The sequence below is a fragment of the Brienomyrus brachyistius genome, chromosome 5 (assembly GCF_023856365.1).
Source record: "Brienomyrus brachyistius isolate T26 chromosome 5, BBRACH_0.4, whole genome shotgun sequence".
In the NCBI taxonomy this organism is placed as follows: domain Eukaryota; kingdom Metazoa; phylum Chordata; class Actinopteri; order Osteoglossiformes; family Mormyridae; genus Brienomyrus; species Brienomyrus brachyistius.
In genome coordinates this window covers 17653443-17797621 of record NC_064537.1, presented here as the reverse complement: position 1 = coordinate 17797621, position 144179 = coordinate 17653443, and the positions used below count along the sequence as shown (strand labels likewise).

The following is a 144179-nucleotide window of genomic DNA, read 5'->3' as shown; positions in this document are numbered from 1 at the left end:
CCTCTTTGGTCAGTGGTGTCCCCATCAGTGGGGTGGAGTATCAAATGGAGACCACAAACCTAGCATTGCACCCTCTGAAAATAAAACATAAAACCTGCAAAAATCAGCATGGTTCAAATAAGTAAGTAACTCCACAGTATTACACTTTGTTGTATATATACTGGGGGCGGCATGGTGGTGCAGTGGTTAGCACTGTAAGGGGCGGCATGGTGGTGCAGTGGTTAGCACTGTAAGGGGCGGCATGGTGGTGCAGTGGTTAGCACTGTTGCCTCACACCTCTGAGACCCAGGTTCAAGTCTCTGCCTGGGTTACATGTGTGTGGAGTTTGCATGTTCTCCCCATGTCGTCGTGGGGTTTCCTCTGGGTACTCTGGTTTCCCCCCACAGGCCAAAAACATGCTGAGGCTAATTGGAGTTAAATTGCCCATAGGTGTGTACTGTATGTGTGAGTGAATGGTGTGTGAGTGTGCCCTGCGATGGGCATGGATGCGATGGATGTATATATACTTCCATCCAAACATATTTTTGAAGAAGTCCTTGTATGTTCTACAAATTAAGAGGAGCATGAATGACACATTTAGATAAGAGTGTGTCAGTAAAAAAAAAATAGATCATCATGTAGCAAAATTTCCATAAATAATATATATAAAAATGAAGGGAGTCTTAAGACTGTTAGTTATACAAGTACTTTGATTTCAGAAATATTCTGAAACCGAAATAATCGGAGTAGTTTGACACAAAATCATAGTAATTATATTTCTTTGTGCCATGACAGGAAACTCGGGAGAGATCCAGGAGCCGTGCAAGCAGGTAGTTTTATTAGAACCAGGGCAAACAGAAGCAGAATTGAGAGGCAGAGATGTAGCGGGGGTCACGCAGTGAAAGGTTGGGTAACCAGGGAAGTCAGTCCTACACAGGAGATGCTGGATGGGAGTTGAGAGAGCAGGGGGATCCCGGTAAATAGGAGCAGACGGGAACACAGCAGGCTCGTCGGGTCGGGCTGGGGCAGGGCGGGCGTCACGAAACACAAGCAAGAAGCGCTCAGGATATCATCATATGGATGAACAATAGCTTGCACCAAGAGAGAGGTGGTCCGGGCTTTTAAAGGGGCCAGTGCCAGCTGCAGTTAATTCACTGAGTGAGCTGGCATCCTCACAAGGGGGGCACAACACGTTGGTGATACAAATGACATTCTAATAATGCCAATGCATTTTTAATCAAGTTTATATTTTTGATATAGCCTGTAATCATATAACTGAAATCGCACTTCAAAACATGTCACTTAACACCAAGAAATTTCTCAAAGATCACGAAAAAATTCGGAAATATTGAACCCAATTTATCCCGATGTCTCAACAATACATCAGTTTGTAGCTGTGATGCAAGTGTTTTCAAAATCTGGAAAGAGACTCCCGTGGGATTTATGAAAGACGTTACCAAACGAAACTGGAAGTGTTATGTAGAGTTTTGGGTTAGTGGTAGGATGGATTCATGGGTTCAGAAATGTATCTGAAACAGTCTGGTTTGTGTTTTTTGGTTTTTTCATTTTTAGTATAGTCTAAATTTCACAGGTACCTTTGTCTCCATGTGAAGCTCCATTCTCCTGTTAGTTCAGTTTTAGAAAATATTAAGTGTCTAAAGATCATATGACGCCATAATAATTTAAAAAATGAAGAAATTATTAACAAAAGATTTGTTGAGGTGTGAGTATTCCGTCAAGCAAATTAGCTCTGCAGTCCCTTTTTTCAAATTTTGTACAGATTGATATTAATTAATCGATTCTACAGGACAGAGACTCCAGAGCTGATTGAATCCTGCCTGAAATTCCTACTCTGTTTGTGTGGAATTTCCCCCTATATGTGATGCAGGTTTTTACCTGCAGTCTAAAGTCATACATTTCTAATTTGAATCTCCAAATTTCCCACAGTGTGTGCGCCCTGTGATGGACTGGCGTCCTGCCCAGGGTATATATACCCCAGCCCTGTGCCTAATGTTGTTGGGGTCAAGCTCCAGGTCACCTGTGTGACCCCGATCAGCATAAGTGCTAGAAGATGGATGATTGACTATGTGGAGGTTTCCAGAAACATCCTACTGATTGAACATTACTTAAATCTTTGTATTGGGAGACTGTCAACTATCATTTTACAGCCTATTTCAATACATGAATTGCAAGTATGAATCACATGGTATATGGGGAAGGTAAATTATGAAGTCTGTTGGAATGAAGGAGAACAATCTTTATATATAGGCACTATTGGGAGGAAGATCCCAGTCATACAGTCTACTTAGAAAAAGAGAAAGGAGGGTCATGTGTAGCTCAGCAGGTTTGGGATCTATGCCTGTATCCACAAGGTCATGCATTTAAATCCCATCCTGCAGAGTAATCATATCACCCTTGGGGCCTTGACTTGCGGCTGGCTGACCCTTTGCTCTGACCCAAATTTTGCTCTCACTTGTGTTTGCATCATGGAGAGCATTATGGGATGTTATGTATGTTGAAATGTTATGCATGATAAAAGAAGCATATGTGAATTAAAGCAGGCAATAAAACCTTGTCTGTATCATACAGAGATGAACGAGGCATCCAAAACCAATGCTTATCCTGTCTCCTGGACCGAGATTGTTGGATATTCAGGTTTGGCTCAGTTTTTTTCCGGCCACTGGATTCAACCAAGGGCTACTGGCAGATTAGCCGGCCCTAAATCCCAAGGAAAACGTGACCTTCTGCACTACGTTCACTTTTTGCCGATGCTGCACTCTCCCATTTGGTTTGCATGGGGTGCTGGCCACCTTTCAGCAGCTGACGAGATCCATCCAGGAAGGACAGGGCAAGAGGAACGCCATGACTGGGCTGCTAAGCCATCACAGGGAACACACATGCTACAACACTACGGCAATTTAAAGATAGCAGTTCACCATCTTTTGAACCTGGAAGACAAACACAGGGAGAACATGCTAATTCCATACACAAAGCCATGATATTATTTCAATCATATATTAAGCCTGCCCCGCCTCCAATCGACTTTATATGCTGATCTCTGCATTCAGCATTCGTATCTCCGTAAGTGTCACGCCCTGCTCGTGCCAATCCTCCCGTGTGCCACACCCCCTCACTACCTCGTGTGGAATCCCCATGTCATCAGCTGTTTCAAGATCTGTTAATTAGTCTGGAGTATTTAAGTCCATGTCAGTGTGTTTCGCATGAGACAGGTCATTAACGTTGTGAAGTCGTTGTTTATTCCTGTCTGTCTTTATCTTGAATAAACCCCGAGTTCACCTGATTCTTTAAATCCAGCTCCTGTTTCCCCAGTCTGTGCCCCGTGTGTCATGACAGTAAGGGTCCATCCATCCATTTTCTGAAACCGCTTAATCCCAACTGGGGTCTTGGAGGGGACCAGAGTCTATGCTAGGAACAATGGGCACGGGCAGGAACCAACCCTAGGCAGCCGCCAACACATCACAGGACACACACACTTAACTACAGCGCCAATGTAGACTCACCAATCAACCTATCCTGCATGCTTCTGGACCGTGGGAGGAAACCAGAGGCCCCGGCGAAAACCCACACGAACACGGGGAGAGCGTGCGAGCTCCACACAGAGAGGACCCGAGACCAAACCCAGGACCTTCTTGCTGTGAGGCAGCAAGGGTCAAAACGTTGATATCTGTCATAAGCCTTTAGCCTAAGAACAAGCTGGAATGCTCAAAAATAGAACGAAAACAACCCCTGTAAATATGAAATCTGTGATATCACCAGTTTTCACCCGTGGAATACAGCACATACACATTCATGATTCTCAGCATTCAATAGCTGTGTCCGAATTCAGGGGCTGCATCCTGCGAAGGACATGGTCTACAAAGGAATAGGCTTTGTAGGCTGCATTCTTCAAAGATCGAACAGAGCACAAATTGGACGGTCTGGCCTGCGGATAATTTCCTAATTGTCTCATCGGCTGTTCCCACCCTTACCCCTGAGTCACGGAGCGCCGCTCCTATCGCCTAGCTGGGACACACCCACTTAACATCTGCAAGATGAATCTTGGGATACATTGGGCTGCAAAGGATCCGTCGGCTGGATCCTTTGTAACTTGGCAAGAGAAGGACCCTTTTCTAGTCCGCATTTGAAGGAGCCTTCAAAATGGACCAGCCTTGTTTCACCGCTGTGACACATTCTGCCTTCGAATGTAGCCTTAGAGGAATGCAGCCGTTGAATTTAGACAAAGCCAATATGTAGCTCTTAGCCTACTTAACAAAATAAGCCCACATACTGGCCTAAGCCATTCCAGCTAACCACCTCGTAACATGGGGACTAATGGCCCCCCCTTTTGACAGGCCTCTTGGCCACCCAGTGACCTGCTGCTGCTAGAAACAGGGAGAAACGAATAGCCTGGACAAAGGTGACTTCAACAACATATTTCAAGCCCCACTTTGGTTTTAAGCTATGCCACACAACAGCTTCATGTTTTAATATCTGGGGATTATGCAACATAACAAAAAGAAAAGCTTAATTTCTCTTTTGGAGATAATAGACGAGATACCATATGTTTTTTAAAGGAAACACGTTCATCCAAGATGGACAAAAAGCTCTTGCATAATCAGAGGGGAGAACCATTTTCTTTAGTCTTGGTTCCAATTCTGCTTGTGGGGTTGTGATTTTATTTACATGTAGTAGTTTTTCTGGAAACAAATATCAGAGACCTTTTCCTCTATGAGCGGTAGGTGGATAGCATCTGTTGTATTTCAACATATATATTTTTTTTAATCATGATTATACGGTTTCAACAAATCATTTGAAATATCTCATTACAAGCTGAAACATCATTAATAACTAGTTTTAAGATTAAATATCCCTCAGCTTTTGTTATTGTGGGTGGTAACTTTAATGAGGCACCCAATCTTAGTGCTGATAGGGTTCCACCCAGGAGGGACACAAACTATATTAATCCAATCCTAAGTAACTTATGTCAATCTCTCAGTCTCATTTATGCTTAAAGGTTTTTGAATCCTACAACTTTATTTACATGGTTTAAATCTGACCATTCACAGAATTCTGGTATTGACCTTTGGCTTCTATCAGACTCATTAATTATTTCTGTGATCTCTGTTGATTCTTCACCTTCTCCGTTGACAGTTCATGCTTTTATTGATATTGTTCTATCTACTACTGGATCAAGCTAAAGAGAAACTCCTGACTACTGGAAACTAAATTGTTCCCTTCCACTTCTGAGCCCTATCATCGGGAAATTAAAAATATTGTTGAATACTGTCATGCCCGGCTCGTCCGCTCCTCCTGTGTGCCACGCCCCCGGATTACCCACGTGTTCTTTCCCGATTGTACCCAGCTGTGTCTGCTTCTTTTCAATCAGTCCAGTGTATTTCAGTCCGTGTCTTACCTTAGTCCTTCGTCCGTCATTGATGATGTTGTCGATGCCCATGTCCTGTCCTGCCTTGCCTTCATTAAATCCCCGTATACCCCGTACTCTGTTTGCCTTGCCTACTTCCTGCCCGCACGATCGCCGCTCTGCCCGCGATCGCTGCCGTCTCCCGTGACAAATACACTACAATGTAAGTTTTTTTCAGTTAAATATTTATTTGTTTATTTGGCTTTTACTGTATGTCTTTTAAATGTGATGAAACTAAATAATTACATTTTAAGAGGATGTAGTAGCGAATCACTTTACAACAATCCTCTGGCTTAAACATGTCCGGATCTACATTTGAAATGGTGGCACATAAGACCTTTTAATAAGCAGCCAGGCACCGATCACCTGTTCCGACTCGAAAGCGCATCGCAATTGCTCTGTACAAATTGGCAACCTGCCCCAAGAAACATTCATTGTCAGCAGGAGTCTTTACGTTGTGCGCATGTTTGTGTTTACTGTAGGAAAGACACATGACAAAAGTTCTGTCGCCTGTCAGATCTTCTGCGTAAATGTAGCTCTTTCTCGAGTTTCCACGATGGCTTTCCGCTAAATGTTGACAAACACTTTATCCGCTAAAACTAAACAGAAAACATTTGTGTCAACATTTGGAAAATTTTAGCATTAAACAATGTTTGCATGGTCCACTTTATAGTGTTGAAGTGTTTTTGCACATAAAATCCCTTGGATGGAAACCTGCCTAATAGGGTTAAATTTTTGAGCAGATGTAATGATAAACGCTATATCACGATAAAAAATACCTCAAAACCATTGTCGGACTGTTCCGATATCAACCAAGATATCACATGGTTATTTCGCTCGTAAAAGCTCCTTCTCAAAAAATACACACATTAACAAATCTTTGTGCTCTATTGGCCGTGTGTAACCCACATTAAATCCATTACAAAATAACTATTACAACAATAATTTATAAATTGGTCAAACAAAAACACATTTACAGTATATTAACAAATCAATAATTTATCTCTAAGAAAAAAGATGATTGTATGCAGATTGTGAGGTGATTTCACGACGTAACGTGGAGAGTGCGGGCTGTTTTTTTTTTTTTTTGCAGAAGTGGTTGAGGCTGCTGGTTGCAGCGAGTGCTGCCGTAGGATTTAAAATACGGTAAAAAGAAAGCTTGCTAAACTTGATTTTACAGCTTATGTGGTGTAAGAATATTTTTTTAATTAAAAGGAAAAGGAAGGTGGAAGAAATCTTTAAACCAAGATATATTGTTTTTTTCTGCGCTACATTGACACTTCCGAAGATTGGGTACGGATATTCCTGCATATGCTTCGCCACACAGGGACCCACCGAACGGAGTTCATAGCAGGATGGCGAGCTGGACCCATGGAGCAACGGTGAAGGATGAGTAGAGGGAACTTTGAATTTCTTACAACGTGTGCAGTTAGGACATGATGGACTGAATTGAACTGTATATTAACCTTTGGACATTGTTATGCCTGAATTAAAAGGTATATTACACGTGAGGTTTTCACGCATTATTTAGCGTGTAAATATATATGGGCGTGACCTATATTTCATGCGGTGAAAACAGACCCGCAGAAAAGATGGCAGGAAGCACTACTTCGGAACTGTAGATTGTGTTTTGTTAAGGCCATAGCTGGATAGTTCACTAATGAAGAAAAGTAGAAGGACTTTATGTTAAAAGGAAGCACTAATTTGATATAAATGAACTTGTTGATTATTAATTAATACGTTTTTTCTTTTTTTATATCGCGATAATTATCGCGATATTACCGTGCCTTGAGTTTTTTGTTTCGTTACATCCCTAGTCAGCTGTATAGATAAAATAATGTAATAATTAATTATAAGAATGCCCTGAATGTTATATTGTGACACCTCCAGAGCTAAAGCTACATGGAGAAGTTTATACCAAGTTTTGAATTTGAGTGACATGTGGATTACTGCACATAAATATTTTTTCCCTACTATTAAAGTTAAGGAAAATCCTTTTAAAATTCTCTACCACTAATATCCATGTAATAGCTGGCTTTGTTGATCTTTATATAACCTCTCCCCTTTATGTTTAGTTTGCAGAACAGATGAGGAAACCATTCCTCATCTATTTTATAACTGTTGTCACTGTAAATATTTCTGACTTAGGATACAAAGCCAAGAATGAAATTAAACAGAAAAAGGCACGTTTTTTTCATGAAAGTGAATATGAAAGTTCAAACAAGAATATCTAATGGATGCAAGCATACCCAATGACATCGGTCCAGGTTTTATATAAGGAATAAGTGTAACCCGCTTCTTTGCCGTTACAGCTATTCGGTTCACCTGCCTCCACCACCTTCAGCTCCTGTCCTGGTTCGGGGTTGGCTCCTTCGCCTCCTACCTGGTCGCCCAGCCAGACCTGTCAGCTGGAACTGACGACCAAGAGACGGGTTTCACCAAATCACTGTTCAAATACTCATTTAAATGGTTTTTTACATAAGTGTTTATTTCTTGGAACAATCTATTGAGGTCTCCTTGGTTGAAAAACGTTTTTTTTTGCTGCTTTCAAGACCGGGTAAACTGGAGGTGGTGTGGGAAAAGCTGGTGACGTTACCATCGCTGAACTGATTAGACAAGATTTATATTGATTCTTCCCAAGAGTTTGAACTTTCAGTATAATCTGTTTTACTGTTGACAGAAGTCTCCAAAATGCTTAAAGAAACCCACGTTAGTATTTATGTAAGTGAGAATTTGATTATCCATGTAAGTAAAACTTTTACAAATCAGTTTGCGTTTGGTTAGCATCTCATAACTGTCAGGATTTAAACTAGAACATGCTCGGGCATGTTTGTGCAAGTTGATTTGGTGTTCCAAGCATTTTATTTTGAGAAGGTGCAATCGCTAGTGCTATTTTCACATAGGAGGCACAGGCTAAAGAGCTGTGTGTCGTTTGTTTTGCATTTAAAATGTTTCAAGTTTTATTGCCGCATGTATTCTGAAGAACACGGTGAAATTCTTGGCTTCAGTTGCGGGTAAGGCATTGACGGATAGGAAAACATCAAAACCAGGCAGGACAGACAGTAGTACAATACAAGTCAAGGCAGTGCAGGACAAAATAGCACAATATAGAAATGAATAGAAAAAAGTAATAGATATGTACAATATTACAAATGGACCACAGTATAGAAGAATAAATGACAGCTGCATGTGATGTACAGTAGCAAGGCAAATGATTGTGCTTTTCATGTAGCCCAGCTCCAATTATTGATGAGCTTTGCTTATACTGTCCATAAAATCCTATTCATGCATTTGCAGGGACTGGGAAAAAATCCTGCAAATCCTTGAGACTTTATTATAAATGATAGTTACTTTGAGTGGGTGGAAAATCTAATCAAAAGTTGCATTTTCTGGCACAAAGTAGTCGCCAGTCTTTGCATGACTCGGCACACAAAGAGGGTTTTGTGTGAAGCTCCTGTATCCCTGACAGGCTACACTGTAGGTACTTTATTACTGAAGTCAGTCCATGTGTCTTATCACACTTATTTATGGACTTCTGTGTCTTGTAATTAAAATGGATACATTCAGTCATTGTGTTTGCAAGGCTGAAACGTATATTGTTTCTTAAGATCCTTTTCACAATAATTCAATAGGACTGAGAGCAAGCAAAACAGAGGTAGTTTTTTTTCAATCTAAGTAAAAACCTAAACTAGGTGTTCTATGCCGAAAATCTGATTTTATATAATAAATCAATGAATAAATGGATATATAGATGTTTGTGCTGCTGATAGATAGATAGTCAGAGAGATAGACAGATGGTCTATTCCAGGTTGCTGGTTTAAGAAGTACATTCATGTGTTCTGTTTTTGTCTGGGCTCCAGACCGCAACCTACATACCTGTCCTGACAGCTGTTTGGTTTATTTAATCTGCACCTCAATATCTTTTGTTCATGTCTAATGAGCTCCATTTCCTGTTTCGGTTACGCTCCCTCAGTCGTGTTGACCCCCCTCATCATCCTGTTTCCTGGTACCATATCTTTCCCTGTGCAACCCCCATGTCACATGATTCTGTACACAGGTGCCTCTGGGGAAGACCTCACATGTCACTACCGAGGTGCAAGTAGAGTAGAATGTAAGATTTTAATTGCTGCATGAACAATTACATAAACTGCACACTATGATTTTCTAGCAAACAATAAATGAGGCATGTGTTTATGAAATGGAAGCGTTGTTGCCAAACAGATTCCCCCGAAGTGCTGGAATGAGCATAAGGTTCTTAGCCTATTGCAAAAGCGAATAAGAACAAAAAGATGGATTTATACAGACATTTTCTGGATCTTACTGTACAAGTTAATTATAAATTGTCAGCACTTATCTGTACTTTTTCTCAACTGCGAAAATCACATACAATGTCACTGGAACGCAGAAATGACCAAGTTGTATTAGGAAGGTATTTTGGCTTTAGTGTCCATCCATCCCCTTCTACCAATCTCCCATCCAGCACAGGATTACGTTCAGCCTAGAGCAAAGGTACAACCTGGTAAGGATGCCAGTCTATTGGAGGGCCCACACAAAGGGGCCAGTGTGTGGCCCAGCAAGCGAGGCCTCTGTGCCTGTACTGTAGTTAGGCGGTCACTGGTTCCAGTACTGCTTTGGCAGAATAGCCACAGGTCTGTGCCCCTTGAGCAAGGCCCTTAGTCTCCGACTCCGTAAGTGCCACTGCAGGTGGCTGCCCTTCGCTGCCAATCTTGCTTTCACCTGCATGTGTGTCATGTAGAGCAAGGGGTAAGCAAAAGGAGATTTTTCCTCAAAGGGATTAATAAAAGGGTGGTTGTTATTAAATTTAGAGGTTTTAGTTAGCCTACATGCATGTCTCTGAATTACAGGAGGAAACCAAAGTACCCAGAGGAAAGCAGCTCAATATGAGGAGGATGTGTAAACTTCACACAAACAGAGTGAGGTCAGCATCTTAAGACCTAATGCTAGAAGTGTTGTTGTAATATAATTACAAAAATTTGTACATAATCGTAAATCATAAGAAATTATAATGACTGAATGATGTAATGATTTAAAGTATATATACCAGTGTATTGTCATCCTGCTGAGATGATTTAGTCAGCATTGTAATGATAGTCGTCATGCAGGGCCCAGTAAGCCATATCTGGGCCCATAACACAGAAGGCCGCTGTTTACCAGCTCCCACTCCACACCATTCAGTGAGCAGCCTGGTATGCACCATGGACTGTGGGGGGAAACCGGAGGAAACCCCACAACGACATGGGGAGAACATACAAACTCCACACACATGTAACCCAGGTGGAGACTCGAACCCGTTCTAACATATTAACAAATATTTCAATCAGATGAAAAAACTATATCACAGTTCTGTTGCATTGTAATTGCCATGGACTGGAGGAATTTTCAGTCATCATTCATCTTCCACAGCTACTTATCCAGTACTGGGCTGCCGGGGACCTACATCCATACCAGAAAGCAAAGGGCACAAAGCAGACCCTCCCAGGTGGCATATCGGTCCTCAGTAGGGTACAAGCAATCACATACTGTAGGCACACTTAAATCACCAATTCACCTAACTGCATGTTAGGACTGCAAATGGAAATGAAAATTTGCATGACCTGTAAATTTCAAATTCGAACCCAGAATCCCTTAGTTGTGAGACAACAGTTAGAGTAATCCTGGTATCTTTGTTGTATATTGAATACGGTTACCATATACAGTACAAAAGAAAGAAAATTATATTTTATTATACTATTTAAATACATATATACAGACCACACCTTCATAATCAACTACATTATGAGAGACTTGGAAATGAATTTTTGTGATGTTTAACACCCTTATCTGCATTAATGTAGAAGTAAGTATAGCGACTGAAGATTTTCAAGTAGGCTCAAGAGACTACACTATGCCACCTCCTGGTGAAAAAGTAAAAATAACGTCATATAACACGGTTCTTATCTACATGAAGAGGAACAATTAACAACATATCATTGAAGGTTATGGATAAAATATTACAAAATAATCATACAAGTGCAAAGGGAAAAAGCTCAATATCATGCAGAGGAGAAAAATATCAGGAGAAAGGGTTTGCAGCTGATGACCGGGCTCACCTCAAACTGCGAGTGTTTATGCAATGTTCGTGCACTGAGAGAAAAGATGCATTGCTTGCAAACCATACTTCACAGCATGGCGACAAACTCAAATCCATGCGAATCATGCAACAACAAAAAAAAAGACTGCGCTTTCACTCTCAATGACAAGCTGACATTTCAGACCCATGTGCGCATTAAAATATCACCAGAACATCCTGGAACGACAGGAATCCCACAAAAGCAGCTAGACCCTCGCATTCCAAATACGGTCAGCCAGGGCTGACACCACATTTTTGTGGCCTGAGGTGAGATGTTTGGAGCTAGCTGACAATTTAAACGCTATTCGTTTTTTAATGTAGCCTACTACGTAATCCCTGTAACTCTTTACTGGATAAATGATTGGGAGAGGGAATTACGGGCGTTGGAGGGGCATGGAATCCCTAGAAGATTCAGGGGACAAGGGCCATGAACATTAAAAAGTAGATGTAAAATTCGGCTGTGGGGGAGGTGACACTTTGTCAGAAGGTATAAGATTTCTAGGTATGCCCCTAGATGGATGGATGGAATATCCGGTTCCTATTGCATGTTTCAGATATTTTGCATTTAGGGTTATCGATCTAGTAAAAGAACCACCACAATCTATTTCTGAGTGTTTTCTTGATGTTTAGTATATATACACACACATACCGTATGATATACGTATTCCTGACATGCTATCTACTGCAAAAGTGTCTCTGCTGCTAAGCAACGTGTCGCATGACACATTCTATTCATAACAGTGTATTTATCTGTCATCATTCACCATTCCTCAGTGTAATCTCAATGCCCCCACCCCCTAAGTAAATAAATAAATGAAATAAGGTACTTTATGGCACGAATGTTATTTTAAGATGTGTAAACTATTGTCCATTACGAATGTTTGTGCAACTGAGATTTTTTTAAAGGAGGGTGGGGCTCAGTGGGTAGCACTGTATCCCAACAAAATCAGTTCAATCCCTTCCCCAGGGCTCAGTGCATGTGTATTTTGCAGGTTCCTAATAAGTACTTCGATTTCAAATCCTGTCCAAATGCAACCACTTCCAATCCTGTTCTGTTGTTGCGAAATACCTTAATTTCTCCCAAACGCAATGTGTTAGCTTCCCTGACTACAGGCTATTTTAATTAGCGAAAGGCGGAATCGCATACATTTTTGAGATATCGATCATTTTTTTGACCAAGATAGCCCAACACGCACAAAAACGATGAATGCTTTATATAACGATATCAGTGATAAACCGACTGCTCCAGCTATTTACAAAACTATTTATTAGGCACAGCTATGGATTATTTTAATGAAATGTACGTGGCAAGGAAACGGACAAGCACAACTTTTCAACTTCTACCCATCTGCACCCGCCCTCGAAGACGCTTAAGGTGAGATTAATGTCAAATACGAATGGAGACGACGTGAAACTAATGCAGAAGCTGTGGCTATGTCCCACAATTTAGTTTTGTTGATTACTTGTCTGTCTCTTCGCGTGACACTCATGCACAATCCCTTTTAATAAACGTTTAATATTTACACTAACAGAGCAATTATTTAAAGATTCATTTATTCCACGTGTTGGTCCTTCAGGGGCGCTGACAGCATATTCATCAAACTGAACGTGTGATCAATCTATTTCCCTACACGCCAGGAGATAGATTGTGGGGCAGTTTTAATCGAATTGCGAAGTTTGCACAACTTTTCCACCTTGACTTCAATTTAGGGGTTTTCATCTTCGAGGACTGTTCAAACATCTTAGACGGATAATCCTGAATACGCCCACGTTTGCGTCGTGCATCTCCTTAAACAATCAGATAAACAGATTTTTGAAGGAAATGGGCAGGTGTGAGAATAGCTCCGCAAATTACTTTGAGAAAAGTAGATAATGAAGTGATTTTCATTGCGTCGGATAGAAGAGATTGGGTTAATTAAGTACGTTTATGAAGTTAATTTCGCTTTGGGATATCTTGAAGCACTGAAACTTGCCGCAAAGGAATTCTAGACAATTCAGTTTCTTGTAGACACTGGAAAAAAGGTTCAGTTTTTACGAATAGGCCTTAATAACTGTATTCTACTTTTTAAACTCTCATGTTTAAGTTTCGAATTACACCTGCTGATCAGTTGCGAAAGTTGCTGTTGGGAATGATGCCATAAAACACCTCAGTTTTGCGACTGCTAATTAGACTGTTATCCTGGCAGCGTGGTTGCATATCCTGCAGTACCAATCCTAGCCGCACGGGGAGCATCACTGATGGCGCCCCCCTATCCGCTGCAAAGTGCAATTTTCTGGCAAGTCGGCACTCCCTCAGAAGTTGGCACCCTAGGTGGCTGCCTATAGGACTGACAGGCCCTGATATGCTGTATAATATGTAATAGGAATGTCCTACACAATAGCCAGTAGTGGTCCATGTGGTACCCATGTCAAGCTTTACTTTTGCCCATATTGCCCTAGAATCCACCACTCAGTGTGCCAGATAACATAGTGTCTAAGTCATTGATTGTGATATCTGGAATATTTCATATTTTGAAGCAGGACATCCCTCTGATGTCAGGTTCACCTCTGTGAGTCCCTTATCTGCATGCATTATTACATCTTCTTCCAGTGTCCTCCATCACATACAGTACCTCCTTTGGTGGCCATATCAAGGTGCATTCTTACCAACTTAATCTTCACCCCTTTCTTGCATTGAAATGTTACAATTAAATTAATGAAATAAACCAAAAGAGTGCATCTGATTCATCTTTCAGACATTCCTTTGAGCTGTCAGTACCTTGAAGAAGTGTAAAGACGGAGTCAGATCTCTTTAAAGCCGTTCTGTCACCTGCTTAAATTAAACACCATACTTTTCAAAGTGTGATTCCTTTCAGCAGGATTAAAAAAAGGCCATTTCAACAGCACATATCACGAACCAGTAACAACAATTTAATTTAGGAACTTTTGAAGTCTTTTAATTAAATGGTAATTATCCTATTATGTTTTAGTCTAATTATGAATAATTAGGAAGAAATACAACTCAAAAGACACACAAGAAATAAAGGTCTCTTGTTGAAAATGCAAGGTACAATGTCATTGGTTTCTACTTTGTTCTGCATATAGTTGTACAGTAGAAATGTATTTGGTGCCATCTAGTGAATCTTAATACTAGTACAGCCAGCTTTCAGGAACCATAATTACCCCACTGTTAATGTACTACAGATGGAGACAAAAAAGAGAGACAAACAAGTTATTTTGTGAAGGTTCAACGTAAACACAACTTGTTCTCTTCCACGTTTGGTTTTAAACATTCAAATCATGTACCATCCAACCAAAGAACTAACAAATAAACAGAAACACAAGAATCCCCAAATAGCTTCTTGATTTGATCCGATGAATAAACTACCAAACCACCCCAGAAAAGTGTCTACCATATGACCTACCCTGAGATGTCCAAATGTCACAGATTTTGTTTGATACCTTGTCGAACATTCTAGCCACATGACTTTGTGGCAAGAAACGAAATCAAGTGTTTGCTGTGGTCACTCACACTCTCTGGTAACTGTTTCAACTGTGACATATTGAACTGGCATATAAAGAGCAATGTCTTCTTACAGACATCTACAGCTGAGTCTAATACCAGAAGTAGTGGGCAGATAAGAGTTGCCAGGTAGGTGACTGGCTCAGTGAATTTGGCTGCTGTCTCTGGGCTTGGCAAAGTGATTTCACCATTGGTCCCATGAGCAAGGCCCTCAGTCTCCAGTTTCTCCAGAGATTGTCTGACCCTGCTCTGTCAATTGTAACTTTGAATAAACGCATCTGCTAATAATAGTATTTCAGGCAGAGTATTGTACTACTTAATGATTTGTTAATTTTGTTTAGAGTAGTGCAGATTTTTTGTTCCCTATTGTCTTTTATTTTTGTCCTTATATCTTAATTGTTTTGAATCTTGCTCTGTAATGTTTAAGGGTTGACAGCACAGTCTGATTAACTACTTATATTATCACAACACCCGCGTTCGAGTCTCCGCCTGGGTTACATGTGTGTGGAGTTTGCATGTTCTCCCCATGTCGTCGTGGGGTTTCCTCCGGGTACTCCGGTTTCCCCCCACATTCCAAAGACATGCTGAGGCTAACTGGAGTTGCTAAATTGCCCGTAGGTGTGCATGTGTGAGTGACTGGTGTGTGAGTGTGCCCTGCAATGGGCTGGCCCCCCATCCTGGGTTGTTCCCTGCCTCGTGCCCATAGCTTCCGGGATAGGCTCCGGACCCCCCGCGACCCAGTAGGATAAGCGGTTTGGAAAATGGATGGATGGATGGATTATCACAACACATAATTGCATTTATTAATTGCATTTCCTTTGATTCACATGCATGAGGTTTAATTTCTATTATTGTCTCATTAATTGCCATGAAGTCCACCTCAGTGGATGGGTATCCTAGAATCCTAGATTGGGGTGGAATTTTCATTTTTGATTTTCTGCTGTGGCTGACATAGATGTGTTGCTTCATTACAGGGTATCTGATAAGTTTAATATATATAATACATATTTAGCAATAAACAAAGTGCATCCTAAAATTATTACAATGTCCGTGTAATTGAATATTTAAGGAATGTTTTGCCAAAATATCAGCTGAAATGTGTGAATGAAAAAAAGACCACTGTTATTTTTTTGTAACTTTGTTGATCAGGGACATCTACATTCTTTTCTTTGTACTTCTTCTTTTACTGAGTTAAAGGATAAAAGGAAAGATACAGATCATGGCCATATCGCTGAGGAAATGTGTAAAGGTTCAATAACAGAATGTGAATGGAAACACAAAAGGGCTAAAAAGCAACAACAATAACATGCTGGTCAGTTTTCTAACAGCTGGACGTAAAACAACATACTGTACAAGAAAAGTACTACTGTGAAAAGAACTGCATTGCACATCTTATATGGATAAAAACAGAATAAAAATATTAGAATATGATGATTATGCATGTATTACTGTTTGTCAACAATCTTACTGTGACTATAGAGTGAATATTTGAAGTAATACTACATTTCCCTTTTCAGATCTGCTTTCTGTTATGGATCTGCAGGCCACAAGAGGGCAATCTGAGCTGCTTATGTTCCAGGCTTATGCGAAAGGAGACCACGAGGAAAACAAGCTCTTGGTTTCTTCTGCGTTCAGATCGCGGGGTTTTGCTTATCATGCCTGTCCCTGGCATTCTGGATGTTTCTCAGTATGCGTACTCGACCGTACCTGTACTCTGCTGTACCTGTACTCTGCTGTACCTGTACTCTGCTGTACCTGTACTCGACCGTACCTGTACTCTGCTGTACCTGTACTCGACCGTACCTGTACTCTGCTGTACCTGTACTCGACCGTACCTGTACTCTGCTGTACCTGTACTCTGCTGTACCTGTACTCTGCTGTACCTGTACTCGACCGTACCTGTACTCTGCTGTACCTGTATTACCTCATCTTCCATTGCCGAGGACCAGTTCCAATGCTAATAACACAAGTACAGAGGATGGTAAAAATCGCAGGATGTCGTTCTTGCCTCGCTCCAAATATCAAAGATACATCGGATGCATCCTCACCAAGTGAGACCAATCCCATGAGTCATTGCAGCCCAAGTTCATTCTCGGGTGGCAAGTTAGCAAGATCGGTCTTGCCAAGAACACAGGTACGATCTTCGCGTTCCCGGTATTGAGAAACACCCTCCGCTTTTCCAGGATTTGCTGATTCCAGCTCTCCCTGTTCTCCAGACCACTTTACTGTCTGCCAATAGTCTCATCCTGGTCCCCTGACAAAATGCTTCCTGGTTCTACTCTAGTCTCACTTCCAGCTCTCACCACCAGAGAGCTGTGCACTTCCATTAGTCACTTTGAACTAAGTCCAAGTGGTGGGCTGGCCAAATGTGATCGCTGACCTCATGTGAGTTTACCTCACTACCCTTGTTTTGTGTTCCTTAGTCTGTTATCCATGCAACATATCCAGCACATGGCCATGTTGAGTCTACAGCCTATCCCAGAAAGCATGGCACAAGGCAGGGCACACCCCAAACAGGATCTTAGTACTTGATCTGAATACATTCCTCGAGCATATGTTTGGAAGAATTGATTTGCATCTCTGAAAAGATAAAACCAAGTCTGTCTGCAAAACAAGTTATAGAAATAAAAATAGGCACATTTAAATAAGCTGTAGAACTGGATAATTAATTTTATTCCTATCCATTTACAGAAAAAAAAAAAATCAGACAGTAGGGTATTAACCGTTTACAAATGGACCAAAACTTTTGTTTGCCTTACTTGCTCTCTTATGTGTCCCACCTGTCATCCTCCACTGTGCATTACAGTCAGGTATCTTGCGTTCTCTATTTTTCCCATCAGTCTTTGCAAACAAATATTTTACATGGACTTTGGACGGACTGGATTCACACTTTATTTCATGGATTAGATTGAAGTGAAACTTTTACTATGAAGCATTGCTTATCCTTCTGATTCATTAACAGCTGACTCAGTGCTATGATGTAATCAGGCATTACATATTTATCATTAAATAACTGGTGACACTTTACATTAACTGCGCGTTCATAATGCATTCATAAAACATTCATAAACAACATTTAAGTATGCATTAACTAACATACCTTAACAGCTTTAGTATACAATACATTAATAACACTGAATATTCTATGAATGCATCATGAAGGTGCAGTTGATGTAAAGTGTTACCCAATACTACATGGATTTCTTATGCTCAGTTACCCTCCTGAGTGTGATTTTTACAGGTACACAGTTTAGGGGACTCACACGTTCATCTTTTTATTTAACGAATAAGGCTGAGGCATCATTGAGATTCAACATGGCTTCTAGTCAGTCGTGCTCGAAGTATGTTAGTCTTACCTCTTGTCCCTGCCCTCTTCTTAACCAGCGACAGCTGCCTTGTGTTTACTTCTCTGTTAGTCATGTAAATTAGCATGTCTTAGTCCTGTGCTCCCTGTTCTGCCATTGTTATCGGACTACGTGTGCAGCTCTGCCTGGTTTCCACAATAATCTTCCCCGTGAGGGTTGTACCTGCTGACAGCCTACATTGAGGTCATCCTTCTCCTGCCGTGACGTGACACTGTGGAATACTGTGTCCAGTTTCTGGGAGCTGAATCTCCTTATTATCCGCTCATATTTTGTGTCACTTTCTCAAATCCATGGAAATACAACGATCTGTCAAATGAGAATGAATTTTGTTATTGGAAATAGCTATATTATGTGTAATTAAGCTTTAAATTGCTCTGGAAAACCAAATAGGTAGCATCAAACACTCAGATTTATAATGGGGATATAAAAATAATGTCCATCTGTGTTTAACCACTTGCCAAATTCAGGTTCAGGAGCTTATGAGCACAAGGCAGGGAACAACTCAGTATGGGCTGTCAACCCATGGCAGGGCACACTCACACACCATTCATATCTATGGGCAATTTGGTAACGCCAATTACCCTTGGCATGTTTTTGGACTGTGGGGGGAAACCAGCATACCCAGAGGAAACCACACGATGACATGGGGAGAACATGCAAACTCCACACACAGAGATCCATGGCAGAGATTCAAACCATGGTCCCAGAAGTGTTAACCACTGCAACACCATGCCACCCCTACGAATATAACGTGTATAACATTTATAGTATATAATAAACTAGAGTGAGCTCAGTAAGTATTTAGGCACAGAAAACTGTTATTTTGTACTATGCCTCCTATTACCAACCTTATTGTGAGACACTGGGGGGAAAGTAAGGACACTGGGTGATGTTTTGTGTTGCAGTGGCAAATGATTAACCACCTCCGGGCCAACAGGTGACCTCATTAACAAAATAAAGATGACTGTTATTAACTTCAGCGTATTGTGGGAGTTATTTAGGGGTTCATTTAAGTGTCAGGAGGTGGAGAAGGAGGTTAGGGGAGGAATGGGTAAGGTCAGGAAGAAGCTGGCACCAGGGTTTGAGGAGTGGGGGGCTTTTAAATGCTGTTTCCTTGTATTTAATGAGTTTCTGGCCCTTAGTCATTGTGCTTCCTTTGATGTTTGTAAAGTGGCCTCTTCCTTGTTTATGTATGTTTATCTAGTAAAATCTTTAGTTTGATTTCTTCTATTGTATGCTTTTCCTGCTGCGTGACAGTCTTCTGCCCAATAATAACCACCGGTACTCTACAATACCTTCTGAAATATGCTGATAAATTTGTCCAAACCACCCTACACTGCTCTGAAAAACAGGATCCATACTCTGGAGCAAATCATGGTTAGATTGTTAAAGATAAATGTTTCCGTTGTTGAAGATAGTCCTCTTTTGGTTTATTTTGAAAGAAAACATTTGCTTTTGATAGAATTTTGTAACTTGTTGGTACTAGGTGGTCTCCAAAAGTTATTCTTCAAGGCCTCTCAGGAAGAGACTTGGAACAGATAGTGAGATAGTGAGACCAAACATTTAGTGTATTTTCTATACAGGAATCCAAAGACACACGTACATACAGATAATGAAATACACTGTCTTCATGTTTGCACACTGCTGTTATCTTACATAGCACACATACAGTATGTTGAAATGCCATTGATTCCATATCAGGCAAAAAGGTTGAAACAACGTTAATCCTCAGTCTTTCACTTTATATCAACATTGAATCAAGGTTTTGCCACCATCAATTTTTCAATATTGAAAATCTGACCAAAAATCAATTCAGTTTCAACGTTGATAATTGAACACTGGCCGTAATTTAGCGCATTTAGCTATAATTCAACGTTGAGACAATAACATGATGCTATCTGGGATGTATCATCCGGTTCTGTAGTAACAGGTTTAAAAATCTACCTCAACAAAGTCTCAGTTAAAGAGCATTTCCATTCTTATTCCAGTTTTTGTTTCTTCTGGTCGGGTAAAATATAGTATTAATGATGAATTTGTAATTCAGAAAAGACTGTGCCGCCATACAGTTCAGGAATACCTACGGAGTGATATCATCATATTTCCTCGGGATGCAGAGCACTGTATGCAGAACAAACTGAAGGCATGACCAAAGTCTTTCCTGGAGATACATGTCCAGGCCTTGCCAAGGCACAAGTTGCACATCATGGCTCCACGTCATTTTCTGTTCGCTCCTGTTTATGGGAACCTGTTTGGATCATTGTGACCAGTGGCAGCAAAGGTGGTAAAGGTGCCAAACTGCCAGGCAGGTCGCGGCAGCAGTGAGCCGACCATAGGCACTCAGGAATGCCGATGCGATGCCCCATTAGCCACTTCTCTTCTTGGTATGGAATAGCACCCAGAACAATGTGGGCTTCACCCTCACAGTCTGTGCCTAGGTGGCTAACCCACTTCTCTACTGCTGCCCAGGATCCATCATTGGCCTTCACCTTCTGTGGGAGCACATTGGTGAGGGTAAATGTCGACTTACACCTGAGGGTTTAGGTGACCATGGGTACAGCTCGTGTTGGTGTAATAACAGGTGGCACAGCCTGGCTTCCCACCACACTCTGATGGGGGCAAGGGGCATCATGTTGCCATCTGCTTTGCAATATGCCAGCTAGAAGACAAATGTCAGTGACCTCACTGATGAGTTAATTTTCATCCAATCATCTTGCAATCAATAGCTGTTAGCTCAGAAGCAGCAGAAAATAGCAAATACATTTAAAAACTAGTGTGGAAGGATTTTTTTTGGCCCCATAAATGATCAAGCCAGAATTTTAATTGTCAATCTTGGTATTGTCACGGCACGGCTCGCGATCGCCAGGTGAGCGGGCAGAGAGGCGAACGAGCGGAAGCCGGCACACAGGCAAGGTTTGGGAAAACGGGGTTTACTTGGAAAACAGGGACCAGGACACAGGAAAAGCTGACTGACATCTACAATGACGGACCCGAGAAACCGGGGAGACCAGGACTTAAATACACAGGACTAATCAAAAGTAACCAGACACAGCAGGAGACGGTCAGGAAAATACACGTGGGTAAGCAGGGGGCGTGGCACACACGAGGAGCGGACGAGCCGGGCATGACAGGTATACCTCGGAATACTGGTAGAATTGGAAAATTTTGAGAAAATTTAGAAGCCGTATAATATTCAATATGGTAATAATAAAAAGTACAACTTACACAACATTCCTGAATTCCAGCATCAGTTTATATGCTGAGCATCCAGATAACAAACTGAACAAAATAAGGAAGATAAATAACAGATTTTAGTGATAGGGGATTGTTTGTATCACAGTCTTACCAAATATACATATATAATGTATTTATTTCTCAGGCAAAACTATTATTCAACAATAATAAGGAAACAAGACCAACTATAAAGCAGAAAAATCTCAACATTGGCATTTTACAGTGATTCTGTTTTCTTGTATATTGCCACCATTCAAAATATTTTTTTGAAATGTGAAAGTTAGTGCCTGAGAAGGAGATTTTTAAGATAAATATTCCTTTTTTTCACATGTATGTGGATCATACTTATAAGGATGGGTTTTGAATGTTTTGGTAGAAATGCTTTATTGATGTGAATGGTCATCCAGATTCTGTGCAATATACTATGATTAGATAATATTAATAATAAATTAATTGTTTGCATGTTCTTCCCATGTCGTCGTGGGGTTTCCTCCGGGTACTCCTGTTTCCCCCCACAGTCCAAAAACATGCTAATTGGACTTGCTAAATTGCCCATATGAGTGCATGTGTGAGTCAATGGTGTGTGAGTGTGCCCTGCGTTGGGCTGGCCCCCTATCTTGGGTTGTTCCCTGCCTCATGCCCATTGCTTCCGGGACAGGCTCCGGACCCCCCACGACCCAGTAGGATAAGCGGTTTGGAAAATGGATGGATGGATGGATGGATGGATGGATGAATTAATTTTTAGGGAGACTGGTTTTATTAATTTTAAAATGTCAGGCACACACACCACTTTAAAATTCATCCATCCTCCCATTTTTCATATCCACTTGTCCACTGCAGGGTCTTGAGCCCGTCCTGGAAGATACATGTGCAAGGCAGGCAAAAAACCCATGATGTGGAGAACATGCAAATTCCACAGACATGGAGCCAGAGCAGAGACTCAAGTCCAGGTCCCAACGGCGTCCGCTCACCGGCGCTAACCACTGTGCTGCCGCCTCAGGCCAATTTAACTAAAGTGGGCTCAAAATATGCTTGTGTAGTCAGCAAGAATCATTTGGTTTGTTCATTTGTTACTAAATCCTGTGTCCTCTATTATAGTACAAGCAAGCAGGATTTCCACTTTCTATATCATATGCTGAAATAGAGACAGAAGATGCTGGACTGTCACATTGTCTGAGGTAAACAAGACAGACTGGTTGACGGGGCTTCAACTAACTAAGAAACCAATTGTCATGTATCTGAAAGCAGGCTCCCTCTCCCTCTCTACTCTGGTAGTACATCTTCATCTGCTTCGCATTAACTTGCCTGGCATGCGCATAATTGAATTAGTTTATTTCTTAGACAGATGAGATGCGGTTTGGGAACGTATCCACATGAATGAGAATTTTACTGCACATGAATGACTGCCTTTATTCTTTGGCAGAGACAGCGGAGTTGGGCGATGCCTAAAGTTTGGGGCTGTTTCATGGATATGCTGTATGCAGGCAGTTATGCTGAGAAGCAGCCCATCACCTACAGCACTGCTGCAGCTCAGGTCGGGGCCAAGTGTCCACTGTATGCAATACACGAAGAAGCCCGTATGAAAAAAACAATGTATGGTTCATATAAGGCTATTAAGCATTTTTATTACAGTATTTCAATAGATGACAACACATCATGTTTTATATGTTCACTACAAGTCAGTGTTTTACAATCTTCCATGTGTGATAAAGCAGTATAAAAAAAATGAAAATTTTCTGCCAGCAAGGGTTATCATCCTAAAAACATACTATTAAAAACATTTAAAAACATACTGTATAATTACTGTCAGATGAGAAAAATATGCATAAAATTAAAAACATCAGGAATTATCATTTTTGGGGAAAATTACTTTTTTGTCAGTAAAGCAAACCCAAGGTTAGCAAATAACACGGCCGCTGGCAATTAAGGGTCCTATTCAGCATCTGAAGTGGTTCCTTGCATGACACAAGTGTTTTTGCTAGCAGGAGCCTGATGCATTTTCCTGTCCTTGTGGTACTTAAGGGCTTTGCTCAAGGACCCATAGACATGCTGAGGCCAGGCATGAACCTGTGACCTTCTGGTTACAGACAGGGAGGCTTGGCCAGATGAGCTGCATGGGGCCCCCATTATGCATGACCAGAAGGTAATTATTAAATTTCCTTGTATTTTAACATGTCATCGTTAAGGGCTTATAATTAAGTGACTTGTACTCAATAGTGCTGCAATTAAACTTACTTTGAAAATGCTTGCACAAAAACTTGAGGATTTATTTAACAGCAAATTCTACACAGCATAAAATAAGATTGAAACAGTGCATCTTTGACTTTAGACCCAGCAGACTAAGCCTCCATACCGGTGCTCAGAAGGTCACCAGTTTGTGCTCAGCCTTGATAGAATAGCCAGATGTCTATAGGCCCTTGAACAAAGCCATTACCTACCAGCTGGACAAGAAAATGCATCGGGCTCATGCTGGCAAAGACACTTGTATTATGCATGGAACCACTTCACATCAGATGCTGAATAGGACCCTGTGTTTTAATTGCCATTGGCCATATTATTTGCTAAACTTAGGTTTGCTTTACTCAAAAAAAAAACAACAATTTACCCCAAAAAGGTGAGTGCAAATCTCTCAGCCAAAGCCATGCAGGAAGCAGCCCGATCCTGGGAAGAGGGAGGCTGCCATACTGCTGATGCCCTGTCCTCACCTTTTTCTGCCCCGGAGGGGTCACCAGGGCATAGATGGAACTGCCGCCTCCCCAGAACCACTACCAGCGGCCATCCTAGGTCCCACAAGCCTTCCACAGATTCCCCTACAGGTCTGTAACCTCCACACCTGTTTGCCCTATCTTGTCTTGATCCATCCTGACCTCACCAGCTCCTGTATTAATGCTACTTAGTTCACCCATGTATTCCACAGCTAAGCCTGCAGTGGTCTTCCCTGCCCAACCTCCTGTGTCTTGCTCCCCATCCATGTTAAATCCCCAAAGTCCCATAGTCTCCAGTCTGGTCCTGCAAACTCGTGTCCCTCTTCCTCCCTTACCTCCGGGTCATGTACCCTCTGTTCCTCCTGTTGTGTGTCCCATCAGTGGTCCATGTGCCCTGAGCTTCCCAAGTTCAGTTCCCTGTAGTGTTCCTCATTCTTGTTGCCCTTTCCCAAGTTCTCGTGTTGCACTTCTCTGTGTTGGTTCCCCACTGGTGTATGGTCCTAGTCCAGTCTTTCTTGTCCCTGGATTTTGTTGGTTTCTGTGTGTAGTTCTGTTACAGTAGCTTTCTTCTCCGTACCCCGTGGTCCTGGCTGTACCTCATGCACCCAGTGTTAGGAGGGGGTACTCTCACGATTAGTCCTTGCCCTACCCCTCTGATGTTTGTTCCCTGTTTGACCAGCAGGTGTCTCTGGCCATCCCATGTTAGAATTTAAGACAATACCCACGACCCAGTAGGATAAGCGGTTTGGAAAATGGATGGATGGATTTAAGACAATAGATTGAAAAACATATAGCTGACCAACAGTTTTAATAAAGTCACTGAATGCATTGGTCACCACAGCCTTATTGAAGTGTAGGCTCCACAGCAAGTCAGCATTTCTGGGAGGACAGGGCAGTTCAGTGTAAGGGCTGAAATTCTATTTTTCTCTCCCCAGCTAATTCTTGCTGTCCCATCATATGTATATGCAGACTTTCCTTAACCCCTCCCCCTTTTGTTTTATATATGTTCTTCCATGTTCATATGCCAGAATAGACGCTTTTAGTATTGTTCTTCCCTGCTAAGTGCTTATGCAGTATAGGGTAGTGAGGTATATGTGTTTATACTTCTGATTTCTTTATTCAAAAGCATTTAAAGAAAAATACAAACATAAAGCAGGTTAAAAAAAAAGTCATTTTGAAATTTTGTAAATCCAAAATAATCTCTCTGGATGTGAAAGAAATATTTGTACTATTCTTTGAAAGTTCTGAAAGAAAACACTCATCTTCATATTTTCTTGAAATAACATTCATAAGGCTCTACAGTAAGCAGACTGTTGAATTCATTCTTATTCTCCACTTATTCTGTCTTGTGTTTCCTCCTTTTACAAACCCAATGACACGTTATACTGAATGCGCAGACCAATGTGAAAACCAAAAGCAAGACAACTGCAAGCAGGAAACTGATCACATCCAGGGAGTGACAAACGTACCACGGGGTACGTGTAGGATTTGCTGTGTACGTGGGCAGCCTCTTTGTGTCGCATAACAAATTCCATCCAGAAGTATGCATTGTCCGGGAGCGTAAGCGGCTTGTCCCAGTGGAGACTCGAAAGTCACTGCATGTTTTTACTATATGACGCTTCATGGATCACCTCCTTTATGGCTTCCAGGAAGCTTTGGGCAGTAAGCTTAATCACATTCAGAACTTTGGCTGCCCCCGTGCACCTCCAACCTCAAAAGGTTCTCAGATTGGTCAAAAAGCAGCGGTAAGCCTGCAGTCTGTACAACATGATAGATTGCCTCATATATGCCATTCGTCCCACCATGAGCTATGAAGGTCTTGACGTTTGGGTGACCTAGGAGGTCATTCTGAGGCATTCATTTTACCAGGAGGGTGTTGTTCCCAATGTTTTGTGGCCGTTCTCCAACGTGCCTCCACATGACCTTTTGGGGGAGCTGGGCAAATGCATCGGCAATTTCAGATGTGCTGTCATTTGGCAAGGCCTTTATTAGACACTGTGCTCGCCAGAAATCTGCACGAAATCCTCCAGTTCTGATGGAAGGGGCTTTGATGGCTTGCACTAAAACCCACCGATATAGATGGAATTGGGCGTAGTGGGTCATGGGAACTCAAAGACAAAATCTGCCCTAATGAGCCAGATATAAGCAGACTGCCGGAGGTGGTAGAAGTCAGTGTCTGGTCCAAAGTATTTAGTAGACAGATTATTGTAAGAGGGCAGAAATCCAACCCTCTCCATAAGGACATTTTTGATGTAATGGAGGATGTTTCGGAGTCGCTGAGTGAAGATCATCTTGTCTGAACTTGGGCACGTAGGAGACGGAGATGGAGCAGCCGCAGAGTGCGTCTCACCACTGGTGATCGTACGAACATTAAAAGCTGTAGGGAGCTGCATCTGGTGAGCCACTAGGACTCCTCCAGGCAGGCCAGGATCCATGAGGACCAGATCAGTAAAAGGAGATGATGGCCCTGAGAGATCCCTCTCCCTAAAGGATGTCAAGCATGCGGTGGAGGAATGCCTCCGGGAAATCCTGCCTCCCATCGATGAGGGCCTCTGGGAGGTGAATTGTAATGGAGGTGTATTGGGGACACTTCTCCTTGATGTACCAGCTGGTGGAGCTCCTCACCACAGTGATGTTGTGACCTCTGGCATGGAGCCCTTCCATCAGCAGTTTCATGTTAAACCAATAGCTACCATCCACTGGGAACATCATAATATTTCCTGCTTGGGACCATGGCAGAGATTGAAGAGGAAAAATCACCAGGAACGCAAGAGGAAGGCTCTTCATCATTTTATTATTTTTCTCTACAAAGATATGAATGAAAACTTTCAGATGTTCAATATATTAAACATTATACAGCATGCTAGCACTGGATGGGCTTTCTAGTTATAAAGTCCAAGGATAGCAGAACAGTACATCTATTCTAGAAATTTTCATAACACTTTAAGGTTTGCTCAGATCCTGTCTCATAAAGTGCTTATTAACGTGCTTGAAAATAACCTGCAACTAAAAAACAATGCATTTGTAAGTCTACTTCGAAATGAGCTACACCTGAGCTTAGTGCTCTGCTCCTTAGCTATTAAACTATTACTAACCCATTGCTAATATTTTTGTAAAATTAAAAAAAATCTCAAATTCAGTGATGTATGAGAAAGATGTCTAAATCCCTTTCACCAAGTATTTAATTAATTGATACTTTATTGATCCCCTGTAGGGAAATTATCTTTATGCCTCCCACAACTTGCTCTTTGTGGAGTAAGTTGACCGCGAAGGGCTGCTGCCTGTAGAGGCGCCCAGGGAGCTGGGGGTTAAGGGTCTTGCTCAAGGACCCGCAGACGTGCTGAGGCTGGGTTCGAACCTGCGACCTTCTGATTACAAGGACACACACTGCCCCCTACTAGAACTTTACTAGAACTTGCAAATGCACAATTATAACTAACTTCTGAGCACACATACTAACCCATTGTTTACATTTACAAGTGATTTACAAGTTGTTTTGGAAATACCAGGAAAAGATTATCAAATGATTAGCAATGATTTATTAATAGTCCATGAGCAGACAAACTAAAATGTTACCATAACTTTACACTGGGAGACTGAAAAATCTAATCAGGCATCATTCTATTTGCTCTAGAATTGAATATAATCCTGTTAGCCTTTCTCGGATGATGAGGTTAAACGTTTTAGAAGGAAACAGCCAGTGCTGTACTTTATCTCAGTGGACTCGAATGAACACTTGCTCTTTAAACCTGTTAAGATTTCCGGAGTATGCAGACCTTCACGGAATGTATTTAATTCAGCACAGGTCAGTCTGATCTTAAGAAAACGTGAGAGAGATTAGGGAACAAAACTGGGCAGCATATGTGACCTTGCTAAATCCTCTATCTCCATCCCATCCTGCCCACTGCGAAATATAAAACAAAAGCTCAGGTCAATTACAGCTCAGGATACTCTGTCACAGAGAACATTACTACAGCATAAGATTCCTAAAGGCAGAGATCTGACGGTGGCATCAGAAACACAGAGGTATATAGGACTAGCACAGTCGGCCTTCCGCACTGTGACTTTCCCCATCGCGGTTCCAGTATATTGCAGGGTACACATAAGATGTTAAACGGAAATTTTCTGTGACAGCCGCATACGACATGAGAAGGCTGGTAAACGGCACATGAGAAGTGTAGTAACTCGTAAATAGAAAAATAGTGTACGTACAATGCTGACCTACTGTAGAAGAATGGCAAGCGTGTTTACGGCAAACTCTCACGCGCTTATCTCATAGTTATCTTGCAGTGATCTTGGTATCTTGCATTTCTCGTACCTTTTCACTTTGCTTCGCCTACCAAGGGGACCAAAATTTTTTTACGTGGTTTTTACGGATCACGGGGGGGGGGGCAGGGGGACGGTGGGGCGGCTGTTCCTGTAACACCCGCGGTGTGGTAGGGTCAGCCCAGTATAAATAATTGCTTGTAAGGATGATTATTACTGATAAACACACCAACACGCAATTTCACTGAATTGTTTCAATAAATAGTAAACATGGTATAAATATGAATATACAAATTTTAAATATATGTTTAACAAAAAAATTTTAAATGCAGCAGCTTGAATTGTCACCAGGAGAAGGAAGTTTGCTCACATAACCCCTGTTCTTAGTTCCTTGCATTGGCTTCCCATTAGGTTATAGCCGACATCAAAGAACTCCTACTTACATATAAGGCATTTAAAGGTCTAGCTCCTGCCTACCTGACATTACTTTAAGTTTACACGACGCATCGTCCACTCAGATCACAGAATGCAGGTCTCCCTGTTGTTCCACATATAAATGAAGTGAGAGTGAGCAGTAAAGCATTCTGCTACAGGGCCCCTATATTGTGGAATGGTTTTCCCGCTGTTCGGGATACTGATTCGGTTTCAGTCTTTAAATCTCAGCTGAAGACCTATTCAGTTTAGCTTACCCGCAACCTAACGCATCATAACAGTGGCTGCTGTACATGTAATTTTTATCTGCTCTGCTTGTCCATTTATGTGTCAGCGCATGTTGTGACCATCCATGCTCTCTGCCTTCCTACATGTCTGGAGTCCTGGTTCAGTCCCATGGAGGGGTGAGAACAGTCTTATTGATGGAGTTTGGCCACCCTACACTGGCCAACGTGGATAACGGAATTATTGATGGACTTTGTCTTGATCCTTAATCACAGCTTATGCCTAGTTTTTAGCAAGCAAGTCCTCTCTTTTCTGTTTCCAGTGATGTTAATATGCCCAGGGGGGTTGGGCAGATAGTTGATCTTGGACCCCCAGAGGTTTTTTTTTTCCTCCTTTCTGGTTTCTGGTTTCTCTCCTCCGTTGTCATCTGGCTTTCTTTATTCCTTCATTTTTCCTGTTCTGTGTTACTCTCTCTAATGATGTTTAATGTATCACAACACATACATGTAAAGTGCTTCGGGATGATTCTCTTGTGAAAGGCGCTATATAAAATAAAATAAATTGAACTGAATTGAATTAACATACAGTGGGGAAAATAAGTATGCCGATTTTTCAAGTTTTCCCACTTACAAAGAATGGAGAGTTCTGTAATTTTCATTGTTGGTACACGTCAACTGCGAGAGGCAGAATCTAAAAAAAAAAATCCAGAAAATCACATTGTATGATTTTTAAATAATTAATTTGCATTTTATTGCATGAAATAATTATTTGATCACCTACCAACCAGCAAGAATTCTGGCTCTCACAGATCTGTTAGTTTGCCTTTAACAATAATAATAATCAATCCTTTATTGTCCTTATGGGGAAATTCTTTTTATGCCTCCCTGTCTGCAAAGGGCAGCCACTAGCTCAAGGACTGGCAGCTGTACCAAGGCTGAGTTTGAACTGGTAACCTTGTGATTACAGGCACACAGCCTTAGCCCACTGAGCCACTCACTGCCCTAAGAAGGCCGCCTGTCCTCCACTCATTACCTGTATTAATTGCACCTGTTTGAACTCTTACCTGTATAAAAGACACCTGTCCACACACACAATCAATCAGACTCCAACCTCTCCACTATGGGCAAGACAAAAGAGCTGTCTAAGGACAAAATTGTAGACCTGCACAAGGCTGTGATGGGCTACATGACAATAGGCAAACAGCTTGGTGAGAAGGCAACAACTGCTGGCGTAATTATTAGAAAATGGAAGAAACTCAAGATGACTGTCAATCTCCCTTGGACTGCGGCTCTGTGCAAGATCTCACCTCGTGGAGTATCAATGATTATGAGAAAGGTGAGAGATCAGCCCAGAACTACGTGGGAGGACCTGGTCAATGACCTAAAGAGGGCTGGGACCACAGTCTCAAAGGCTACCATTAGTAACACACTACTACTGCCGTCATGGATTAAAATCCTGCAGCACGGGCAAGGTCCCCTTGCTCAAGCCAGCACATGTCCAGGCCCATCTGAGACCAAAATAGAACTTTTTGGTATAAACTCCACTCACTCGCCGTGTTTGGAGGAAGAAGAAGGATGAGTACAATCCCAAGAACACCATCCCAACCATAAATCTTGGGGGTGGAAACATTGTGCTTTTCTGCAATGGGGACAGGACAACTGCACTGTATTGAGGAGAGGATGGATGGGGCCATGTATTGTGAGATTTTGGGCAACATCCTCTTTCCCTCACTCAGAGCATTGAAGATGGGTCATGGCTGGGTCTTCCAGTATGACAATGACCCAAAACACACGACCAGGGCAACTAAGGAGTGACTCTGTAAGAAGCATTTCAAGGTCCTGGAGTGGCCTAGCCAGTCTCCAGAGCTGAACCCAATAGAAAATCTATGGAGGGAGCTGAAACTCCGCGTTGCCCAGCAACAGCCCCGAAACCTGAAAGACCTGGAGAAGATCCGTGTGGAGGAGTGGGCCAGAATGCCTGCTGCAGTGTGTGCAAATCTGGTCAAGAACTTCAGGAAACTTCAGGAAAATATTAAATTCTGTTTTTCTATTGTATCAAATACTTATTTCATACAATAAAATGCTAATTAATTATTTAAAAATCATACAATGTAATTTTCTGGATTTTTTTTTAGAATCTGTCTCTCTCAGTTGTATGGAAGCTCATTTCTGTCGGTAAAAGAAAAAAAATTAAATAGAAAGTCGAAAGTACGAGATAAAAAACACTGAAATTATGAGATACAAAGTCATACTTACGAGATAAAAAGCCAAAATTATGAGATATAAAGTCATAATGTGGCTGAGGTGGCAATGAGGCGATGACAGGACAGGAGCGCATGCGTACTTCTTATCTCGTAATTTTGACTTTTTTTATCTTGTAATTATGACTTTCTATCTCGTAATTTTGATTTTCTATCTCATAATTATGAGTTCCATCCATCGATCCATCCATTTTCCAAACCGCTTATCCTATTGGGTCGCGGGGGGTCCGGAGTCTATCCCGGAATCAATGGGCACGAGGCAGGGAACAACCCAGGATGGGGGGCCAGCCCATCGCAATAATTATGAGTTAATATCTCATAATTTTTATTTTTTTATTAAATTTTTTTTTCTTCTACTGGCGGAAATTAGCTTCCATACAGTTGAGGTGTACCTACGATGAAAATGACAGATCTAACCAAGTGGGAAAACTTAAAAAATTGGCAGTGTATCAAATTCTTATTTTCCCCACTGTATAATGAAATGTTAGTATATGTGGAGACTTCAAACTTGGTTTCCGTGAACTGAATCAATTAAGAAGTAAGCAAGTGAAAGAAAAATGATGCAAACCAGCCAAAATAATTTAAATAACATTACGAAGTGTTCAGGCTTACATCTGTTTACATTTGCATTCAAGGAAAGTTGTTTGAAAATACATTTCCCTTTGTCTAATGAGCAAAACAATTATTTATGCAATTGTCTGTAATTGTCTAGGCTAAATTCTTAAAAAAACTAATTCTACTATCATTTGTACTCCAGAACAGAACGCTTCTCATGATTACCACTTGAGGAGAACCCTGAATTGGATCCAGATGATCTTCAAAAGGGCACATGTTGGTAATCCGCTTAACTTACTTTCAGTTTTAATGCATAGTTGCTTACAACTTTCTCAGTCACACTGTTCATCTGTCTGTGCAGTGGCTTATGCCTACTTTGGGAGGGAGGGGATTATGCCACTGATTAGTTTCACTTTCCCCGTTTTCCCCACAATGTATAGATTTCTGTTGGACCACAACACAGGCCCAGAAATCCACAAGCTCTGTTTCATTTTATGGCCACAAGAACGACTCATTTAATTTTTGCGCTGATAGCTTGTGTTCTGTTGACCCCTTGCCTGCGAAGACCCTGCTGATCCTGAAAAGGAATCTTCAGGAAACCCCACATGTTGACTGTGGTCGGGCTGGTGAGCAGAGCCATTTATCAGCTTAACAGATTAACTAGCTGGGGCAAAAGTGAAAGACATCTGTTTCGGTGTCAGCAGTGGGGAAACAGAAACAGGAGAAATACACTGGACAAGGAGGTCTGGGTCTCGCAGGGAGGAAGAGAGAAGCTCAGTTAAAACAGTATTAGTACAGTGCATAAATATAATTCCATGACTTGCCCTCCCAGAATGAAAGGATGGAGAGCAGCCCCATCTCTCACACCACTCTTCCAAATGTCAAATCCATCTATCTTCAGAAACCACTGCAAGGTTGTGGTGAGCATGCAGCCTAGCCCAGGACATGGGACACTCCTGAAAGAAGGTGAGTCACAGGACACACTCACACATGATGGGGAATTTAATGAAACACAAAGTCACTTGAACCACATGTTTTTGGGCCGCAGAACCCCGGGAAAACCCATGTGAACACTGGAGAACACGTATGTCAGCACTGTATGTCTTATATATGTACAGTGTATAGCTTATGACTCCTATGACTCATTGCCAGAAGTTCCAGAGTTATGTCCTGAATCAAACCAAAACTCTTCTGTGGTGATCAATGTACATTCATACTAACTATACAGTAACATAAAGTGTATAATATAATTGCGATGGGCTGGCCCCCCATCCTAGGTTGTTCCCTGCCTCGTGCCCATTGCTTCCGGGATAGGCTCCGGACCCCCCGCGACCCAGTAGGATAAGCGGTTCGGAAAATGGATGGATGGATGGATAATATAATTGCCAGATTAAAAAGGCACACAATGGTGTAGTTGGCTTGGCTAAACATAATGTATTTGTTTTCTTTGCCAAACAAACCAAGGCCATCTCGAAGAGGCTCTCTAAAGGCATCGATTTCATTCGGACCACAGATGCTACAGATATACTCTACAGATATACTCTACAGATATACTCTAAATATCTGAGCTTCTTGAAAAGCCAACCAAATGAAATGGGTGAGAATACAGAAGTTGTTGTTCATCATCCGTCAGCTTTATATTTTTACAGTGTATATGTATTCTATATATTTTTGTAATTACTGGTGCACTGGATGTGTAATGTGATGCATTTAAATTCTGAGGTTGCTTATTTTTTTTCTATTAATTTGTTTTTATATATGTCTTTTATGTAACAACAGCATAAGTATTTCATTGTATAATACGTATGACAATGTATTTAACTTACTTTTCAAAAGAGGAACTGCTTATAAATAGAATAACGCAGAAATTTCTGTTTCCTGTATTATGACTCATCGTTTATGAAATTGCAGAATGTGCTGACAAACCATCCTTTTGAAAATATACATTGTTAGAACTGGCCTGAAACTTTCATGATTTTACACACATAAAATGGATAAGGAAAATAAATAAGAAGCAGAACTTCAAAGCATGTAACCTGTCTGTTGTAAAAGCATAATCAACTATAATAATGTAATAATTTCTCATCATAAAGAACATATTATGAGTGGTAAGTAGTTTATGAATATATCAGTATTTTAATACCAAAGGTTTGTTTCATATATACAGTAATAAAAACTAAATAATACAATAGCAGCTGAACCAAGCTAAACAAACCAAAACCAAACTAATTGTAGCCACATTTTGGGATATCTAATGCAATCCAACATACAAGAGAGCACTGGGACGGTGTTTAGTGACACTTACAGTATGAAAAGTTGTGGATCTGCTGACATAATATTACACTTCCTCTCCATATTAAGTGCTCTTGACACTATTTCTGTATAAACATTGCCCAGCTTCTATATCGTCAGTTTAACGTTACTTTTCAAAGGCGTGAATATCATGAACACACAATGAACGAAGGAGAATGGGAAGTTTCTCTGTAGAGTAGCATGGAAAAGAGGTGCAAGGAGGACATTGCATAGCACTGCATAGACTGTGCTACCCAGTGAACTTTTCTCTCTGTGGTTGCTCTTTCTGGGACTCTGTTCCTGGTACTTGTCACATGGTGCTCCTCATGTGTGGTTGACGTGGACGAGTTTTCCATGCACCCCTGCTTATTTATAGTGCTCCTCCTTCCAAAGGACTTCCTGGAATTACCATCTGCCAGCGTTACTTGAATCAGTACTAATTCACCACCCTGTACAACAATCCTTTCACAGGCCATGGTTGGCTGACTACATGTTCTCGATGCTGGCTGGCAAAAGGCCACAAAAAGGGTGGCAATTTGAACCACAGGTATGTACTACACAGGCCAAATTCCAACTAGGGGGTGAGTGGCTCTGTGGGTTAGAACTTCTTCCAGTGACTGAAAGCTTGCCAGTTCTAATTCCACTGGTCAATAGGGAAATTCTACTGTTGGACCCTGGGACAAGGCCCTTAACCCCAGTTGTTCCAGGGATTGTCGGACCCAGCCCCCTCAATTGTGTAACGTTGAATAAAAGTTTACAAAATAAACAAATGTGAACTCCATTGTTAGACAATGAAATACATGGAAAGGCCACCTGTTCTTGTGGTAATGCATGTTTCAATCAAAGTAGAAATTATGGTTTTGCATCGAAATAAAAGACTATAATTCTTATTTTATAAGAACAATGGCTGCTGTGCAATTACATCTAAAGACCAGTGCAAACAATATTAATCTGAATATTAACTAATCACATTGTGGCCAGGGAGACTGGGAGCTTGTTCCACAAAGCAGGATTTCTCAGTTAGCTGGGTTAATTTAACCTTGCTATCGTGTTAGGGTCGGCACCAACCTATTTGTAAGTTTACAATGCATAAAAGCCCCACATAAACATGCGGTGTTACACCAAGGGAGGGGTTAAAAAAAGTATGTCACTGTTTTCGGAGATAAGCGAAGCAGTATTGCCTGAGTTGCTTAAAGGAAACATTGCTGGTTTTTCCCCTTCACATTTTCATTGATGATTTGATAAGACTTCACTGGATTTGGTAACATTTTACTTTAAGCTCTTACAGTATGCATAATGCATTATGCATACCTTCATAATGCATTCATAAAGTATTTTACACATGGCTATAACAATAAAAAGGCATAACACATTATTAACCATGTTTATTATGCATTATGAATGCTCTATGAAGCTCTCAACTATAATGCACTATAAAATGCACCTTCATAATGCATTATAATGGCTTAACTGACCATTGCACAATGCATAATAAACATGGCTATAATGTATGCTTTTGTATAAGTAGTTATACAGTAGCTGTGGCTATAATACTTTATGAATGTAATGTAAAGCATTATGAAAGTATATATAATGCATTATACATGAGTGCTTTAAGTAAAGTGTTACCCAGGGTTTTTCTTGTTTATTTGTGGACTAGAAGAGTTTATTTTGGCTAATAATACTGTTGTACACAAGCTATGCAATTATGTAAATGTAGGAAGTGTTGTGAAACGAACGCAACAAAATAATATCCCTGGGGGTAGTTTAGTCCTCATTTCTCTGACATGGTAATTGTGGCAGAGCAAAATAAGACCTACAATAAACTCTCTAGGACAGTCTACGAGATGGTGGCACTCAGCAGTGGTGTGAAACAAGGTAATTGGAGCAAGACGGCCTCTGTGGTTAACAAAAAAATATGTAATAATACACAGGTGTGTATGCAATTCAGTATGTTCCTCTAATTCCAGCCATCCATCTTCCCTTCTCGAACCCTTCTGCAGTGTGAGGACATGGTGTGCTCTCTCAGATCCATCCATCCATCCATCCATCCATCCATCCATCCATCCATTCAAATTGTATTTTCCACTGCTTGTGTGATACATGGTAACTAATCAAAAAAACATGAGACAATGGATAGCTGCAGCCTTTATGGATACCATGGACTGAATGCCAGTCCATTGCAGGTGACACACATGTTCACTCACACACTATGGGCAGTGTGATGACTCCAATGATCAACCCACCCCCCGATGTTTTTGGACCACACGTGGATCCTGGAGTCCTCAGTACCGAGAGGAAGCCCACGAGACAACGACAGTCAAACACACTGTGACATAAACCCCTTACAAAACAACATATTCTCTCCACCCTGAAATACTCAACTTGGTTTTTAATGACACACAAAACTCTAAACAAAGTCACAGTCATTTTGTTTGAAAATAGAGCATAAGGAAAATAAGGAAGTTCTAATAGAATGAATAACAAATTGCAAAAATACAATTTTAGTACAATTTTTTTGGGTCAATGCAGTTCCAATAAATTTCATCTTGGAGAGATCAAGTTAACAATGGGCTTTCTTCTCACAGATATATCGTTTTTTCAAAGTGCATGATTCTGCATAAATTTTGTCTATGGATACCTCTGCACAGTTTTTGTTATGGTGGTCAGTATTATTGAAGTAGTACCTACAGAAAAAAATGGTATACTTTATCATTATAGTACTAAAATACTTGCACGCGAGTGCAGTTTTACTCTTCAATTTAGATTTTTGATATGAAGACAAAAACACTGATGCGCCTTTATGTGCCACCTACACAAATGAATGAACTCAATAACACTACCGGTTGCTATACTTACGTTCTGTTCAATGGCCTGCCTCCAGTCCATAACCATCTCGAATCATGATCCGTTTTATTTAAGCCAATCCAGTAGAAAGTGTTCCCCATGTGTTGTCGCAAGAAATTCTGTTAAAGAAAACTTTATCACAGTTGAATTTAGGCACATCTCCATATATTAAGTTAAAATTAGTTACTTGTGAAAAAAATTAATATAAATCTCATGGCAGGAGTTCAACATTCTACTGATGCGTTCTCCAAAAGTATTTACTATAGTTCTGTAATTTTTGATCTGAACGTTGTATGGGAGTTGCACAGTGCTGCTGCCTCACAGCAAGAAGGTCCTAGCTTCGGTCCCAGGTCCTTTCTGTGTGGAGTTCACACGCTCTCCCCATATTCAGGTGGGTTTCCACCAGGGACCCCGATTTCCTCCCACAGTCCAAAAGCATGAAGGGCAGATTGATTCTAAATTGGCCCTGTGTGTGCCCTGCAGTGGGTTGGTGACTGCCCAGGGTTGGTTCCTGGGATAGGCTCTGGTGACCCCAATTGGGATTATGTAGTAATGGTAATGGATGGATGGGTGTTACATAGGTACAGTACCTAAAAACTGCTTCATGTAATATGAGTTTTAATCTAACACACATAAATTAAATTACTATTTATGCTAAGACTGGTTTTCTGAGATTGCAGATTTGTAGGACATAAATTATCCGAGTAACACTGCTCAGACACCTATTCTGTCCAGACACCCAAAATAACAAATGGAGTCGGGGGTCTGTGATGTAACCCTGAAAGGTCTCACCAGAGTGCCCGGATCCTCTGTGTCAGCCAGCTGAAAGTAGTTGCTGGAACAGGATCTAAGAGCAGACTGTCTGTCCTGCTCTTCTCTGGAGAACTGGTAGCACTGGCCCTTATGTAGTAACCAGCCAAAGGGGCATGGAGGTCCTGAAGAGGAAGCTTAAGAGATAAGCAGCAAGGAAGTTGAACAGTCGAACGAGAACAGGCTTTGGATACTGGGTTTTGTTTTCAATCAGACTTGCTTTCTCAGGGGGACGACTGAGGAAGTTGTCCTGGGCATAGGTAGGAGGGGTTGGTGTGTCATGGGGGCACGATTGATTTTTTTGGAGCAGCGTGTGGCTCTGTGGGCTAAGCCTGTGTGCCTGTAATCAGATGGTCGCAGGTTCAAACCCCGCCTCAGACTGTGGGTCCTTGAGCAAGGCCCTTAACTCCCAGCTCCCTGGGCGCCGCTACGGGTGGCAGCCCTTCGCAGACAACTTCCTCTATGAAAAAAGAGCAAGTTGTGGGAGGCGTAAAGACAATTTCCCTACGGGGACAATAAAAGTATCGATTATTATTATTTTTGATTCATATTAGAACAATAATTAGGATGATAATTATCTTTGCTTCATAAAGCACTATATATGTACTAGGAATTTATTGTGGTATGTTTTGCACTTCTGACACCACATCAACAGCACTGTTACTTCAAACCCAAAGGTTACAGGTTTGAGTCCCGTCACCATTCTGTGTGCATGTGGACTTTGCTTGTTCTTCCCATGGGTTTCCCATATATGTGCCTAGTGATGGGCTGTCATCTTATCCGAGGTCTTCTTGTGTCCATCTCTGTCTAGGAAAGACTGAAAGCCATTCCTGTTACCCTCTGCTCACTTAGCAGCTGGCAACCAGCGATGGAGATTTCAGGTCCCGAAAAATCCAGGCCAAGATTTGTTTCAACCAATCAGTGGAGGACGCTGTGACTGTGACTCTTTGTACTCCACTGGTTGGTTGAATCTAAGTCATGGTTTGGATTTTGACTTTCTGGACCTGAAATTTCTACCTCTGATTGTAACATGTACTTACTGTAACATTCTTACATGCCATGTTTCAGTTATGTAAAGACAAAAAAGTGGAGGTGTGCACACTTAATGCAAATGCTTTCTTAATCGTTAGTGCAGAGGTGTTTAAATCTTGGGATAGATAGATATGTTATAGAGTGCTGAAGCCCTGTTTCATATATATGATATATGATGAGAGCTTCTGGCTATGAGGGGTGATTTAGCAGTGAAACAGCTCAAAGAAGGACATTTCATAGGCTATTTTGGTGCTGATCAGTGACATTTCCCAGTCAGTAATTTACACACTTCTTTGCCCTGCAGCTGTAGACAGCATACTGCAGTTTGCCTTCATAGTGAGCAATTCTCTGCTAAACCAGTTGTCGTGTAGGATGTGAGGACGATCTCTGTACCAGAACAGGGTAATTGAATAAGGTTTCAGAAAACTGGACTGTACTGTAGATGGTGCTTCAGGAAGTTAATTGACTCTTCCTGCTTTTACCCTGTTTATTCCGGGGAGGAGAAGTTTAGGGTGTATCTGTGAAAGACAGCCGTCTTTCATCACAATGTTAGATGGTCCACCTTAATCTCATCATCAATGGTGATGACAAGGGTCGTATCACCAGCAGCCTTGCAGCTGGACCAAAGGGTGTCACCGGTGCTCAGAGAACAGCAAAAGGTACACATCTCCGTGGTGCACCACTGATTATGCTATCATATACAAGGTATAACAGACGCTCTGCTACATCTAGCTATTATTTGTCTTGTGCCTTTCGATTTTACAGTGAAAGGAGAGAATAACCTAGGATGGGGTGCCAGCCCATTGCAGGGAGCGTGTGTACTGCACGATTCCCACCTATGGATAGTTTGGTAAGTCTAATTCACCTTAACACTTGTGGGGACTGTGGGGACTGCAGAGTTGTGGAAACTGGAGGGAACCCCATGACAACACAGGAAGAAGATGCAAACTCCACACACACAGAGCCATAGTGGAGACTCGAACCCCAGGTCCCAGGATGCAAGGCAGCAGTGCTACTCTGCTGCACCCACATGTATTACACTAACTGTAATCCTTTTAAATATGCACACTAATGATTATAACACAGTGCAATGTCAATACAACACAAGAGATCACAAGATAAAATACTACTTAAGAGTGTCACTTATTATGTGCAAGAACTCACTTATGTATCATGCAGTGGTTTTCCTTGTTATTTGTAGTGTAATTTTTCATGGAATATTGTTATTGCTTATTATTTTACATTTTTATCTTATTTATCTTTTTTACTGATTCTGTAGAATCGTGCTGGCTATTTAAATGCCAGCCACAATGGATTTCACTCTAATTGCTTTCTTCTAATCTTGCCCCAGTGCCCTGACTGACTTTGTGCGAATAGCAGAATGATTAAAAGGCAACAATGGCTTTAAATACGTTGTGGTTCATACCGCAGCTGCACAGGATTTCTCCAAGAGCAGTCATTCCTGGCTGTCCATTGGAGGGCAGGTCACAACCATTCCGATCAGGCTGAGGTGACAGCCCACTGCATCTACTTCCCTTACGCAACCTGACAACTGAAGAAGACATTAGATCTCCTGCCTCACCACCTTTCTCGTGGCAGGGTAGAGACAATAGTTGAATGTAAAGACAAACACTCATGCCTGACAGAAATGACCACTCTTACAGTGTTAGCAAACAAGTCAATCTTACTTGTGGTATCTGACATTCATTTGTGTTCCCCAGACTGCACTTTGGTATAAACATGCTGGGGTAAAAGGCTCATTACAGTCCCGTCTTCACATCGGAAAGATTTGCACAAGTCAGGCTCACTAACTTCCTACATGTGCTTTGAGAGCAGAGCACTCCTGCAGAGCTGCAGTTCCTCCTTAGTCACGATGATGACATGAGGTTGTGCCACACAGAGAGATACTGCTGAAGTCACGTGTTTGTGTAGCGTGTGGGGGCATAAACGGCTTTGCATTAGAATTCGTACAACTTTACAAAGCAGCATTTGAGCAGGACAGGCATTGTTGTGATGAGGTGAGGTGCTGAGGGCCGGCTTTGTGAACAAGATCACACTTTTTGTATCTGGTGTTGTTCATAAATCCAGAGCTTAATTAAAAACTTGCTGGTTATTATACTGTGGAGTGTATAATGTGTGTAAGTGCAAAGTGTCAGCAGTCTTTGGTCACAATTAACCTATAACTAAGGAAAATTATTTTTTAACTAAAATAAGTAATACAACTCTTACCTTCAATAGTCATTCCAACAACAACGATGAATAGAATAAGTACAGCAAAGACAAGGATCCAGGTTACTTTGGATAAAGAATGTGCTGTGAATGAGAGAGAATGCACACAAGCTTCATGTAAAAAACAGCTTAAGTACTAAGGCAATGTACAAATAAAAGGATACCTTGAATTTTTGTAGTTCTGTTGTTTTTCTTTCACGTTTGATTACAAAAAAAAACTTTGAAATCAGACCTAAAGTAACAAAAGTTACAAAGCAGAATTGTTAGATGTATTATGTAAAAAGTAAGACATTTCTTGACATGTAGACTGTTGATAAGGTAGGTATGAGTTGAAGATGGCTATCGTGAAAAAAAAGGCAAAAGAATGAATGCAAATTACATTTGGAGCCCGAAACATTGCTTAATATTTCAACTGTGCTTACATTTGAGAGTGTTGAAAACCATCTTTCTAGGCTTAATTTGCTCCTCATCCTTGGTAAACTTCACGTCTGTGTAGACCACGAAGTCATCCATTGTCTCAGCCTTTCCGTAAGACAGAAAACTGAGGAAATGGGTGCAAGAGATAGAAACAGTGATGAGGAACTGAGGAGGAAGTGTCTTTAGAATTGTGTGAGGAGCTATTAAAGCAGTACACGTATTACACTCTACAAGCAGAATTCCCAATTGTAGTTATTCCAAAGCATGTGTTGCTGTAAGGTTTTAAAGGATAAAGTGAAGAGATAAGCCTTTGTAACAGGACAAAATGACACATGTAGGATATTTGTGTTTCTGCAAAGACCATTCAGAAAAGGCTGCTAGTGAATCAGTCATGATTTCAAAGAACTGCTGAATGAAAAGTACCTTTAAATAAACGGGAACAGAAGTTCTCTGATCTATATAAGATTTATAAGTTTAAAGGTTTTGAAAGAATATTTTGCTTTCTGTGTATTTATCAGTATGTTTAGATGTAAAAACTCATTATCTTGTTCTTGTCATGGTCAATGACAAATTTGGTGCTGATTGTGAAGACAGCATATTGTGTTTATTCATTAATACGTTTTGTCTCCATCTACTGGACACATTTAGTGATGTTCATGTTGTAATGTCGATGCTTAAATTCCCACTCATTTGTATGCTTTGCAATTGTCCATAAATAAAATTAACATATTTAACATTAAAACAAATAAACAAACTCATGATAAATATAGTGATAACTATTAAACCCCATTTAGGCCAATGCAAGCAGTATAGATAATTTTAAACATACACCATGTTTATATAACAATACTTTATTCACTGTTTGTACAAGCGCAGATACAGGAATTCTTTTATTTCCCTCTTATCACACTTTGCTCCCCACTGAGACATAAACATATACGGGTGAGAGTGAAGTTTGGGGTCAGAGCCCAAAGTCAGCGATGTATCTGACCTCGCTTGAGTGTGTTTTGGGGTTAATACACAACATGGAAAAGAAATTAAATCCAACAGGTAGGACTATATCCTCAACTTAGCCCATTCTTCCTACACTCAGTGTGAAAAGACATTTTAATGAAAATAAACAAATCTGATGTGAAAAAACAGGTTGATACAGTCTCTACACTCACACAAAGATTCATTCTAAAATATTATTCAGGACACAGGCATTTCTCCACTGGCCAATAAGATCACAGCTACTTGAAAATCAGACCTGTGTTTGGATAGTCTCACAGTAGTTGCCAACTTCATTCTTCCCATTCTTTCAACAGAAGTTATAACACAGCACAAGACAAAAGGCTTTTACGGAAAACAAAAAAATGACTACCACACAACTTGTAGACAATTTATAACAATAAAGTAAGATCTATAAAGAAAAATCCAAAAAGATTAGTTTTCTCTTAAGAATAGAGCACACAATGCATAGTTGTCAGTAATAATATAAAAATATTTTGTAGTTATTAAAACTGAATTTCTGATATAAGTTGCAGCACATTTCTGAATTGAACAAAAATATAATATAAATGCCACTAAAACATTGGCTGAAATTAAATGTTCCTCACAGTTCTCTATAAGCTCTGGTTCAGCTGTTTGTGTTGTGAAAATAACCTTTTTGTTGTAACTGGAACCAAAGCAAGATGTACTTGTTGAAAGGATCATAGTTAATCCTTCCTGACAAACTAACCACACGTAATAATTCTGCGCGCAGAGAATAAAAAAAGATGCATTTGGAAACAGGCATTTCCCTGTGCCTCTGTGGTAACTTAAGGCTGCAAATGCTAATGTGAACCTGTTAACACAACATGGATATTCACAAAACAAAATATAAAACTAAAAAAACATAACACCCAGTGTAACATCAGCCAGAGACCAGTATGGTCCCTGGGGGGCTACATAGTCATGCAGTGTAAACTTTCGCAGAAATAATGAGACTTCTTCATGTTTAAACTTCCGTTGCTTTGCCAAGACGAGCCGTCTATGAGATGAATACCAGAATATTGGGCTGATGTTACCTATCAAGGCAATTCAGCACCATGACTCAACTGCCAAAGTGAATTCTGTTCATATCCGCTATTACTACAAACCCCGTCTACGGTCACTGAAGAGAAATTCCAACAACGAGTGAGTTCATCTTTTTCATCAGCAGAGAGATGCTCTTTGTAACCCAGGACACATTTTACTGCCTGGACCAAGAGCGGACATGCATTTCTCTTATTACCCTCTATTGTCAATTTGTTCCAGGTTGTATTGGAAATGTAATCAGTTGCAAATTAGTTAAGCTTTTTATTTCTCCTCTTTCACTTGCCTTTTGAAAACATCTTTCCTATACAGAGATGATTACAATAAAAGACCCCTCCTCTTTCCTGTGTTCACTTTGAAGTTTTCCAAAAATCCATTGTGCTGGGAAAATGTAAAGAAATATTTATGGCAAAAAAAAAGGTTGAGAGATATTATGGCAAAACGTTCACCAAGAACTGGATAAAACTGTCATCCACATGCCAGCAAATGACAAATAAACCAGCCATTGCTTAAAAATAAAATAAACAGCAATGTATGGATATTCCAACAAAATATGAAGTGACATGTTTTAGGCGTTTTAGGAAAATCCTTCTTGAGAGTTAATATTAGTTCACTGCAGTGGACCTTTGATGTGGGGGGGGGGGGCGTTTGGCATGTGAGAGACAACTGCTCTGTCAGCTTCTTTTCATCCTTAGTTCTGATTTCTGTTCTTTGTCTTCACAACCACCAGCATCACCATCGCAGGGATGAGGCAGATAGGGGTCATCACTAGGGCCAGGAGGACATCAGGAGGTGGGTCATCAAACTCTTTGACTGGGCAGGATTTGAAATGGGTTGCATGGATTTCCACAAAGATGTCCTCCACCAGCTGGTTAGGCCAGGGAATCTTTAAGCAGTCTGCCTTCTCCTCTGTGCATTTAGTGAAGCTATCATAGGCCCTACAGACAAGAACACATCATGAGTGATTCCTTGCATTTCTAATGCCGATGTTGTTTTTGCACACTCTGTGTTTATATCTCATATAAATTCACATTCATTATGCTCAAATACTTAAACACTGACATGCATTTAGAAAAAAATGCAGCACTGATTTGACACTGAAAATGTTAAACTGATCCAGGCAAGCTACAGTTTTACTTAAATATTACAGTACAAGTTCTTCCAGTACAAAGTCCATCCGTTCTGCTTGCGTACGCTTGTGGGAGTTTGCACAGACCCGTGTAATATTACTAAATAAACCACATATGATAATGTAAAAGTAGAGGCACCGCACTGGCCAAAATGGTGGAAACACCTTCCAATTTTTAGAGTTTGCAGAACTTTATTCAACTGTTGCCGCAGTTGCCTATTTAATCATCCAATGTATGATATGTATAACATTCTTTGATTGTTTATAAGCATTACCGCCAATATTCGTATAGTAATGCCAAAAATGTAGCTGTTTCCACAGTTTTGGCCACTAGTGTATGTACTATGTAATTACAATTTTGGTAACAGATAATAAAAAAAATGGTATGAGATATGTATTAAATCGCAATTTCAAGATTTTGGTCATATGTGCACGACTTACCATTTTATTTTATCCCATACACACAACTCACTGGCGTTCAGAGCTTCAACTTTGGAGGAAAATCTTTCTAAGCAAATAAGCTGAAGCAGGTTTTCATAGCATATCAGCCTCGTGGGGAAATGTTCATCACAGACCTCACAGAGTTCATTGCATATAGAATTTTTGTTGTAGCCTAAAAAGAAAAAAAGGTCAAGACAACACCTGCATAAATAAACATATTAAAACACTTTTTTTTTTTTTTTACCAGTAACAGTGTTCTGTCCAGTAATGAGAAATAATAAATCCATGATATAGTGAGTATTGTTAAAATGGGACACCTTCTGAAAATTTGCTTTCTGGAAACATTTATAGAGTCATCTCAATGTCTCAATTCCAACTTGATACCATTCTCAATACATTAATGCTCTTTGAACAGTATGCAGAAGAGAAAATAAATCATTACTAAACATATATTTTAAGGTTAATTGTCCCATTTTGGTAAGTGTTCCATTTTAACAATACTCACCCTATGTGTATGTGTGATGTGTATGTACCTTCTGTTGCGTTCGCCCCATTGTTGAAATCTGAATTAAAGGGGAAAAAACATAATTCATTAGTTAAAATAGACTAGTAGTTATAGGTGTTTGGACAACAGATAATGATTGTTTTAAGATTGCCAGAATACCGCCCCTATATTGACACCCGTAGCTATAAATCATCATAATAAAACAAAAAAAAAAGTTTACGATGTGACAAATTTACCACGCTCTGTACGCGGAAAGACCAGACGCCGGTAACTGAATTGAGTTATTACGGAGTATCTGCGACTTCTTACCAATTCCGAGGGCGAGTAGAAGGATAATTCCCCCAAATAGCGAAGAGACCTTCATGTCAAAGAAGACAGAGAAAATTCACGGAGCCTGAAGTAACCATCAAGAGGAGAGTCCGAACTTCTACCATGAGTGAAGCGAGGCGTAACATGAAACTTGATGGGTGGAAGCAGCGCTCAGGACACAATGTTACTCTCGGTTACCAGATGTTCCGTAACTTTCCTTTGAACAGCTGCCCCAGTGATACAAACTTCAGTTTCATTTCACTCGCACATAAGGGGGGAATATATATCAATATATATATATCAATACATATAGAATCTTGAAAATTTTGAAGCTTAATTTATTTTCCAATTTTGTTATGGCACAGCTTTTCCCATTACATTGAAACATTAACATTAAATCTATGTATGTCATCGAGCTTTGTCGACGTACGATCCTTTTGATCGAAATATTTTCTAGAAAATATCGCATTCATTACCATAGTTTAATATACCTTAATATATTAGATATAGTAAGAATTAAGCAGCATCTCAAACATCTCAAATCTCAGATGTATTTTAAAGTATAATTTAAATAGATAGCTAACGCAGGCGGTGTAGTTCAAGGGCCGTGGGGGCGGGTGCGTGAGTGGCTGGAGATGATAACAGCGGACACAGTGCACGGCAGGAGATACACCTTGGGTAGGACGCCGGTCTCTTGTATATACATATACAAACAAGAAAGTTTTGGATTAGGAATACTGAGGTGTGGGGCACTTTATGCTAGGATGTGATTTTATTGTATACATCTAGCGCCCCCCACCCTAATTAATCATACCTGCTCATGTTATTATTCATTGTGTTAAATCAGAATGGCACATCTGGTATGTTTTATTAATTTTACAGGCGGATAATAGGCACAAAGTGACATGAGAGGGACTTCTGCAAATAAACAATGCATGTAAAATGTCTTTGGCTGTTTTGATGAACTCATCAGAAACAGGTTGGGGGCCGCAGCTGTATTTTTTCCGTCCTTTTTTCAGAAACATCTGCTTGGCACCAGGGACGGATTATGGGTTGTGTGGGCCCCTGGGCAGCGGCCCCGCTGGCCCGGTCCGTAATCCGTCCCTGCTTGGCACAGCTCCTAATGACTCTCAATCTGGCGAGATTGTTATTCTATGAAGGAGAGAATGTACAGAGGTGGTGCTTGGGGAGAGGAATTCAAGAGGTGGCAGAATGTCAGCAAGGGGAAGCTGGAGCCTGATAGTGCTAATTGTTCTCCTGCAGGATGTGCCATTCTTGAGGATTTTAAATAATATGACATTTCTGGCAGTTTTGTAGAATATCATAAGGATATATGATGTTACACAGTGAAACTGCTCTGGGTGTTATATATGATTGTCTGGTATCCGTTAACTTAAATACTAGTCATAATGTCATAATTCATAACCGTTTTTAGAATAATTTGTTGGTCTCCCCATAGGTATCAAGAAAAAGTACATTATCGCATCGTTGTGAAGATAGCTGGCGTTTAGAGTGCATGATTAATTTTTGTGTTCTGACACAACTGGGCCCTAGAAAATCACAATGCAAACATATAGCTCAGTTCCCCAAAAACAGAAAAAAGTAGCATTACAGCATAAAGAAACAACATATTTTCACTCTGCTTGATGATCTGTCTAATTCATGTTCTGCCACACAGTGGTTTCTGCATCCACAGGCAACATTCCTCCAGGCCAAATGGCATGGGAAGGGGGGAAGTTTCTATCTCTGGCAGCAGCTAAGAAGGAAAACAAAAGAGGGATGTTTTGGCAGTAGCACGGAGGAAACAGATTCACAAAAACCACAGGAATACACTGGGCCACAAGAGGTACAGCTGTAGTCTAGGTTGGCAATTAGGGTCCGGGGAACGTTTAATAAAGCTCAAATATCCATACGAGACAAACTGAAAATACCTGTGGAAATAATACTAGATTCCGCAACAGATTTTGTACAGAGGAAATGCAGGCAGCCCCATCCTGGCTTTTTCACTGCTTTGCACCCATAACCTCCGGGATAGGCTCTGAACCCCCCGCAACCCTGAATAGGACAAGCGGAATAGTACAAGAAAATGGATGGATGGATGGATGGATGGAAATGCAGGCAATAGAAACAACAAACACAACCCAAAGGGGTCATATTTCATGGATTTCTTACTGAAGTCCTTTGGGAGTAAACCATTTAAATTGCCAACAGCCAAGCACACAATGTGATTCATCCATTACTATTACTTTCTCAGAAACTCAGAATGCACAAACATTAATTGATTGTCAAAATATCCTTAATTTAATATTTAAAAACTGCAAATGGTTTCAAAAGCACAACACCGTCTGAGTTTTATTTTCTGTGGTTAATGGTGGTATGTAGAGTTTCATCTGAAAACCACAGTAAATTAATCATTTTTGGATGATTTTCCCCCCAAAGAGAGTCTGCTCCAGAATGATGTGCCAATTTTTAATATATAACTATTTTGAATCTCAGTGATTCTTTCATACAGTATACTACTTCTTTGACTCAATCAAAACTTTAATGAGCATTAACTGACAATTACAAAGACATTTATAGCTACATAAAATTGTAACACACTTCTTGGTACTGTTGACAAAAGCATGGTGCAAGGACTGTAGTGCTCAAATTGGCATTTGTGTGTGATTAAATTCTAAAGGAAAATAGCTTGACTTTATTTCATATTAATTCTGTAAACTTCTTAACAAATTCTTGGCTATAAAATGTGCGGGCTCCAAAACACACACACACACACACACACACACACACACACACACACACACACACACACACACCTACAGACATTCACACACGCAGCACCAATTGTAATGATGCTGTAACAGATAGAGTTCATTTCTATGCATTCAATTCTTTTTTTACTTCAGTGGAAAAGCAAAGATGTTATAAAATATCACCTTTTGTGTAAAAATTGCCACTTTGAGTAATTAGGAGTGAACCAAAATGTGGGTTTTACCGAAACTTTGTTTGAGGAAATAAATCTGCCAATAGCTAACATATTGTGAAAGAATTATTCAAACATATCTTTAATTTTTAGATACTATCCAAAAAAACATAAAGACACACTATTTTCTTATTAGCAGCATACAGTGATAGCAAAAAAGGGTAGTGTCAGACATGTGATAGATATTTTATAAATTTTGCAGACATCTTGTCCAGTTCTGGACCTGATCAAATTGTACAGGTGAAGATCTGGACCTGATCAAATTGTACAGGTGAAGATCTGGACCTGTTCAAATTTACTTTATCTACCCAATTTGATCATTGATGGATATATATATGGATGAAATTCTACACCTACAAATGAACACTACATCAGATCCAAAAATTGTAACTGCAATGACAGAGCACAGTCGAGAGCAAGAAGAAATCCTACAACCGCCATCTTATATGCACAAAACTTCCATGGATCTTTTAAACTCAGATATTCTGTAGGTCTAGTTGAATAATTCTTAAACTGTGCAGAGATGATTTTCTGAATATTCTATTATGGTATATTACCATTACTCAAGATTTAAGTGTCAACTCAGCTAGACGGAAAGACAGAGGCTGTGTATGAATTTAGGCGCAGCACCCTCAGCTGCATTTGAAGACCGAATGCATCACAGTGACGCAACAAAGCTGTCCCATTTTTAAGTTTTCAAATGCGATCTTTAAATGCATCCTTTTTTTTTGCCAGGTTGCAAAGGATCCATCCTACCAAGGCTACGCCTTCGTAGCCTTGAACATGCGTACATGTTTTTTTAAATCTTATTTTTATATACAGTGTATATTCGTCATCTCCAAGTCTTGTTAATGTATATCAATCACTTCATGTCTAATTAAAATGAAAAATAATCATGTTAGCAGGTGATCTGATTGTCCAAGAGACACACAAGAAAGAAAGAAATTACCCACAAGAAAGAAATCATGTGAACTGTAATATTCTCAATTCAACTCACTCACACAAAAAATAATAAGCTGAGATCCATACAAGATACCTGGCAGAAGGGTCAGAGTGGCGAACAAGTGTGAGCTCCACAGAACATTTCAACTTCCTAAATTTAGATTTTCATATTTCAAAGTACTGTGATGGGCTGGACCCCCGTCCTGGGTTGTTCCCTGCCTCGTGCCCATCGCTTCCGGGATAGGCTCTGGACCCCCCGCAACCCTGGAGGATAAGCAGTTTGGAAAATGGATGGATGGATGGATGAATATTTCAAAGTACAGCTATGGCAAAAAGCTGAGAATTAATCACCTTGTAATTATGACCAGGTCTTCTAAATCGCAATCCTAAACACGGTCACAAATAGTCAGTTTCTTGCAACTGTACAGGGCATACTGCTCCCAGTTCCATCCTACAGTAATTGGAGTAACTAATTTTGTGATATAAAAATCACAGACAGTGTTTTATAAATAATGGCTTAGACTGTAAGTTCAAAGCTCTTCGCCAACTATACTGCACTCGACTTTAAATGTGTGCTTTACGAATTTCAGAAAACTTTGTATTTACATGGTAAAGTACTTTTCGTTTCCATTGTTCTCTGATACAATGCACAGGATTTCTCTTAAGGAAAACAAAGCACACACTTTTCTACACTTGAAGGAAAAATATTTCAGGAATCCATTTATCTAATAAGCACTTATCTTGGTCAGGGTTACAGCAATGGCCTGCAGCCCATGTCAGGCACCACCAAGCAAAAGGCAGTGTTTCCTAATCTGCTCCTCAAGGACCCACAGGCACTCCACATTTTTTCTGCCCAGTAAGGAGCTGGGATGGAGCAAAAATGTGGACCGTCTGTCAGGGAACTCAGAGGGAGCAAAAATATGGATCGACTGTGGGCCCCTGAGTACCAGATTGAGAAACACTCCCCTAAATGGGAAATTGGTTTATGGCAGGATACACAGACAATTAACATTTACAGGCAGTTTTCAAGATTTCTAACGGCGTGTCATTTTTGTTTATATTTCTGAAAATATAGCCTTTGTTTTACAGTGCGTTTGTCAGTCATAAATGGCAGAGCCACAAGGAAACGCACAAGCAGACAAGAGAAGCTGGCTATTCGTTTTGGTGATCAAATTTTAAAACTGGATACTTCTTATTTACATGGATCATGTTTATGGATGCAAAGGGGTGGAAAATTTTTGGAAACGTTCCAGAAACTTTCCAGAAACTTTCCATTCCATCAGAAGTTAAGCTGGGGAATTTTGGAAATATTCCAAGTTGGAAACTTTCCAGTGGATTTAACATGAATATATGGGAATTAGGGGGAAATTTCCCAAACTTTTGCAGCCCTAATCATGTTACACATGGTAGCAAAACAGTAAAAATGATGAGGGAAGAAAAAGACTTTGTTTAGAGCCAGTGGACATGCAGTATGAAGACATTTTACAATCACAACTTCTGCACTGTACCAGAGAAGGAAGCATACCCTGTCTTCTCACAACTCACTTTCATTAGCAACATAGCCACTTTTAAAGGGTGTAACATTACCCCCTTAATTATTATGGGCAGAAAACATGGAATAATATAACAACCAAGCTAAAATGACAGTTTTAAAATATTATAGCATTTCAAATTTAAGAATTTTCAGCACTGCATCTAAAGAAGTATTAGAATACCTTATGTGTCCTAAACCCAAAGTATAAAGTTCAGTATGTGTAAACTGGAATGGAGGTTATTAGTATTTCTCCGTTTGGCAATTACTGCAGTTCGCTTAACCAGACATGAATATTTTATATCCTCTTGGTAAAAATTTATCGTAATTATCGTAAGTTATGTTGTGTGCGTGTGAGTATACGTGCGACTGTGTGAGTATGTGCGCCCTGCGGTGTGTTGGCGACTGCCCAAGGTTAGTTCCTGCCTGCGCCCGTTGTTCCTGGGATAGGTTCCGGTCGCCTCCAGCGACCCCGGTTGGGATTAAGTGGTTATGGTGATGGATGGATGCTTTCAATTTGATGACCACCCAACCCGTTGATGTTGTTTAAAGTAGCTATACACTGCCATCTTGTGTAGGAAATGAAGAAGCCAGGTGTGCAATCCGCACTGTCAGTGTCTTTGAATGAGTTTGGAACTCCAAGGAATGCTGTACTGTATAGACATTTACCAACGGAACATGCGTAGTGAGACGCATCACCCAGCTAACAGATCATTGGACTGTTCTTAATAAACAAATGCCGATAGATTTTTAACAGCAACACCATTTTTAATTTTAAAATCAAAATTATTCAGATGAAACAAAAAAAAACTGTGTATCAGTACTCGTTTACATGTAATGGTAATGTCCGTATTGTATTTAATGTTTTAAGCAATACTATAGCTTTGTAATAATGCAAAACTAAGGTAAATGTTCTTTAAAAATACAATGCATTACGTTATATACGAGCAGAATAATATTCGTGTTGGGTGGCGTCTTAATACAAAAAGTTATCGATTTATTTTGGATCTATTGTAATTGTATAACACAGGGTAGAAGCTAATACACCAGCATTACGCCGACTATATGCTGGTACGTCACTGCTCCAATGCAGGCGGCGCGCGTGAGAGCTAGAGCGTGCTAGTCATGCGCGTCTTCTTGATATCACGTCAGGAGTCATGTGACAGGGACCAATAGCAGAGCCCGCTGTTGTACGTAGCTTGTGAGAAAACACGAGGCTGAAGTGCAGATGTGTTACAGTAGTGGCTGGATGGTGAATAAAATAAATACCCGAGATTGAACCTTTCGAAAAATAATAGAGTAACAATCTATCGTTATTATTATTATAATAGTGTTGTTACAATAGGTATAATCTCAACTACTTAAAATAAGTGTTAAATTTTACTTGGGTGTTTTTCAGTTAAAACACGTGCGATTCAATGCTGGCGATTCAAAAATTAAACGAGTTATTTTTTCACTTGCTCAAGCTACGAATTCTCGCCTTGTGTTCCCGGAAAAGGCAGTGCAGAAACAGCCATTACCGGTAACCAAGCTGCAGCGAATGACTCATGCAGTAATTGGATGGAGGTCTTTCGGAGGTAATACAAAGTTGCAGTTTCAGCGCCCAACAGCAATTTTGCATTTTACTGATAAGAAATTAGTTTATTTTTCCCATAGCGTATCTTTTAATGCGCTGCCAATACACTTTTAGCATGATGAAATATAATTTCATCACAACAGTCTTAATGAATTCTAAACAACGTAATAAATTATTATAAAATAAAAATGTTATATAATCAATATTTATAAGCCCCCTGTTTTTATTATTTTTCTAACGGCAGCGTTTGTTGATTACATATTAACAATGCAATTAGCTTATTATACATTCCGTTTAGCATTTATAGTACTACATTATGACTATATACACTACTAATAGGAGCAATGCTGCTGCATTGCTGCGCTGTTTGCTGCGTATCGCACGTACTGCGTGCTGTTCATGTTGCTGTGTGACTGTCCATGCCTCGGCGTATAATAATAAAGACGTCATCCGCTGCTCCGCTACGGGCGAGCTAAGTGCGCAGCTCCTAACTGCAGGATAACAACAATCTCAGCATGTTCGCCCACAACGCGGGGACCTTCGCATCTTCCCTTTCGCCCGGCGGAGCATCACGCTGCCAGATGCTGCGTTGTGCCTTTAGCTAAGCGAGCTTTTAGTTGTTTGTAGGACACAAATAAGTAGTCGGACCGGGCTCCCTTGGAGGGTATAGAAAGAGAGTGCTACTCCCGATAACAGGTAGGGCACACATTTCTGCCAGAATTATTTCCGTTTTTCGGGTTGTTTATTTATTTATTTACTTGTCTATTACATCAGAAACACCAAGCTAAACACCGTGTTTTGGATTGAAGCAGTGGATCTTATCTGATGACATAAATTAGTTTGCTGTTAATGATGCGTTATTACACAAACACAGATGTGTCTGGGGTTTGCATGGAAATGACAAGAGTCGCTTGTAGTATCGCAGTAGTGTGGCGGTTTCTCAGGCTTTCCAGAAAGCCTGCGTTGCATAAGGGCTCGGCTTTGCCTTGATAATGTTTTTGTAACTACAGATGAAGGTGCGGGCCGTTTTAATTGCATCGCCGCAGCCGTCGGCACCACCGCATGCGTACGAGCGCGTTGCGTTCATGGAAAACCCATCATAGAACAAGGAAAAGTATGCAACACGCTTTATTGCGCCGTTTTCATGTTGCTCTTTAAACAGACACGCCCACTTCCACCGTGCAGTCTATGCTTGGAGCATGTTTTTCCAACCATGGAAGGAGTATGTTACTCTCATCGTTGTTTCATAACGACACATTTGTTTTGTGTGTAGTTACTCTTGAAATTCGTCATGGGATGCATCTCTGTCAACAAAGGATGATGAAATGCGTGTATCAGCAAACATACTTGACTTGGATTTTCCCTCTCGCAAGGTTTTTTTTTATTATTATATTTTAAATGAACGTAGGTCTGAGCTCTGCGGAGGCAGAGGACTGCAGGCGCCGGGCGTACAGTGCAGCTTACGGGAAATATGTGAATGACAAAGTTTCAGTCATGCGTTTTCTTATTACTTAGGACACTGCGCTCATGTTCCAGTGAAGAAAAAACGGAGCGTATTTTTAGATCAGCATCTGCAGTTTCGTGCTTGGGCGGCAGTCCTAATTAAATTTAGTAGCACTAAAATCAACCTGTATGAGGGTTATTTTAAAATAAACTGGCACGCGTATTTAAAGTATTATTATGCAGTTTTTTGATGTTATTGTGCAATAATGTCCCCGAGAGTTATATACAATACTTATATTCATATTCACCTGTTTATGCTGTGGTTGGAGAAAAAATGGTCTCTACGTATTTTCCACCTTTCTTCCGCTAGTTTCCACGCCTTTATACCCATATTTTCTGTGTGCTTTCTGTAAACCTGTGCCTAAACGGACATTTTTTTTCTTTTTGCTGACAAATTAAATGTAATGTTTAAATGTAGAACATATGTAACTTTGTCAAATTATCCAACTCTATGGTGTTTATAGTCCATAATATATGTAATGTTTTATGTTGGTGAACTGTGGCCAAGGAGATGCTTGCATGATCTTTGTGTGAAGTATGTTGACCAATGAATTATCTTTGGGGCATTTCTGTGTTGTTTAGCTGGAGCATAACGCTGGTTGATTTGTCTTCATCTGTATTTGTGTGAATGTGTCTGTGTGGTTTTTGAGAATAAGTGTCAATTTTACTCTGCACCAGGGTGTACGAATGGAGGAGAGTCCAGGTCCTCCTCCAGGCAAACCTCCTCACAGCCTGATGGAGTGGAGGAAGAGGGTCAAGTCAGAGTACATGCGGCTCCGGCAACTGAAGCGCTTCCGCAAAGTAGAGGAGGTCAAGGTGCCGCAGGCCATTTGTCACCACTATCTGTCTCCATTTGCCTGCTTGTCTGCCTGTCTGTCAACCAGCCTTGTCTGTCTGTTTTCCTACGAGTCTGTCTGTCTGCCTGCTTGCCTCTTTACCTGTTTGCTTCTTTACCTGTTTGCTTGACATTAACCACTTGCAATATGCTCTGTCCAGCTACACCCCTCATAACAGTCTGCAGCCCCCGAGAAGTAGCACACGCAGGAGAGACCAGTTTTCATCTGTCGGCAGCCTTTCATCTAAACACGTGTTCTCATTCAATTCTAAGATGGAATTAAATTTTATTTTTAAACTGTATCACATTGAATACTTTTAATCTGTCTAAATTAATGGAACGTGGCCCATGAACATCTAAACAGGATGAATTTGAGTTTTTCTAAGCAGTTTCCCTGGTCTGGGTCACCTGTGTCGTGTCCCAGGCCGCACAGGGCACGATACTGGGGTGTACTTTGGATGAGACGCCAGTCAGTAACAGCACATACACACTGGCTGTCATACTTTGCAGGCAGTTTAGAGATGTTGATTAGCCTCACTGCGTGTCTTTGGACTGCGGGATGAAGCATCATGACATGAGGAGACAAGTTCCACACACAGGGTGGAGGTGGGATTCAAAAGCCCTGCTAATTAACCCTGTCATGACTGGAGGCTCGCAAGAAATTCAGTGGCCTGGGAAAATACAGAAAGGCATTGTTACACAAAGGTGACAAGATGAATCCAGAAAGTAAAGCAGACCTACTGTGGGAAGAACTTAGTATGGATTATGAAATTCCTGTATGCTCAGGTATTTAACAGAGGATTTTGTACTCTGCGCTAATATAGCTAAAATACTGTCTGGCTAGTCTTTTTGAAAGTATTATTTGTACAAAGACCATAATATGGGTTAAAAAGACATTGGGGCACATTTAATTTTTCCACCAGCTGAAAACTGTACTTGCAAGGTCGTTATTTTTTTGCGGATGTGTGTGTGGTCCTGTGAGATATTCACCATTCTGAAGGCCAATCCTTTCTTTCTTTAGTCTCTTTTCATGTCCAATCGCAGGAAGATCAAGGAGAGAACCAGCCTTCTAAACGACGAGTGGCTGAAGCTCAGAATTCAGCCAGTTCCGCTGGCTTCTTCAGTAGGATCTATGCCTAACAACAAGGTAGATACAGAATTTGCAAAAGCATAATTATTTTGAATTGTGGGGGGTGGTTTTGATTTTCTAAGGCTGCAGACCAGAATACATTATTGGTTAACAAAGATGGTTAGTTAACTTATTGTTCTGTTCTGTTATTCTCTTATTCTCTGTTATCTTATCTATTGTTGCCCTTCCAACTTTTTCAGTTATCTAGCTACTCACTTCATCACTTCATCTGGGTTGTCCAGCCTTCTGTGTGCGACACCTTTTCAAATGGCACATATTCTCATGAGAGTATTAGCCCAAAATATTCTCCTTTTTTTTTAGGAAGGAAGAGAGCAGGACTTGAGTTAGAGATAAGAAAATCAGATTTCTAACACGTCTTCTCCAGTCATTTTGAGACTCAAGTGTCCTACATATTTAAAAAGCTTTATACAGCTTCAGATACTGTTATCACCATGAGTTTTGCATATTCAACATACTACCAATTTAACCCTTTCATTTCTGTACAAATGTATTATACAGCTCCATTGTGTCTGCATCCATCTGCAGCAATGTGGTGCAGAAGACATAAGTCGTCCAAGCTAGCAGGCTTGACGTTTTGAAAGTGTACTGTGAATAAAGCCTGTGTTTGTGGCTAGACGTAATAGTTGTGGAATCTCAAACATTAGATCTTTCCCTGTATTTTTCTTTCTACTGTCTAATTGCAGTATTGCGTTGTGGACTCTGCCTCCCCGACATTTAAGAAGCAAGCCGTGATTATGAGGACCCTGAATACAGTAGCAGGAATCCCTTTCATGTATTCATGGTCACCTTTGCAACACAATTTCATGGTAATACAAAATGCCTACCTGCCCTCCTCAGCTGTTGACTGCTGTATGGCCAGTAATGAAAATACCCTTACTACTATTTTTGCGATGCATTGTAAATTCAACATTTTGTTTATTTTAAACGGTCGTTGTTTTGATAATCTATTTCAAGTCAAAAGTTAATCAAAACCAAGCAGCTAGCTCAAAGGCAAAGTTATCAGCAAATTTCTGGGTTGAATCATTCAGGAGTTCAGCTCTTCAGCAGCATGTTGCTTGCAGGTGGAGGATGAAACGTTTCTGCACAACATCCCATACATGGGGGACGAGGTGCTGGAGCAGGATGAGGCGTTCTTGGAGGAGCTCATTGATAACTATGATGGTGTGCATGGAGACCGAGGTGAGACTCTCTTGTGGATCGTTATCCTCCATTCATAGGAGTCCCATGGTACGTACTGTGACACGTGCAGAGTGAGACCTACCTGCCATTGTAAATTGTCCTGGACCATTCATATGGATACGTATCATTACTGTCCAATGAAAAACATGTATCTCCAAAAATCAATTTCAGGAGCATGAAAAACACATTTTCTCAGAAACTACTAAAATTAACTTAACATAATGAGACATGCCAAATTATTACACGGCCGTCAGTGCATGCGTGTTTTAAATGGACTTACGGTGTATGGACAAAAGTGCTGAGACACCTGGCTGTTACACCTACACAGTCTTTTATGACGTCCCATTCTAAATCAATAGGCATCAATGTGGAGCTGGTCCCCCCTTTGCAGCTATAACAGCCACTCTTCTGGGAAAGCTTTCCACAAGATTTTGCAGTGTGTCTGTGGGAATTTTTACATATTCATCCAGAAGAGCATTTGTGAGGTCAGGCACTGATGTTGGATGTGAAGGCTTGGCTCTCAATCTCTGTTCTAGTTCATCACATAAATGTTCTGTGGGGTTGAGGTCAGGGCTCTGTGCGGGCTAGTCAAGTTCTTCCACACTAAACTCACCCAACCGTGTCTTTATGGGCCTTGCTTTGAGCACTGGGGCACAGTCATGCTGAAACAGAAAAGAACTATCCTCAAACTGTGTCTGCAAAGTTGGAAGCATAGATTTGTCCAAATTGTCTTGGTATTGTAAAGCTTTAAGAGTTCCCTTCACTGGAACTAAGGGGCCGAGTCCAACCCCTGAATAACAACCCTATACCATTATCCGTCCTCCACCAAACTTTACCTTTGCAGTCAGGCAGGTAACGTTCTCCTGGCATCTGCCAAACCCAGGCTCATCAATCAGATTGTCAGTCAGAGAAGCATGATTCATCACTGCACAGAACACATTTCCACTGCTCCAGAGTCCAGTAACAGCGTGTTTTATAGCACTCCATCCGATGCTTGGCAATGTGCTTGATGATGTGAGGCTTCCATGCAGCAGCTCGGCTATGAAAGCCCATTCCATGAAGCTCCTGGTGCACAGTTTTTCTGCTGGAGTTAATGCAAGAGGAAGTTTGGAACTCTGCAGTTATCGAGTCAGCAGAGCGTTGGCGACTTTGACGCACTGTGTGCTTCAGCATTTGGTGATACCGCTACTGTACATGGTCTGCCACTTTGTGCCTGAGTTTATGTTATAAATACTTTCATTTTGCAACACTTTTACTTACTATTGACTGCGGAATATCTAGCAGGGAGGAAATTTCGCAAACTGAGTTATTGCAAATGTGGCATCCCATGACAATATCACGCTTGAATTCACTGAGCTCTTCAGAATGACCCATTCTTTTACAAATATTTGTAAACCTGGCTCCATGGGTAGGTGCTTGATTTTATACATCTGTGGCAATGGGTCTGAATTAAACACCCGAATTCAGTGATTAAGAGGTGTGTCCCAGAACTTTTTTCCATATAGTGCACATAGATTGTTGTCAGCGAAGCAAATATGTCAGTGTCAACAAAATATTAGAAACTTCTCATTTTATTTTCACAATTAACAATAATGTTAATTAGCTGCTAGTCTAGCTATCAGCATGATACAAATGATCATGAATGCAAATGCTAACTAGTACAAACATATTTAATAGTTTTTTATATATATACTATACTACGTCATAGTACATTTTTTCATTGGTGAGTTAGACATCAAAGGCTATAAGTAGACAGGAGAATGAGTGTGTTCCATATATAATAAAAAGACAATAGTCAGAAAGTGGTCATGTTCGGTTTTTATCGGACCGTTTAAGGTTGTTATGCAGATGACATGTTCGCTCAGTGTATAGCAGTGCTGCTTCACACCTCCTGACCCGGGGGACCAATGGCCCATGATGTGTCACTGCATGTCCTGTGATGGGCTAACATCCCATTCAGGGTTTTTTTCTGGGTGCTTAGGTTTCCTATTGCAGTCAAATGTCATGCACTTCAGCTGAATGGTATATATTAATTGCCTGAAGTTTGTATGTGTTCTGGATGGACCTCTGAGTGCCTTGTGCTGCCTGGGATGGGTCTACCTTGTGACCCTGTCCAGAATCTTTGATTATAGTATGGATGGATTGAAGTAATTGTGCGTATAGTTAACAGACCAATGACTGCCACTCTCAGTAATGATCGCTTTGCTGAGTTTTATTCCATTTACCCAATAGGCAGTGCCATTTTCAGAAAACCAGTTCTGATAACATACATTACTGTCTGATGAATGAATGCATGAATGAATATCTTTATTTTCATTGTACATGCACAGTTGTCTCTGCAGAAGTACAACTTAGCTGAATGTGTTGGTGTCTCAAACTTGTCCGAGTGCTCAGTTGCATTGCTGGTGATTCCAGAAGGGGGCTTCATCAATGATGAAATTTTCAAAGAGCTGGTTGAGGCACTGAGCCAGTACTCTGACCAAGAGGAAGATGGAGAGGGCGGTGAAGAGAAGAAGGTTGAAGAGGAAGGGTCAGGGAAGAGTACTGACGAGGGTGCAGAAGATGTCAAGGCAGGGCCACCACTTGTCATCCAGAGGAAGAGGAGGAGTGTCACAGAAGGTAAGGAGTCACTTACAACCGAACCAGAATCTAATGTAAACTTCTGTAAACCAGTGCATTTAACTGGCTGCTGACTTTTTGCATTGTATTGGGAGTCATAAGAGAAGCACAGCGTTTATTTAGCAGATGGTTTGTCAAAAGCAGGGTACCTTTGAGAGAACAGGGTCTCCCGGTCCCTGGAACAATTTGGAGTTAAGAGCGTAGTTCGAGGGCCCAATGGTGAAGTCACTCTGCCAACCCTGGGATCTGAACCAGCAACCTACCGATCACAGACACAGAGTTCTAACCCACAGAGCCAACACCCCCTGTTCCGATGTGACTGTAACACACACATATATATATATATATATATATATATATATATATATATATATATTTTTTTTTTTTTTTTTTACTTTATCTCAACCTAAACTTGATGTTTAGGATGAATTGGAATGAAAAGCAAATTCTTTAGTAGCACACATTGTTAAAACTTTAACAATACAATGTATTTTCATCAGGGCAAATCTCTGAAAAACATACTGAGCCTGAAAACCATAAAATGTGATGTATGAAACATTCACTATTACTCTTAGGATGTTTTGTTCAAATAATATGAATAAAACCATTGTTGTTGATTTTTTTGGATGTTGGATTGTCTTACTGTACTCCCCATGTCCTTTTAACCAACCAATGAACCAGAGACATAAAGGAAAAGCTTTTGTCCTAAAGCGGAAGGAGGAAGTTGAAGAAGCCCAAAGATGCAGTTTTGGTTTGTTTTTGTCACTAACTAAAGAAGCTACAAACTTTACCTTGGGCACCATCCAAGATGCTGTGTGTTCACAGCAACAATGCATTTAATTGCATTAAGACCATAATGATGCCCATATGTTGGGTGTGCCGTGGATTAGGAGGGCGTACAATGCAAGAAAGATAATTAGAATGTAAAGCATATCAGGTGTCCTATGCTAAAAATACTTACAGTATATGATCATACAAGTTTTGGGCCATTTTTTATTATGCAGCTGGGGCCAGATTGGCTTGAGTTGTGGGTTTGGTCAGTTAGGAGCTGCTGAGATGAAATGCTGGTGTGTCTTAGCTAGCAGCAGAAGGGTGGCACTGTAAGACCATGTCAGTATTCACTAAGTCGCTGTGTTGGCTGTTAAAGCTGAAAGACTTTTGGCCACAGGCATTCTCCACCATCAAATTACCAGAATATCAAAGTTTGATTCATGAATGACAGTTAATCTAGATCGAAGCACATCCATCCCTTTTGATGTGATATTTAGAGCATTTGTCACAGGAATCACATAATTGCGTATCAAGCTTCAGAAGAGTTCACAGAAAACATTATTATCCTAACAGAAATCTTTTACTGCTTAGCTAAAAATAGATGCCTTTTGGATTCTCAATGAATGCTCTTGTTTAGTTATTGTGAGAATAGTACAGTGAAAAATTATTAGATGTAGGCTTTGATCAGTCATGCTGCAACTGCAAAGCCATACATCGAGAGTTTTAGCAAAGTACAGAGTATTTTGAAGTGACGTTATTCTGTTTGTCATCTAGGTCTGACTAGTCATGAATGTGCCCCAACCATTATGGAATATGCTCCTTATGTTAATGCCTGGGAAGTCCTGCTATTTTGCACATATAGCATTTCCCATGTCCTATTTCAGCTAAAGATCTACTGACTGGTAAGAAGATTCCCCACGACGAAATATTCAAAGCAATTGCCTCATTGTTTCCGTATAAGGGCACGACGGAGCAGCTGAAGGAAAAGTAAGGAAATATATGTTACTCATGTTTTCTGCATTTGAGAATAAAGGTTAGTGTACAAGTTCACTGATTGCGTCTGATTGGCCTGTCACTGTATGTGTTCCCTCTCCCCCATACCCTCTTCCAGGTATAAGGGCCTTCTGGAGCCCCCCAGCCAGGTCAAGCTGCCTCCCCAGTGCACCCTGAGTATCGATGGGCCCTTCGCCAAGTCTGTGCAGCGGGAACAGTCGCTGCACTCCTTCCATACGCTGTTCTGCAGGCGCTGCTTCAAATATGACTGCTTCCTCCACCGTAATCTCACTTTTTGAGTTTGTCTCCCTCCACTGCCCCTTCTACCTTTTCTCCCCTCTTACTCCTTCACCACTCCTCCACTCTTGTTCTCTTTGTTAATCTGTAATGGATGCCTCTGGCACACGGTGTCATGTGATTAGTGTGATCCTGTCCGGTTGGTCTGCAGTGATGATTATATTTGCGTGCAGCCTTTCACACCACTCCCAACGTGTACAAGAGGAAGAGCAAGGAGATCCGGGTGGAGTCAGAGCCCTGCGGACTTGAATGCTTTCTGCTGCAGGTAGGGGGAGCCTGTCAGTCACACCTGCATGTCCCGCAGAAGTCTTTAATAATCTTAGGTTGCTTACATCCAGACATCTTCCATAATGAAGAGACACCCTGAGTGGGATGCAGGTCTATCACAGAACAGACAGTCCCACGTCATGGGCAATTTCAAGACACCAGGTCGCCTAACTGCATTTTTTTGAGCTATGGGAGGAAACCCACGCAAACACATGGGGATCATGCGAATCTCTGCATGCAAAGCCAGGGCTGAGAATTAGACTCCCGGCCCTGGAGCTAAAAGACTACAGACCTGCCCATTGAGCCTCCATGCAGTTTCATGCTGTTCCATGTGATATATGATGTTTTGAAACATGTTTCTTGCTAGTTCTTCTCGCTCTAGCTTTATAGGCTAGACCAGGAGTAGGGAGCCTGATCCATGGAGAGCCGGTGCGGGTTTTTGGGATGACCTCTCAGTCAGCCAATAATAAAGCAGCGATTCTCAACTCCAGTCCTTGGAATCCACTGCTATTGGCTGATTGAGAGGCCATCCCAAAAACCCGCACCTACACCGGCTCTCCATGGATCAGGTTCCCTAACCCTGGGCTAGACGCTACCTCAAGGGTACATGCACTAGCTCACACACAAGCTCCCTATCCAGCTGGGGCAAAAGAAAAGAAAAGACAGTTTCTCTGGAATTAAGCAATGTCAGTACGGAACAGTCAGTGATAGTTTAATTCAGTAATTATTAATAAGTCAGCCTGTGCACTGCCCCCTTATGGCTGCCAGTCACACCATTCTGTTGCCTCTCTCAGGCCCTACTGGGTTGAGGGGGAGTTTAATGGGCACACCTGACCATTTGTTTGCACGGTAATCGGCAGAGGTGAAAAGTTCAGGTTCAGAAAGAACGAATCCAGACCAAGATTTTGTTTCAACCAACCAGATGCATATAAAGACTCACAGTCACAGAGTACTCACCTGGATGGTTGAAACAAAACCTTGGTCTGAATTTGTACTCTCTGAACCTGAGCTTTCCACCACTGGTAATCAGTGTGTACTAGGGTTAAACCTTTGCTCCACACCCAAAGCAGCATAACAGCACTGCAGTAAGCCCTAGAGCAGTGGTTCTCAAACTCGGTCCTCGGGACCCACTGCCCTGCTTGTTTTCCAGCTATCCCTGCCCTACACACTGCTGAATAACTGGATCAGGTGTGTTCAGTCAATCAGAAGCTGAAAGACAGCTGGGACTTGTGTGTGGGGCAGGGAAAGTAGGAATACAAGCAGGGCAGTGGGGTCTGAGGACCGACTTTGAGAACCACTGCCCTAGAGGATATTGATTTTTTTTAACACTGTAACCCTGCTTTTAAGTCTTGGTTATTATGTAATATTATTCCTTTCTTTCTGTGCGTTCTGACAGCACCTCCCGCACAGTGTGCGTTTATGCAGCTTTCATGTGTGTGACCTCCTCCTCTCCCTCTTCTCCATCTCTCTGAAGAAAGGAGCGAGGGAGTTTGCGGATCAGAACATGCTCAAGTCCCAGCGGTCCAGGCGCCGCCGAAGGCAAGTCCGACTTCCCAACTCCGCTGGTCCCCGACCTTCCATCTCCACCACGGAAGTTAAGGATGGAGACAGTGACCACGAGACCACCAGCTCCTCAGGTGAGCTGGAGGTCGGGGTTGTCAGAGCTGCCCGACATTGGTTAGGCACTCGTGGGAAACCGAAAGCCAGCTGTAAGTACATCTCATTGCTCAGAAAGCACATTCCCTTACTTAGATCACATCGACGAGAGTCTGGCCTTTCCAAGCAAACGCACGGCTGATTCGCGATTTCCCCACAGGCAGCCCGGTGTTATAAAAACAGGACGATGTCCTTCCAAATGTTCCTTGTTCGGTTTCCTTTCTGACGGTGCAAAAAATATCATAGAAGCTTCTTAGAGCACCCCACCTTCCAAAAAAGTGAAAACAGGATTTAAATAAGTAAATTTGCTTTGATTAAATCTACTTTAAGGGAAGATAAGGAAATTATAAAGCAGCATTTGCAAAGGGCGAGTCAGACATGAAAACATCTGTCTTTCTCCAGACGAAAAATGTTTCCGTCACACTTTGATAACAGGAAAAATATCACCCCCCCACCCCAAAATTTGTCACTATCGACAGATATGCTTAAAAAAGCAGTGAGAGGAATCAGAGTATCAGGTTCTGCTGACAGTTGTTTTTTCTCCCCCTTCAGAGAGAAAAATGGGGGGACCAGGAGCGAATGGGTGGGGGTTTGGCCTGTATCTGAAGTACAATGTCGAAAAACAGATGGGGGGGGGGGGGGGGCAAGCCGTTGTTGTTGCACAATCGTGACGGAACAGACACTCTGGGAGCAAACCCCAAGTGACGGTGTACTGCCTCGGGCTTGGACTCGGTTCTATAACAAAACCCAAAAGAGCCCCCTCCCAACGTCAACAGCAAAGACCCAAGTTCAGCTTCTCTGTGTGAGAGCTTGGTTTGTTGTGCTGTCAACGCCTCCCCCCCCCACCCAACCTCACCCACGTCAAACATCCTTACAAACTCAAACCTGAGGTCAAGCATAGGCATGCCACAGCCCCAGTCACGCTTCTCTGTTCTGGACTCTCGACACACAGGGTGCCCTATTGCAATGACTGATGACAGCATGGAGGACTGTAAGCTCAGGCATTTCCCCAGGCTCTCAGGTGACCTGCATCTCTCATGCAGAGGGGAACTCCCGGTGCCAGACTCCCATCAAGATGAGGCACCCCGGGGAAGCGGGAGATGACGGGGAGGCTCCAGTCCAGTGGAGCGGCGCCGAGGAGTCCCTCTTCCGGGTTCTACACGGCACCTACTCCAACAACTTCTGCTCCATCTCCCGGCTCATCGGCACGAAGACGTGTAAGCAGGTAGGCGCAGTGCAGTCGGAACGTCCGCGTAGCTCGTCCTCTGTCCTCTCACTGGATGCCACCGACAGTAGAGGAATCTGCCTTCAATCAGATGTACGAAATTGCACATCCTTGGTCCTGCCAATTGCTCATGTAAATATATAGGTCAGGCTCCCCAGTTGCACTCAGCCACAGCGCTTGTCCGCAGCCCTTTTGCGTGGGGGAAGTTCGTGCACATCGGCGTGTTTAGAGATTTCAATTTCTCAGTTTACTACTGGTGGAGACACAAAGCTGTTGTAAGCCAGCTACTTGGCAGGGAAAAGAAATTACCCAATGAGCTGTAAGAAAAAAAAACACACAATGTTCCTGTACAGTGTCACTTAATACCCTGCTTACGTCTGTGCTCCCCTCTCGTCCTCCGCCTGCGGTTTCTGTGACTGGAAATGCAGAAACAAACTCCAGTGCAGTGTCCATCCCCCCCCCCCCCCTGTTTAATGGGGCCTTGCCAGATCCTTAGTTGGCAGGCAGAGGTTAATGGGGCGGTAGCAGGGGGAGCGGTCGGAGGGGGGGCAGGGGGGCCCCTTAATAGGCTGTAACGTGCAGCTGTGTCTGTCTGCCTTTGAGTGACACCCGATGGCAAAAGCCTGCAACTACACCTCCTATGTGCCTGGGTTCCCTGCAGCAAATTTATGTGGGAGATAAACCAGCTGCCTGTATGCCACGGGCGAGTGCATTATGTCACACAGGGCCAGCCGCGGCCGGACAGCTGGCACCACTGCGAAATAACCCATGAAAATTATTATTATCGGGGATGCACATAACTGGTATGAAAGTACGCATTTACGGTGTAAAGCGATACACACAATTTCTTGTTGTAGGAGCACGAATGCGTATTTCCATCCATCCATGCATTTTCCAAACCGCTTATCCTACTGGGTCGCGGGGGGTCCAGAGCCAATCCCGGAAGCAATGGGCACGAGGCAGGGAACAACCCAGGATGGGGGGCCAGCCCATCACAGGGCACACTCACAGGTCCCAGAGGTGTGAGGCAACAGGGTTAGCCACTGCACCACCATGCCGCCCCCAAATGCGTATTTATTTTTTTATTTAATTTATTTTTGTGCATTCGTGCTGTTATGACAAGAAATCAAAGTGCATTTTAGCCTTTATACTGCAAAAGAAGTACAAATTAGCCACATAAAAGTTGAAATACATGCTAATTTCTTGTCTTAATGGCACAATTGCACATAAAATAAATATGCATTTGTGCTACTACCATAATACATTGCTGCACATTTCCGTTATATTTTACATTTTACATTTACAGTATTTGGCAGACGCCCTTAGCCAGAGCGACTTACATAAGTGCTTTATGACTCTGCAATTAATTTTTTCTGATACTAGCTCAATAAGGACCCAGGCTATGAATACCATCTATCTGAATACTCTGTTGGGAAAGTGTGAAACTTTTTTTTTTTTTTACGCACACACAAGGAAAAGAGCTTAGAGTAAGAATACAGAAGTACTACTTCAGGTATTTCTGAAAAAGGAATGTTTTCAGTTGTCGCTTGAAGACAGTCAAGGATTCAGCTGTTCGGACATCAAGGGGGAGTTCCACCAACTAGGTGCCAGGACAGAGAAGAGCCGAGATGTGTGTCTTCCTTGTGCCTTGAGGGGTGGTGGGACCAGTCGAGCAGTGCTGGAGGATCGGAGAGATCGTGGTGCAGTGCGGGGTGTGATGAGGTCTTTTAGGTAGGATGGTGGCAGACCATTTTTGGCTTTGTATGCGAGCATCAGTGTTTTGAATCTGATGCGGGCAGCCACAGGAAGCCAGTGGAGAGAGCGCAGCAAAGGAGTGGTGTGGGAGAACTTGGGAAGGTTGAAAACAAGACGAGCAGCTGCATTCTGGATCAGTTGGAGGGGACAGATGGCGCGCAGTGGTAAACCCACTAGAAGCGAGTTGCAGTAGTCAAGGCGTGAGATGACGAGGGACTGCACGAGTATCTGGGTAGCCTGAGTGGAAAGAAATGGATGTATCCTCCTGATGTTAAAGAGGAGAAACCGACAAGAGCGAGAAAGACTGGTGATATGTGAGGAAAAGGACAACCGATCATCCATGATAACTCCAAGGTTGTGAGCAGAAACCGAAGGACGGATCAGGGAGTTGTTAAAGGAGATTGCAAGGTCTTGGAGGGGGGATGAGTCAGCCGGGATGTAAAGCAGTTCGGTTTTACTAGTGTTGAGTTTTAGCTGGTGAGCGGTCATCCAAGATGAGATGTCTGCCAAGCATGCAGAGATCTTAGTGGAGACATGAGTGTCTGAGGGAGGGAAGGAGAGGATGAGTTGAGTGTCATTGGCATAGCAGTGGTAGGAGAAGCCATGTGAGGATATAACCTCACCAAGAGATTTAGTATAGAGGGAGAATCAGAGAGGGCCAAGAACCGAGCCCTGAGGGACACCGGTGAAAAGACAACATGGGGTAGATGTGGATCCATTCCATGTCACTTGGTATGTTCGGCCTTCTAGGTAGGAAGCAAGCCAGCGCCATGCCAAGCCACCAATGCCAAGACTCCTAAGGATGGACAGGAGAGTCTTGTGGTTGACTGTGTCAAATGCTGCTGATAGGTCAAGAAGGATGAGGACAGATGACAGTTTGGCTGATCTGGCAGCATGTAGCTTCTCAGTGGCTGCTAAGAGGGCAGTCTCTGTAGAGTGAGCTGCTTTGAAGCCAGACTGATTAGGATCCTGGAGGTTGTTCTGAGAGTGATAGAGAGAGAGCTGGTTGTAGACTACGTTCGAGGATTTTTGAAAAGAAGGAAAGAAGCGATACTGGTCGGTAGTTGCAAGTGTCCGAGGGATTTAGAATGGGTTTTTTTAAGATGGGAATGACCCTGGGTATTTTGAATGCTGTTGGTACATGACCGGAAGTTATGGAGCCATTAATGATAGTGGTGATGAAGGGGAGAAGGTCTAGAGAGATTGTCTGAAGCAATGCGGAAGGGATTGGATCAAGTGGGCAGGTGGTAGGATTGGAAGATAAGATGACTTTCATGATCTCATCTGCTGTAAGACTGAAAAACTGGGCCAGTGAGAGGGGAGGGAAATCCTTAGTGTGTAGTGTAGTGGATGAGGAGGGAGAGAATGTCTGACAGATTCCGTCAATCTTCTCAGCAAAGAAATTGGCAAAATCTTCAGTAGTCAGGGAGGAAGGAGCAGAAGGTGGTGGAGGGTTGAGTAGTGATGAAAAGATGTTATGGAGTTTGCAAGGATCTCGTGAGGATAGTTCTAGTTTTTCTTTGTAAAAGGCAGTTTTAGCTGCAGTCACGTCTGAAGAGAATTTGGATAGCAGAGTACGGCAGGAAGACAAATCTGCATCAAGCTTAGATTTCTTCCATGTCCTCTCTGCTACCCGCAATTCTGTTCGGTTGGTGCGTAATGCAGCCGAAAGCCAAAGAGCAGGGTGAGTTTTCCTGGGTTTGGAAGACAGCGGGCAGAGGTTGTCTAAGGATGTGGAAAGTGAGGAGATGAGAGTATCAGTTACAGACTCCAGTGCGAGGGAGGAAAAGGAGTCAAGGTCAGGAAGGTAAGACTGGGTGCGGGAAACAACAGAAGAAGGGGAGACAGAGTGGAGGTTTGGTCGAGTGAGCAAGAAATGTTGAAAACTGGGATTGGGCAAGATTGGTAGGGCAATGATAAAGGATACAAAGTGGTGATCAAAAATGTGTAGAGGAGTAGAAGTGATGTTGGTAGCTGGAGAGGGGTGGCTGAAAACCAGGTCGAGGACATTACCTCCTTTGTGTGTGGGAGAGCAGTTGTTGGATGTTAGAGAGAAGGAATCGAGAAAAGGGAGGAGACCAGAAGAAAGGAGCTTGTCATGGGAGATGTCGTCAGTGGGGAAGAGACTGAGGAGAGTATCGAGTTCCTCTAGAAAGTAGCCTAGGGGGACAGGAGGGCGGTAGACAACAATGATCATAATATTGAATGGAGAGGAAACTGCAACTCCATGGAATTCAAAGGGTGAAATGTTGAAATGGGGCAGAGAGAGGGTTGTGTAGCACCAGTTCCAAGATACCAATAGACCTGTACCACCGTCCCTGCCAGTCTGGCGAGGAGAGTGAGAGAAAGCATAAGCAGAGGAGAGGGCTGCCGGGGTAACCGAGTTCTCAAGGGATATCCAGGTCTCAGTTAGAGCCAGAAAGTCAAGAGAGTGGTGTGAAGCAAGGGCAGAAATGAAATCAGCCTTCTTTACAGCAGACTGGCAGTTCCAGATGCCACCCAACACACTTCGCTGGGACTGGGGTGTTATGGGAGGGTAGACAAGACTAGATGTTGGATGAGATCTTCTAGATCTAAAATATAAGTGGACTGGGATATGTCTAAGGCACATGTCTGCAGTGAGGGTGTGAGAGATTGCGAAATAGAGGATTGGATCGAGTATAAGAGAAAGGATTAGAATTAGTAGTAACAACTAAACTGTTTGCCTTTGAGCTTGAAGCACACTGAGTATTGAGCTGGAGTCACCTTCAATTTAACTCAGTAAACCCTGCCCTCTAATTAACACCTTCAGGGAGACCGAAACTACACTTGATTGCCAGAAACTACTCAGAAGCACAGTTTCAACTGAGTCAGAGACAGAAAGTAAACAGAGTCCTACCTTACCAGCAGAGAAGAAATCCAAAAACAGAGCTTGAAGCACACATGGCGATTATGTACTTCTATAAAAGTCACGTGCATCTCTGATTATTATCATAACATTGAGAATATTTTTTTTTTGTAAAACCTTATTTGCTTGTAAAATATCCTACAGTAAGGCTAATCTGTAGAAACAGATAACAGAATATCTCAAAATTACATGGGCAAGTAATTAAGAAGTTGTAGTTAGTATTAATATAGAGATGCGGTGGGTCATTTATCACATTCATCATTAGGAATAATTTGTGCTTCTGTCACATTAGTGTCTTTTATAGATTTATTTACTCCAAAAATGTATGATATTTCAGTAAAAGCTGTGATACCTTCTACTAAATGATCTGTGTTCATCAGAATTTGACTAGGACAGTAATTGCATGTCAGTGTTCTGTTAATTAGTATTACCTAGCAACGGTGCAGAGATTTCAGGAAGCTGATGTGCAGTGGATATGCTGTCTCACCAACAGACAGTTCTGAAAATTTTTGATGAATCAAAATCTCTTACTACAGCTCAAGTCACTGCAGTGGTCAGCAGTCTCCATGCAGTGGGGAAACGTGCACGGTCACTGCCAAGCCAGTAGTTTCATTACCACAGCAAAGCCTCATTTTATAATAATTGTACACCCCCATCCAGCTGCCCCCTCCCCTGCAATCTTGGCACTAGGATTTCACTCTTTTCCTCAGAATAAATGTGACCAAAAACCTTGTGAAACTGAACCTTTGGGTGTCAAGACCAAAACGTTTAAATCTCAAACTGTCATTTACCTGACCATTGATGCACACTGTGTTTAACTGATGTTTAATCGAAGATGTTTAACTGGGGTGTGTGTTTGTCTTTGGATAGCAACGTAACTTAGGTGATAAACAAATCATATTCTTCCAGGAACTGCTTTCAATCTATTGACAATATTGATACTTTGGTTTCATTTAGGATTTTGTCTTTATGCACAGAAAAAGTGCCTTGTTGTTTCATCCTTGCTTGGTGTAATGTCAGTTTTCTACTTCCAAGTTCTCTTAAGAGCCAGTGTCAAAGAACAGCAACAAAACCACTGCTTAATGTGTAAGATAATATGCAATAATTAGTGCTGCAAACTGCTGTGTCTAGAAGATAAATAACTTGTTTGCATTTTCTGAACTGTTTAATTAGAACATTGCAGACACGGATCGCTACCCATGCGCTTGGGCCTCAGCAAGCCTTCATCTGCATGCTTTCTCTCTAAGCAGAAAGATGCAGCTTTGACGTGCCGGACAGATCAGAAAGGAGCCTTATTCAGCTGGAACATGCACATCACATGACATCCAGCCAGCAAATGCCTATCCTTAAGGAAGCAGATGAAATAATGTCAGCTTTCGACGTCTACCAGTCTCTGCTTAGTCATTCAGTTACTTTTTACAAATGGTAAAATGGTTTTGCCTGTCAGGATAAGTTACAAATAATCCATCACACTATTCTGCCTTGGTCTTCAAATTTGGCTCCTGCATTTTGTTGTAGCTGTTTGTTGGCAGTAAGTTCACTGAACAGGCACATGTTGTCCATTCTGGGCCAGTTAACAGTAAGAAATAGACGCATGCTGGACCAGCAGAGGCTCACCAGTCATCTGCTCCATATTTCGTCCCCAGGTGTATGACTTTGCTGTGAAGGAGGTTCTCATCCACCGAGTGCCCCTGGAGGAAGGGGCCGTTTCCCCTCAGAAGAAGAAAAGGAAGCACAGGCAAGCAGTTGGACGTTGGCGGGATAGAGTATCTGAGTTTAGCTAAAACATCTTTCGGGAGTGATTGTCCTGCACAATCGCTTGTGCTGTGACTTAGAATTGTGTATGTTTTTCGATGCATTTGCTGGTTGACCTTCTGTGTTTTTATAATTACAGCATTAAAGCTCTTAATTGGTGGAGTAGAGTATAATGATATAAGCGTAATTCAGTAAATGTTTTGAATTTTTTAGGCTGTGGGCAAAGATTCAACTAAAAAAAGGTAAGTTGATAACTAAATATGTAATTATTACCTTCCATACTAAGACCTGCATAATTCATAAGGGAGCCAGGCCCAGTATTCCGGGAAAACTAAGTTGCTATAGAACTCTGTATTTGAAACGAGATTGCCTAGATGCTGTTGTGTAAAACAGAGATATACAATATTGGATACAAACTTTGACCAAGATATGAACCACTGTTAGACCTCTGTTGTTGTCATAACTGTAGAACTATATGAAATGTATTCACTTCTAGTGCATTTTTCCATATTATGTTCTAAAATTCTAAGCTTGTGATAAATTTAAGTTCTTATGTTATTTAATTTGTCGTCTTGCTATATGCATTTTTCTGCCTTCAGATAATTCATCCAATCAGGTCTACAACTACCAGCCATGTGACCACCCCGATCACCCATGTGACAATTCCTGCCCCTGTGTGATGACTCAGAATTTTTGTGAGAAGTTCTGCCAGTGTGATCATGAGTGTAAGTCTCCTCTCATCCCCTTACTGGTTACCATACAGTTTTCACCCATCCTTTCCACCTGTGGGGGCGCCAGTACATTTAACATTCTGCTCCCTCCTGGCGTACAGTTGTTGACCTTTTTCCTTGCTGTTTCTAAATATGTATTAACCTTTATTTTTAGCTCCTTAATGACTTAATCATTTCAATTGAAATCCGTCTTCAGTCTGACTATGCACCAGATTTGTTCTTCCACCTAGATGAAAATAGAAGTATTTAAATAATTCTGTGGAGCAGAAGGGCTATTTAGTATACCACAAAGAAACCTGGTCACACATTTTAAAGTATTTATTTATTTAGCAAACACTTATTGTCCAAAGCAGCACACATGCAGAGACAATATACAAGATGAGTAATGAGCCATTATGGGTATAAAAGTGAATGACTGGCATCCCAGCAGGGCCTATGCCTGTCTTATGCCCTGTGATTGACTGGCATCCCAGCAGGGTCTATGCCTGTCTTATGCCCTGGGATTGACTGGCATCCCAGCAGGGCCTACGCCTGTCTTATGCCCTGGGATTGACTGGCATCCCAGCAGGGCCTACGCCTGTCTTATGCCCTGTGATTGACTGGCATCCCAGCAGGGCCTACGCCTGTCTTATGCCCTGGGATTGACTGGCATCCCAGCAGGGCCTACGCCTGTCTTATGCCCTGTGATTGACTGGCATCCCAGCAGGGCCTACGCCTGTCTTATGCCCTGTGATTGACTGGCATCCCAGCAGGGTCTACGCCTGTCTTATGCCCTGTGATTGACTGGCATCCCAGCAGGGTCTATGCCTGTCTTATGCCCTGTGATTGACTGGCATCCCAGCAGGGCCTACGCCTGTCTTATGCCCTGTGATTGACTGGCATCCCAGCAGGGTCTACGCCTGTCTTATGCCCTGTGATTGACTGGCATCCCAGCAGGGTCTATGCCTGTCTTATGCCCTGTGATTGACTGGCATCCCAGCAGGGTCTATGCTTGTCTTATGCCCTGTGATTGACTGACATCCTAGCAGGGTCTACGCCTGTCTTATGCCCTGTGATTGACTGGCATCCCAGCAGGGCCTACGCCTGTCTTATGCCCTGTGATTGACTGGCATCCCAGCAGGGCCTACACCTGTGTTATACCCTGTGCTGGCTGGCATAGGCTCCAGAACCACTACAACTCTGACCACAATAAATGACTGGACAATGGAGGCACTGTGTGTCCAGTTTGTTTTTTTAGGTGTGAAGCGTTATTGCTGTAGTACACATAGGGCAGCAATATGTTAACAGACCTAAATCCTGAATCTATTGTCATGACCATATGAATCAGGCTTTGTTTACCAACATTTGCTGCCAGCTCGCAGAGAGAAACTTCACAGGAATTTCCATGTGCAGAACAAGCTTCTCAACAAATACAATAGCTTAATGTTGTTGGCTTTTTAGGACTGGCTGTTTATTTACTTACTTGGCTATATTTACATGGTTATATTTTTTAATGTAACGCCTAGTTGAAGATGGTTTCAGATGGTCTGTTGTGCTCACAATTGTGGCCCAATCCAGGCCAGAACCGCTTCCCTGGGTGCCGCTGCAAGACGCAGTGCAACACCAAGCAGTGCCCCTGCTACCTGGCGGTGCGGGAATGCGACCCAGATCTGTGCTTGACCTGCGGCGCCTCAGACCACTGGGACAGCAAGGCTGTGTCCTGCAAGAACTGCAGCATCCAGAGGGGTCTGAAGAAGGTAAGGGGGGCCCACGATGAGGGCCAGGCAGCGGTCAGTCGGGGGGCTGGGTGACTGAGTACGGATGTCAGTTCTCTATAGACGCCTATACTTCAGTTCAGGCGATGCTTCAATAAGTAGAAATTGATATTGAAATAAACAATAATGCTGGCTATTACTTGCTATGAATGACTGAGAAGCATCAGGGTTTTTTTATGTTCTCATAAAACTTTTATCTTTTGCTCAATAAATCAGGAGGGTGCTTGTCTTTGAAAGTTGTCTTCCATCCATATTATTCGTAATTGTGAGCAGGCGGGTCAGTTCACGTATGCTTTGATATGAGCAACATCCTTTGCTGTTCTGTTCACTGTTGACACTGAGAGACCCAATCGACTTGATGCGTTTGATATGTTTTGCCACGTTTCATACAATTTCATCTCACTTTCTTTTTCGTTTAGATTTTTGCGTGTTTGCGTGTGGGTTATGCAGTCTGCCTCTTTCCAGTAATAATAGCAATTTTACTGAAGTCACAAACGCACAAAAATGTTTCAAGAAGAGTGAGAATTCTTTCAGTAAACAGTCAAAGGCTACACTGAGTAGTGCTGAGTAGCTTGAGAATGACCACCACAAGGTGGCAGCAGGTGTAATATACATGAATCATGCAACCTTTTCATAACAGTCTTTTTACTAGTGACCTAGAATAATTTGCATCTCAGTTATGTAAGTCACATATTACATCACCCAAGGTGTGTCTGTAGATCTGTATCAGCACATCTTTCTGATGTATTACATCAGATTTGCTGTACATGCAAATGGATGTCTTTCGTAACAATCTACCCTTCAGCTGCCTGACAATGCGGACAGGCTGGAATCTTTGCAGTCTAATTCCTAATCTCCTCTGTGCCCTCTCACCAGCACCTCCTGCTGGCTCCCTCGGACGTTGCAGGCTGGGGGACTTTCATCAAGGAGGCCGTGCAGAAGAACGAGTTCATCTCTGAATACTGTGGAGAGGCAAGTCTGGCACCTGACATATCATGGTTTCCTCCTAGCTTGGTCCTCACCTGGTCAGCAGAATGCAGGCTCTGCCCCCCTCTGTTATCCACTACCCCTCAACATCATCTTGCTGATACGGATAATGGTATCAAGAGCAACATCTCAGTTCCACCAGTGTTAAGGCCGATTCATACTTGTTTTCCACATGCACTTTCGGTCCACGCACATGTGAGTGATATAAATTTCATCATCAGGGGTTTGCACTGAACAATGCATGTGTAGCTCATATATTTTGCCTGACAGAAATTGATGGTGGATGTGCAACGACGTTTACTAGGTGTTTCCAGTAGGTGGCAGCACTGACTTTCACAGAGCAGAGCCAACCAAGATAGCGTAGAGGAAGAATAGTTGTTGTAGTAGTTATGGTGAGCAAATGATGTATATATATTTCTGAGATGTATACTGTATACTGTACATAACATATACAGTATGTGCTTGGTTTGTTCATGAAAATATCTGATGCGAAAGGATTGTTCCTGCCGGGCACAGCAAGGCTTTGGCTTGTCTACATGCTGTGTGTGAGCTCTCTGGACCTGCCCTGAAGCCTAACCTCACTTTGTCTTCCTGCAGCTCATTTCACAGGATGAGGCAGACCGGCGTGGCCGTATTTATGACAAATACATGTCCAGCTTCCTGTTCAACCTGAACAATGGTACTCATCCCACTGTACTATTCATTCACAGTGAAAGAAATGCAGTGTTCTCTGTTTATCATTTTTAAATGGTCTATAAATTCGGGACAGTTATTTTTCATGCTGTTGAACCATATGATAGTGATCAGTATCTAGATCATATGTTTCATCTTTCATTCTTTCTCATCTTCCATTTCTAATGCAAGGAACTAAGTACAAATTTATTTAAAGCACTTGTGTTTTCTTTGCATGTTAACAACTTAAGTGTATTGTCTGCCATTTTTTTCTGATTTTGATTTTATTTCTGACCAGTTAAAATAATATAAAAATTGTTCTGCCCAATAGATTTTGTTGTTGATGCCACCAGGAAAGGAAATAAAATCCGCTTTGCGAATCACTCCGTGAACCCGAACTGCTATGCCAAAGGTACGGTAAGGGGCTGCTTGCTGGGATCTGGGAAGTAGTCGGGAATGCCACGGCCAGTTTGTTTTCCGTGCTTTGGTGCTGATGTGGCAGCATGGCACTGTAATTGCAGTGGTGATGGTGAATGGAGACCACCGCATTGGCATTTTCGCCAAAAGGGCTATCCAGCAAGGAGAGGAACTTTTCTTTGACTACAGGTGAGAGGATTTCGTATTGAATTTCAGTCCTGCATCATAAAGCAGGGTTTCTCAACCTTTCCCAACCACACAGGTGGGCTGCTCATCATTTATCATGTTGGTGGCCCGAGGGGGGAGCTTCTCCTTGGTAAATTCCACTAACCGCCGAGGGGCTGAGGAATATGGCAAAATATTCAGGGCTAACAATAAGGGCCATTTTCTAAAAAAAAAGAAAAAAAAAAAAGAAATCCCTTAAAAATTCCCTTAAAATTGAAACATGAAAAAAGTGACAAATTGTATGGACTGCAAACTGAAATCTAATCTTAATAAATGAATCATGCGAAAATAATCTTATTTGTTCCAGGGTGTAATGCTATAAAATGCAGACAATGCAGTACTTCCGGGTTTTGGCAATTTACTGCTAAGACTGTAAAAAGTGCCACCACACCACAGATGTCTTTTTACTTTGTCCAACCACATTGTCTCCTTTTTAAAAGTTTGTTTGGCTACTGAGCTGTCACCTTCATCACCCACACTTCTGAAGGAGAACTCATCTCTTCCACGATATTATCAAAACGGTAGCATGTGGCATGCTCTGCTAAATCAAACAACGTTGCTATGTGTTTGTAGATTGCTGGTTGTCTGTTCTTAAGAAACTGCCATATGATCGGTTGGAATCGCGTTTGTTTCTGTGACGTGACAGGCAGCTGTGTGTTATCAAGGAATGTTCCTTATAGTCAGTTTTTAGTTTTCAAATTTGATGTCATGACAAGTTGATATCATTTATACCACCCAACCTTCTCCCCTTAGTAAATTTCGCCAACCAGGGGATTTTTCCATGCGGTGATCAGGTTCCTGTCCATACAGTGCCCAGTTACAGACTGAATCAGGTTTCCCTGCCACAGTTCAGCAGCCCGTTAGGAGCCCCTTGCAGCTAAGCACTAGTGGTTGAGAAACACTGTTATACAGGAACTCAGTCATTCACCACAGCCATTCCACCCTCACCCATTTAGCAGGTGGTATAAGCCGAAAAAAACACACAGACTTCAAGTTTTAGGGAGAATTTTGCTTTTTTCAGAAAATGTTAGTCATGCTGTAGAATTGTTCTACAGTATGACATAGTCATACCTTAATTCTTGATTCTTGCTTAGTTTTGCTTAGTATAGTTTATATACATGTATATACAATGCTGTTATTTTGTAAACAGTGGTATTATTTATCATTTGTTGTTATTTATTGCTGTTTTTATATCATCTTTAGCAGCAGTAGGAAGCACACAAGTAAGAATTTCATATACATTAAAAAAAAAACCTTAAAACTTGAAGCTTAGTTCGAAATGGCATAATTCTTTACCTTTAAAACAGGATTTCTAATAGGTTTAAGTTTAGTTCATGGGGGCCTTAGTTCATGAAAGCCTCTACTGTACTGAGAGACATGAGCCAAGCAGCAAAGCGTTTCACAAACACAAACGCACACAGTTATGTTTAAACAATTGTCTCAGCTTGCTTTTATATGTTTTTGAAGTTTTCCTGTTTTGACACCCAGGTATAGCCAGGCAGATGCCCTGAAGTACGTGGGAATTGAGCGGGAGATCGACGCCATGTAGCGGAGAGAGCTGCCATGTTTCCCATCCACGATGCGCCTGGCACGCATCTCGGCTGCCTTGGAGGGCTGTGATGCCAGGCACTATCACCTGTAGTCCATCCTGTATGTTGCTTTAGGTCCAGGTCATCAGCAATAGCTGGTCTACATGAGTTTACAGCAGCAGCTGAGATGCTAACAATATTAGCGGCTCTATAGTAATATAGCCATGCTGAATCGTTTACTTTCTATGGCCAGCAGAGCAGTTTTTGGTCACTGGGTAGATCTGAGAGGCTTTGTGTCAGGTGACTCAGATAAGCCAGATTCATCTGTAATCTAAACTAATTACAGTAGTAATACAAGAAGTATCGACTTTAATACCAAGCTATCAGTGAGTGTCATTTGAATGTACCTACTACTCACAACCACAGCGTCACCTAGTAACATATAACAAATATATCAGTGGAATAATTTGTTTCCATTTGTGCAACATCCAGACAGTAGGGCTATATTGTTGATGTGGCTTCTGGCTGAGTCTATTGAGCAGGATGCAAGGGCCCATTGCAGCCTCTCTTTACTGCGGTGTCCTTCATCTGCTCCTGCTGTCTGACCCGCGTGAAAACCGTCATTGTCCCGTAAGACGCAACAGTGTGAAACCGACCAAGTGAATGTGAGTTCAGCACAAACGATGGATATGCTAGGCTAATGTGTCAGTCGGCGATATGCATTAAATCACTGGCATGGAGACATCATGTGTTAAGAGTTTCTTTTTTAAAATCCCACATGAGGCCAGTAGTTGCATGGGACATTCTTATTACCTTCATCTTCTAGAAGTTGAGCTCCAAACCGTGATATTTGTCGTGCAATACAAAGGAGTTCACGCAGTATAAATATATCCCCGCAGGTACGAGGTCAGTATTGAAAATCAAACAGGTACAATAACACAGTCAGTCGTGTCAGAAATGCTGGTTTTGGATGACAGCAGTACGGTTTTAGAGCAGAGGAGCTAGGAAAGCTTATAGATCCTTATGTCCTATTTTTCGAGAGCTTCAAAGTCAAATCCTCTCTTAATGGCCGATCACATCAAGTGAAAATGAGTAAGGGGTCCCTTTGGCTGGACATGTGACTATAACTGCTGAAGGGAATGCAGCTTACGTTCGGAGAATAGAAAATGAGCTGTAATCTCAATGGGGCCCGTGCTGGAGAACTCCAGCCTCAGGCCCCTGGCTCTCCAGTATGTTCAGTGTCACAGATGCCTAGTGTGTTCATATCGAAGCCTGTAACTTTAAGAAACTTTCAAGCAAAAAAAAACTCTTTCGTTGCCACTTACGCGTAACAGCCTTCTTGAGTATGTTTTCAAACTATTTTAGTTCTTGATTGTTTATTTTTTTAAATATAGGATCTGCAAAAAAAAATTATTTAATGTAATTTCATTTTAACCAGAGTGTATTTTATTTTTAATTTTAACCAGAAATAATAAATAACTCTACTTCAAAATGTTTGCATTATTTGAAGGCATGCAATCAGAAAATTTCAGTCAAACTGATGATTGCAGTTTAATAGTTTTATTTATCGGAGATGAAATGCTGCATTTTATAATAGTCTCTTTGGTTATTTGTGTGTGTTGTTTTTAATCACCCAGACGTTGTGGAAAATATTCTGAGTAGTGCTGTGTGTGCACCAACTGGCCAGTGTACCAGAAAACAAATTAGATCACGCCATTTCTCCTAAATTACCCCTTCACTTCATGCGGTGATTAACGAGTCTTGTGTCATCCTGAAAGGTTTATAACAATTTGGTACATTGAGCATTATAGGTGACGGGTGACATGCAAGCATATTGATACATTTCTCCTTGAATCCATTTTTCAGGATGGCCAGTTTCTATAGGCTTCATGAAACTTGTAAAAAAGGGCTTAAGTTACATATAACCTTTAAGTCTTCTATTAAGAGAAGCAGGAAGGTTTGAATTCGATGCACTATATAATCCAAAGCAGAAAATCGTGTTTATATTTGTAACCCAGCTCCAGAGTAAATCATTCTATTTGTTAATTTTAGTGTAGTTTTATTTTTCATGATTTCTTTCCTTCCAAATCCATGCCAGGTGACCAATGCTTCTCCAGCCTCAGCCGGTCTTTGTGGCAGCAGCTTGTGTTGCACCGTGTTTCCTGCGTGCTGCTCAGCGGATTGCCTCCCATGACTTGCACAGCTTGCTTATTTGCGTGCCCTCTTGGCTTCTGTTGGAATAATGCCAGGCACTCATAACTGTGCTTCACTATAACTTATTTGGTAATTCTTGTATCCATTAAAATGACAGCATTTAATTGTGTGTGTGTGTGTGTGTTTTTTTTCTTTTCTAGAAAGGAGAAATGCAGAGAAATATTCTGGTTTCCTTGGGTTTGCGTAATGTTTGTCCTAAAATGATTAGAGAATGTGAGAGATGTGATCTGATCTTTCTGTTCAGCAGATTCTGTTGGGTGGAGTTTCGTTTGGTATTTGGTGTATGTGTTTCAGGTGTGTGTTTCATTTTAGTAAACAGATAAGGTGAATGTTTTATTTCATTGCAAAACATGTTGTATATGAAGGGGGCAAAATGAGGTACTCAGGTTCGGTATGGGTAGCAATAATAAAATAGGAATCAAATGCAAAACAGTAATTCAAAGAATAAGTAAGTTGTAAGGCAAAAATAAAGAATAAAAGTAAAATGTGGTATTGTTCTCTAATCAGGATTGCTACATTAAATTACATCACTTAAATGTTACAAAGCCCTGGAAGGGACTAAATTCTTCATCCTGATTGATGGTTTAGGTAAGAAGTGGTAATGGTGCTTCGGCTGGGGGAGAGCCCATTACTCTGCAAGTATTTGAGTGTTAAGTGAAGCTTAATTGGTTGATTTAATTATATATGCTCATTTACGCCAAGAATTAGGGAGCAGTGCATTTAGGCATCTTCCCTCCTGCTGTAAACAAAAATAAATGCATTTACTATTTTGATCATTTAAAAGCATAATGAAGTTTCAGACTTTGGTGGTCAAGCTTTAATATATCATTCACTATATCATTCATATAATTCACTGTGAATTAATCCCCACGGGTCCATTTAATGGAACTACTGTATTTGCTTGGTCATAATGGTACCCTTTAAAAGTAGGGAAATACAAAAACTTTTCTCATCAAGAATATACAGTACTGTGCAAAAGTCTTAGGCAGGCAAAGAAAATGATGTTCAGATTATCCTCGTGTTGGTGTAAAACTATGATATCATGCCTGTCAAAGTGTGTCAGCTTAGCCATTTCAGAACCTCTGCTAAAATCATCCTAGTATTTGCAGCGACCGTCCAGTGCAGCCATGTATTTTTGACTTGGCCACTAGCACACCTCACACAGCTGGTCAATCTGTCACTGACTTTTTAAACCAATATATTTAATTATTTGATTGAGCTGTTGGTGAAATTTAACATAATCATGGAACGGCTGAGGTGCCCCTGAGGAGAAGTTTAGGAACTGAAGCGGTGTTCATCTAGTCATCCAACTAGATATATCACTTTTTAGCAAATGGAAGAAATTATTACTGGTTTTTATTGTGTTACTCTTAATTTGCACATGTTCTAATGTTAAATTGTGTTTTTGTTCTAAGCCAAAGTACACTTGCTACCCAGATAAACAGCTTTAAACATTTCTTTGGACTGCCTAAGACTTGCACAGTACTGTATAAGTGCATTTGTGTGTATTTACAGCATATATTCACAAAAATGTCCATAGGTGTGTGTGAGAGAGAGAGTGAATGGTGTGTGAGTGTGCCCTGTGATGGGTTGGTGCCCCATCCTAGGTTGTTCCCTGCCTGGTACCCATAGGCTCCGGAGCCCTCATGATCCTGAATAGGACATGCAGTTCCAGAAAATGGATGGATTCACAAGTATACAATCGAGTTTTCAACCATTTTCTGTCTGTGGTCAGATTCTCTCATATCATGCTTAAATAGAGTTTTTATCACAAACATGCAATACTCAGATCTTTAATTTTCTTTATTGAAGTGTATTTTTATATTGAGTTCTACAAGCCATTTTCCATTTACTTATGGTAACTTACAATGGATGCATAACGGAACTAAGACAAAAACAAAGACAAAACATACTAAATCTGAGTGCAGTAATAGAACACAGAAGGGTGGCCCTATTGCACCTGTCAGTCAGAACATTAAAAAAATGTCATAATTCTCTATGTTTTCAACAGTGATGTGACAACAGTTTGATAACAATATTCACATTTTTTTTCTCTGAATTTTACATTTTAGGATAAGTTTAAAAAAATGTTTTTTTTTTTTTACAAGTGAGGCTCTGTTAAATGTATGTTGTGTTTCATATAATGCTCTCTATTCATTGGCCTTACGGAGTCATAAAAAAATAAATAACAAAAATAGTTCTCTTAAGTAAACCATCTTACCAGAAGAAGGACAACTTGGGCCACCCACTATAGCTAATGGGAAAAGTGGATATTAGAGAACTTAGCTCAGAAAGACTCACTATATACTACCAGGCCACTGATGTCAATGCACATTCCAGACACAACACAACAGACCTCCACCACTCGCACACGCGTGGATCACACACAAACAGCTTCAACGGGCAACAGCAGCGGGCTGGCAGCTCCAAAGCACAGACATGGCAGGAAGCAAGCTGTCGAGCACAGACAAACGCATGCTTTCAAACAGGAAATGGGAAGTAGGTGCCCACCAATATCTGGCGCACATACATGATGGGAGTCTGCTATGGTGGTTTTCCATAAACATGAGAATAACAGACTTTGCTGTAAGCAGTCGTTGTCATGGCAATGGCAGTGAAAAGTACATTAGATTTATCTTTTTGCTCTTTTATAGAAACGAGAACCATAAAAACATTAAATACATATTTTCTAGTTCCATATGTGTACAATACCTTTATGACTCGCCCATTACAATAAAGCTGACGTTTATGCTGGAAGCAGCTAGCTGATTGGAAACTGCTTTTTTTTGGCATGCTGTGCTATGCATAGCTATACTTTACACTGCGCTGACATCAAAGTTGCTATCTTATGGCAAGCAGCTAGGCAGCAATATGGCAAATCTATGCTATCAGTCTAGTAAGCCAAATGTACAGAGTGTGCAAATGTTAAGATCACTGTGGTCCTTCACGTGTGTGTGACTGTGTGTACATATATATATGTATTATATATATATTTTAAAAACTGATGTGTGTGCACAACTGTGTTTGAGTGGTTGTCTAAACATGTTTCAGAAAGACTCCATCGATGTAGCGGATTGGGTAGTCCTGATCGTAGAAAGTTTAGACTTTCCAAACCGACTCCTCAAATGCCGTTCTGCGGGACAGCTGTGGCTTGGAAAGAGCACCGACTTATCAGCTGAGTCTGTAAACAGCTAACAAATTCAACAGGTACACTCCAATAAATAACTCCGATCCAAACACATTCCCCTGCTGCCACATTTAACCACTTTCAAAATGGTGATTTAGTCTTTGCAAGCCTGCTTAATCCGATTTGAAATGCATCCTTTTAGCTAGTAAAAAAAAAACTAGCTAGAAAACACATCAGTCTTTGTCCCGTTCCACACATATGTCTGATAGCTTCCTGATGTTCATAATGCAGTTGTTTTTCACTTCTGTAAATCCATAGAGTGTAAACATTAAACCAAGGACCTTGTCTGTTCAGGTAATTATCCTGGTGTCAAGCCCCCCCTTGCTGCTTCTCCTGCCGAGGCTTGCGGGGGCAGCAGACCGAGCCGCTCAGACCAGACCTCTCCTTCCATGGCCTCAGACTCAAGCCTTAGCTTTACATCTAGTTTAGATTTGCTTGTCCACTTATTACTGCCTTTTCACACATGCAAACAAAAACATTATAAATGAAGTCCTGAAGAGTGGACGGTATTGGTTTAAAAAAGAGCACCTGAAAAGTATACAATTAATTAATATGTATTAAATAAATATAGTATGTGATCTATATAGTCCATTTCATTACATAAATCCTTCAGAATACACTCCTAACCACAACTTCAGTTTATCTACTGTAGGTGTCATGCTATCAGACGAGTCTCATTTGTTACAGTTTCACTTTTTTCTTCTATATCTCATTATTTTAAAGATTAACGAAACATTAGAACTGGCACGTTTCCTCCTTATTTTTAAAATGAGAACAAAACCCATGGAAGGATTAAAATATTTCCAGGCACTTTGCTTGATCTGTCATGTGATGTGTTGCGAGGCTCGGTTTTGATTTGCCTAGATGAGATGTAATCTGCAGATACAATATGTGCGTCACATCCTGTAATACCACTGATTCTGATGTGATTATAAAAGAAGGACAAAAGGAAATATACATAAACATGATATGTGAATAGAAAAAGTAAAGACACAGGTTCTGTGTGCGGGTGGGTGTGAAATGACTACTCGCTTAATCTCCATCCGGCTGTGCCATTTCATTCGCTCGCCAGCTCTTCTTGAATCTTAGGCAGGCTCCTCTCTTTCGATTTCCTGCGCGGTGGCTCTGGTTCCGTGAGTGGTTTAGCACTGCTGGGTGACTCCACTATTTTTGGCTCGTTAGTGCTGTAGCTGCCCTTGTAGCGGTACAGGTAACCATATATGGCGTAGAGAGCGCCGAATATCACCAGCAGTGCTATGAAGACAAAGACTGGAGAAAAATAAACATGCTGTTTTAGGGACAGACAAGGATAGAATGCAACAGTTTAAATTAAACCGTAAATAACAGCATTATGAGCAATTTACTGTGTATTAGCAACTTTAAATTGGTGACATTTATGAGAAATAAAATCACCAAACACAGTACAACCAGTACAATAATCATACATGCTCATAAATCATAACAATAACATTGTAGATTGTTTGTATGTATATAGGCCTTCCAATTGGCATAAGGCAGGAACCAACCCTGGACAGGGCTTCAGCTCATTGCAGGCTGCATACACACTTACACTCATACAGGGATGTAGTAACCAGGGGGAACATATCCCCCAAGGTATTTAATTTGACCCCAATAAACAATCCATTATATTTGAATTATTAAGTTCTGCCCCTCCCCGATCTCAAACTCTTTTCTACGCCATTACACGTATGCATAGGCCATGGTCAATTCAGGCACTCCAATTCACTTGAGTTGCATGTTTTTCGATCGTGGAAGGAAATCGGTGAATCCAGTGTAAACCCACACACACATGGGGAGGAAAAAAAAAGTAAAACTCCACACATACAAAGTGGGGGTGCGCTGTCACATGCAATTGTCACATCAGAAGAACCGTGATAGCTGGGTTGACAATAATTTATACTAAAAAATGTTAACCCTGTCATAGGAAACAAAACTTAGCAAGCTCTGCAATTTAAATGACTCTTCAATCCTTTTCAAGATTCGATCAGTCGAAAGTTTACAACAGTTATTTTGCATGAGTTCTGTGCTGTGCTTTTTTACTTTTCACCAATCTGGAGTGGCGCTTTTGACATTTCATTGTTGTGCAGTGACACAATATCATTTTTGCATGTTTACACCTTGATGGCAGTGTCTTCTAGGTTGATGTTTAAAAGTTACAATACGAAGGTAATATTAAATAGGATTTAGTTAAAATACAAATTATACAGTAATGCATTTTCTTTGTAACTGGGCATGAAAATCAATAGTTTTCACCGACAATAGAGATTTATATCTGATGAATAGGTGGTTCAAAGAACCCACTAGGTTAGTGCTTAAAGACAACAAAGGAACTTGGACATAACGAAGTCCGGGACGCCGGATCATTCGCATTCAGAGCATTTATCTATGCAGCCAACATTCTGTTCAACCACCAGACATGTTTTGCAGTAATGTTTGTAGTAACTAGAAAGTGTAGAAAGTACTATGGCAGAAAACCCACTTTAAAAACCAAACTTATTTTTAGAACCTGACCTATTTGTTTTTTAAAAAAAAAAAAAAAAAAACCTATTTTGAAACCTACTTTAGTGGATATACAACTACTACTTCTATATATATATATATATATATATATATATATATATATATATATATATATATATATATATATATATATACAGTTTTCAGTTCCTAAGGTCTGTTTTTATTCTATTGTTGGCAATGTTTCTTTTGAAAAGTAATGCTGAGTACTTTACTTTTATAGCCAACAGACTTCATTTGATTACATTTCACAGCAGAAGAAACCCCCACCTTCTGGACACGTGCTCAAGTCCCTAACCTACTGAGCTAGACAAATGTAAAGGCATCAAAATTAAGAATTATAATATAACATCCATGGAAGTCAAAGTCCATTTTAAGGAAATATAATAATTATTATTATAAACTACTAATACTAAAAGTCAAGTCAAAGTAAACTTTATTGTCATCTCTGCTATATACTGTACAGATACATAGAGAGACGAGATGACGTACTACTACTAATAATTATAACCCACCTATTCTTCAACCACGTATTACGTGAATAAATAATAATTTAAACATTTCAAAAGTATCGCATGCTGGAGATGTCTGCTGCCATGGACCAGAGCAAAACGTTTTTGTAACAAGAAACACAAGGAATAGCAATGTCTTTTGAAAAATGTTGAACATTCTTATGACATAATGTAGCTTTGGATTTACCCTTCTGGATATATTATAACCAGTGTGAATGAAATTCAGTTTATTTTTATATAGCACCTTTCAACAGAGTCTCCCCAAGGCGCTTTACGTGGGTGTGATGTGACATATGTTGTGAAATAACGAGAGCGTACCTCTTTGAATGAAGACAATTTCGTTTCATGATAAATTTAAGGGCAGTTTATTTATTTATTTATTTTAAAGAAAGCCTGTATAGCATGATTCTGAAACTCCAGTGTGGTTTGATGACTAATGTGTATTATATATCAGTGAAACTAACTTTTTCGTTAGTGGATTATCATTTTTGTTAGCCAAACTGTTAGTGGATAAATTCATTTCTGTAAATTTAGTTCCACTAATTGTATACATTTTTTTTTGCCGGTAAAGTGAATAAACTTTAACTGTCAATGACGCCTGTAAACCCTAAAATCATACATAATTGTTCCCGTCTGTTGTGAGAGTGTATACAACAGTCTATTTGGCAGGTGGTTGCTAACTCTCACGCATCTGCCGTGATACTAACACTTTGAAACTCTCACGCTCACACAAGAAATCTTACTGAAAATCAGTCAGTAAAGTCTGTTGGCTGACTACGTGAAAACACAAGACGTGATTGGTTGATAACTTGTCATATTTAAGGCAGTCACAAGTAAATGTAAGTGAACGAACTAAAATCAATGTAAAATGGGGTATCCTAAACTAAGCGGAGAACAGAAGCTCAATTTCTTGCTTAGATCGATCGATTTAAGGTACCTTAATTTAAATTAACTTTATCTTTTTTCACGTACATTTAACCCAGACTGCCTCAAACCTGACAAGTTATCCGGCTAAGCAAATCCTGCTTCGCCAAGCAAACTCCCGGTTTAGTTTCTGAGTTCTGATTGACAGAGATATATACCAATAAAGAGCTGAGACCCTCCCTACTATTGCTGGTAAGTGGCACCATGTTTGTAGTCCCTAAGTGGCTTTACTGAGGGCAAAATGTCAGTGTGGAGCAGTTGCAGAATATGGGTTTGCCAACAAAAACGCAAATCTGGCAAGCGGAATATCGTAGAAAAAACACACTTATTTCTTCCGAAGACTCTACAGAATCCAATGATTCTCAATTGGTAAGTCCTAAATACCCCCTAGTAATCATTTTAGTCCGATAGATGGAACTTAGGTATTAAGCCCGTTACAATTTGAGCTAAGTATGTTTTTAAGGTTTTCAGAGCCAAAAACCAAACCGAAGCTAAATTCATATAATAAAAGTTAGCAGTTATCCTTAGCTTCTGGTAATTTTTTTAGTAGTTTATCAGTTCAGTGTTATCGAATTAAACTTTGGATTTAGCTGGCTAGCAGTTATTGAAGCTAGCTTTTCAGTTTCCTGTGCCCACCACTATGTATGTACATAGACACACACACACACACACACACATATACCATTAAAATAATGTTAATGTAAATAAAATTAATATCATTAAAATAATGTTAGTCATCAGTTTGTGTGCAAAGGAAATAATAACAATCCCCATCTCTTCTGGGCACACAAAAACATTGTAATGTCATAACTTACGAGCTATCATTGGTGGACTTGATAAGTCATCATGGATGTAGTAGAACACTGCAATGACAAACAAATGGGTATCAGATAAAGGCACAAGTCATTCCTTAATTACCCTCAGAACTGCATTAGCAGTGTACAAAGGGCATCTGTTTAGTCTACCTGTAAGAAATCTCTCATATGCAGCACTGTTATTTTTCTTTATGGTATGATTTCAGATCTTAAAAATATCATAAGGCAGAGGTGAGTAATGATAACTGGATGTGTAATGGCATTCTGGGAAATGAGGTCTCACCTAATCCGGTGTACCATGGGTCAGCTGACAAAGGCACCAGACCCAGCACTGGCGGGAAGACCCCACAGTTGGACTCCGCAACAAAACCTTGCACTGTAACAGGCGGGTGCGTTTCATTGGGGCGGAAGTAGGTCTTGAGTGGGGCGTAGATGTTGTACCGCACTCCTGATATGCAGCCAATCAGGCCTGGGGCGTTGTGCCTCTGAATCTCATAGTCAATGTCCCCCACCTCTGTGTAAGGAAAAAAATATTACTGGCAAATACTGTGGAGAGGCTACAAAAGCACTATACAACATACTTCCCCATATTCTTTCACGGAGCTATACGAGATGGAATGTATACTCTGTCTCAGAGTCTCTGGGTTTATTGAGAATAATGTGGTGATGGAAATAAACTTTGTAATGCACTACTGCTGGATGCTATTATTATCAAGCCATGTCCATTTGAACAGTTCTGACAGGTACTCATAATTTATAGCTAGACAAGTGTTAAAATTTTAATGAGAGAATATCTTTAGGCAATACTGTACATGCCTTTTACTTGTCAAAAATTGAATTTTTGGCGATTCTCTGTAAATGCATCAATAATCACCTTGTTAGACAATGACAGGTGCCTAAAGCAAGATGGCTACACAAGGTATAGCAGACAGCATGAAGACTAAGCAAGGGTCAAGTCAAAATTTTCTCAATTTTCTCTTTAGATTTTCATTTATATGAATAACAGATTTACTGACTGCGTGCTTTAACTGTATACGTGTCATGTATGTTAGGTACAGTGGGAAGTCTAGAATCCAGCTTACCCATGACTCGGCCAAGAAACATTGACTTGGGGGAGTCAAACCTAATATCTATCTCTGCCAAGTGTTCTTTGATGGTCTCTGCGTAGTCCACCTGTAACAAAAACAATCAGGATATGCTATCATGGATCTGAACTATTTCAGGCCATATTATAAACATTACACCTAATTTCGAAACTCAGGATTTCTCCAGGTTCTTTAAGGTCAACTGGAAGGTTTGCTCTGCTCACCTGTATTCGTACGGTTTTGTTGTGCCTGGTGATGTTGATGTAGTGGGGGTATCCGTCAGCCAGGTTCCTGGGGGACACTTGAAATTTATGAGTGATAAGGCCCAGACGATACCTCAGCGCTACGCTACCTAGAAGAACAGGAAAATTAAGAAGCAAAATAAAAAATATAAATACAGACGCTCCCTGGGTTATGATTGTCTGTGTTACGATATTTTGACTGGGTTACGTTGTGTATTCCAATGGGTATTCCAATTCCATTCTGTTTTTCCACTTTCTGTACATTATTCAATAAATCACACAAGATATTCAACACTTTATTATAAAATAGGCTTTGTGTTAATTATTTTGCCTAAATGTAGGCCAATGTTTGTTAGGTTAGGTGCATTCACAACTTCCAATGTTTTTGCCTTCCGATAGATTTATCGTCACGTAATCCCATCATAACCTGGGGAGCATTAGTACAGTATTAAGTTTAAAATATTGTTCGCACCTAAAATAAGCAGAATAACCATCCATCCATCCATTTTCAAACTGTTTATCTTACTCAGGGTCATAGGAATATTCATATTATGGAAAACAAAATTCAAACATTAACTCCCTTAAATTCACTTCACTACCAAGATCACAAAAGATATCTTTTTTATAAAAAAAGACGAAGTTGCATACTAAATGAAGGTAGACACTTGGTTTTGCCCCTCCTCTTTGCTGACGAGCCGAGCCCATCTCTGACCGTACCGTCGAGTTTGAGGAGGACCGCAATGTAGTCCCTCACAAACGAGCTGATATAGAGCAGCACAGCAGGAGTATGGGTGGTGCTGAAGCTGAACTCAATGTTGTCATTGGTCTGGTTGTAGCCCAAGCTGAAATTATGGGGATCCAGCCAGTAAGCCCATTGGCTCTCATCAGAAATCGCCTCATTCCGGATGTTGTAGCGCATCCATGCCCCTGCCTCAAAATAAGCCCCAATGTCTTGGGAAAATAAGAAATAGCAAGATTATTACCTCAAGAATGATTGGATTTTTAAGAGTCTCTGTTAAAACTCACACTACTAAATACTGTTCTGTGGCATTGATTTATATAAAGACACAAAACACTACAATATATCACTATAGAAATTCATAAATTAAAGGCAGCCAATCAGCAGTACTGCCTAAACCATTAAGATTATGCTGATCTGCGACAATTTATTTTTATCTTGTCTGTACTGATTACATTTTTGGCTCATATAAACATAGGAAAGCATTCAGGACATTATTTCAGCACAATGTCATCAGGAAACGTAACATTTTGAGAGAAAGATGTATATGATGTAAATAAGATGTAAATTTATTCTCTTTCAAATACATGCAACCATTGACTGGACTATAAGGCCTTTCATCTTTTGCATACAGCTTTTGATTGGAGCATCTGCTGGTCTGTTGATCCTTTGCATGGTACCTTTGTGGCAATAATAGCCCTCGAAGGCAGTGTTGTTGCAGTCACAGAAATAAGAAGCATAGGCTTCCATGCATCGTCCACCGTTCCGACAAGGTATGGTGGAATTCAAGCACTGGCCTGTGCAGTTCAGCCGGACCCCTTCTGACTCATTAATTTTTCCTGCCAGGTCGACAGGCACCCCATTCATCCGCAATCCTCGCAGACAGCCCAGAAATGGCCTCAGCCTCGATTTGGCAGCACCTAATAGAAGAGGAGAGGAAGTGTAAGGCTTTCAGAAAGCATGCGACAACTGATTCTTTCGCAGCCACTTAATGCCAATTTAAATGTCAGGCATAAGCTATATTTATTGACACACACATGCACACACATTCACACAGCTCTCCCAAGTAACAGACATGGTAAAATTGCTTATTTCAAGTACAGGATTAAACCTACAGTATACTCCAAATGCCAGTTCAAAGGTAATGTGATTTTTGAGATAACTGAAAATGGAACTGGGGATTTAATGGTGATGGGCTAGAGGGGAATCTCGACCTTGCTGTTCTTTGGTTTTTGACAACCAGAGAATCTGAGAGAAACACCAGGGTCAAGTTTGGGTGAAAACCCTGCATAACTACTAAAATATGAAACGTTTTCCTATCTGAAAAAGACACCTTTATTAGAAATCACATTTTGACTTAAAATACATGATGTTTTACAATAATTACAGAACAATAGGTAAATAGTGGCTAAAGCTGACCTCATGAGCTCAGCTATCTGAGAAGTATTTCCTCATTTTGCATCGGTATTGGAGATGCCATCATTTTATTTAGGACAAATGTAGGACAAAACTTCAATTTCATTTTGAAGACAAAATTTATTGTTGAAAGCAAAAGTAAAAATATTTCCAATAAAGTCATGTGATCATCCTACTGACTTGATGGTACAGACTTTGGAAGCTGGGTTTATTAAATGTAAGCTATCACATGTAGGAAGAGAGAAGGATTGACCTGTTATTAATCTGACTAATTTAATCAACAGCTGCAAAACTACGCACCTACAAGGAGGGGCTGGGTGAACTTCATCCTAACGGAAGTCTGCCCAGGAAAGCGCCGCACTGCCCAAGGCATATAGTCCACCTTGAGCCTGGCCCCCTTCACGTTGATCTCTGCCTGGACAAAGTGCCACTCATCATCGTTGAGCGGCAGCGGGGAGCGATGGGTCACGTTGATGATGCCATCACCCACCATGAAGACAAAGAGCACGTTCATGGTGGCTGGGAGATGGGAGACCAGCAGAACACAGGTTATTTTCCAACTTGAATGAGCAAATGCTGCCCAGAGCTGCCATAGGCAGGCTGATCATTTCACAGATCCTTATATTTCAATTATATTGTGTCAGACAGGCTGAGCCGTCCTTCATCTATGCACAGCTTACTGTTGAGTTCCACTCGGATGAAGTTACGGTGGCGGTCATCCGAGTTCTCCAGGAAGACGCCGTAGTTAGCAGTGGTTTTAAAATGGAAGGAGATGTCAGCACTCGTACCCGGTTTGAAAGTGGGAAACTTCAAGTAGGTTGGCTTGGTGAAGGACACAGTGTTCCAGGTGTTTCCTGTGATCAGATATGACATGACACTCATGCGACCCACAATTTTCTGTAGGCTTCTATATACAGTGACAGCATTTCGCTGGATCCTAGGCTTCCCTCATTAGATCTTTATTTGCAGTCCTTTACCATATTCTGTGATTTGTTAGTAGCTGAGAAGAAAATTCTTTGAACTAACTATGCATGAAAACATGTCTACTCACGATCACCATGACAGCGCAGATTTCCCACGTAAAACTGGGCCTCTGAACCAGTTCGGTTTGTGTCCCCAACTACAACTCTGAGGACCGGCAGATGGTCTCTGAAGTTCAGCCAGCCTTTGTCTGAATACCTGTGTCCACAAACAGATACACATTTACGTCAGTGTTTTAAAATGCATGTAAATTTTTACTTAATGACACATTATACATCTATTGTCCCAGCTGGGAGGTATGAGGTAGAAAGCATGGCAACATCCTAGGTATGACGATTGAGTGCAAACACTTTCATTTAATAAAAATCTTCAGGAACCAAATTACCCAACAAGCCTGTGTCTGAATTGCATAATATTTTCTTTATGCATCAATATACATTATATGGACAAAAGGATTGGGACACTTGACCATTACACCTACAGGAATTTTATAACATCCAATTCTAAATCCACAGGCATCAATAAGAGCTGCCACAACTTCTAGGAAGGATTTCAACAAGATTTTGGAGTGCGTCTTTGAGAATTATTGTCCATTTATCCAGAACAGCATTTGTGAGGTCAGGCACTGATGATGGACATGAAGGCCTGGCTTGTATTCTCTGTTCTTGGTCATTTCAAAGGTGTTTGATGGGGTTGAGGTCAGGGTTATGTGTGGGCCAGTCAAGTTCTTCTATACCAAACTCACCCAACCATGTCTTTATGGATCTTGGTTTGTGCACTGGGGCACAGTCATGCTGGAACAGAAAAGGGCCTCCGCCAAATGGATCCCACAAAGTTGGAAGCATAAAATTATCCAAAATGTCTTGCTATTCTGAAATATTAAGAGTTCCCTTCACTGGAACTAAGGGGCCGAGCCCAACCCCTGAAAACAACCACATAACATTATCCCTCCTCTACCAAATTCGACAGTTGGGACAATGCAGTCAGGCAGGTAACGTTCTCCTGGCATCTGCCAAACCCAGGCTTTTCTACAAGGTTACCAACACTCACACATCGGGCGTGACACTCACACTTTTTGACTCTCACGCTCATGCAAGAAATCTTACGACAAATCTATATTCTTGCATTATAGACCTAAAACTAGCTACATCAATAGCGTTGGAGTAGTTTGCAAACTCGACAGACTATTTAGAAAGCAATAAAACCCTTACATACATGTCAATGCGTGTACCGACTTGTCTCGAATTGAAAATCTTGTGCCATCAGACTACCAGAGAGCGAAGTGTGATTCGTCACTCCAAAGAACGTTTCCACTGCTCCAGAGTACAGTGGTAGCGTGACTAAAACCCCTCCATCTGACGCTTGCTGCTCCGCCAGGGAAGCCCATCCCATAAAGTTGCCAGTGCTGGGCTTATTGCCAGAGAAGGTTGGAACTCTGCAGTTATTCACTCAACAGAGCGTTGGCGACTTTTATGTACTACACACCCCAGCACTCAGCAACCTCTCTCGGTTACATTATGTGGTCTGCCACTTTGTGGCTGAGGTTCTGCTCTTCCTAAACACTTCCACTTTGCAATAGTACTATCTGCAGTTTACAGTTATGGGGAAATCTGGTCCCCACAATGTAATAATTACAAACACATGCAGGCTAGACTGCATTTCATGTTGCTGCCCATTGTGCCATACTGCCATTAATAGCTGATTATATTTTAACAGTTCATTTTGCAACACCTGTGATACATTATAGTCATTTCCATTGGGAAAAATGGACTGGTTTACAAAAAAATGTGTGATTAACAATCAAATATATGTAAAATTTAGAAAAATTACAGATAATTAACTGTCAATAATGAATTAAAGAAAATAGCTGTTCTCTGAAGAACCTTTAAAATGGAATAGTTTTTGTATGGCCAATTACTGTTGTAAAAGTGCTAGCTATCTATAGTTTCATTCATTCCATTCTTGAAATCTTAAAAATACACAAGTGTGGCTATTTTTAAACCCTGACACACCCCCTTCTCACCATTGTCGATAGTCTGCGTCACAGTTGCAGTAGAACCGGGGGTCTGCGCATGTCTGGTTGATGGAACAGCCACATTTGTGGCTGTCAAGGAAGGATCCACCCCAATATACATGACTCTCATTATTCCGGCCAATCCAGTAACTGAACGGCTGCCCATCTGTGGAGACGAGATGGGATTAGGTCTCAAATTTGTGCTGTGGTTAGTATCAATAAATTATACACTCTGGACAGGATGCTGGGCCATCTCAGGGCATATTCATATGAACACTTATACACTTGACTATTTTGAAACATCAAATAGCCTAACTGCAAGTTTTTGTACTCCAGGAGAATCACAGGATACATGGAGGAAATACACACATCATGGGAAGAATATGTACACAGTCACAGCAGTGGTGGGCTTCAAACCCCAAATACTGTATGGGGGAAGCAACAGGACTACCCACTGAACCACCCTCACCAGAGTATTATTTGAAAATAGTAAATGCTTATTCTGGCCTACTCTACTTAAAAGCGCAGATTAAAAACTCCAAATTAAAACTCTACGATGCTTCCCAAAGGGTATGAGAAATGCATAGCATCTGAGGAGCTTACTGCCTATTCATTCTAGAAACATTACGTGCTATTAAACAAGAAACTATTCCCATAAATTAAAACCAACGTTCTCTGACAGTAAATACAGTTGACTCACAAGGCGTATTGAGCAGCCGAGACTTGTAGCAGGAGAATTCAATCCACTGCTCGCAGTGTGTGGATGTGTTGGCGAGGGCCGTGACTTCAGCCCAGGATGCGTTCATGTACTCCAAGTCACCAATGTAAGGCTGATTTATCGTGGTTCCGGTCACCTTGGTCTTGTCTACCCGGTTATGCCTGACCACTGTCCAACCTTTGTAGGCTGGAGGTGGGCAGAAAAGCCGGGTTATCCCAGTGCTTATGGCTTCTAAAAGGTCTGAAAGCATGATTATATGACTGCAGTGATTTTTCATCAATGCCCTCTCTGGATTATATCATTATCTCCACTTAATATTTGATTTTAAATAATTCACACATCTTATAATGCATATACATGGTATCTTAGATGCAACACATTCACGGTTAAATATATATTTATCTCAGCTTCCTACCTCCCATGTTGCAGTAGACTGAAAACGGTTTCAAAGGGCCACTAAGGTCAGGATCGATGGTGTAGTTGCCCGAATAGAACTTGCCATTGAGCCGATAAGCCTCACAAGACTCCTTGTACACAGCTGTCATGACATGACAATTAAAAAGGTCTTTTATAGCTCCTTACAGCAAGCAGCCATGACTCATATACTGCTCAAAGACAGAGATTTTAACACTGAGCTTATATTAAAGTGAGGATCAAAGACACAGCAACTGAGACTTACACATGTGGCACACCTCTCCCTGGTAACCAGTGTTCTCACAACGACATATGAAGTCATCCCAGGACTGGATACATCTGCCATCGTGTTCACATGGGTTTGGCGTGCACCTACGGGGGAACAGTAAAGTGAAGAAAAAACACCGGGGAAGGTCAAAGAGGAAATGGGAAAGAGCGGCAGGCAAGGATAATGGACCATATTCTCCAGCAGAACAAACCATTATCTGCCGGGCCTCAGGATGCACATGTAATATCTAAGATGGGAGTGTCTGAGTGATGGTGTTCGCTCTGCACGATTGTTGCTCAGAGCATCAGTTAGTATGTGTTAAAAGGCCTCGTTTGGAAACCTCACATCCCATTTCAGTTTCTGACAGTTTGCAGAGAGAAGCTAGCACTTAGAAAGTGCCGAACTGTGCAGAGAGCAAGCCTCTGCACGCTAATGGAGAGGAGGGCGAGTGCACAAGCGGCGCAGAGGAAACGCAGTGGTGTGTTACAGCATTGCGCAACTTCTGTCTGGCTTTTTCCACTGTCTGCATCATTCCTGCATTACTTGATTACAGAGAGGAACAGTCATAATAATCACCCATCATTCAATAGCACAAAACCTTGAAACCTATGATTCAGTGTCGAATCCTAGTCTCAAGGTCAGACTCCAGTCGTGATGAGGAGCCCTCGACCCACGTTCCAGCCAGCCGGCCCGAACGGCGCCCGCCAGCCCTGCCCCCCACCTGTCAGTGATGCCGCAGGTGCCCAGCAGCAGCTCAGTATAGCGCCCCCAGCGCCACAGCAGTACCATGTCGATGTCCACGGGCTCGTCGTCGATGAAGATCTGCTGCATGCAGCCATGAAACTTGTTTAGATTGGTCTCACACCTGTCTGTGTTGTTGGTCTGAGGACATCCTGGGACAATCCAGAGGACAGTAATTAACAGGCAGTTGTGCCTTACAGTGCACAAACAGCAAAGGAGATCCATTGTGACACCTCAGCGAAGGTATATTATACTCTATGCTAAAACAGATGACAGCTAAATAAATTTCTGCATGGCAACTACTCATAACAGTATGAAACTATATTTTTTTGTAAATAGTTTTGTGTCTGTATGCAGAGCTATGGCTACTAAGGGTAGCTTGACCGTGTCCAGTAGTTGCAGTTTGCGTGATGACTCACCTCCAAAGTAATAATGGTATCCGGTGCGGACTGTAAAGACGTTGGTGATCTTCAGCGGAGATCCCTCATCGTCATCGATGGTCACGGTCACAAAGTTGTCTCGGGCCACAATTTCCACGGTGTGCCAGAATCCATCATTCAGCCGATAGCCTGCAGGTAAGAATGTGCTGTGGTCAGTTTCAGGCTCATTCATAATTTTTTGTGAGCAAACCAGAGACCTTGTTTGGATCCTTTTTGCAGAACAGCGGTGGTAGAATCTGTAACAATCGTGCAAAACGAAACTGGAATATTTCCAACACAAAACGATTCATGCAAACACTAAAAATGAGGAGGCTAAGGAATATTCTCATTCATCAGCAGAACTATTACAGGATTATTACCCATAATTGTACATATTAACAAGGCCATCTAAAAATGGTCGTAAAGACCCTTGTTTTGCTGATAAGCTGTGAGAGAATGACGTCTGGAGTAGGTGCATGTTGCACTTCTTTCTTTCATACAACTAAGTAAATTAATTGCTCATATCTACTACACCCTGCTAGGGGATTATGGCATTTTATGCAAGCTCACTCATCATGTTTCATGGTGTTTACTATGAAGAAACCAATTATTCTTGAATTTAATGAGTGTTTCCTACACTGATATGAATGTAGCACTAAGAAAGAGAGTGACCTAAGTAGAAAAATGAAAATGAAACCCAACACACTCAGTACTAGGTGGTATAGTGGGTTTCACTATTGGCATTTCATTTACATATTTCGTGACATACAAGTAAGGACCGGACAGTTACCTTTGGGACCAACTGCGGCCACTCTGAATGGGTCCTCCAGGCTACTGGTGCTTAGGTGGACTGAGGATCCTAAACGGTCTGATTCTGCATGTGTGCTATGAACTATGACTATGAACTGGGTGTCTTCTATTCTATCACGATCTTCCCAGATGGATGAATACAAAATCGAAAAAAAAAAAGAACTTGGTATAACCCAATCTGTAGCTCACCTGCACCAAACTGCAGCTTCTTCTTGCCAGGCTGCAAAAGGGAGACGTTGACCTGGCCCTCGCTCAGACCCAGCTCCAGGGAGCCGAGGTCATCAGCAAAGCGGGTGAACATCAGCAGCCCGGTGTAGTCCCAAGAGCGAAACTTGAATCTGACAGTCATCCTTGGCCTCCTTGACACCCCCGGCAATTGCAGGAAGTTGTTTGGCCCAGCGAAGGTCATGGGCTTTAGCATTATATCATAGCAAGAGTATCGCCTTGTTTTCTGGGACACAAGAAAAGCAACATTTCATGTTAAACAACTGCTGCACCAAACCTGCCTCATAGATAATGAACAATGAATATTGCATTGCCTTAATACCTGCCTGCTATACCTATACAATTATTATATTGCTGGCATTCATAATAGAATATGAAATAAGTATGCAGACAATTCAACAAAACGCTTCTAAAACTGCTTACGTCATTTGATTACTTAAGGAACATCAGTATCACAGATCAACTCCAATGGCTGTATGGCCAGTGAGTTCCATTAAAACACTTGGCTCATTCATGTGCAAAAATGTACAAAAGCAACTTACGGTGATTCAGTTAAATCTTTATTAGCCCTAATGATACTCTCACGTTCCTCACAAGGAATGTGCAGCTTTTAGATACTAGAAAATTAAAGTTGAAGACAGCATATGTCCCCAAGGACCAGGGTAAAGGGCAACTGACTGTAGAAATACTTCCTGCAGACATAAGCACTAAATTTTACATGAGGCCGGCAAGTACTGTATCCTGTAATAAAATAGAGACACTGTATATCATAGTGATGCAGCGAGCTAGATTACTGCTGAGCGATCCTTGCCATACCTGTCCAGGATGGAAACGGATCTGAGAGTCTCCATACTGTGCCAGGTCGATGATGTTGATCCCGTTGTAAAAGACATTTTCCAGGCATCCACGGAAATTGGCTTTCTTGGGATGGTGAGGCATGTTTGACTGAATCACTCCTCCTACAACAACCTGGGGGAAGGACGGCACCCACAGCAAAATGGCCGCACTTACGTTATGAAACAAAACGACACGTGATAAACAATGTGAGATATTATTATACTCACATCAGTCATAATATATGTTGAATAGGCTGGTAATTATTTTAAAGACAAACCCAATATTAATATTTCTCTTAACCCATAACATAGGGGTTTCTAACTCCGGTCAGGTAAATGAACAGTTATGGCTCATCAAAAGCCAGTTAGGATAGAAAACCTACTGGATAGTAGCTCTCCAGGACCGGAGTTAGAGACCCCTGCCATAACAAGACAGCATTCCACTACCCTTAGGATTACACTACCGCCAAGAAGTTGCAAAAGAATTCCAGAGTCATATAACCTTCAAATTCCTGGAACAAAGTTGCAATGTAGGTTTTCTACTCTCTTTACCTGCAGTGTCTCACCCTAACCCACAGCCACACATGTTTCCACCCACCTGAGTGTCCAGGTCCAGGTGAGTGAAGTCGCCATTACAGATGGCGCTCTCGGTATGGCTGTCCACTGTCAGGTTGACCTGCCGGCCGTAGCGCTTGATGGTGACATAGTGCCAGTGTTGGTCGTCCAGCAGGTTGCCCACTGTAAGGGTGGTGAGACCCTCTACGTCATGGACAGTGCTGCTCCCTGGGGGAAGGAATCATTATAGGTAAATAAAAACTCAACAGCAATCATCTCCCAAGAGTCTGTGAACCGAAACAAACTTCTGCTTTGGTCCATCACATTTCCCATGGTCCTTTGTCAGAAACTGTGAAAACAGGGGCCCTAGGACTGCGCCCACCTAGGCTAATGTGCAGGTAGAGGCGAGCATTCTTCAGCTCCAGAATGAGGACGTCCCCTTGCAGGCCTTCACTGTGCAGCAGTACACCATCCCGCTCCAGCGTCTTGAAGTTCAGGGCAATGTGGTCCTTCAGCGTACGGTATCTCTGCCGTGGGAACTGATAGGCCACCATGTCATTTCCATCATATGACATGACATAGGAGTCTTAGGGAGACAGGAGAGAAGGACAGCAGGGTTCCTCAATGAAACCATCTGTGACGTCACCGGCACATACATGTAACATACTGAAGCCCTGAAATGCATAGTGTCCAAACTAACAAAAGCAAACATCCATTTCATGTCAGTGGGATCTTAGCATACAAATAAATTCTGATGCAACCTATTTATAGACAGTGGTTAAGTGAATGAAGAGCATTTTCAGCAAGAAATCGTAACATAAATTCAAGCTTCTTCTGGTTTTTATTTATTGACATACATATTGGCTTCCATTTGCTTTAAAGCTCCCCATAGCTTTCCCAGGAGGGTCATTTATCTTTGGATTGGCATTTTTTTTTGGAGACTATGACCAGAATAACTTCTTTTTTCCCGTATTCTCTTGGGAAGTAGACTTCTGCACGCTTATGATTTATGTCAGGAAAAGAAAGAAATATGAACTGAAGGTTACTTTGTTACAGAGGTTTAAATCTCAGTCTACTGTTGACTTTATCATAAGCCTCAGACAACACCACAGCCATACTAGGTGCAGCACGGCTCAGGTCTATCCCTCCGCAGTGTGATGCAGTTTCCTTTTGATTTTGTATCTTGCTATAATGGCAATAGAGGCTCACCATAGGGGCAGCCATATATCTCCAGCCGGACCCCAATCTTCCCGCCCCATTTTGTGTTCCATCCCAAAGGTAAGAAGCGAAGGTGTTTGGCTGTGAAGGCATAGTGGAAGTTATGCCTCTTCACCTGGTAGTAGTTCCAATTTCCTGACAGAGTCTGAAAGATGAATAGCCAAGTATAAACATAGAAGGTGTATAATATAGTTTATGATACAATCGCATTTATAGGACAATAATACAAAAAGATAAAGTATCTTTATTATATAGATTTCAATATTTCTACTGTATATTTTAAAAATATTTTAAAATATTAATGTTTCTATGTGTCTAGTTACAAACAAAATAATTGTATTTATCAGCTCTATCTAGTTTAAAGAAGTATAGCCTGTTCAGCTTATAAACTGCTCTTGGAATACACATCAAGGACTATATGCCGCTTTTCTCCCTCATTTTGCATACCGAGTTGCCCCCCCGTTGGATGTAAGGGGTCCAAGAGTCTGGCCGGTCTCCATACAGCAAAGTATATTTGGTCACCCAATCATAGGAGTTGAAGGTTCCCTGTGTGGAGATGGCCACTATGCGGTACTTCCTGTGCAGGTTAATCTGGAGCCAGGGCTGCCGGTCCCCTGGGTCTGGTGACCACCCACTGCTCCCTGCAGAGGACACACAGATTCATCACACGCAGCCAGATGTATCCATAGACACACGTACACACTGTAACTGGGAGTCCGCTGCCAACTAGCAGGGGGCGATTACTGCCACGCTGGTGGCTAGTAGTAACAGCTTCCTCACTGTTGGTGCAGAAACCGCTTGCGAGGAATGCAAACTAGGTGCTGCTGGCAGCCGCTTATTGCTCTGACGAGGGGGGCAGGACACAGCTCAAAGCCCGTGCTGGGGAGAGGTCAAGAAATGCCAACTTTGCCCCTTTGAACAGTCTGGATGGAGGATGACTGGCCTGAAAGGACAGACACCACCTGACTGATCTCACCTACACCTCTTTGAGGGAAGAGCTGCTTCTCCATGAACTGGCCACCACAGCCCTTCCTCACCTTCATCTTTGTGTACCCCGAAAGGGTATTTACCTGCACCCCCATCTCCCGTGCCTCCGTGCCCCCCCTCCAACCCTAACCCTAACCCCCCACCAACACCCACAACCATTATACAGTTTACAGCACTTACACAAACGCACATCCCAAGACCACATGCCACTGCACAAACACGCAACGCTGATGCACACGGCACTGACTTTCATAACCGACAGCATCCACCACAGTTCGGCTCATGGCACATACCATTAGAGGCTGGCACCAACATCCACACTGGCTAACTGGCTGGATGGTATCAGAATAGAACCATTATGGTCAAAGGTGAACCATTACGCATCTTCACTGCATTTCTCTGTGCATTTTTAAAAGATTCATGCATATCATGTTGCCCTCATATTGTAATCATATCAGTATTTGCAACTGATCCAAAAATGTTTTTTTGTGTTTCCTCGGGGAAAATTGACACTTACCATACAGTCTGGCGAAGTTGGCAGAATACAAAAAGTTATATCTGGAGGAGGCCAAGAAAGAGGATGCGTACAGAGAAGGGGTCAAAGGATCAAGACATGGTCCTGGAACAGGGAAAATACAAGAAGTCATCAGGACTGAAAAATGCCTTCTTGTACCAGTGGTTTTACTGACATGCACGCAGATCAGTCAGCTGCCATAGAGAATCCTATTGCATAAGAACCATAATGACACTGCAACTTCAGATCAAACAGGAAGAACAAATTGCAAAAACATCATAAGGCACTTAAGCAATTACTGCAACCTAAAATATATTTAACCTTTGTTGGGGCAGCTATACATCTGCAGCAGATGTTAGTACAGTATACTGTAAGGTAGTATGATTGATATTATCTTTAACACAATTACACTAGAATGAGAACAAAATAACAGCCATTAATATTTACTAAATGACTGAATGAGGTATTTTAAAAGAGAACAATGTCCCCATCAATGCTCAGAAAGAAGTATTACAATGTCTACATAGGACCACAGCATGTTGCAAATCAGTACATTTTTTACAGTAATTTTTTTTTAAATTTTAACACAACAGAAGAGTAGTTACAAACAAAATTCATTTTATATGAAGAGGTTACATGATCCATCCATCCATCCATTTTCCAAACCGCTTATCCTACTGGGTCCCTATCCCGGAAGCAATGGGCACAAGGCAGGGAACAACCCAGGATGGGGGACAAGCCCACTGCAGGGCACACTCACACACCATTCACTCGCACATGCACACCTACGGGCAATTTTTAGTAACTCCAATTAGCCTCAGCATGTTTTTGGACTGTGGGGGGAAACTGGAGTACCCGGAAAAAACCCCACAACGACATGGGGAGAACATGCAAACTCCACACACATGTGACCTAGGCGGAGACTCGAACCTGGGTCTCAGAAGTGTGAGGCAACAGTGCTAACCACTGCACCACCATGCCGTCCCCAGGTTACATGATATTATGTCACAATATGCCAAAATTCAAGGTGTAAACACATAATGCTGCATAATCTAATACATATTTCTGTGGGGTTTTGTAAAAATATCATTCTTAATTTAGTTTTTTAAATAAAACTTCCTCCCAAAATGATTAATTGCATTATTATTTTTTGGCAATCTGTTTGCAGTAGCGATATTGTGAGCGCTGTGCCCCAGACACATTAATAACTACCCTTGATAGCTCAGAGTTAAAATCTTATCTAGCTCTGATTTAAAGGAACCCAAGGTTTTAGCTTGTGCTACACTAGCAGGAAGACTATTCCATACTCTGACGACATGCTGTGTAAAGAAGTGCTTCCTCAAATTCGTTTTAAAATGTTCATGTGCACATTTATACATAGATCTTGGGATTTGTCCTCACATTTACGATTGGACCAATAAAAAACATTCTATAGGAATTAGAAAAAAAAGTGACATCTAGAGTTCAGTGAGAAATGTGCATCTAAGTTGCATTTACCATTAGCTGTGATAGAGGATATTGTATGCGACCAAATACGAGGGGTATTTAGAGAACGCAATAATTATTTATCTAATAATGATTGGTGATTTGTGAGCAATTCTGATGGAATTTTGTGGAAAAACTGACCACAGCTCTTGCACAACCAACATTATGAAATCGTGCTGTTCCTGTCCATCTTTAAGTACTGACAACACTTGAATTTTTGATGACAAGAATGTATCAACAAGAACTGGCTGACGAATCGGGGATATCCCAGCCCACACCCAGTTCCATTCTTCTTTAATTGTGGCTGGTATTAACTGATTATCATGACAGTATATTAAGCTTCCCTAATGTGGATGTACAGGAAAACATTGCAATGCAATTTGCAGCAATGTCCAGATTTCCTTTAATGTTGTTGCTATTGACTGCACGCACATTGCAATGAAAGCACCATCGGAGAATGAGGATGCTCTTGTGAACATCAACATTTACTCCAGCAATGTGCAATTTATCTGTAGTGACAACATGGTTTAAACACATTTTTGCATGCTGACCTGGATACAGCATTAGTTGCAGACAATAAAATGAGCGCTAACTAAGGTACTTTTGTGAATCTAAAGTAATTTCGTTCTATCGATGTGCAGGTCATCTGTAACGCCGACATGACATTGATATCTATAGTAGCTCGATGGCTGAGGTTAACTTGATTCGTTCATTTGTAGTTTCACATACCAGATCAGTATCTCCCCACTGCTCCGGCACAACACTGCACAATAGAGCTTCCTCTATTACAGAAGTTTGAGGGCAAATATGTGGGTTGTCCCCAATAGTTTCAGTCACACTGGCCATGTGCGTCATTTCTGTCTTCAGATCTGACCACTATTTTTTGTGCTGTTGTGTACAGTTGATGGTATTTAAGCGTACCACAATGGCAATGTATTGACAATCAACACATTTTCAGCTCTATCATCATTGCACAAAGTACAAGTACTCTGGCAATGAAATGCTGTTTTCTATCTAATCTGAAAGTGCAAAATAGTGCAAAAGTGTAGAAACAGCTGTTTAATATATATGTCCAATAAAAAATTCATTAGAAAATGTACGCCTTTCCATTTTCTTGTTTGTAATAAATGTGTTTAGGCCCTCAAAAATAACAATTAGTTGTGCCAATACCTTGCACAGTTCAAAATTCCTCTTCTTTGTTTTTATTTTCAGTTCCTATTATCAGGTTTTGCAACTAGAAAGACCTGATTTGCATATTATTTGAGTAAGTAGCTCATTTGCATTGACCATTTATGGTTATTTTTGGGTGGCAGCTGATTAGGATGTCAGGCTCATGCACAAAGTCACATTTACAAGATAATACACTTTTCCAAGGGGAAATGTGTATATGCTAGATTTGACATATCCAAAAAAATGTGCATACATATTTTTTTTTTCTTTTCATGCGATGAAATTTATGTAAAAATTGATAAATGAGGCTAAAGTCTATGCAGACATGCAAACACAGGTTTTTTAGAAAGCAAGGTCCTTGAATCCCTGAAGCAACTGGGATTTAGGGCTATGAGAGCATTCTTCAGACTTCAGTATGTGAACAGTGACCTTTTACAGGAACAAAGTCACAGGTCTGCACTGGTCAATGCAAGCTACTCGCCATGAAATACAGTACAGTGCTTCACAAATGTGTAAAGTGAGCACACTTTTGCTGGTAAACAATACATTTTCCAAAGTTGTAATAGAATTTCAGGAATTTTGAACTGAAGGAATTCTGGTTATCATGTAAAAGTGGGCACTAATAAATATAGGTTATGTATGACACTTAGTCATATGAATAGTCATATGAAAACTACCAATACTACATGACATCTTGCCAATGTTGGGGATTGGGTAATTACAATTTGCGAAACTAATAAAGTACTTAAGTACTTTTTTCAGCGGCTTATTATTAGCACAGCTACTTTTCAAACGCTGTAGCTGTCATGCCCGGCTCATCCGCTCCTCGTGTGTGCCACGCCCCCTGATTACCCACGTGTGCTTCCCTGATCTTACCCAGCTGTGTCGAGTTATTCTGATCAGACCTGTCTATTTCAGTCCATGTCTTGCCTGAGTTCATGGTCTGTCATTGATGTTCGTTGGCGTCAGATGTTTCCTTGTTCCATTACCCGTAATAATCCCCGTTTTTGGCCTGTCTGCCTGCTTTCTGCACGTCTGCCGGCCAGAGCGATCACCCGCTCCCCAGCGTTCCCGGGCGACCGTGACAGTAGCTTTTCCAGTAACTATTTTTCTTACAAATGGTGATGTAACATCGCAAAACCCAACATCTTTAAAAATACTATACGTTATTGTTGACTTACGACATACAGCATGTGACTTATGATTTATCGACTTAGCAACCATTCCCCACGACAATGTTGCGGCTGGCAGCACGAGTATTGCCTAGCACGAGTGTATGACAGGTCTGTCCCGACTGCCGGCAGTGCGAGAATCCCTGCGAGACGATCATTCATTCACCTCATGCTCAGACTACTGTTCGCAGCCCACACAGTACAGTATACATTCGTACCCATTTGTTTAACAATAATGAACTAAGAAAATGGTGATACAATTTTTGCATATAAAATACGACCAAATCGACTTACGTTTCGTAATGTCCTTTTGATTAATACTTCAGTAACGACCAGTGTTATTTTTGTCTCTTCACAAAGATGGGTATTTTCAGCTACGAGTTGTTTCTAGTTGGTGTTTTTTGCTTGATTACTCTGGGGATGGATGTTAAAGGGTTGAAAAATACTTCATGGCAAACACTATTTTAGAGACTTTAAAATGCATAGGAGCACATTGGTTCTTGGATAGATTATCAAAATCTACCTCTTTCTTTGTTGTAACCATTCTAATTTTCACACTGTAATTGTGAAGTACTCTTCGTTTACACCAAAGAAAGAAACTTTTTGAAACCTTATTGTGATTTGATATTACATTGGAAAAATAAATACTTAAATATACTTAAATACTTTAAAACTTAAGACTTACTTTTAACATCATGTTTCACATTTTTTTTATTAATCTGCTTTAAGAATATCCTACAGCACAAATATTAAATATTACCCGATGAAATAGCTTCCGTGTAGTTAGCTACTCTTTCTCTGAAGCTTGTAGTGAAGCTACCTACCATATTAAAACAGTAGCTTAGCTGTGTTAGCAGCTCGTAGCTTGAAAAGCTACCATTTAAAAGTAGCTTCCCCAACACTGCATATTGTTGCCGTTCACTGGCTAGTTTAACCCACTTCCTTTCATCTCCTTTTTAACTCCATTTGAGTTTAACCAGACGAGGCATTAAATAAAGAAACACGAGTCTGAATTTCTTCAGTGTGTGATTAAAAGACTAAAAATATAAAGATCTTGGCATACCAAAGCTGGGAACGGCTTCTATGCAACATTTATAGACCGTTCACTGTGACATGAAGCCTTCCAAATGAACCCTTCCTTGCGGTTTCACAATCAAGTCAGAAAAGATGCAAAACTAATGTGTCATGCAAAAATTGCCAAGGCAAAAAAACATATAGCATGTATTGTTACCACAATAACAACAACATGAGCTGCTGCTCGGCTGTGACTTTGAAAACGGTATCATCCCACACTCTGGGTACTTCCGGTGGTTCCTCTATCTCTTTATAAACAAGTGCAACGCTTCAGAGCTGTTCAACACTTCGGCTTTGAGTTCACAAAGATAGTGAGCTGCTCCTGCACTTTCAAAATGCCATGTCTCAAAATAAAACTCCACTCCTTAGAAATCAACGTCTGCTGGTGATTTAAATGCATTAAACTGAGCAAAATACTAGAATGAGGAAAAATGAAATGAATGAAAATGTCAAATCACATCTTAATGTTAAAATTCATATTATATTATATAAGTAGTTTAACGGTATAGAAAGCGGCCTGGCATGCAGGACACCAAATGAACTTTGCCGTTTTGCGAAGGAACTGAGTCAGGGCTCATTCTGCTCATTTAAAATACATTTAACATCGTTAAGGGCACAGTTTTATAAGCAAACATTACTTAAATAAAAACAACCGATCCATATGATGAAGTTATTTTGTCTGATAACTGACTGCGGTCTTCGTTAGGTTTCGTCCTTGCGCTCTGAATTGACAGCGAACTAGCCTGAGTAATGCAGTAATTCATGTTGCTGATGTATTTATTAAATAATCAGGAAGGAAGGGGGGCTCTGCCGATATTGTGGTGGATGCATTCCCCCTCTTTTCCCTACACCCCTGGAATGCGCACGCCTCTCCATATGTGCCAAAGTCACTGTATATCAAAACTTTGATTCACGAGGTTGATAAAAGTCCACACCTGAGGCAGGGTCGCCATAAGGTTGGGGGTGGGGGGGGGAGTTAGGTAGATTCCAAGGGCCCCTGAGTGACAGAGGACCCATTAAATTTGTAAAATAACTGGATTGATCTGGACTAGGGGGGCCCAAACCTCTCTGTTGAAACCTCTCTGGTTTGGATCCCGCCCACTGAGTTTGACAGATCATTTTAATGGTTGTCGGTATCATTGAAATTGTAATTTAGATAATCAGATTTATAAATAATAAAATCACATATTAATATAAATAACGACAATTTCATTATGACAACACCCTTCAAACATCAGTAAGTTTTTTTTCCCTGTGGAAACAACACTTGGCGAGCTCTGCAATTTTAATGATTGTTCCTTTTCTAGATTATCTAATATATGTTTAAAAATCAGTGTAAAGTTTTCTATCTCTTTTGCATGAGCTGTGTCTGTGCTAACTGAGCCAAACAGTTATTTTCATCCTTGCTGTTGGATTCGCTAAGAGACTCTCTCTGTGTGTGTGTGTGTGTGTGTGTGTGTGTGTGTGTGTGTGTGTGTGTGTGTGTGTGTGTGTGTGTGTGTGTGTGTGTGTGTGTGTGTGTGAGAAACTGAACAAAAATGAGCGAGGAAGAGAACACTGAGTAAGATATGGTCATCAAAAGACATTCACCTTCCCAACATGGAAATGTTTTGGATTCCACAAAGCAGGGCTAGGCAATATAAACAATATTTTGACATCATATAAAATTTAAATATTAAGAAAATAAGGAACTCGATAAACTGCCAATAAGGAACATTGCTCAATAGCACACATCAGCCTATTACATCACAGAAACTAATGCAATTCCAAGTAGTCATACGGTAGCCTTTTAAGAACGGACCACTTACGTCCAGCAAGTGCACTAGAAGGTTGATTGAGTTAGCAGAGCATGGTAACAATGATGGGACTAAAGCCTTTTAGAAGGGAGTCGGATCTTATGGCTCCATTCCTTTCTGAGAACCGTTCATTTTTCTTTTTCTCATGGGGGGTGGAGGTTCCTAGATTTATTTGCAATAATAATTATGGTAATATTTGGTTCAGATTCAGACTTAAACATCCCACAATATAATTTCATTTTGCGTGTGTGGATTAAGCATAACCTCACTAAAATTACTCCTATTGCCAAACCTAATGTGAATGATACGCATTCGAAACACTGAAGGTGACACCATATCCTTTACCCTCTGTATGTAGCATGTTATGTATATAGTTCCCTTGCCTGGAGTACAATTCATGCTATGCTTAATATCTAATAACTTTTTATTGGCAACCGTCCTGCTCATTCTGCCTTTAAGGAACCTAATGCGATATGCCTACCTGGTTGTCAAAGATCACGTAAAGCGGAGTGGAATGGATTTAGTGTAGGCAATGATATTTGGGCACAAACATAAAAAGAATGACTCTCAGTACTTGATTCCCTTCATTCGTACCAAAGACCCGTTGAAAAGAATCTAATCATTCGCAATAACATCACAACATATCACATTCTGAAAATTGGTAATATCATGAAGAGATACGCCGGTGTTCTGGTGATTTGTTCTGATTTGTGGATTTGTCCTACATTTACGTTAGCCCTTTAAGTCATTCGTAACGTAGGATTTGTCCTACGTTAGCCCTTTAAATCATTCGTAACGTAGGATTTGTCCTACGTTAGCCCTTTAAATCATTCGATCCGTGCTACCCTACCGAAAACTGCTATCGTTATTTTTATGGGTTGAAACTGAAAGCGGATAGTCGAAAAATAATAAGTAAGTAACTAATTACGAACTAATGCAACGTAAGTAATCATCACAACAATCTGAAATACCTTAGAATGTATTATCAGTGTTAAAACTACAGGTACCACATCTCGATAGACCAAAATACTTTATCAGGACAAACGAACTTTATAAAATACAGTTAGACCATAAATAATTGAAGACTGACACATGTTTTACTATTTTACCTGTTTACTGAAATATATTCCAATTTAAGTTATACAATGGGCATGGACATAAAGTGCAGACTCTCTGATTTCATTTTAGGGTATCCACATTCAAATTGGATGAAGGGTTTAGGAGTTTCAGCTCGTTAACATGCGCCACCCTCTTTTTAAAGGGGATAAAAGTATTTGGACAATTCACTTAAAGCTATTTCATGGAGAGGTGTTGGCAATTCTTTCGTTCTTTCATTATCAATTAAGCAGATAAAAGGCCTGAAGTTGATTTGAGAAGTCTTGTGTGCATTTGGAACATACGACATGCGGTCAAAGGAACTCAGTATGTAGGTGAAACAGGTCATCCTATTTTCTGCGAAAACAGAAAAAATTTGCAGAGAAATTGCCACAACGTTAGGAGTGGCAAATTCCAATTTAGTACATCCTGAGAAAGAAAGAAAGCATTGGTAAACTCAGCAACGCAAAAAGGCCTGGACGTCCACGGACGACAACAGTGGTGGATGATTGCAGAATCATTTCCATGGTGAAGAGAAACCCCTTAGTAACAGCCAATCAAGTGAACAACACTCTCCAGGAGGTGGGCGTATCCAAGTCTCCCATAAAGAGAAGACTGCATGAAAGCAAACAAAGAAGGTTCAATGCAAGATGCAAGCCACTCACAAGCCTTAAGAACAGAAAGGATAGATTAGACTTTGCAAAAAAACATCTTAAAAAGCCAGCACAGTTCTGGAACCGCATTCTTTGGACAGATGAAACCAAAATCAACCTGTATCAGAATGATGGAAAGAAAAAAGTATGGAGAAGGGCTGGAACAGCTTATGATCCAAAGAACATCACATCATCTGTAAAACATGGTGGAGGCAGTGTGATGGCTTGGGCGTGCATGGCTGCCAGTGGCACTGGGTCTTTAGTGTCTCTTGATGATGTGACACAGGATGGAAGCAGCCGAATGAATGCTGAGGTGTTCAGAGACATCATGTCTGCTCAAATCCAGCTAAACTGATTGGGCGGCATTTCATAATACAGAAGGACAATGATCCAAAACACGCAGCAAAAGCAACCCAGGATTTTATTAAAGCAGAGAAGTGGAATTTTGTCGAATGGCCAAGTCAATCACCTGATTTAAACCCCATTCAGCATGCATTTCACTCGCTAAAGACTAAGCTACAGACAGAAAGACCCTCAAACAAACAGCAACTGAAAGCTGCTGCAGTAAAGGCCTGGCAGAGCATTAAAAAGGAGGAAACCCAGGGTCTGGTCATATGCATGAGTTCAAGACTTCAGGCAGTCATTACCTGCAAAGGGTTTTCAACTAAGTATTAAAACTGAACATTTCATTTGCAGTTATATTAATTTGTCCAATTACTTATGAGCCCCTGAAAGGAGGGGATTGTGTAGAAATATTACTTTAGTTCCTCACATTTTTATACAATGTTTTTGTTCTACCCACTGAATTAAAGCTGAAAGTCTGCACTTCAACTGCATCTGACTTGTTTCTTTTAAAAATTATTATGGTGATGTACAGAACTTAAACATTGAAAAACTTTGTCTCTGTCCAAATATGTATGGTCCTGACTGTACATGGGTAGCCAATTTCGATAGACTAAAACACTTTCATTTTGGATGTGCTGCCATAAATATGTGAGTAATACTGACACATTATACATCCTATGGAAATGTATTTAATAAAATATTACATATAAAAGAATGTTGAAAATTCACAAACAGGAGTACACAAGATTCAGTAGTAATTCCAACACAAGGTAGGGTAGATTGATGGGTGTTCTTCAAGCACAAGACAGGGGCGTGATTTCATTGCATGCATGCACAGTGGCCAACGGTAGGACATTTTGTTGGGTAGGATGAAATTTTAGAACCCGTGTTGCTACTTTACTTGTCTTCCTGCAGTACGAGACCCAATAACGCAACACAGAAGTAGGAGTATAGTTAACCAACTCCTTCACATTCGCAAATTCACATTCGCGGTCCGGATATTCACGAACTGACCGTGAGCAATTACAGGGGAAAATTTTTGGAGCTTGCTGAATGATCGCAGACGACACATAAGCCAAAACCAACACCGCAAGGATTTGTATTACATAACATCATATTACTGATATATTACTAAGGCATTATATTAATGTAAGTCAGTTTTGACTGGCGGCCTTTAGAACAGGGGAAGCTGGCTACTCTCCCCACGACCTATTTTGAAATATGCAGACGAACTTTACTAACATATCAACAAAACAAGGAGCAACTCAAGAACGCTATATTTGTTTTTATTTACGGTAGGATATGTACAAATGAAAAATGAAAAGACTTGCCAAAAATCCACATGGGTTCAATAACTTCAACTGTACAGTGCCGTTAATTTTAATAATGGGTCCAAAACACAGTGCTCCCAGTGCGAACAATATTAAGTTTGAACATACAGGGGCATACTTTAGACAGGAAATGACAAAGTAATCTGACATGCAAAGTATAAAGTGCAGTGCTGTTTGTGTATAAATTGGTAATGACAGGGTTGAAAATTTTGGTCGGCTGGCTGGAGTGAGATTTTCCATTCGAGGCCAGTCTTCACACACTTTTACATGTATGTAAGAGTTTATTGGGTTACCTTGTAAATAGTCTGTGGGATTTGCAAACTATTCCAACGCTTTTGATGCAGCAAACTCTAGGTTTATAATGGAATAATATAGATTTGCCATAAGATTTCTTGCGTGAGCATGTGAGTCTCTAAGCGTGAGAGTCAGAAACCCTGTAACAAACACACTTTGTTCAGGCTAGCAGACTGTTAGGGGTCACTAAGTATTATGCGTAAGTTTTCACATTCACTAGGATCTTCCATATCTAACCCATGCAAAGAGGTTGCTGTATCTTTAAGATTATTTAATTCCAAAAATGGATTAAATGACTCTGACATATATCTATTACAGATCAATGTAGCTGAATCGCCACTTTAATAAATTCATCACAATGCATCTTTATACCCCTAATATTTAATAATAGCAATTAAAAACAACTAACACAGCAATAGCCATATGCACATATAGTTTCCATTTATACCCTGAAATGCCCTGAGCAAATCTCAATATATTTCAGGTTATATGAGCAGTTCATTTGCATTTTAGCACCTGGTAGGCCTCCTGCAAAAGAATGTCTTGAAGGATGCAGACAATGTACTGCAGAAACAATGTTCAAGCTACTCTTTTAATGGCACCAGGCCAGTAGAACCTACTGCATTATATGACATTTTCCCCTCATTTGCTCTCCACTGCCACTTAATGGCAGATGTTGCCACAACATCGCTGCTGAAGTGTGTGTGTGTGTGTGCAGACCTTTTACCACAAACACTCTTTTCTCCTTGACAGAACTGCTTACTCAGGCTGGGTACCCATCAGAGTGCAGAAACGCTTATAAAACAATGACTAATGAAAATAGCAGGTCTAAAACACTGAATCATACATATTTAGATATCTGATGCCTGAACATAAAAATAACTGTAATGTGTAATAATAATAACAACAACAATATAATACTTGTTGTTGCTCAAAGTGCTTTACAATAACATTAAAATTAAAAATAAGACCATAAAATGTTTTGCACTCTTCTTGTGCGAGCACATAAAGTTTTTAAAAACTCAACTTTAAGCATAGTTGGATTGAGGATTGATGTATTATGGTACTAAGCAACTAAGTGTTTTTACAGGGATTTTATAATCAGTGATAGAAGAAACATGCAGCTTCTTCTTAGTGCGAGTGTGTGTATGTATGTGCATGCATGTGTGTGTGTGTGTGTGTGCGTGTGTCATAGTTAGCGTTAGCATTTTTCCCATAGAAGGGAATGAGCAGGCCCCAAAAGGATAGGTATACCCTACATGTGTGTGTGTGTGTGTGTGTGTGTGTGTGTGTGTGTGTGAACATTCTGTCTGTAGTGCTTAGAACAAGCTGCATTCTACTCCTTATATATTTGTATACTCCTGCACACAAACATGCAAGAAAAGATTAATCATGAAGCATGGTACGGTCATATTGCTAATACAAATTTCTCTTTTTTATTCATTTAGTGACTGATCATACGATAATTATATTAAATGGTTTAGAGCATTGGTATCACTACAGATATATAGATTTGTCGGCATAACTATGGAAGCTAACATTATGCTCACTGATAATTTAACCTAACAGCAGCCTATACGAGCAAAGTAAAAGCAGCCCAGTACAGAGCTTAGTGGTATGCTGTAAAGCACATCACACCTGTTCATGTCTTCTTCATGTTCACCTAGATTAACCACAAAATTGTCTTCCACTTAAATATGTATCAGACCACTTTATTACAGTTCCAGAAAGAACAATCCAGGTCTTGAATCCATCACCACAAGAACTGAAACATTAGAATCAGTATACATTCTAAGGCCATTTTTCACTTTTACTAATGAAGTTTCAGTGCTGCAACCTGATCTGAAACTCGACTGTCATTTCTCATGAATATTGTTCTTATGAAAGAAATCAATTAACATTTAATCATATTAATAGCGACACGCCATTTATTCTATTGTTTGACTGAGGAATGGTAGATCGGTGATTGATGTAAAATTACTCAAAATATGTTGTTTCTTAAACAAGGGTTTGACTACAGCTGTTTTGAGTTCCTCTGGAAATATGCTCATATACAGGTAACAGCTTGGTCTATTTAACACACTGTCATTAACAACGCAGAAAATGTCTTTTATAAAGTGTTGTAATTCTACCCAAAATGCAGCTGGAAGACCATTTCACAAGGCTTCTTTCTACCTATTTTTCTAAAAGCATCCATAGTGTCTTGTCAATGCGTAAATATAGGAATCAATCTTGGACCTGCAGAAAATGCTGCATTAAAATTAAAAATCATGATTTTATTCTTGAAAACAATGCATATTCCCAACACTTGGTCAGAGAAGCCTCATCAATCATTTAGAGTCATTTATCATCCTGGGGAAAAATAGTTGTGCCTTTCTGTAAGTATTACTTTGTTTTAATATTGTATTTGCATTTTTAAAAATATAATAAGGTACAGTTAAAGAACTCAACTGCAGTTTTCTCAATAACCTTTCCGCTTTAAGAGCACTCAACTATACAGGTTTAGCTTTGGTTAGTGGCTTGTTTTTCAGTTCCTTCGGTGCAACTAAATCTAGTGTAGATAACCATGAGTTAACCTTTGGTTCCATGCCATTTTTTATCAACAAAAGGAACTATACCTACTTTAGTGACCAAAGACCACAATATCAATAATTCACTGTATATTAACATATAATTCTTAAGTAATGACTGGGTTCAATGTATGCATGGCCAAAATATTGAATTGGTTTAAGATCTTGGCTAAATTCCAGTACCTTTAAAAGCTTTATAAACACCATAGCCTTTTGGTTTGAGGTACCGTCAACATTAAGATTAAAATCACCAGTCAAGAGCGTATTGTCTTAAGGAACAATGCAGACAGTAGTTTGGGAAATTCAGGAGGGTTAGAGACTACATTGACTGTTGACCTTTTAGCACAGTAGCTAAGAACATCTTAGAAGAACATCTTTGCAGCTTAAACTGATACATAAAATAGAAGCTACTCCAACCTTTATTATTAGTATCACATGCTGCATGGAGGAAGCTGAAATTCTGCGGAGAAATTTAGGTAAAGGACGTCATGCCAAGTTTCAGTAAGTCACTCAAAATCTCCCTTCTGATCACAAACCATTTGATCTTCATTGTGGGTTCCTTGGTGTACTGGACTGAGGTGCTTGAAAATAACATTAATCACATTTGATAATTGTATCCCTCTTGTTTATATTATAAGATATATCAGAATTGGCCCATATGTACTAAACTGTTTAGCATGTGATAGTTCGCTATTATAGGGAAACATGTGGTACGGTCTATGTCAAAAAGTTATTCATTCCTACACCGACGTTTTCTCAGCTATCACACAGAGATCTCTAACATCAGGGTGCACACCATCACATTTAAAACATATACAGGCCTTTTCCAGAATAACGACATCATTTCTTTATCAATGCATTCAATGTAAAAAAAAATCCACTAATAATCACAGCTTCATAAACAGTCCGTTTTCAGTATAGCTTAGCTACCAACCTAATTAAAAATGAAACCCTTCTACAACACTACATACTGGCTGAATCATTATTTTCAACAATCAGTTAAATAGCCTATTCTTCAGAAGCGATGGAAGCATGCCATTGATAACTAGAACACCTATACAACTGATTTCAGCAACACTTATATTAAAATTCCTAATAACGGAATCACCAACTAATGAGGTGTGGTTGGAGTTCGGGTTTTCAATGTCACTGGTGCTACTACTGCTCCCTGCAGACGGGGAATGAAAGGGGATTTGACTACAAATGTGCCCAGATTCCGCAAGTAATTTTTTTTCAAAAGACCCTTATAATGTCATGATTTATCAATAATTAAAAGCAGAACGCGATTAGTATATACATTTATTTTGCTTGTGCTTAATTGAGCACAGTAAAATACAGCAAAAAAAAACTAAAACTATTTTATGCATATTTTTTTATTATCAATGACGTCACACAAAATATATTCGGCGTCTCGAAGGAGTACGCCTTAAAATATTTTCCGTTTTATGTATAAGATTACCACCGCATGTTTTACGCCATTATTTTGATATTATAACAGTCTACCACACATAAAGGTCGCGATTTCGTCTACCGCAGTAGCGTGGTCCGCATAAGATCGTAATTCAGAAACTGTCCCTTTCCAAACGCCTTCTGCTCACTTAAGGTGAAGCGATAAAACCATAACTTTACAAAATTGCGGAATTTTGTGTTTTTCAGATACCGTATTTATTCGTGAGCTGTATTATGCGTTATGATCCCCTAGTATCGTATAGGCGTGCAGGGATGTATTTCCCCATGCATGGACTGGGAAGCCGAGAAAAGCACTGCAATGCAGAAGAGTTGTCCAGCAGACTCCGCGCATCGGCTGTGGGCTTAAGCCAAATTTGATGCACAAATTGTTGTCATAACAGCAAACATAACGTTTCTAACAGAATTTTCTTTTATAATATTACGATCAGAGTTTAACACGGTGTGCGCATAAGTCAAAACACGAGATTGTTACCTCTAAAGCGTCCTCTCTTTTAACCTTGACATTCACCATGAAAGGCCCATCTGTTTATAACCACTATTATTTTTAATGCACAATGTCTGCACAGCAGAGACTTCAAAGACGACTAACTGAAAACGACTTACGTGATGAACAGTGTTGAAAACCTAGAAAAAATAAGAGACTTGTGCAAAGTGCTTTATAATTCATCCTTCTTTTTAGAAACATGCTTCCTCGGGTATCTAAGCTGTAAATGGATATTTCTCATGAAAATTTCTTCTTTCCATTGAACACAATGTGCACCCTTTCCCCCTCCGTCCAACTTTAACTCGCGCGGCTCCGGGTCTCCTTCCTAGAGGTTGGTCACGAGCACCAGGCGCGCGCTCACCCTCCGATAATAAACCTTATCCTTATATCACATCAGCAAGCTGCGTCAGGATCATTAATTCTTTTATTTTTTTTTTTAAGTTTATGTCGTGGCTGAATACATAGCTGAATCCGCTATTACACAGTCCAGGTAGTGTTTAAAATTAAATCCACTGCAGTTGTAATTGGTATAGTCCAGGTGGAGAAAAAATGATCGCAGCAACTTTTCGGAAAATCGGCTTATGCACAATAGCTTGCACCTTGGTTATACTATCTGAAATACAAGCACTTAAAGAAATTTAGCATTCGTGATCGCATAACATAAACACCAAATACAAAACTAGATTACGGTATAGCGTAGTGCCCTCCCATTGGCAGCTTGCGGATTGCCAGCATCCCGCTGTCATCCCTTACTACACCTTACTAGGAGGGGGAGAGTCTTCCTTTCGGAACAAAATACGACTGTGTACTTTATCTTTTTCTATGAAACATAATACAACAATTATACAACATAATACAAAAGAAATTGTGAAAACATAGAGGTGTGTGGTGCATGATCAGCCATCAAATTTTGAAAAGAATGCCTGGATTAGGATCAGAGGATATATCAGGAACAAGGGGGGTGGAGTAGGGTTGCTTTAGCACCTGCCCCTTTTGCCGGGACGACGGAAAGTGCTTCCCTCCTGAGATCCCGAATGCCCTTACACAATCGCCGACTTAGCAAATCGACACCTTGTCGAGCATCTGCCCTTTGAAACGTCTCTGCAGGGCCCTGAAGTATACTTCAAGGTAACGAAAAAGTATGATGACTAAATATGAGGGAAAAAAATACAGCCATTGTATCTACTTTTAAAATAATTCTGTAAGCATCGAAGTGTTCAGATGAACAAAACAGCAGTCACTTGAGAGTGTCAAAAATGGAACATGGTTGAAAAGAATTTCAGTTTTTACCACAGAATTTACACTTTGTTTCACTGTGAGTCATACAAAAAAAGAAAAGCAAATAACATAACCCCATACAAAAATAACAAATATCAGATAATGTGACACAGTGTGCATATATTATTATTATTATTAGTAGTAGTAGTAGTAGTAGTAGTAGTAGTAGAAGTAGTAGGAGTAGTGGTAGTAGTATTCACAAATACCTAAAATCACCCTGGTCAGGGTTGTGTGTGTGTGCATTAGGTTTATATTGCATTGTGGGGACCAAATGTCCCCCACAATGTAAGAAAAACCTGTTTTGTTTTTTTTATAGCACTTTAGGTAATGGTTTTTCATCATCTGTGAATGCAATCAAAAATGTAAAAGTGCTCTCTCTTTTTTGGTTACTTATGGTTAGGGGTTTAGGTCGTCATGTTGTGATTAGAGTTTTCCCTTAAAAATTAATGGAGAGTCCCCACAAAAATATAATTACAAACCTGTGTGCGTGTGTATGTGTGTGTGCGTGTGTGTGTGTGCGCGCGTGTGTGTGTGTGCGTGTGTTTGTGTGTGTGTGTGTGTGCGTGTGTGTGTGTGCGCGCGCGTGTGTGTGTGTGTGTGTGTGTGTGTGTGTGTGTGTGTGTGTGCAGATGAAGCCATGGTGGATTACACTCTGATTGGGGAACCAGTCAATTGCAGGCACAGGCAGGCACCTGGGGCCTGTATCACAAAGGGACCTTTGTTGGTTACAGTACCTAGATAACTTGTCATCTTGAAACTAGAAAACTTGTAACTAGAAAACCTTACCAATCAGCCTGATGGTGGCACTGTGATTTACGTGTCTGCTTTATTTGTAATTTGCTAACTTGCATAATATGAAAAATATACTTTATCAAACTTCCTAGATCATTCATCCAACTCACACAAAATTTGAATTGCAGATCAGGCAAATTGTTCTGATGCTACGGACCAATACATTTCTTTGGCCTATTGCATTTAATAACTGATTTCTCCTCATCAGAACATCCTATTCTCACCAAACTTGCTAATTCTAGTTGGTATGACAGTCCGAGGCGACACGTCAAATTTCATAAAACTCACCCTATAGGCAGTGCTATAACTCAAAATAATTTATAACTCAGAAAGTACCGGACACAGAAATGTGAAATTTTGTGTACTTGTTCATTTCCAGATGTCCTACTGTAATTAATCATTCAATAAAAATTCATCTACTCCTCAAACATGCCTGGTAATAACCAATCAACTTTCAGCAGGCTGTAATTACCCTTAAATATGATTGAGAATCATGAAGATTGGTGTAATGGTGCAATATTCCTTTCGCTACTCAAAGACACAGGTTGGGCTAAAAGACACAGTAGGCTTATGGTAGTGTTATTGCACCCATAATCCACAGGGGGGGCTTTTACAGTAATGTAGATATTATAAAGTCATACATACACAACATGCTCCCATACTTAATACACATTCATTTACAGACATACTAATGGAACACTGAAGGCATGTCCATGACATAACAAACCTACCAACAGCCACCATAGTATGATGAGTAGCATGCATGTTAGATTAAAACAATATTTGTTTGGGTGTAAGATTCTGCATCCTCAGTTTAAGACAAAAATCATGCTCATGAATAATGTTGATGTAAGTTCAAAAATCATGTTGATGAATAATGTTGTTGTATTGTATTGTCTGTTAGAACAGGTCAGGAACAAGTTACGACCCCGGGGTCACGACAGGCCTCAAGCCACAAGACTCTCCTCCCTGAAACAAAAACATGGTCCCTGCCTACAAACAACTTCACCAACATCAATGAACTAAATAAATCAATGTATGTAAAATAATCAAACTAAAATGTCCTGCACTGGTTTCAGCCCAGTTTCAGCCAAGCATCCGCAGAGTAGGTGTGTTTTAGCATTGGCCCATCCATGTCATTAAGAACCATCGCTCTGTTTGGCTATCTTTCCTCTTCATTCTAGGAAGATGCAAAACAAGTTATGCATTCGTCCATTTTCCAATTACTTATCCTGGTCAGGATCAATGAACTAAATAAATCAATGTATGTAAAATAATCAAACTAAAATGTCCTGCACTAGTTCTGTGTTATAAAATGTAAGGAGACACTGCCACTTCTAAACACTGATGTGGAGAATTCCTCTTGCTGTGAAGTGTCCTTTGCAATTGGAGGAAGTTCACGCTGAACTTTATTCCCTGAGCCCAGTAGTGTTGTTTTGCGCTGAAGCAGTCTGTGTGACAGTGACGGTGAGGTGAAGAAATTGTGCGTTGTGACATTTCTCTCGTCATCCAAAAATGGCTCCATCAGATTCATGGCCATATTCTCTGCCAGCCTCTCCCTTTTCTGATAACTGGGGTCCTTTCCCAAGTTAGGGGACACGTTGCAGACGTATTTGGTCTCCAAATCCGTGGCCATCCAGAACTTGATCCCAAATTTGTCCGGCTTGGATGTGATATAATGCATGGACAATGAACCTTGGTCGGGAACAGCTGTACATCTATGGTCATGTGTTCTCCTGAAGTGAAACTTTCAGCACAGTTCGTGGTGAAGAGAACGTGGTCATGAGTCTGACGGAGTCATTTCTGGATGACAGGAGAAATGTCACGATGGACAATTTCTTCACCTCACTGTCACACAGACTGCTTCACGTTACTGGGCATGGTTAGAACAGGTCAGGAACAAGTTACGACCCCGGGGTCACGACAGGCCTCAAGCCACAAGACTCTCCTCCCTGAAACAAAAACATGGTCCCTGCCTACAAACAACTTCACCAACATTGTTTACAGATTTTTCTTTAACGCATGTTTCTCATACTAACCACCCACTGAACTAGTGAACCGTGCCCAGTTTCAGCCAAGCATCCGCAGAGTAGGTGTGTTTTAGCATTGGCCCATCCATGTCATTAAGAACCATCGCTCTGTTTGGCTATCTTTCCTCTTCATTCTAGGAAGATGCAAAACAAGTTATGCATTCGTCCATTTTCCAATTACTTATCCTGGTCAGGATCAATGAACTAAATAAATCAATGTATGTAAAATAATCAAACTAAAATGTCCTGCACTGGTTCTGTGTTATAAAATGTAAGGAGACACTGCCACTTCTAAACACTGATGTGGAGAATTCCTCTTGCTGTGAAGTGTCCTTTGCAATTGGAGGAAGTTCACGCTGAACTTTATTCCCTGAGCCCAGTAGTGTTGTTTTGCGCTGAAGCAGTCTGTGTGACAGTGACGGTGAGGTGAAGAAATTGTGCGTTGTAACATTTCTCCCGTCATCCAGAAATGGCTCCATCAGACTCATGACCATGTTCTCTGCCAGCCTCTCCCTTTTCTGGTGACTGGGGTCCTTTCCCAAGTTAGGGGACACGTTGCAGACGTATTTGGTCTCCAAATCCGTGGCCATCCAGAACTTGATCCCAAATTTGTCCGGCTTGGATGTGATATAATGCATGGACAATGAACCTTGGTCGGGAACAGCTGTACATCTATGGTCATGTGTTCTCCTGGAGTGAAACTTTCAGCACAGTTCGCGGTGAAGAGAACGTGGTCATGAGTCTGACGGAGTCATTTCTGGATGACAGGAGAAATGTCACGATGGACAATTTCTTCACCTCACTGTCACACAGACTGCTTCACGTTACTGGGCATGGTGAATAACATTTGCCATGAACTTCCTCCATTGGCAAAGGACACCGCACAGGGAGAGGAATTCTCCACGTCAGTGTTTAGAATGGCGCGCATGTATTCAGTTCGAGCAGCAACACGCAGGTGGTCAGTAGCTGTGTTTTACAACATGCTGGGCCTGGTGGCAGTGAATGCCTACATTCTATACAAGGCATGTACAGGGTGGGAAGGCAAAAGAAGATTCTTTCTGAGTCTTCTAGCCAAGGAACTCCACTGCTGAATGCAGGGACAATGGTCACTGGGTTTGCAAACGCTACATTCTATTTTCACTCAATTTTTTAATAAATAAAACAGACTTGCGTTTCTTGTGTTTATTTTTGTACTGTGGAAATGAAGCATTATCATGTTTTTCCATGGACTGTAAAATTTTGCAATATTCCCCTAAATTGTGAAAGGTCGCACCATACATATTGCACTGCAGACAGTGTGCCAGTTCTTAATCTAATGTGGCTTGAAGTTATTTGTCGACTCAAGGTTTCTTAGAAGCCCTCTGAATCTGAGCTAAACAGCACTGACAGCCCTGCCACCAAAACATGTTTTTTTTTGTTTTTTTTTTTTGGGGCAACGCAAGGGCAGGCAATAGGCTGACAATTTCTGAACCTGCAAGCATATCTTCCGAGCCACAGTGCCACCACACCAGCATTTTGCACCTAATCCGTCAAGTTCCCTTCAACGCAGGTATGTACACTGATCTATTACTACTTGGACATTTTTGCTAATGACTGGACGCTCGTTTGGAAACCATTAATGTTAAATCTGGTACGTGCATTTCCTGCTTAATGATGTTTTAAGTGTTACCCGGAGTGTCTCTCCATGTACCCTAACAATAGCCTATATTACTAAATATTTTTGCTCTCTAAAGCACTAATAAACAATGTCTGGCACCTTAACATAACAGGATGCCATAAGAAACATGATTATATTAAAATTTATTTATACAGGAAAATGTAGGATTGATTCTACTAATGCTTGACAGAAAAAAAATATGATAGAGTCATGTTTCACTTCTTGTTTTGAGTATATTCAGTGAAAAGCTGTTTTAAGCTCAATTAACTCAAATTGTTTTTACGTCTTTGACAGTTTAATAAGAAGCTCCTAATATTACATTAACTCCTAGTATTACATAAACACAAAGCAACTTCTAAGTGTGCTTTATTTAAAATCTGGACTTGCCATACCTGGCAAATAATATTTAAATGACATTCTTCAGTCATTGGGGAAACCTAAAACCACGCAGTGAAATATAAAGTGTAAATGTATTTATAGCATTTATATTTACAATTCAAAGAATGCATGTTGCTGGTCACGTTTGTATACATGTTTAAGTATGAAGTGAATGACATTTAACATATAATCATTTAGGACTTTGTCTTAATGCATAAATTATTAAAATAAAAACTTCCCTATTATCCAGCTGCTTGTGTGGTCTAATGCCTTTGCTTAAGATGTCCTATAAGCAAAACCTTATTCCAGGAAGAATATCGACAGCTTTGACTTATAAAAAAGGCAGGTGTGTGGCTACAGCATAAATCCGCATACGCTCAAATGATGAAATAATGAAAAATTATGTTTGGTTAAAATTATTTTGTGATAAATATGCTTTCATTCTTTCTTAACATACTGGCAATGCAATGAAATTAACAGATTTATTGTATCTACATACATCCGATCAGGCCATAAGCGATATCTGACGCTTATGCAAACGACTTCTGTAGCTGATTGTGTAAATGAAAAGTTACCATATCTATTTTTATTTCAAGCCTGCAGTCTGCCTGAAAACACAAACACCTACAAGTATAACCAAACAAACCAAGCCCAGTTAAGTTAACTTTAACATACTTTAACAATATGAAGTACTAATGACCCGGGGTACTTACCCTGCCTGCTGATCTCTTTCAATTTCAACCTGCTCTTCAACAAAATCTGGAGAATTCTGGGCTTTATGTGTTATCTCTCATGTGGTGCACATCAAATGGGGGATATATAGCCCAGAGTAACAGCTAAAACGTCAGGGTGCGTGCAAAGGATGATTTATACGCTGCCCACATTTTCCTATGAGTAACGGACTGAAGGCACTGGCACGCAAGGTTAGTTTGGTTTTGATGAAAATGTGGTGGGGAATTACTCAAAAGCCTCAATTTATGTGACCGCAGCTAATTCCCCTTGGTATGATTTTTCTTTTGTTAATGTTATGTATAAAGCATTCCACTTCTTAATAAAGGCAGGCAAAATAAACTGGAAATCCAGTTCACACGACCAGGTGCTCGAGGATGTATTTTTAACCCACAGCTTGGGCTGAAATGTTTTCACTCGTTTGCTATATTTCTAATTGTTCTTAAAGTTTGGAAAACACAACACCATTAACGGTGGCACAGAGACTGCAGTTTATCTTGAATTAGATTACACCATGTTTCATTAAAATGAGCATAGTAATCTTGCCATCTCCTTTTGAGTCTAATACAATTGGAGCGCTAGTGCACTGCCAAATTCTTAAAAGCGGACTTCCAAACATAGCACTTCAAGTTAAATGTGTCGTTTAAAACTGAAAAACTATATAATGTAAGGTCACCATACATCATTCCTGGACCTCCCATCCTCTTTTTTGGGACTTAAAAATGTCTGAAATGTTAAGGATTTTGCTTTTTTTAAGTTGATATTAGCTTTCATCTGTCAGAATACTTTATTTGTGTATATATGCGCTGCTTCCCTCGATGTCTTCATTTTCGCAAAGCGGAAGATGGTCACCCGAGTACAACGTTTAAGATATGGTTGCGCACTGTGGTTAGCACTGTTGCCTTGCACCTGTAGGACCAGGATTGAGTCTTTGCCATGGCTCTGTGTGGGGGGGGGGGTTGCATATTCTCCCTGTGTCGTCTTGGTATTTTTCTTCTGGGTAATCTGGTCCCCCCCAGTCAAAAAACCTGCTGAGGCTGACTGAAGTTACCAAACTGCCCATTGGTATGTGAGTGTGCCCTGTTATGGCTTGACACCCCATCATAGGTTGTTCCCTGCCGTATACCTGCAGCTTCCAGGATGGGCTCTTGATCCCCATGACCTTGAATAGGACAAGGAATTACATTGGCTAGCATTGTTGTCTCGCTTTTCCAGATTGGAGGTTTGAACCCTGCTCTGGATATCTGACGATTGCAGGTTCTCCCTTGTATCACACAGCTTTCCTCCTAGTACTCTGGCCTTCTCTAATGGGCCAAAGACATGCAATTTGGCATTTTTACCTCATATACAGCATGTACCCCTGTCCATCCACTGCCTTTTGACAACCTGGAGATAAACCTTTTCAGTTCTCAGAAAATAAAAGGAATCACCGAAAATACAGCTTCAGAAATTACTGATATCATTCTCCCACAGCTAAAAGCTATGAGTGTTTTCATATTCAGATGAACTTGGAACTAATCTATCAAATACCAGTCTTTAGTCCATGTATGGCTAAAACGATGAATTCCCCCTCAAACACATCAGAACAGTCAAATGCACTTAACATCACAATAAATGCCAGCTTTTGGAAAAACATTTATATTGACGCTTTCATGGTGTCTAGAAATCCAAAAATACCATTAATTCGATGCAAGGCCATTCCCAAAGAATACAAAGCTGAAAGCAGTATGAAAAACTAAATGAGTAGTTTAATGAAACTGCAACCACAAAGGCCCTGTCAGTTATCTACACGCCATGTTGCATTGCCCATTAATCTAAGAATTCTGCTCTCTAAGCTGTATAACAGTATTTCAGTGTTGTCCTCTTGTTTTACTAGGCAGTCTCTCAGATTAAGAGACTCCACCAGAGTGGATGTCTGAGGTACAGTGGCAGGAGCATATAATGAGGGTGTACAGCTTGAATCAGTATTATTCTTTCCATACGTTTATTGTAAAAGGTAATGCATGTTGTCCATTCATTCATTAATTCATCACAGTGTTGACACGGTGTTACTTTCATCTGTGTTATTACAGTAACTGGTCACAATTTGTGTTCCTATCAAGCTCAGCTCCTTGAGATCATATGGCTTTCAAAGTTTTGTTAAGTTACACCACTGATGCACTTTATATGGTTTCATGAGTTGATATCTACTTCGAAACATTAAAGTTGACACGGCCACTGTTTTGCTGTTATCTTTACACAGGCTTAAATTCAAGCAAGCTTTTACCATCATATGGCCTCCCAAGTGCTTTTCTTTAACATGGACGAGTACATCTATGAGAATGACAGCTATGATAACGGCACCTTCCAGGAGATGTGCGAAACCAACTGGACCCAAAAGATTTCCATTAAAGTGGTCCAGATGTGCATCTTCTCAGTGGTGTTCCTTTTGGGCTTCCTGGGGAACCTGCTGGTGATCACCACCTTCACCCTGTACCGCCGGCTGCGCCTGCGCAGCATGACAGACGTCTTCCTCTTCAACCTGGCCGTGTGTGACATGCTGCTGCTGTTCACCATCCCGCTGCAGGCCGGCGACATGCTTCTGGACCAGTGGGACTTTGGCAACATCCTCTGTAAGATGACGCGCGGCCTGTATGCCATCAACACCTACAGCGGCCTGCTGCTGCTGGCCTGCATCAGCGTGGACCGCTACGTGGTGATTGTGCAGACACACGCCGCGCAACGCCTGCGCCGGGGGCAGCTGCACTACGGCAAGCTGGTCGTGCTTGGGGTGTGGCTGGTCTCCCTGCTCCTCAGCCTGCCGGAGATCATCTTCGTTAGTGTGGATGAGGCTTCCATGCAGTGCGAGCTGCAGTCGACCTGGGAGGTCAGGATGGCCACGCGCTCCACCCAGATCGCCGGCTTCTGTCTGCCTTTCCTGGTGATGCTGGTGTGCTACTCCCTGATTGGCCGCACGCTGCTGAGGGGGCAGGGCTGGCGACAGCAGCGCACCCTGCGGCTCATCCTGCTCCTGCTGCTGGTATTTGTGCTCTTCCAGCTCCCTTACACCGTCGTGCTCTCCGTCAAGGTGGCGGGTGTCGTCGCATCGTGCACCCAGTGGAACGCCACCCTCATGGCCGAATATGTCACGCGGAGCCTGGCTTACACACGCTGCAGCCTGAACCCCCCGCTCTATGCCCTCGTGGGCGTCCGCTTCCGTGGTGATGTCCAGAAGCTTCTCAGTAGCATGGGCTGCCTGGCCTGCGCTCTGTGCGGCGGCGCCTCGACCTCGCCCCCCGACAGCTGTGCCTCCACCACCCCCACGCTGCCGACATCCAGGTCGTACCTCACATCCACCTCCACCACCTTCCTTCCCACTCCACTGTCGCCCGTCCTCCCAGATCACCGGAAGCCACCCTGTGCCTTGCCCATCATCCATCCAGCCCACGTGAAGGAGTACATCACTTCCTCAAACTACTGTTCTGAGCTGCGCCACCATGTTTCCTGAAATATGCCGTTTCCTGTGGTTATCAAGCCTCTATATGAAGAGTTGTGAAGTTTAACCTCAGTGAGAAGTGTATGTGGAACTGTTAATGTGAAACGAAGAGTTATAATTCATTATAACTTTCATTATGTTGAATCATTATATTGATTTTTTTCTTTGTTTTTGTTATATTGAATTTTTTTAAGTTTCTTTCATGTTAAATATTGCTTAATGGTCTGGGCTGATGGTGTATGAAGTAATATTTTGTATTTCCGTCAATGATTTTATTTAGATGCACTGTGCCCACTGAGCATATAAATAAACTTGCTTTCAGTTGCCCTCTGCTTCACTGAATACGATTATATAGACTGTAGGCGTGTGGGATGCCTGCAGGTGGTCTGGTTTCCTCCCACACCTTCAGATGATGTACTGATGTCGAATGACTCATATTCCTGGTTCTGCACTATGCTTCTAGTAATTGTATATATGGATCAATGTGACTTGATTCAAAAGACTGCTAATTGAAAAGGTTGCAAAAATATTTGCTTAAAATTATGACAGGATTTCAAGTTTGAATGAACTATTATGTTAAATTTAATAATGGTATTGCCTGGCTGTGCATGTGCCGATTATCCTGAATACATTCCAGAATTTGCAATACCTTTATCTGCCTGTTTAGTGTTTTTGACACCATAACATTTTCACCAGCAGTAACATGTAACAAACACTGAAATGCTTTTTAATGCCTAAGCCACTGTCCCAACTTCATCAGCAAAAGCTTTGAGGGTAATTACACTGCCCTCTTCTGGACAAAATGCTCACATCAGATCTTTAGCAATTGCAGTAATGAGCATTACATCGGTCCTCTGGACCTACTTCCTCCTGTTGAGTTCTGACATAGATTGCCACCATCTTCTGAAGTCAAAGGAGTTCCAACCCAAGTGTGGCTACTATGATGCTTATACAGTAATATGTTACTAATAAGTACTGCTTGGTTTTATTAAATATAAAGTGTGAATAAACGGCATAGATCTGCATTTTTTCTGTTTCGTTTCAGTTTGTAGTTTCATACACCATACGCACAACTCAATTCCTTGCCTCGATAATAATCTTACTAGACACTAAATGGCAATATTGATTCAGTACTTCTGTGATTGATTTAAGCTTCTCATGCATTACTTTCATGGGAGCCCAAATCTGTGTGTGTAGATCTACACAGCCTTCCTCACTGGTCAGACAAACTGGCGTCCCTAAACTGCCCATAGCATCTGCGTATGTGTCCCCAGTGATGGACTGGCATTCTGTCCAGGGTGTCCTCTGCCTCAAACTACTTGGGATATAAATCCAGTTTCAATTAATTACTCTCTGATTCTGAGTCTGATCTGATTCTGATATGTATATATGTGTGTGTGTGTGTGTGTGTGTGTGTGTGTGTGTGTGTGTGTGTGTGTGTGTGTGTGTGTCTGTATGTCTAGACATGTGACAGTAACAAAGACTGAAAGTCTGGTCTCCTATGCTGAAGCCGTCGCCCCATGTGACATCATCAAGAGAAGTTTTACACATTACCTTACCAAAACATAGAACAATGTGCATTAGAGTTCTACACCCCATCCCTGGTTTGATACAGTTTGTCCGTGCTACCAACTTACAAAAATAGTCCTGCCAGTCATGAGTGTGACCAAACAGGTCCTAAATGCTTCTTGACGTACCTCGGAGAGGAAGTGCAAAAACTTGCATAAACCTCAAGACAAGATTTTGAACCTGAAAGCAAGTTTTATTTTTCCTCATGCCTCTTCAACCTGTCTTGCCGTACAAACTAAAGGAAGTGGCTTTCAATGCATAAATACACACCTGCGCAAGCTTCAGTCATAATGCTGATTAAAATGGTGGGTGAACATTAGAGAATGTGAAACACTGTGCTGGGAGCGGAAGCTAACTTTAGAGATGAATTGGACTTTCGTAATGACAGACTCGTGTTAGGCCTTCTGCTTTCACAACACAGCACAACTGAGGAAAGGACTCCTTTACCTCCTGTTTTACCAGTAGATTCCCCATGTGCTAAATAAGCAGAAAAACAGCCTGCTTACAGGAGGCAGGGGACCTTAGATCTTATCATTACAACACTCACTGTTGCTGTGTCACAGGATTCACAAGATAGTACACTAAGCTTGGAGGAAGTCCAACAAACGGAAAGATGGCTGTGGGGAAAAGGAGCAAAAGAACCCCACAGAATACATAACAACACCCAAGCCTTACCCTATGCTAGTTTTTTTCTGCATAAATATTTTTCTGCAAAATAGCACCATATCAACATATGCGAGACTGGATGTAAACATACGGGCTGACAAAACGGCTAAATTCATAGCCTCTGGGTATAGTCCTATCACTCACAATCACGATGAGCTAAGCCAAAACGCATTTTAATCAGCTAATTACCAGGTTTAGTAGGTGTGTTTAACAGGGAAATCTGCAAACTGTGTTGGATTCTGGCCCTGCAGGACTGGAATTGGGCAACTGAGCCCTAGAGCAATTGGGGTTGAGGGCCTTTCACAGGGAGCCATTAATGAAATCACTCACGTCTAGGATTTTAACGGGAGACCTTCCAATCACAGGCAAAGCATCCTAACACACTGCCCCAAAAACATACTTTATTCTGTGAACGTCCACAAGTTCCATTTCTATTTCTACAGATGGGTCAGAATATATTTTTTGTTGGTGATGGGGTGTTAGATCATGTTACATTCTCCTCAGTCAATAAGGTAAGACATATATTCAGTGAAATTCTATAACTAGGTGATAACTGTGGTTATCACTTTCTTAGCATGCTAATTTTGCTTCATGTCTTCCTTTTATATGGGTGTGGCAGTATTATTTTTAAGCGTTCCACCATTGTGTGCTGAAACATTGCATAAGAATAATACCACAATAGTTCATCGCATTTAATGTTAGGTTGTGCTATGCTATGCTATACGATGCTATGTCATGTTTTATGTTGTTAGGCAGAATCATATGCTATGTTTACAGGACACCCATGTATACTGTTATATAAGCCATGTATTTTTTAACCTTTATTCACAATTGGTGTACAGTTAGAGAATTTCTGGCTTTATATTTTTTTTGATCAAAATATTTTTATTTTATTTTAAATTTAATTTGCACGACATCACCAAAATAAACATGTACAGTATGAAGATGTACGGCTTACAATGATGTCATCATAGAACTAACAACCAATACAAAGAAAACAAATAAGAAAGATTTAATTTATAACCTGAAAATTGACCAAACTTACTGAGCAATGATAAAACAGCGGGCAGTGAAATAAGGGGATGTGAGATAAAGAGCAACAAGGCATCAGCATACAGTGAGACTGTACTCGCCGTTATTTCTCCAGACACCCGATACATCCTCACAGCTCCGAAGAGCTATAGCAAGCGGTTCAATGGCCAAGTCGAACAGCATAGGACTCATTGGGCATCCCTGACGAGTTCCACGGTACTAGCTGAAAGGTTCTCAAATCTGAATGTTAGCGAATTGAAGCCGTGGTCTGGGTGTGTAGTAGCTGGATCCATGAAATGAAATCTGCACCAAAACCAAATTTGTCAAGAACAGTGAATAAGTAGTTCCACTCAACACGGTCAAAAACTTTTTCCGCATCAAGAGAAACCACACACTCAGGGACTGACTCAGAGGCCATATAAAGAATATTGAATAGACGTCATATATTAAAATGAGAGTGTCTATTCTTAATAAAGCCTGATTGGTCTTTTGATATAATTACAGGGAGGACATCCTCGAGCCTATGGGCCAGGACCTTGGCTAGGATTTTAGCATCTACATTTAGAAGAGAAATAGGACTATAAGAGGCACAGTCTGTTGGATCCTTTCCTTTTTGCGCAAGTAGGATGATACAAGCCTCAGTGGAAGAGCAGGACAGAGAACTTTGTGTAAAGGATTCAGGCAACACAGAACAAAGCACCGGGGTAAAAGTGAAGAAAACTTTTCAAAGAATTCTGCCGGAAAACCGTCAGGGCCTGGACACTTACCAGACTGCATTTCGGAAATGGCGAGTGTCACCTCCTCCTGGGAGATGGGCTCCTCCGATTTCCTCACTACGTCTGGTGAAATTTTAGGAAGATCAAGTCTACTAAAGACGTCTGTGATTGCATTGTGGCCAGTATGGGCCTCTGAAGTATAAAGCAAAGAATAAAAGTCCCTAAATGTGATATGAATTTGTGAATGAGGTCTTGACCCCATTCGGCATTGCGATTTTAGGAATACACTGGTTTGCTTTAGGGCCCTAGATTAGCCAGCATTCTATCGGATCTGTCCCTGTGTATATAAAACATAGTTTTTGGTTTTTAGAAGCAAGTACTCAGTCGAATGAGTGGTGAGCAGGTCATATTTACTCTTAAGGTCCAGTCGTTTTTTTGAAAAGATCAGGAGCTGGATTATATAATTTACCCATGACTATAACGTATCGACCAAATCTGTCTGCGAACACGTCATATGATTAGAAAAATCCTTATTGATGAAAACTGAGACCCCTCTAGCTTGGAGTGGCAGCACTGCCCCGGCCACTTTCACAGAAGGCGACTGTTGTCTGAACTACGAATATGAGTCTCTTGAAGAAAGGCTATTACTGTATTGAATTTTTATATTTTTATTCCATTATTTAAGAAGTATTATTGGAATACATTAAAGAAATAATAAATACTGTTGCAAAAGATCATTATATTATATATTATAAAACGGGAGCGCAGGACAGGGCAGGGCAGGGCAGGTGGGACAGGACAGGTGGGAGGGGGCAGGCAGGCAGGGCAGGCGGGGAGGGAGGGGGCAGACAGGCAGGGCAGGCGAGGAGGGAGGGGGCAGACAGGCAGGGCAGGCGAGGAGGGAGGGGGCAGACAGGCAGGGCAGGCGAGGAGGGAGGGGGCGGCAGACAGGCAGGGCAGGCGAGGAGGGAGGGGGCAGACAGGCAGGGCAGGCGAGGAGGGAGGGGGCAGACAGGCAGGGCAGGCGAGGAGGGAGGGGGCAGACAGGCAGGGCAGGCGAGGAGGGAGGGGGCAGACAGGCAGGGCAGGCGAGGAGGGAGGGGGCAGACAGGCAGGGCAGGCGAGGAGGGAGGGGGCAGACAGGCAGGGCAGGCGGGGAGGGCAGGCAGGACAGGGCAGGGCAGGTGGGACAGGACAGGTGGGAGGGGGCAGGCAGGCAGGGCAGGCGAGGAGGGAGGGGGCAGACAGGCAGGGCAGGCGGGGAGGGAGGGGGCAGACAGGCAGGGCAGGCGAGGAGGGAGGGGGCAGACAGGCAGGGCAGGCGGGGAGGGCAGGCAGGACAGGGCAGGGCAGGTGGGACAGGACAGGTGGGAGGGGGCAGGCAGGCAGGGCAGGCGGGGAGGGAGGGGGCAGGCAGGCAGGGCAGGCGGGGAGGGAGGGGGCAGGCAGGCAGGGCAGGCGGGGAGGGAGGGGGCAGGCAGGCAGGGCAGGCGGGGAGGGCAGGCAAGCAGGCAGAACGCAGCAGGCAGAACAAGTGAGAGAGACAAATATACAGAGTAACGCTCGGTAATGCTCATGAATATGATAACAATACTTTGCAATGATTGCGAGGATTCATCCGCGGAGCTAACATTGGGAGACAGGCGTGACAGAATGTAACTATGAAAAGGATATCAATATAACAATATAATAGGGTACATCTTAAAAATGTAATATCAAAATGATACATGTTGTGTAATGTGAGTACTTATATATGATGGAGAATCCATGGGTATTAAATATATATGATTATTACATTACACTGCAGACAATGACAGAGCAGCATAACTGCATACACTGTGCATGATGTCCATGTGTTCTGATATACGAGAGGAAAATAGAATCACAGACCTCCCCTGGGTCCCTTTGTCGCCATTGACACAATGCAGAAGGTGGCCATCAGTAGCTGCCTGCTAAACAGTAACACAGGGTGGCATCACATGTTCTCTCTGTGATTGCACAGGTATTCCTCCAGATATTCCAGTTTCACCTTGCAGTCCTAAAGCTTATACCAAGGCGAAGTGATGTCTATAAACTTCCCAGGGTGTCTGTGCCCTTCAACGGACAGACACCCTGCTCAAGCTGACCCTGGCTTGTGTCCTGTGCTTCTCAAAACAGACTGCAGGACACAAATGACCTTACACTGGATAAGTTGCTTAAAAATATCATGTAACATATTAAACAACCAATTAAAAGTATTCTTAGTTCCAGGGGCGTCAGAAGCATTTTGAATGTGGGGGGGGGGGGGGGTACACTAGCATATAATTAATATTTTATGCTAAATGTGGGGGGGTCCAAACTAATAATTATGAAATGTGAGGGGGACACGTCATTTGTTGTGGCTTCTTTTGACAAACTGGAAAGCTCACTGATTATGTTTCTCTTCATCACACAAAGCAGGTATGATGGTGTTAGACAATGTCTCTTGATTGGGGTGGTAACTGGCTGTTGTCATCTCCCTACACTTGAAAAAATGCAAACTTGTTAACAACTGAGATAACTCATTTTGTTTGTTTGTGTATTGCTTATTATGGTTGTAAATTGAATCTGAGGGAGGGAAAAGGCGGAGAGAGCGGTCTGGGTCCGTCTGCGGGCGGCTAAAGCACTGCTGGAGCCGGTGGAGAGGAGTGGGTCTAAGCGGATTACAGCATTAACTTATCCCTGGTTGTCAGGCTCATGTAAGGTACTAGCAGTTAGCAGTTCATGCGATGCCATGCATACCTAAACCAACTCGGCTCCACTGTGGTGAAGGACTGTAAATATTTCACACTAAACTTTGCAACAGCCCTGCGATATTCTGCTCTCTTTTCGTTCAGCATTTCGTTCAGCATTTTTGCTGGGCACAATTGGCAGAGACCCCTGACCAAGAGATCTTCAACTTATACCTCCGGCAGAAATTTCTTGCATCCTAAAGGAGATTGGAGACACTGATCCTGAATGGATAATGGTCCAAGCCTCCATTGCAGAGGAGGCTATGCACAGCTGTGGCCGCAAGGTTGATGGTGCCTGTCATGGTGGCACTCCCCAAACCCTGCTGTTAGGCTGAAGAAGGAGGCCGTTTGAGTTTGGTTAGCTTATGTGACTCCTGTAGCATCCAAGAAGACTGCCATCTTCTCACACTTGGACATGTGAGAAGTTTGGTGAGGCCATGGAAAATTTCAGTTGGCTTCAAAAAAATCCTGGCAAACCATCAGGTGACTCAGGAGAGAGAAGCAGGGTTTTATGCTGCTTACAGCGTAATAAACGGATGGAGCACCGTTGATTTCAAATGGGAATTTTTTGAGGACCTCCTGATTCTCTCTGACATGCCTTCCTTGGAGGAAGTAAAGCTGGAAAACAAGCAAACTTCATTGGAGGATAATACACAGCGCAACTTTTCTGCTGGCAAGCTGCCAAACAGGTATGAAAACTCACTACTCAACTGGCTCTGTTGATCTTGAAAAGCTGCCCTCTGCCAATCAAAGTTTTCCAAACAGAAATTTGTTGCCCAATATCAATAGGAAAGTTCCCAACCAAAATTAGTCAGCAACACTGCCCTGCAACATTGTTCAAAAAGTTGTCCTGTGTATCATCACTGTCAGAGGAGGATTCACCAATCACTAGGGCTGAGGTCACTGAAATAGTCAAAAACTATTCGGTGGAAAGGCTCTGGGGGTAAATGAGATTCATTCCAAGTTTCTGAAAGCACTCCTAGTGTAATTGGACTGTTTTTACCTACCTGCCTCTTCAACATTGCTGCCCTTTTGATTTTGTGGACTGAATTTCTTGGAGGAGGGGGGTCCAGTTTGGTGGCTTCAGGATCGCATCTTTGCTTTCTGCAGATGATGTGGTCCTGTTGGATTCATCAAGCTGTGGTCTGCAGCATGCCCTCAGTGGTTTGCAGCTGAGTGTCAAGTGACCAGAATGAGGATCAGCCCCTCCAAGGCTGAGACCCTGGTGTCCTGGGTGATCCGATCACAAGTTGACAACACTAACTACATGAGAACTGCAAAAATGTATTGAGGACACATTGCGTTGGTGCCCCATTCTGGGTGGTTCCCTGCCTCATGTCTAGACTCTAGGACACCCTGCAACCCTTAATAGGACAAGCAGTTTCAGAAAAAGGATGGACATAAAAGACATATGTTATTATGAAGTATAATTTGTTCTATGGAATTATTAAAAAAATTAAGACACATTAATTATTGAAATATTTATTTCCCTGATTTATTTATAGATATATTTATTTATTTTGTTTTGAGTATCGTGGTGTTTCATATAAGCATCTTAGGCAGTTTGGTTTAAGCTTATTCTGCATACAGAAGTGATTAACTTGCTTATGTAAATAAGTTGCTGGAAAGTGACATCACAAGCGGTTGGTCGAGTCACATGCGGAGACACATGTTAATGAGAACAGGCTGGTTAGGGATGGGTACTGCTTCAAGCGGAGGATTTTAAGTATCTCGGGGTCTTGTTCATGAGTGAGAGAGGAAGGGTGTGGGAGACTGACAGGCGGATCGGTGCGGCGTCAGCAGTAATGTGGACGCTGTATCCTTCTGTTGTGGTGAAGAGGGAGCTGAGCTGGAAGGCAAAGCTTTCGATTTACCAGTCGACCTACATTCCTGTCTTTACCTGTGGTTATGAGCTTTGAGTAGTGACCGAAAGAATGAGACTGCGGATACAAGTGGCAGAAATGATTTCCTTCACACGGTGTCTGGGCTCAGCCTTAGAGATAGGATGAGGAGCTTGGATACTCAAGAGGAGCTCAAAGTAGAGCCGCTGCACCTCCTCATCGAAAGGAGTCAGTTGAGGTGGTTTCGGCATCTATCTAGGATGCCTCTAGGATGCCTCCCAGGGGAGGGGTTTCAGACATGTCCAACTGCCAAGGGACCCCGGGGCAGACCCAGGAGATGCTGGAGAGATTACATCTCTTGGCTGACCTGAGAACACCTGGGTGTCCACCTGGGGGAGTGGAAGGAGGTGGTTGGAGAGAGGGAGACTTGGGTATGCCTGCTTAGACTGTTGCCTCCACAACCCAGTCGGATAAGCAGTGGAGAATGAAGTGAATGAAATGAAAAATAAAATGGTGTTCATCATGAACAAACTGTGCACAGAAGTCCAATAACAGAGCAGCACTTGGGCTCTGATCGGACAGGCCATTCCTTCCAATCACACTCACATGAGCCTTAAAGTCTCCCAGTGGAACAATGGAGTACCCAAACGGGGATGCCCTCCTGCACCCCACCCAAAGTCTCTAAGAAGGCCAAATACTCTGAATTATCCATCCATTTTCCAAACCGCTTATCCTACTGGGTCACGGGGGGTCCGGAGCCTATCCCGGAAGCAATAGGCACGAGGCTACTCTGAACTAGTATTCTGCATATACTGTAAGCACAGACAACACTCAGAGTGTGGTCCCCCAACTCGAAGTCGAGGAGAGGCAACCCTCTCATTCACCGGGGTGAACTCCAACATACTAGTACCAAAGCAGGGGTCTACTGTAGGTTATTTTATTTTATACTTCATTTCACTTTATTCCTGTTACTCTTTAACTCAGATCTTCTATAGCTGTGTGTATGTTATGCTATGTAAAGCACATTGGTGTATGCTTGTTGTTTTGAAATGTGCTCTATAATTAAATTTTATTTACTTATTTGCTAACTCTTTCGGGCTCTGCCCAGGCAGGCCCCGTGGGTAGAGACCCAATCCCAGACATTCGCCTGCAAGCTCCCCCTCCCAGGGCTGGCTTCAGGGAAGAGCCCCAGTGTCCCTAATCTGGGTGAACTTACTTGATGCCTAATCTTGTTCTTCATAGGGGTCTTTTGAATCACACTTTTTCTGGCTGCTCATCTAGGACCACGTCGCTTTGCGGGGACCCTGCTAGGGGGTAAATTGTACATTTTCAGTTTTTATCTGATCCCTAGCTGTCCAAACCATTAGCAAGACATGAGAAATTCCATGAAAGTTGGGACTAGACAGTGGGACATAGGTATTCCACATTAAGCTCTTGTAATACGGCCTCCCAGCCCATATGAACTGCATTACAATTAACACATGACTAATGGTTAATATAATGTCTTCTTCTGTGACTCACTGAGCACTTCCAGTAGAATCAACAGGAGTTGCAGCATGGAAAGCTGGAGCTATTATTAGAGATGGGGGATGATCTACACCAAGATGGCTGTTAATGAACAGTCTGCCCCCCCCCCCCCCCCCGAATGTCTTGTACAGAACAGCTTGTCTGCTGAACAACAGGTCTTTCAGAGGAAGACGAATCCACAACAACGTTCTCAAGACTTAATATGGAAAACCGCTGTTCTGATTTACTACAGTTACACAGCCAGCTCATTTTAGTCGCCGTATAGAATTACTTTATTCACATTAATACATCGCCAGAATTCTTATATATACACTGTGGGTAGCTTTATTTTAGCCTATTCTATTCTAGCCCTGTGCTGCTTGCCTTTTTTCATCTGTTTATACTATTGGATGTCTGATGTTGCCGCTGATTTCCCATTAATTTTCCCTCAGGGAATATATTTACATTTTATTTACTTAACAGATGCCTTTATCCACACATTTTTTGAGAATGTAGGTTCAGACAAAAGGCTGAGGATCTTGCTCAAGGGTCCAATGGCGAAATCCCAATTTTGGGATTTGAATGGGTAGCCCTCCGATCATAATTCCAGTGTCCAAATTCAATGATCTGTATGCCACCCTATCGCTAGGTCAGTCAGTCAATCTGTCTATTTGTCGGTCTGTCATTTGTTGTACATACGTGTAAGGTAACGCTCATCACCTAATGTTTCATGAACTTAAACGAACAATCAGCTGAATATTTACTGGCCTGTGATACTGACCCCCAGCGATTCCCACTACTGACAGAAAATGGCACTCAACCTTGTGCCTAAAAGGAGCAGACATTTGTTAATGAGCAGATGGCAGAGACAGACCAACAAGTCCAACAAAAAGACATCGCATCCTCTTACCAGAATGGGATCTCATGAATGCAGGCCCAGGCTGACTGTACAGAATCGCTTATTCAGCTCCTGTGTGTCGTTCTCCTGCCTCCAGTCTACGTTTGTGCGCTGTCACTTCCTTGGGCCTCTTTTCCTTGGACTTTTCTGCTGGGCTTGTCTGTACCTGAAGCATTAAGTGAGTGTCGCTGCAAAAGGAGGGCACCACGTCTGTCTCGAGAGATAAGACATGACTGAAGTCCTCCCAAATGATCCAGGGGCTCCCGTTTCACAGGATAAAAGGCCCTCTTGAAGTCTGATCATATTTTATCAACATTATTCAACATTACATTGATCATTGCCCTAGTCGGCCTCATGAAACTGGTATGATTACACCCATGTGATTAAAATGCTACCGCCGCTGCCCTGCATTTCCTTTGGACTTTACTATTTAGGCACCCTGTCTATTTATGGATTCTGTTATCCAGAGCACATCCTAGGAAATGCGGTTACAGTTACATGCACCAAGGGTAGTTCAGCATCTGAGACTTAGGAACCAGAACAAGAACCACGTGTAGGCAGAAAGAACAGAAAAGTTCCTCACACAGAGAGTTGAAGCTGCATCCTAGCTAACATTTAACGTTGGCCCAACTTTGGCATTAGCAGACGTTGGCCGGACGTGGATCTGCACATCGGGTTTACGTCAACTCAACGTCTGCAGCGAACGTCAAATGCACGTTGTCCCAACGTGCAGTAAACCAAGTAGTGATAAGCAAATGTGCGCAAATCCCTGTGGCCAACGTAAAACCAACGTCCCACAGACATTATGGGGACCATGTGCCAACCTATTTTCAATGTCTGGGTTACGTCAACTCAACGTCTGCAGCTAACGTAAAATGCACGTTGTGCCAACTCTCAATTGCCAATTAAAGAGTTCATCATAGGTCAACATGCAAACTCTCAAAGGATTATTTGGACACTTAATTATATTGCTATTATCAAGGCGTGTCTAATAAATAAACTTGATCCTGTTGAAAGTTTTCGTCAGCTTACCGACAGACGTTCATCGCGTCAGGACATGAAGCCAACAAAGAAAAGGGATTGTTATGGAATCCTTTAAACTTTTTCTGTGGAGGTGTAGGTTGTACAGTTCATCTTGATCTGAAAAGAAATCTGTATAAATTCGATCTTGGACATAGAGTAAAGGTCTATGAGACGTCTGCCAGACGTTACGCCGACGAGAAATTTGGACGACATCAAGTGTATTTCATCGATTCAGAAAGAAAGGAAATTAGCCTATTAAAAGGCAGTTAGTGTATCTAACAAACAATAATATCCAAAAATCTTATTTTCATTATGTAGACCATTATGTTGGCCAGACGTTGTGTCGACATCCGCTTTTGACCATCGACAAAACGACCAACAGCCGACGTCGGCCCAACGAACCAATGCTAGCTGGGATTGCTGTTCTGATTATGAAAGAGCAACCACCCTAACTGCTGCAGGGAAATGGCAGATACTGTATGTTTCCCTCCGCTACCACTGAACAACAGCACCCACAGCCCCACTCTACTGGCCGAAGTCCAGTACACACAGAATGAGGTCTCCACCCTCAGCCACACTGCAGCTATACTTGCCTTTTGTTTGTCTGCCACTAAATACATGCAGAGTCATCATGAACAGCAATACGATGACACCCATGTGACAGGACCGTGCCAAGCAATGCATCTTCTACCAGCATTGCAGCTAACGTGAAGTAACATTTCCACAACATTGCAGGGATTGTGTGAGAACATTATGCATTACCGTGGATATCTGCAACCGTTCTGCCCACCGGTGGCGGAGAGAACGTCCTTGAAATGAAGTGACTTGTGAGGCTGTTTTAGAACAAGCAACATCAGGATATTCAGTTGGCTGTACTGAGGATAGGGTTGGGCAACATAAACAGTATATCGTCTTACCGTCATATCAAATTTTAACGATAAGAAAATAAGAAACCGATAAACTGTAGATAAGGAATATTGCTTGATAGCACATATGAGCTCACAGAAATCACAGAAAAAAATGCATTTCCAACCTAACATATGGCAGTCTTCTACCAATGGACATCCTACACCCAACAAACTCATAAAGAGGTTGATTGAGTTAGCAGAACTCACCACACGCTACTGTTTTGGTAATATCATGGAAGAGATTAGGGCTCCCTCAGAGGAAACGCTAAGTGCAGGGGAAGAAACAGACTGGTACTGTGTACTGTAAACTCCAAACACTTGTGCCAACTAAAACTGGAAATACGTATTTCATCACTTGCAGCATTTCCATGCAGTAGTACATACTGTACGGAATGCAAATGCTTACAGTCACAAACACCAGCAATTAGGATTTCCACTTCAATCTGAAGAAATACATTACACCTTGCGTTCTGTAGTGGCTAAACATTACAGCATTTAATTTTCCCGGTGAGACAGGCGTCAGCTCTACCAGCAAAGTCAAACCTGTCCCCAGGAACGAGCAGCAAGGCAGTAAAGAAAAAATGTTTATTTTTCTACAATTCATTTATTAAAATTTATTTCAGTTTTCAGCCCATTCGATTTGTTGACTTTTTCATGTTCTGAATCTGTTTATGGGACATTTTAATGGATTTTTTTTGGAGATCGAGATTTGAAGTAGAGAGATAATGACTTGAATTATATGGTGATCATTATCAATATCACTTGATATGAAATCTTTGTAAAATATTTCACTATATTAATTGAGGGTGTCTTAATAAGTGACTTACTGCCCCCTAACCCAGTGAAGTCACATTGTTGCACAGCAATTGAGACTTAAGAAAAAAATGCAGAAATAAGAGTCTCTGCTTCCAAGTGCCAGCAGAAAGGAGCACAAAAGTTCAACAGAAAGAGCAGCATGCAGGACCGAGCTGGTGGAACCTGAGCAGCAAATCATGGACCAGTCACTTTCTAGGGCTGCTGCACACACACACTTTGATTTTATGTTTGCACCTGAGTGAATTATTTGCCTAATTAAGCAAATCAAGTAATCAGAGAACCATCAAACCTGCAGGCACTGATCCAGGTTCCCATAAGCAGACTGCAGCAACCTTTTTGTTTAGGCACTGCAGAATAAACAGACCTGTTTCCCATGTTTTCATCTGATTCGCTCATCTTGCATCCATAATAACCTTCAATTCTTTCTTTTTTTCTAGTATTCTTGCCCTGGGAGTTCATTTACTGCACCTAAGGCAGGTCTGTGGATATCGGTACACATACTAATTGAGCACATAGAGAAGGAGACAGATATGTTGGGAGTTGTTTGAAATCTGAACCAAGCATTCTTTTGGACTATATACCATAACCTATAGTCCAAAGTTGTTAGTACTGTTATTCCACACCTCTGGGACCTGGATTGGATGTGTGTGGTGTTTGCATGCTCTCCTCGGGGTACTCCAGTTTACCCTCACAGTCGAAAAACATACTAAGGTGAATTGAAGTTACCAAATTGTCCATTGGTGTGAATGCGTGTCTGTCCCATGCGATGGGTTGGCACCTCATCCTGGGTTATTCCCTGTCCCTAGTTTCTTGGACAGGTTCTGGGCCCCTCAACCCTGCATAGGACTAGTGGGTACAGAAAAAATAGATGGATGTACCATATATTTTCCCAAGTAAACATTAAAAATTATGAAAATAAGAATCCCCTGCAATCCCAACCAGGATGAGTTGGAAGATGCATGTACAGAAATTTAAATCACTGTTGAATCCAGCCTCTCCTCTGTTTTTCTGAGATACAGTATTGCCTTGATATGACGAGACAATCATTGAACACTTCCTTGAAATGGTTACTTGAATTCTTTTAGACCCCCTTATCTTATTTGTCCAAATATTTGGGGCGGGAGGGTTTAGAAATCATATCATGTAGCAGTATAATAAGTTTGTTTCAGTTTGTAATAGTATTGACAGTTATATACATCTATATATTGCTTAACATTATTCTGCACAACAGCAAATGTTCATGAAGTGATGTTCGCTAGAAACTCCCTCAAGTGCTGGTAATGCTGTCTTATGCGTCTATGAGGCGTCCTCTGTGTCTGCTGATTAAACCTGCCATGTCCATGCAAATCGAAACATTTACATACCCTTCGCTGGTCTGCACGTGGACCAAATTACATTCAAAACGAACCATTACTTCTGGGTGTTTAACTTGTTTTTTTTGTCACTGAGTGTATATGTAATAGAACAGGATAAAACCTGCATTCCGCTAGATCCCTCAGTCAGGCGTTAGTTGAGATTTAGTTCTTTCATTTGGTACTTGAGAGACAGAATGTTCATTTTATACGTTATGATATATTGCTTGGTTTATATTCTGTTCAGTGTTCAGTGGCGAGGTTTACAATGTTCACATAGTCATTTATTAGTTTGCAGTTTAGTTTATTGGTATTATAGTGTGGATTAGGAACACAATGTTCTTCTTAAAATGATTTTCTTCTCAATTAAATTTATGGTTCTACATATTTATTATAGTAATTATAAACACGTCCATGTAATGTTGGTTTATAGTTTTCATGAACCCAGCAATAGTTCATCGAAAAACAATATTAACACTTTAATATCCTAAAATAACTTGAATAAAATTTTTGTAATAAAGACAAAAATTGGATTGTTATGCCTCTTTCCACTTTTATTCAAATAAATACAAATACTTTTGCTGCCTCAACAAATACAAAGGCTACTGGGCTCACAGCACATCCTTAGTAGATAGGAAGTCACACTGCTATCTGCCGAGACATTGTGCAATGCTCTATTATTAATTATTATTATTGTAATTATTGTTGTAAATAAATAAGTTTCCATATCCTTCATATACGCCCATTTCATGTTTATTTGGGGGCCATTATTAAAGGCACATATAGTAATGTCATAGAGTATTTGCATTATAACAACAGTGGACTGGAATCCCTTCCAGGATGTTTCTTGGCCTTGTGTACTGTGATTCCTGGGATAGGCTGCAGGCTGACATGAGATTATGCATTCAGTTTCAATACAAGAGCTCTTAGTGTAAAATGACAGAAAATACTAATACCGATGTCCAGAGTAAAACTGGATTTTCCCTACAGATGTTCAATGACTTCACCTTCAGCAGGTCCTCCACAGAGAAACAGGCAAAAACAATGGTGTTGACACCCCCATTGATATAAAGAA

The 144179-nt window shown here is 41.3% G+C and overlaps 5 protein-coding genes, 1 long non-coding RNA gene and 1 pseudogene across 15 annotated transcripts; 3 read left to right on the top strand and 4 right to left on the bottom strand.

Annotated features, from left to right (window-relative positions):
• Positions 1 to 12510: 12510 nt before the first annotated feature.
• Positions 12511 to 19372, top strand: LOC125743079 (uncharacterized). Its single transcript, XR_007398275.1, has 2 exons — positions 12511 to 12906; positions 16551 to 19372. It is a non-coding gene; the product is annotated as an uncharacterized LOC125743079 (long non-coding RNA).
• A 526-nt stretch (positions 19373 to 19898) lies between these two features.
• Positions 19899 to 26769, bottom strand: LOC125742343 (UDP-glucuronosyltransferase 1-2-like; annotated as a pseudogene).
• A 9107-nt stretch (positions 26770 to 35876) lies between these two features.
• On the bottom strand, positions 35877 to 41821 carry LOC125743098 (C-type lectin domain family 2 member B-like). Of its 2 annotated transcripts, none has more exons than XM_049015767.1 (6): positions 41705 to 41821; positions 41283 to 41366; positions 40480 to 40605; positions 38004 to 38158; positions 37224 to 37330; positions 35877 to 37051 (listed from the first exon to the last, which is right to left on the bottom strand). In XM_049015767.1, exons 1-6 carry the CDS (start codon positions 41793 to 41795, stop codon positions 36928 to 36930), a joined length of 687 nt encoding a protein of 228 aa, XP_048871724.1. In that variant the 5' UTR covers positions 41796 to 41821; the 3' UTR covers positions 35877 to 36927. The 2 variants fall into 2 exon arrangements, with proteins under 2 accessions (XP_048871724.1, XP_048871725.1); XM_049015768.1 differs by having other exon boundaries at positions 35881 to 37051; positions 38004 to 38146.
• Positions 41822 to 42534: 713 nt separating this feature from the next.
• On the bottom strand, positions 42535 to 46357 carry LOC125742969 (receptor activity-modifying protein 1-like). The gene is made up of 4 exons (XM_049015498.1): positions 46139 to 46357; positions 45858 to 45887; positions 45325 to 45496; positions 42535 to 44692 (listed from the first exon to the last, which is right to left on the bottom strand). The coding sequence occupies exons 1-4, from the start codon at positions 46191 to 46193 to the stop codon at positions 44446 to 44448; spliced, it is 504 nt and encodes a 167-aa protein (XP_048871455.1). The 5' UTR covers positions 46194 to 46357; the 3' UTR covers positions 42535 to 44445.
• A 6571-nt stretch (positions 46358 to 52928) lies between these two features.
• Positions 52929 to 80695, top strand: LOC125742200 (histone-lysine N-methyltransferase EZH1-like). Of its 6 annotated transcripts, XM_049013975.1 has the most exons (21): positions 54098 to 54543; positions 55352 to 55489; positions 56530 to 56655; positions 57342 to 57464; positions 57720 to 57837; positions 60253 to 60456; positions 62112 to 62214; positions 62339 to 62502; positions 62691 to 62782; positions 64259 to 64421; positions 65484 to 65665; positions 71954 to 72045; positions 72276 to 72304; positions 72662 to 72787; positions 74351 to 74529; positions 75424 to 75519; positions 76132 to 76213; positions 76538 to 76618; positions 76728 to 76812; positions 78052 to 78071; positions 78337 to 80695. In XM_049013975.1, exons 1-21 carry the CDS (start codon positions 54496 to 54498, stop codon positions 78357 to 78359), a joined length of 2274 nt encoding a protein of 757 aa, XP_048869932.1. In that variant the 5' UTR covers positions 54098 to 54495; the 3' UTR covers positions 78360 to 80695. The 6 variants fall into 6 exon arrangements, with proteins under 6 accessions (XP_048869934.1, XP_048869933.1, XP_048869930.1 ...); XM_049013977.1 differs by lacking the exons at positions 54098 to 54543; positions 78052 to 78071 and adding an exon at positions 52929 to 53171; XM_049013976.1 differs by lacking the exons at positions 54098 to 54543; positions 78052 to 78071 and adding an exon at positions 53555 to 53866.
• Positions 80696 to 82379: 1684 nt separating this feature from the next.
• LOC125742574 (contactin-associated protein 1-like) lies at positions 82380 to 134033 on the bottom strand. 3 transcript variants are annotated; one of them, XM_049014686.1, is made up of 25 exons: positions 117808 to 118684; positions 102753 to 102854; positions 102529 to 102567; positions 101696 to 101889; positions 101240 to 101393; positions 100413 to 100616; positions 100074 to 100258; positions 99456 to 99608; positions 98604 to 98865; positions 97605 to 97754; positions 97166 to 97337; positions 96442 to 96548; positions 96178 to 96300; positions 95745 to 95948; positions 95054 to 95210; positions 93101 to 93228; positions 92730 to 92903; positions 92350 to 92568; positions 91314 to 91553; positions 90612 to 90845; positions 89877 to 90004; positions 89650 to 89740; positions 88851 to 89081; positions 88568 to 88615; positions 82380 to 85047 (listed from the first exon to the last, which is right to left on the bottom strand). In XM_049014686.1, the coding sequence occupies exons 3-25, from the start codon at positions 102548 to 102550 to the stop codon at positions 84836 to 84838; spliced, it is 3792 nt and encodes a 1263-aa protein (XP_048870643.1). In that variant the 5' UTR covers positions 102551 to 102567; positions 102753 to 102854; positions 117808 to 118684; the 3' UTR covers positions 82380 to 84835. The 3 variants fall into 3 exon arrangements, with proteins under 3 accessions (XP_048870643.1, XP_048870642.1, XP_048870641.1); XM_049014685.1 differs by lacking the exons at positions 102529 to 102567; positions 117808 to 118684 and adding an exon at positions 133901 to 134033; XM_049014684.1 differs by lacking the exon at positions 102529 to 102567.
• Positions 120435 to 129042, top strand: ccr10 (chemokine (C-C motif) receptor 10). 2 transcript variants are annotated; one of them, XM_049014689.1, is made up of 3 exons: positions 120435 to 120867; positions 123231 to 123337; positions 126795 to 129042. In XM_049014689.1, the coding sequence occupies exon 3, from the start codon at positions 126825 to 126827 to the stop codon at positions 128037 to 128039; it is 1215 nt and encodes a 404-aa protein (XP_048870646.1). In that variant the 5' UTR covers positions 120435 to 120867; positions 123231 to 123337; positions 126795 to 126824; the 3' UTR covers positions 128040 to 129042. The 2 variants fall into 2 exon arrangements, with proteins under 2 accessions (XP_048870646.1, XP_048870645.1); XM_049014688.1 differs by lacking the exon at positions 120435 to 120867 and having other exon boundaries at positions 121959 to 123337.
• Positions 134034 to 144179: the final 10146 nt, after the last annotated feature.

Bases quoted from the DNA above. Each gene is read 5' to 3' on its own strand.
- LOC125743098 (XM_049015767.1), bottom strand. From the start codon at position 41,795: ATGGATGACTTCGTGGTCTACACAGACGTGAAGTTTACCAAGGATGAG. The intron at 41,367-41,704 runs GTAAGCACAGTT...TCTCATTCACAG, and splicing joins GGTTTTCAACACTCTCAAAT to CACATTCTTTATCCAAAGTA. The intron at 37,331-38,003 runs GTGAGACCTTTC...TTTCTTTAACAG, and splicing joins CAGAGGATCCGGGCACTCTG to AATTTCTTGCGACAACACAT.
- LOC125742969 (XM_049015498.1), bottom strand. From the start codon at position 46,193: ATGAAGGTCTCTTCGCTATTTGGGGGAATTATCCTTCTACTCGCCCTC. The intron at 45,888-46,138 runs GTAAGAAGTCGC...CCTTTAATTCAG, and splicing joins TCTACTCGCCCTCGGAATTG to ATTTCAACAATGGGGCGAAC. The intron at 44,693-45,324 runs GTAAGTCGTGCA...TCTTGTCTGTAG, and splicing joins GTATGGGATAAAATAAAATG to GGCCTATGATAGCTTCACTA.
- LOC125742200 (XM_049013972.1), top strand. From the start codon at position 54,496: ATGCGTGTATCAGCAAACATACTTGACTTGGATTTTCCCTCTCGCAAG. The intron at 64,422-65,483 runs GTGAGCTGGAGG...TCTCTCATGCAG, and splicing joins CGAGACCACCAGCTCCTCAG to AGGGGAACTCCCGGTGCCAG. The intron at 72,788-74,350 runs GTAAGTCTCCTC...GGCCCAATCCAG, and splicing joins CTGCCAGTGTGATCATGAGT to GCCAGAACCGCTTCCCTGGG.
- LOC125742574 (XM_049014684.1), bottom strand. From the start codon at position 117,889: ATGTTTCTAAAAAGAAGGATGAATTATAAAGCACTTTGCACAAGTCTC. The intron at 101,890-102,752 runs GTAAGTGTCAAT...TGTCCTCTGCAG, and splicing joins CAACTTCGCCAGACTGTATG to GGAGCAGTGGGTGGTCACCA. The intron at 92,904-93,100 runs GTGAGTAGACAT...ATCTGATCACAG, and splicing joins TCTGCGCTGTCATGGTGATC to GAAACACCTGGAACACTGTG.
- ccr10 (XM_049014689.1), top strand. From the start codon at position 126,825: ATGGCCTCCCAAGTGCTTTTCTTTAACATGGACGAGTACATCTATGAG.